This window comes from Zingiber officinale, chromosome 9B (genome assembly GCF_018446385.1).
Source record: "Zingiber officinale cultivar Zhangliang chromosome 9B, Zo_v1.1, whole genome shotgun sequence".
NCBI classification, from domain to species: Eukaryota; Viridiplantae; Streptophyta; class Magnoliopsida; order Zingiberales; family Zingiberaceae; genus Zingiber; species Zingiber officinale.
The window spans coordinates 76,337,526-76,481,704 of NC_056003.1; the positions used below are offsets into that span (position 1 = coordinate 76,337,526).

At 38.2% G+C, this 144,179-nt stretch overlaps 1 pseudogene; it reads left to right on the forward strand.

The window, feature by feature from the left end:
* The first annotated feature begins 5,481 nt into the window (after positions 1-5,481).
* LOC122023069 lies at positions 5,482-120,692 on the forward strand (annotated as a pseudogene).
* Positions 120,693-144,179: the final 23,487 nt, after the last annotated feature.

Genomic DNA, 144,179 nt, shown 5'->3' on the forward strand with positions numbered 1-144,179 from the left:
CTTTTCCAATGTTGTGCTCTCTTTGCCCCTTAAGCAAGTTTTCCATTCTTGCTAAGGTTCTCTCTAAGTTATCAAGTCTTGACCTTAAGACTTGGTTTTCCCTTACTAAATCCATAGATTTGGATTTTTGTTGATTCCTATGAGCATTGCTAGCCTTAGGCTTATATCTAAAGTCCTTAGAATTATTGCCTAAGTAGTTATCTACCTTCCTAACCTTAGGTATGGTAGATCTAGCATGAGGAGGTATATATTTGTCCTTAGGTTTATCATGCATTCTATTTTCATGATAAATAGCATTATAACGATTTAAATTTGAACTAGCATTCAAATTAGGGTTTACCTCCCTTACCCTTGAAGCTCTCTTCTTCTCCCACTTCTTCAAGTGCGCCAATTTCTTAAGCTCTCCTCTCCTTGGGCACTTTGTGTGGTAGTGACCCCACTCACCACATGTAAAGCACCTAATGTGCTTCTTCTCCTTCTTCTTCTTCCTACAACTCACATTAGTTTCTAAATTAACTTTAGTGAGTTTAGGATTTACCTTCTTTACCTTCTTGAACGAAGGACACCTACTCTTGTAGTGCCCCATCTGACCACACTCAAAACATTTGATGTGGTCCTTTGTGCTCTTCTTGGTAGTTGAAGTAGAGGGTTGAGCTTCCAAGATCTCCTCTTCCTCAGATTTCTCTTCTTCCTCTTCACTTGAAGATGTGGACTCTTCCACTTCTTCATCTCTTGAGGATGTGGAAGATCTCTCCTCTTCCACCTCTTCCTTCTCTTTCCCTTCCTCCTCTTCCTTTTCCTCCTCGAATGTTGACCTCTTGTCAACATCGGATTGGTCCTTCTCTTCTTGGACCAATGAGCCATTTTCCTTGGGCTCTTCCACTCCTTGGATTTTTATAGGGTCTTAATGATAGGCAATGATCTTTTTCCAAAGATCACTTGCATTTGTGGTTTCACCTACACTCAACAAAATATTAGAAGGTAGTAAATTATGCAAAATTCTCGTTACCTCCTTGTCCGCCTCCGATTGCTCTCGTTGCTCTTCGGTCCAATGCCGAGGTCGGTGGCGTTTACCCTTCTTGTCCATAGGAGCTTCAAATGGGTCACTCAAGAAAACCCATTGGTTCCAATCCATTTGGAACCATGTCTCCAACCGCTTCCTTCAATAATTGAAGTCTTCTTTGGCGTACGGAGGTGGAATTCGGATATCCCATCCGAGCGGTCCTTCGGACTCCATCTTCTTCTTCCTCTAGCTTCTTGCTCTCTTGGCGATTAGTCTGTAGAAGAGCGACCTCGCTCTGATACCACTTGTTGGGACCGATGTGCCCGCTAGAGGGGGTGATTAGCGTCTCACCAAAATCGATGGCTTCCTACGTATTCTTTAGTTGCACAGCGGAATAATACGAAACTAAATACGAATATGAAAGCTAAAAGACAAAGAAAGGAAATGCAAACCAATGCATGTCAATGTAATGTGGTTCAGAGATAACTTGCTCCTGCTCCACGGCTGTCCGTAAGGCGGACGATTTCGATCCTTCGGTGGATTAACCCCCGGCAAACTCCGGCTACTCAAGCAACTCCTTGTGGGTGGCGAAACCTCACCACAACACCAACCAAGAACACTTGGACACAAGAGAACCTTGAGCACGTTTGGTGACTACTAATTAGGCTTTAACCAAGTCTAATTTCATCACCTTGGCCGGCCATCCCAAGCTTCTTCTTATAGAGCTTGGAACAAATCAGTAAGCTGATTTGCCCGTTACCAGTTGACTGGTCCTTTCACTAGTCAACTGGTGTCAGCCCAACGATTCTCTCAACGGCTCTCTACAGTGCACCAGTCGACTGCTACAGTCACCAGTCGACTGCTACAATATTACTACAGTACTGCTACAGTAACCCTAATTCTAGGATTTTACCTCGAGTACATTCACTCAGCACTCGTTCTCGCCCAACCAACCTAGACCTAGCCTTCTAGCCTCCTCCATCAGCCTTGCGTCCCTCGGATGCCTCCCCATCCTTCACGTCTTGCCTTCTGGAGCTTCCATCGACCTTGTCATTGTTGTCGGGTCTTCCTTTGCCAAGAGGTCGTGCCTCCGGGACTTCATCTATTGCCAAGTCACACTTGGACTTACGTTGCCAAGACTACATGCTTGGACTTACACCGCCAAGACTCATCCTTGGACTTTCCTCCTTTGCCAAGATCACACTTGGACTTTCGTTGCCAAGACTACATGCTTGGACTTACACAGCCAAGACTCACCCTTGGACTTTCCTTGTTGTACTTGTATCCTGCACACTCACAATGCATATCAAATACAACAATAAACCTAACTTAAACCTTTGCCCAAACATCAAAACTTAGGGCACCTAGATTGCTCCAACAACAAACTGGTCAGGCAAAGAGGTGCCCGCCACTACCTTCTGTCCAACCTAAGGACCCCCGATCGAATTTTTTGCCAGTTTGTGAAGCAAGAGTGGTTCAATGGGTTGAGGTCGTTCAAGCCCCTATCAACAGACTTGCCCCGTGGGAAGCTCGGTATCACACTTACCATCAGTCTCATACCCATGATATAGGAAATTACTTTCAGTTTGGCTAGGATTATCACCGAGTGGCTAAACTAGTCCTACCCCTACCCCAAATCATGCCTCAGCTCTTGAGGCAGAAGACCAATAACCCCAATACATCTGGTTGCCGGACCAATCCTACTCAAGGAAGGGAAAATCAGGATGGCCCATCAAGTGGTAGAGGAAGGAGCTAATGGAGACCTAGAAAGTGTAGAACCGAGGAAATGTCGCAATAAGAGACATCAACATGATCTCAAGAGACCCCACTGATAGGGACTCCACTAGAGCCAAGAAGGCTCACGAGAGCTGACTGGAGGTCCATGCAGTCAACTATAGCCAAGAGCAGGAAGCTGGGCCCTAAATCAACTTTGGGCCTCAAGACCTTGAGGGGGTGGATCACCCTTATGATGACACACTCATCATCAAGGTCATCATCGCCAATAACCGAGTGGCCAGAGTTTTTGTTGATACTGGAAGCTCTATCAACGTGTTGTGCAAAAAGTACATTCGATATTATGCAACTCAACGCCAATGAGCTCCAACTGGTGGCCACCATCCTATATGGGTTCACTAGAAACGAGGTGCGATGGATGGGCCATATCAAACTGGCCATCTCCCTAAGCATCGAACCTCTAATGAGGACATAGAGAAGCATCTTCATCGTAGTAGATTCTCTATCCTCTTACAACCTTATCTTGGGGAGACCTTCCCTGCATGAGTTCTAGGTGACCATCTCTACCTTTCATAAAAAAATAGAAAATTCCTGGTGGGGAATCAGGTCGCAATGTAAGGGGAGAGCAACTGACCGCGTGGAGGTGTTATGTAAACATAATAAAGACTGAAGCGCGTAAAGCCCAGAAAATCCTAGGATGGTGGGGTGCACGACATTTAGGGGGAGGCTCTATCTTTGGTCGAGGAACTAGTCCAACAGGAGGATGTAAAACTACACCTTGATCGACCTGAAAGCATTACAAAAATATCAGCCAACCTACCACCAAAAACTAAGAAAAGTCTGGTGGACTGCCTAGTATAGAACTGGGATGTCTTTGCCTGGTCTCCTAAGGAAATAATAGGAGTAACCCCAGTAGTAGTTTAACACAAGCTCCACCAGAGGAAGAGGGACTTCTCGGCCAACTAGAATAAAATCATCCGATCGGAGGTGGACCAGCTCCTTGAAGTAGGACACGTTTGGGAGGTGCAATTCCCTTCATGGCTCGCCAATGTCATCCTAGTGGCCAAGCCTAATAACAAGTGGTCTGTCTGTATCGACTTCCATTACTTCAATAATGAAAGTCCCAAAGATTGCTATCAGCTCCCTTAGATCAACCAGATGGTTAACTCTACTTCAGGGTGCGAACGGATTTGCATGATAGATGCTTACTAGGGATACCATTAGATCCCCCTTGCTCAGGAGGACCAGGAGAAGGTAAGCTTCATCATCGTGGATGATACTTTCTATTATACAGATATGCTGTTTGGACTAAGAAATGTAGGAGAAATGTATCAAAGGATGATGTACAAGATCTTCGAAAGTAAATTGGGAGGAATGTCGAAGTCTACGTAGATGGCATCCTCATTAAGTCCGCTCAAGCAATAAATCTTATTGCAGACATTGAAGAGATTTGTGGCACCCTGCGATATTACAGATTAAAGCTAAATCCCCTGAAGTGTTTATTCAAAGCTAAAGGAGGAAAGTTTCTAGGATATATGGTCACTGAGTAGGGGATTGAAACCAATCTAAAAAAGGTTCAGACACTCTAGTGTTACGATTTCGCAAGTGCACGGATTCATCGTCAGTAATATATAAGATTTTCGAACCACAAGGACTGTTGATTAAGTACTAGAGATGTCACAAAGTAAGTTATCTAGACGGTCAAAAGTTGGCTTTGGCGCTTGCAAACTAACGAGAGTGATTGAAGAGAGAAAGAGAAGGATGAGAGAATTGATCTTGGAGGGAATTGAGCTTTGGGAAATGAATTATAGGATTTGGGTTTGTTGTGGTGGAACCTGATGCATCATGTTCTATCTTCTACTCATTGTCAATCAACATGCCTTCGCTGGAAGTTAAAGCTACTATCCTTAAGTACTGATAAGAGAAGATCCCTGTGAAATCATGTTACGATTAATCCCTGTCACTAGGGCGCCTCGGTAGATCACAAGAATACAAATCTAATCGATTTCATTAGGGATAGAGATAGGGGTTTGGTTTGGTGTCTTACTTCCTTGTGGAGAAGTTGCCTCTCATTTCAAGGGAATATCCTAGACGTCCATGAACGGGTTACCCCTGTCACTAGGGCCCCTCGGGTATACGATCTAAGATCCTCTCTTTACAAAATTAGCAATTCCTACACAATCAATTAACATGATAAGGCAACAAGTCTCATGCATATCAAATAGAAACGAAGCAAGAGAAATCATCCAATGAGTAAAGGCACAAACATAAGTCTTACATCAAATCCTATCCAAAACTACTCCCTACATCCATAGAAAAGGAGATATACTCCATTGTGAGGGAAGAACAACCCCAAAACATAAAGTAAAGCATACTTACAACCCTTGATGTGAGAAGAAGGGGAAGAAGAGATGCTTGCTGAGGTCTTCGATGTCTTGGGGATGCCTCCTTACTTTGGAGATCGACGGAACACTAAGGGATGGCGGTGGATGAAGCTCTAGGGTTTCCCCTGAAGGAGAGAACCCTTTCCCGATGAGAGGGATGAAGTCCCGAACCAATGATCTCAAGAATAGGGTTCTTGACCCTTTTATAAGCTAGGGCACGGGCGTCGCATGACCCGTGTCACGGTTGTGCGAGATCCGCACGACCCACTACATCCTCCCTTCGGGTTGAGTGGCACGGCCGTGCAGAATGGCCGACCGTGCAGAATGGCACGACCGTGTAGAATGGCACGGTCGTGCAGAATGGCACGACCGTGTCTTCCTTCTATTCTGGCCGCGCTGCACGACCGTGCCAATTGGCATGGCCGTGTGGATCTGGGGCTCTGCCTCTGGGGCACGGTCGTGCAGGATAGCATGACTGTGCACTGCTTGGTTGTGGTCATGGGGGCATGGTCGTGCAGGTTTGCACGACCATGCATGGATCCTCATCTGTTTGGTCGCACGGCCGTGCAAGAGTTGCACGACCGTGCCATGTTCTTCCTCTGTTTGGCCACACGGCCATGCGAGGTTGCACGACCGTGTTCTCTACCTCGTTCCGGTGCGTCGACGATTGCTATTTTTGCTCCGAAAGTTGTCCCTGTCAACACAAAATGGAACAAAAAGCATATCTCCGAACAAAAGAGTATTCATGATGAGTATGTGATAAAAGAGATGATCATGCAAAGAATATATATGTATAAAGCAGTGAATGTGTGTTAATGTAATACCCACTAAGCTTGTAAGATAAATATATGAATGTGGGATTTTGCCTTAGAAAATAATAGGAAGTGAGTTGAACCAAAAAGGAAATAAAAAGAAATAAAAATAGGGAGAGGTCAAGGATTGAACCTTGAACCTTTTATATTATATTTCATAGAATTAATGGGTAATAAACAGTTGGGATAGGAATAATATGTTGATAGAAAAGGAGGGAAACTTATGATAAAAATGAGAGTAAAAGCTAGCCAAAAGGAAACAAGAAAAGAGCAAGAGAAAGGCAACTTGCCTTCCTCCCTTCCTCTCCCTCTTCCTCTTTGATTTTGCCGAAAACTTAAAGAGGAATTTAGGGGATTCATTCCCCCTTATTTCACCATGAATGATGAGGATAAATAAATAAATAAAAATAAAAATAAAATAGAAAAAAAAGGCTAAGGGAGAAGGAAAGCAAAAACTAAGTTTGCTACTTCTTCCCCCTTAACATAAAAGGGAGCAAGAAAAGAGAAAACTATTTTTCTCTCATTTTCTCTCCTCCATCCTCTCCCTCACCGAGAACACCACAGTCCCCTCTTCTCCATCTTCGGCCCCAAAGCTAAGTTTTCCCTAAGAAAGCCTAAGATACAAGGAGGACTTAGCAAAGGAATCAAGGAAAAGGAACTAGAAGAAGAGACTACTTCTTCTTCACCATACCTTAGATCCACAAGCGAAAAGGATGTAAGCTTCCCCTCACCTATGGTACAAGGCGTTTTAAGTGTTTTTCGGATTTTATGAAGATTTTAAAACCTAGAAACAAGTTTGAGAAAATTCGGCCAAGAAGGGCTTTCAAAAAAATCTAATGATGTTTAAACTAGTCTTCACTACATGATAGATTTTTCTATGCTATGTAGAGGGGTTCTTCTTCATGCTTTTATACCTATATGATGCTTGATCAGAGGAGTACTGAACCCTAGAATTTCAGCCAAAAATATTCTTAAGAGGCTAGGGAAATTTATTGTTTTACCCAACTAGTACAAGGTTCTCCCTATGAAATATTAAGGATCATGTATTAGTTTTCTTCCTTAGAAGATATTTGAAACTAAAAGAAAACCCACTCATATGATTTGGTCAAGAAAGGGTTTAGGGTTAGGAAGACCTTTAAATTTAAATAACCATGCTCATGTGATAGAATACAAAGATCTTAAAGGATTTGTATGCTTGAATATTGCTAGAATTTCATGAACTCCTTCTTAGGGTTTTTCGGCCATGATGAGATGGATAGCTTAGAAAAGCTTAAACAAAATTTTAATATGCTCAAGACCTCTGTGCTGTTTAGATATGAAAGTTGTTCAATGCCCTCATGCTTAATTAGGGTGTAGAAAAATTAGTTGCATGACATATAACATGTATGACCACAAGGGGTCCTAGCTTATTCATGAACCAATTTGTATATATGTTTCTTAGTAACTTTTGCCATGAAACTTACTTAGGTTGTTCATGCTTTAGGCTACTTAAGAACCTAGCTAAAGAATGGTAGGTTTCGGCCATGAGAAAAAAAATAAAAGAAAAAGAGAAAAAGAAACCTAGAAAGCCTAAGACACAATTCATATGTATACTCATTATGCTTGTCTTTACATATGCTATGAAACTCGTATGACTTCATATGTTTTTATGTTATTTGAAGCAAGTTTAAACACTGATGAGTTTCATCCAAGTAGGGTTTAAATGACCTAGAGGCCTTAGAATTTAAACCAAAGGTGTTAAATTGCTTCTTATGAAAATATGATAACCTATTGCTTGTGTCACATGCTTGTATAATTTTTCCATGACCTAGATGGATCATTGTAAGTCTCGGCCATGAAGGTTTAGATGCCCTAGGGACCCTAGGACTTAAATTAAATATGCTCATGTCACTCTACATGAAATATGATAAGTAGAAAGTCAAGGTTCAATTGCTATATGTTGTTTTATGACCTAATTATGATGCTTTGATATACATGTTTCGGCCATGCTTTGATATACCATGATACTTGGTTGTTATGCCATGTCTAGCTATGTTTTATGCAATGCACTAGATATATGTTTCGGCCATGATGATGTTTGATATGCCATGACTAGTGGTGATTATATTATGATGCATGATATGCTTGAATAGAATGCTAGGTTATGCCATGATTAGTTGAGATTATGACTTGTTGATACATTCTTGATTATGTGCTGATTTTTGGTTTTAGTGAGTAGGAAAGGAACTTACTAAGCCATGAGTGCTCATAGCTTACTTTCCTTGTACCACAGATAAAGGAAAAAGCTGGATGAGTTAAAGGAGCAGCGGGAGGGGCAACGAAGATGTGTGTGGCGGTGGCTAGGCAACTAATTAAGAACCTGCTTTAAAACCTTTAAGAACTATGCTTTGGTTTTGTGAAATGTAATACACTATTGGTGACTTGATGTTAAGTTTTTATTGATTTTGTTATCATGTTATGAAACCATGTTAGTGTAGTTCGGTTTGAAATAAGTTAAGAAAAATAATTTTTAAGTCTTCCGCTGTAATACGTACGTAGAGTATCGTAGCCCCGTCCCTTAGGGTTAGCAGGGAGGCCGGGCGTTACAGTTAAAGCATGCATAAACGATCATAATATTTACGTACATTATCTAGGACATGCAAGCTCCACAGAATCTCATGGAGGCCCAAAAGCTAGTAGGGCATATCACAACACTCTCCAGATTCATATCCCCATTGATTGATTAGGCTCTCCCATTCTTTAAAATACTCCACCGAGCTACCATGTTTCAGTGGGATGAGGAGTATGGTAAGGCCTTTGGAGAACCGAAGTAGCACTTGGAGGCCATGTATTCCCATTTTAAGCCTATCACGGGAGAGCCTCTTTGGCTGTACTTATCAACCTCCCGGGAGGCCATGGGGGGAATTTTAGTCAAAGAGCATGATAGTGTAAAATAGATAGTATACTTTTTCAATAATTTATTAAAAGAAGTTAAGTCCCGCTACACTGCGCTCGAGAAGTTAGCTTATGAGTTAGTCCATACCGTTCGCCACTTAAGGCCTTATTTCCTTGCACACTCTATTACATTGCTCACCAATAAATCATTGGGGATAGTCCTCACCAACCCAGAAGCAGCCAGTCGACTCATTAAATAGACTACTAAGTTAAGCAAATATGATATACACTATCAGTCTTGGACAACCATCAAAGCCCAGACCTTGGTTGATTTCTTGACAGAAGTCCACCAACCTGACTTTGATGGAAAGTGGAAAATTTGTGTAGATGGATCCTCCACTCAGAAAGGGAGTGATGTAGCTATGCTTTTATATTCCCACAAGAAGATATCACGCAGTTGGTCATCCGGCTAAACTTTTGGACTTTCAATAACAAGACCAAATACGAAGCTTTATTCGTCGGGCAACAAGTAGCCAGCCAAAAACTTGTTGACCTCCGTAAGTGTACGGAAATGCCTTAAATAATAATAAAAGATATCGTATCCACAGGGACTGGAATAAGCACTAAAGATGTCTCAACATGAGTTAGCTAAACAACTAATCAATTGGTTGACAAAATCTAAGTGTAACTATGAAATGTAAACAAATAAATGAAAGAATAAGAAACAAGAATATGGGCAGTGATAAAGGTATATTCTAGGAGTTTTGGTTTCTTTGTAAGGTTCTTCAATGTAAACGATCTATCAAATCTTATTCCTCATTTGTCCATCATTTGTAGAAGGTTTCTGATTCCCTCTTGCAATAGACAACCGGCCTAGGATTGAAATATATCTAAACGTGATCAATTAGAAATGAATCTATGTTGTCCTTACACGGGCTTGCCTGTCACGTGTGCCCCTCGGAAAATCAACATAGAATTCATCACTCCTCAACAGCATCAAGATACAATATATAAACACATACAATTTATCCTACCCTCTTGAAATACCTAAATTCCCCTTCAAGATTACACCTCAAACGTCCTTACACGAGCATGTTCTTGTCACGAACGTTCCTCAAAAAATTGAATGAGGAATTACCTCTACAAGATCCACAAGATATCCAAACATTCAATCAAGCATGGTACTTAAGCCTTAATGACAACAATCCACATAAGAAAGAATAGATACAAACAGGGCAAAATCATAGAAATAGGAATTAGGCAAATCCACAAGAGTTTACATCAAATCTCCATTACAAATACTCCCTCCATCCTAGAACAAGAGATCTAATCCATGGAATAAGGAAAGAATCCCAAAGATAAGGAAAAGACAAGCATCTTAATCCCCAAATCCAAGAAAGAAAGGGAAGAAAAGCTTATCTATGATGAAGAGTCATCTTCAGATCCAATCCTCTTTCCCCGGAGTCGAAACGTTGAAGATCCGCCCTTAATTCGCCGAAAATCCTCCCAAGAAGGTGGAGGAACGCCCAAATATAGAATTCCCCCCCAAAAAGGAAGAAGATCTCCTTTAAAATGAAGAAGAAACCTTTATATAGAGATGGAAATTCGGGCGCCACACGGCCCTAGGGCCTGGCCGTGTGTGGGACACGGCCTAGTTAACTCCCCTCTCTACCTATCTCACACGGTCGTGTGTGAGACACGACCATGTCTGGCTCTACCCCTACACCCCTTGCACGGCCATGTAGATCCACAAGGCCTGCACTGCCTCCGGCTCTGGAGCTCCTGCACGGGTCGTGTGAAGCACACGGTTAGGGCATTCTTGGCCTCTGGAATTGTTGCACGGGTCGTGTGTAGCACACGACCAGGGCATTCTTCGGCTCTGGAAGGCTTGCACGGCCGTGTAGTGTACACGGCCTGGCTTCCTCTGGCTTCTCATCTTGGCACGATCGTCTGAGGTTCACGCGGCCAAGGCCACTTCCTTTCCTGTTGCAATCACACGGCCAATCATCCACGCACGGCCTGGGCAACCCCCAAGGCAGGGTCGTGTGAGGTACAAGAATGGTGCCTTCCTCCTTTGCGTCACTTGCAGATTTGGCCTTGAACACAAAATCTTCACCAAATTCGACTCCTGTGTACAGAAAATGCACAAAAGCATATCTCCGAACAAAAAAAGTAAATATGCTAAAAGGAAAGCTGGAAGTACGAAAATACGTTGACAAAGCATGTACAAAGTATGTGAATGTGCGTCAAAACATGCTAAACAAGTGTATATAATCTACGCACATCACACCCCCAGACTTAAACCTTTGCTTGCCCCCAAGCAAAATGCTGCAATCTAAATTCATATGTTCTACAATGTTCTCATATCCCTAATGCATTCTCCTAACTCTATCAAAAAGTTTCATTGACAAGCATGATCATGGAATTAAGTTAAGTAAGGCTCAAGCATAAGTAACCTGTGCACAGTGCAAATAAAACAACTCAAAACTCTTCAAGTTTCAATTTATGTCCAAGTCAAGTCGTCATCATGTTTGAATTCCTAATGTTTCCAGTGATAGACAAGTAACCAGTGATAGACACTTACTTGCCATACACTTGGTTCATATTTCTCAATCAACCCAAGGTCTCAAAGGCGTGCTCAATCTCAAGAGAAACTAAGCAGTCATTTCCCCAGTAACCTAACTCGGTCTCAAAGGGGTGACTTACTAGATTCCACTCACGACAACTATTTTTTATATCCCTTATTCACTTTTTTTCTGCTTTTTTTCATACTTTTTTTTCTCATAAGTATTTGAATTGTGCAAATCTTATTCATAAATGTACTTTTAGCACAAATGTTGGGATATTTTGATTTTTCCAAATGAGCTTACATGAGTTGAGCCTCATCCAGTAACCAAAATGAAGTTTGAGAAATCTCCATGGAAACCAAGTACTAAACAAGCAAAATGAATCATGACTATTTCAATGAAATCAACCATTCAAGCATCAAGTATAGGTTTAGTGAAGATAAGTTCCTTAAGGTCAAGCCAAAACTAAAACTCATCAGTTGGTTAGTCCTAGGAAAATGTACCGGTTCCACTGTACAAAAGTTTTTGTACAAGTGTCAAACCTTTCCTTAAATAACCTATTGTATTATTTAGAAATTAAATTAGGAATCGCAGACGGAACTTAACATCATTGATTCCAAATTTAACTTATCTGTTCTTAATGGTTTAGATTTGAATCGCAAGCGGAACTTAACACTATTGATTCAAATCTACCTAAGTTATTAATTCCATAAATATTAATTTCTAAAATTGGCTTCCAGGACTTCATGGTGAGGCACACGGCCTTCTTGGATATGGGAGCAACCACCACCGCCTAGGCAAAGCCTTTTAAGGAAAGCTAATATTTATTTCCTTAAATAACTCTAGGTTAACCAAAAAGAACAATCGAATCACAAATTTGAAAAAGAAGAAAATACAAACTCAAAAAAACTATTTCGAAAACTCTAGAATCATATGCCTCTTGTGTTTGGTATTTCCATAAATAACTATACAAAGAAAACTAGTATGATGCGGAAAACAATTACTACTTATACCTTTCTTTGTAAGCAAAAATAACCTCTTGATCTTCTACCGTATTCCTCTTCTTATCTCAGACGTTGTGTGACCAACAATCTTCCGAGACGAGAACCACCAAGCTCCTTCTTCTCCAAGCTAGATCCGGCCACCATTAATTCTCCATGCGAAGTAAAGATCCGGCCACCACCACCAAGCTCCAAGGGATGCTAGAAACGAAGCCTTCTTTCTCTCCTTCTTCTCCTAGCTAGAACCGGCCACCATGGACTTCCCTTAAGTTGATGCCGCCGGCTACAAAGGAGGACGAGAAAAGAAGGAGAAGAGGAGACCCTAGGGCCGGCCACACCAAGGAGGAAAAGAGAGGAAGAAAAGAATAGAGTCATTAGCCATGAAGGCACCTCTACCCCCTCTTTTATAATCCTTGGTCTTGGCAAATAAGGAAATTTTAATAAAAACTTCCTTAATTCCTTTGCCATGAAAAAGAAAAAATTATTTAATTAAAAATAATTTTCTTTTCTTAATATCAATGGCCCGCCACCTACAATCCCCAAATCAAGGAAATTTTAATTCACACAATAATTAAAACTTCCTAATTTATTTCCGGAAATTTTAGAAAAAATTTCTCCAATAATTTTTTCCCTTCATGGTGAATTATAAAAAGGAAATTTTATAAATTAAAACTTTCTTTTAAACATGTGGATAAAAAGAAAGTTATCTCTAAAAATTAAAATATCTTTCAATCTACAAATAAGGAAAGATATCAAATCTTTTCTTAATCTTTTGTAGAAACTTATAAAAGAGAATATTTAATTTTTAAACTCTCTTTTAAATCATGAACATGGTTAAAAAGGAAAGTTTCATAAAATTTAAAATCCACTTTTTAATCTACAAATAAGGAAAGATTTTAAATCTTTTCTTAAACTTTTGTAGAAAGCTATAAAAGGAAAGATTTAAATTTTAAACTCTCTTTTAAAACCATGGAATCCACATAAGAAAAAATTTATAAATAAAATCCTTTTTAATATGATGTGGCCGGCCACATCATGCTTGGAGTCCAAGCATTGGCCGGCCACAACTTGGCTCAACCTTTGGGTCTTGGCCGGCCCTAGATTGGGTTCCAAGTTAGCTTGGCCGGCCCCTATAGGTTGGGTAAGAAGGTGGGTATGTGGTGGGTATAATTCTCTATATACAAGAGGCTACGATAGGGACCGAGAGGAGGAATTGGTTTTGGTCTCCCAATGAAATTAAGCATCCCGTGTTCGCCCCGAACACACAATTTCATCAATAATAATTCATTCCACTAAAGAACTATTATTGAACTACCGTACCAATCCCAAATTATATTTTTGGGCTCCTTCTTATTATGAGTGTGTTAGTCTCCCTGTGTTTAAGATGTCGAATGTCCACTAATTAAATGAGTTACTGACAACTCACTTAATTAATATCTTAGTCTAAGAGTAGTACCACTCAACCTTATCGTCATGTCGGACCAAGTCCACCTGTATGGTTTAACATGACAATCTTTATGAGCTCCTCTTGGGGACATTATCAACCTAGATTTACTAGGACACAGTTTCCTTCTATAATCAACAAGTCACACTATAAGTAACATCATTTCCCAACTTATCGGGCATTTTGATTTATCGAACTAAATCTCACCCTTTGATAAGTCAAAGAAATAAATATTAAATATATGTGCTTGTTATTATATTAGGATTAAGAGCACACACTTCCATAATAACTAAGGTCTAGTTCTTTTATTAAATCAGTATAAAAAGAACTTACCTTAAATGGTCCTGCTCAATACACTTAAAGTGTACTAGTGTAATTTATTAGTCAAGATAAACTAATGCCTAATTACACTACGACTATTCCAATGGTTTGTTCCTTTCCATCTTAGTCGTGGGCTACTGTTTATAATTTATAAAGAACCGATAACATAATCTTCTGTGTGTGACACCACACACTATGTTATCTACAATATAAATTAATTGAACATCTACATTTGGTATATATAAACGTAGACACTTGACCAATGTGATTCTTATAAATGTTTATACAAAAGCTAGGCTTTTAGTATACACTCCAACAATCTCCCACTTATACTAAAAGACTATGCTACCATAAATGCTGCCATACATCTGATTCCCAAATCTTTAACATGCCCATCAAAAGCTCTTGCCTCAAGGACCTTAGTGAAAAGATCTTCAGGGTTATCATCTGATGCAATCTAGGTGACAACAACTTTTCCTCGTTATACGAAATTTCGTATTGGGTAGTACTTGCGCTCTATTGTGTTTACTTGCCTTATGGACTTATGGTTTCTTCGAGTTTGCTACTGCACCACCATTATTACAAAAATTGTAACAATTTTTGGACAAACCAGAAATCATTATCTAAGTCCATCTTGAGGTTACTGAGTCATTTAGCTTCTATGGCTGCCTCTGAGGCTGCCACATACTCAACTTCCATAGTGGAGTCTGAAAAGCACCTATACTTAACACTCCTCCATAGTTATGGCTTTACCTCCTAAAGTAAACACAAAACCCCGAGGTTGACTTACTATTATCCCTATCTGATTGGAAATCTGGATCCGTGTAACCCACAAGGAGCAAATCATCTGACTAGTAAACTTAGCATATAATCTTTAGTCCTTCTAAGGTACTTCAACATATGCTTTCACAACAGTCCAATGTCCTTGTCCAGGGTTACTTTGATATCTTCTAACCATGCCCACGGTAAAACAGATATCCGATCTCGTGCATAGCATACATTAGGTTTCCTACAGCCGAAGCATAAGGAACTACCTTCATGCCCTTTACTTCCTTTGATATCTTTGAAGATATCTCTTTAGATAAAGCCGCTCCATGCCTAAAAGGTAGAAATACCTTTCTTGGAGTTTTGCATGCTAAAACAAGCTCGTTATATGAAGCTTGGGATAAGCACAATATTCTTTTCTTGCGATCCTTGATCCCTAGAATATGTGCTCATTCTCCTAAGTCCTTCATAACGAATTGCTTGGACAACCATACCCTTACTTCCGATAACACCTTGATATTGTTTCCATGTAACGCCCGCCCTCCCTGCTAACTCTAAGGGACGGGGCTACGATACTCCATGTACAAATTTTTCTTTTTAAAACAGCGGAAGACTTAAAATAATTTTCTTAGTTTAATAAAAACTTTTCTTTTGTTTTTCTTTTCATCAAATCTGAACTACACTATCATGGCATCAATAACATGATATCAAAATTAGTAGAAACATAACATCAAGTCACACATAGGGTACTACAATTCATGATACCAAAGCATAGTTCTTTAAAAATTTTTAAAGCAGGTTCTTATTTGGTTGCCTAGCCACTGCCACACACATCTCCTTGCCTCTCCTGCTGCTCCTTTAGCTCATCCAGCTTTTTTCTTTATCTGTTGTACAAGGAAAGTAAGCTATGAGCACTCATGGCTCAATAAGTTCCTTTCCTACTCACTAAAACCAAAAATCGTCACATGATCAAAGAATGTCTCAACATAACATGATCACAACTAGTCATGGCATAACATATCATACTCTTTAAGCATATCATGTAACATAACAAAATCATAACTAGTCATGGTATATCATCTCTTAAAGAATAGCATGAAACATAACATAATCATATCTAATCATGGCATATCATAGTATCATCATAAGGTGGCATGGCATATCAATCTCTTAAAGCATAGCATGAAACATAACATAATCGTATCTAATCATGGCATATCATAAATCATAGCATCATCACAACATGATCAAAAGATATATGCAATATGATTTTGAAAACATGTATCCGAAAAACATGTGTATGTCTCATGATCTTTAAAACTATTTCTTCTTACATATATACTTGAACATAATATCAACATAATCAGGGCCCCGGCTTGTACCACACATAGATAAATCACGTAGATATGCGTGCTTCCTTAGTATATCCAAGGTAGCAAGTCTTGAATCATACTAGGTACTAGGTCCGGATCACACAGCCATAGACCTAGGGGAGTACTAAGGAGCCCATCCCTTTGTTTTTACTAGCCTGGATCACACAGCCAAAGGCCTAGGGACTGATTAGGAGCCCACCCTTGGTACAAGCCTTACAAAGTAAAGTAGCATGTATAAAAATGCATCATTTAGTCACATAGCATATCATAGAAGTATGCATCACTTAGGCATACATCATATCATAAAAGTATGCATCACTTAGGCATACATCATATCATAAATAGTATGCATCACTTAGGCATACATCATGTCATAAAAAGTATGCATCACTTAGGCATACATCATGTCATAAAAAGTATGCATCACTTAGGCATACATCATGTCATAAAAGCATGCATATTTTCACCACATAGCATATCATGAGAGCATGCGTATTTTAGGCACATAGCATATCATCAAAGCATGCATATTTCTATCCACATAGCATAACATAAAAGCATGCATATTTTAAGCACATAGCATATCATCAAAGCATGCATATTTCTATCCACATAGCATATCATGAAAGCATGCATATTTTAAGCACATAGCATATCATCAAAGCATGCATATTTCTATCCACATAGCATATCATGAAAGCATGCATATTTTAAGCACATAGCATATCATCAAAGCATGCATATTTCTATCCACATAGCATATCATGAAAGCATGCATATTTTAAGCACATAGCATATCATCAAAGCATGCATATTTCTATCCACATAGCATATCATGAAAGCATGCATATTTTAAGCACATAGCATATCATCAAAGCATGCATATTTCTATCCACATAGCATATCATGAAAGCATGCATTTTTTTTTTAAGCACATAGCATATCATCAAAGCATGCATATTTCTAAGCACATATCATATCATGGAAAGTATAAATCACAAGCATACATGTTTAAGCATAAGGGTGTATCATGTGATTATACTATCATAAGAAACATGGTAACATAGTTAGCTTGGGTTCTAAGCTTCCTAATCCCTTGGGTTCTTATCATGGCCGAACCCCCTTTAGATCTCAATTTAGGTAAAAACAACCTCCAAGCATGTGGAACCTAACCACATCAATTTCATAGGAAGCATTATAAACATGATTAATTAACTTGGTTTCTAAGTTCTCCATGTCCCTAAACTTCATGTGGCCGAACCCTATCAGGTGTGAAACAAGGTCCCAAATGTCATGAAAGTATGGAATCCTTAAACCATATTTATAGCATTTTTTTCCAAGTAACATAGTAAGCATATTTGAGCTAGTTCCTAAGTTCTTCAAGCCCTTAACATATGTCATGGCCGAAATTTAACAAGTATTCATTAGGGCTAAAAGCAAGCATACACGCATGTGAACTTGAACTAACATCATGTATAAATTCATAATAAGGCATCATACAATGGGTATGGCCGAAACTTACTCTAGCCTCATTTTAGGTCATTAAACAACATATAACATGAGAACTTTGGCTTTCTACTTATCATATTTCATGTAGAGTGACATGAGCATATTTAATTTTTGTTCTAGGGTTTCTAGGGAATCTATCCCTTCATGGCCGAAACATACAATGGTCCATTTAGGTCATGGAAAAATTATACAAGCATGTGACTCAATCAACATATTATCATATTTCCATAAGAAGCATTTTTAACACATTTGGTTTCAATTCTAAGGCCTCTAGGTCATTTAAACCTTACTTGGCCGAGACACATCAGTGTTTAAACTTGCTTCAAATAGCCTAAAAGCATAGGAAGTCATACAAGTTTCATAGCATGTATAAAGACAAGCATAATAAACATACATGTGAATTGTGTCTTAGGCTTCCTAGGTTTCTTTCCTTTTTTTCTTTTATTTTTTTCCTCATGGCCGAAACCTACCAATCCCTAAACTAGGTTTTAAGTGGCCTAAAGCATGGAAAACCTAAGTAAGTTTCATGGCAAAAATTACTAAGAACATCATATACAAATTTGGTTCATAAACAAGCTAGGACCCTTGTGATCTTACATGTCATATATCATGTAACTAAATTCCCTATACCCTAATTAAGCATGAGAGCATTAAACAACTTTCATATCCTAATATCACAGAGGTCTTGAGCATGTTAAAATTTTGTTTAAGCTTTTCTAAGCTATCCATCTTATCATGGCCGAAAATCTTAATAAAGAGTTCATGAATTTCTAGCAATATTCAACATGCAATTCTTTAAGAGAACTCTATATTCTATCATATAAACATGGTTACTTAAATTCAAAGGTCTTCCTAACCCTAAGCTCTTTTCTTGGGCGAAACATATGAGTGGATTTCTTTTGGTTCCAAGTAACTTTTAAGCAAGAAAAACCAACAAAAGACCCTTAGTAATTCATGGAGGGAATCTTGTACTAGTTTGGTTAACCAATGATTTCCCTAACCTCTTTAAAATATTTTTGGCCGAAATTCTAGGGTTAGGTACTCCTCTGACCAAGCATCATATAGGTATAAAAACATGAAGGAAAACCTTCCTACATAGCATAGAAAAATATCATGAAATGAGGACTTGTTTAAACCTTCATAGATTTGCAAACTCTTCTTTGGCCGAATTTTTCTTAAATTCTTTTCTAGGTTTTCTAATCCTCATAAAATCTGAAAAGAACATAAAACGCCTTGTACCACAGGTGAGGGGAAGCTTACATCCGTTTCGCTTGTGGTTCTAAGGTGTGGTGATGGAAGAAGTAGCCTCTTCTTCTAGTTCACTTCCCTTGATTCCTTGCTAAGTCCTCCTTGTATCTTAGGCTTTCTTAGGAGAAAAACCTTGGCTTGGGCCGAAGATGGAGGAGAGGGGACTGATGGTTCGGTGAGGGAGAGGGAAGAATGAGAGAAATGAGAGAAAATAAAATCTTCTCTTTACATATTCTCTTTTATGTTAAGGGGGAAGAGGTAGCAAACTTGGTTTTTGCTTTCCTTCTCCCTTAGCCCTTTTTTCATTTTTTTATTTTTATTTTATTTATTTATTTGTTCTCATCATTCATGATGAAACAAGTGGGAATGAATCCCCTTAATGCTCCTCTTTAAGTCACGGCAAAAAGAGAGAGGAAGAGGAGGAGAAAAGAAGGAAGGCAAGTTGCATTTCTCTTGTTCTTTTCTTGTTTTCTTTTGGCTAGCTTTTACTCTCATCCTTATCATGAGTTTCCCTCCTTTGCTATCAATATAGTATTCCTATCCCAACTGGTTATTACCCATTAATCTTATCATTTACATCATGAGAGGTTCAAGGTTCAATCCTTGACCATTTTCCCTATTTTTATTTCTTTTTATTTCTTTTTGGTTCAACATTCTACTAATATTTTTCTAAGGCAAATTCATCATTCTCATATTTATCTTAAAAGATTAGTGGGTGTTACAGTACCCCGTACCTCATAAAAAGTTCGTCCTCGAACTTTAAAATAGCTACATCAGGTGGCACTGAACTTCCGGCTGAGTGCATCGGCCACCTTGTTCACCTTTCCTGGGTGATAAAGAATCTCACAGTCGTAATCTTTAACTAGCTCGAGCCATCGACGTTGCCTCATATTCAGGTCTTTTTGTGTGAAGAAATATTTCAGACTCTGATGGTCGGTATAAATCTTACACTGAGCTCCATATAAATAATGTCTCCATATTTTGAGAGCGAAGACCACAGCTGCTAGTTCTAAGTCATGAATGGGATAATTCTTCTCATGCTCTTTAAGTTGTCTAGAAGCGTAGGCAATGACTTTGCCATCTTGCATGAGTACAGCTCCAAGTCCTGTGATGGAAGCATCGCTGTACATATCGAAGCCTCTGTTGGTTTCCGGGAGAGTAAGAATCGGAGCACTGGTCAGTCTCCTTTTTTAATTCCGCGAAACTCTTCTCGCAAGCTTCTGTCCATTCATACTTTGTATTTTTCTTGGTGAGGGCGGTCATAGGGGTTGCAATTTTAGAGAAATTCTCTACGAATTTCCTCTAATAGCCTGCTAGCCCGAGAAAACTCCTGACTTCGCTGGCATTCCTTGGTCTGTTCTAGTTATTTACAGCTTCGATTTTGCTTGGATCCACCATAACTCCATCTTTGGAGATGACATGACCTAGAAATATTACCCGGTCAAGCCAAAACTCGCATTTGGAGAATTTTGCATATAGTTGTTTCTCTTGCAGGATCTGTAGTACAGTATTCAGGTGTTCAGCATGTTCTTCTGGGGTTCTCGAGTAGATAAGTATATCGTCAATAAAGACGATTACAAATTTATCAAGATATGTCATAAATACCCGATTCATCAGATCCATAAACACTGCAGGAGCATTGGTTACTCCGAAAGGCATAACTATGAACTCATAGTGTCCATATCGGGTTCGAAATGCTATTTTTGGTATATCATCTGGTTTCACCTTCACTTGATGATAACCGGATCGTAGGTCTATCTTTGAGAAAACGGTCACACCCTTTAGTTGGTCGAACAGGTCATCGATCCGTGGGAGTGGGTACCGGTTCTTGATTGTCACATTATTCAGCGCTCGGTAGTCTATACACATTCACATAGACCCATCCTTCTTCTTTACCAACAGCACTGGAGCTCCCCATGGAGAGTGACTAGGACGAATAAGTCCCTTGTCGAGTAATTCGGATAAATGTTCCTGAAGCTCCTTTAATTCAGCCGGAGCCATACGATAAGGTGCCTTTGAGATCGGCTGAGTACCAGGAATCAATTTGATCTCAAATTCTATCTCTCTGTCAGGGGCCAACCCTGGTAGTTCATCAGGAAATACTTTTGGATAGTTGCATACTACCCTGACATCCTCTAGCTTCGGGTCTTTGACTTGATTGGTATCAACCACGTGCGCTAGAAACCCCATACATCCTTTATCTAACATCCTTTGTGCTTTAATAGATGAAAATAACTTCTCTGTTCCCTTCGGTTCCCCGTAAAACTCAAACTCTGGTTCAGTTTCGGGTTGGAAAATCACTTTCCTTTTGCGGCACTCGATTGAAGCGCCGTACTTGCTAAGGAAATCCATGCCCAGTATTATATCATAATCCTGCATATCAAGTACTATCAGATTGCAGTAGAGTTCTCTGTTTGCGATCCGAATGAGTACTGCTCGCAGCATATGGTCCGATGGCATAATCTCCCCAGATGGTAAGGTTGTTAAGAATGTGTCCTCTAAAGTTTGGAGTGGTATATCTAGCTTCTTCATAAAAGGTATTGAGATGAACGAGTGTGTTGCCCCGGTATCAAATAATACTACAGCATACTGATTGTAAATAAGTAGCTGACCTGTGACAACAGTAGAGGCATTCGCCACGTCTTCCTTGGTAAGAGAGTAGACTCTGGCGTTCGTCATAGTGGGAGGGGCTTCCAATCTTCCTTGGCTGATTGAAGTCCCTTCTATGGCAGCTTGCATCTGGTGAAGCTGTGCGGGGGTACTCCTGTTCTGAAAGTTCTGCGGAGGTGGTGCCTGAGGCTGAGTAGGGTAATTTCTTGCCAAATGACCTTCCTTTCCGCAGTTGTAGCACTTTCTGGTGCTTAGGAGACATACTCCAGAATGCATCTTTCCACATGTGGCACACTGAGGGTAGTTGGTTTGCTTATTGGCTGGACCACCTTTTGTGTTATTCCACTGTTTCCTCTTTCCACCTGAGTTTCCTTTCCAGTCGGTTCTGGTATTGTGCGATTTTTGTCCTCCGGTCAGTGCTTGGTTCTTGCCCTTGTTCATTGCTTTCTGGTAGTGCTCGGTTATCAGGGCACTGCTGACTAGCTCCACTGCAGTCTGCGGTCTATTAACTCCGCCGGCTACGTTCAGAGCTATCTCGGGTCGGAGCATCTTTAACATTAATCGGACCCTTTCTTTTTCAGTACGGATCAGTTCTGGGCACAGACGTGCTAGGCGGTTGAACTTCTTGATGGCTTCGTTAACTGACAGATCACCTTGCCGGAACTTAGTGAACTCGTCATAGTGCTTGTTGGTCACTTGCATATGGAAGAATTCTTCTAAGAACTCTGTCTCAAAATCTGTCCACTGCATCTGGTTTATTTGTCTTTTCACCTTTACTCGATCCCACCACATCCGGGCATCTCCGGTAAGGCAAAACGACGCGCATTTGACCTTTTCGTGTTCAGGCCAGTCCAGTAGTTCCATTATGCTCTCTACGGTCTTGAGCCAGGCTTGTGCATCCCATGGTTCGCAGTTTCCCGAGAATGCTTCCGACTTAAGCCTTTACCACTGAATCAGATAAGCCTCTTGTCGGACCATCGGAGTAGGGGCTGCCGGGGGCACTGGTGCGGCTGTAGGTATAACTGGTAGTGTATTCTGATTGGCAGGTGGGGTAACTAGGTTGCCTTGCTGACCCATTAAGGTAGTGATCAGCTGCTGTTGCTCTGTGATCTGATGCTGGAGGTCTGCGACTACCTGTGTCAGGTCTGGTGGAGTCACTGTCCCCTCGGTTCGAGCATTGCGTGTCCTAACCATGTTTATCTAAATAATAACTAATAGACTAGTGTAAGTGGTTATCATTTTTAGCCAATCTAACGTACTGTTTTGTTTCTATCTATTTGTTCTGATATTATTCCTAACCTACTGATATGTAATCCTAATCTAAATTATAACTAAAAGCATGGAATAACACATCAAACATAAGCAAGCAAAACATGAACTAAAGCATAAGCAACATAAGGAAAAATAAAGAATAGAGTGACAAACAACATAACATAAGGAAATAAAGCATAAGCAATATAGCAAAGAAAATAAAGCATAGGCAATATAACAAGGAAGAAAATAAAATAAAGCATAAGTCATATAACATGAAACTAAGCATAAGCATATAACAAGAAAATTAAGCATAAACATTCTTACTTGGAGCGGCAGGTCAGAGGCTTGATGTGTGTGTAGTGAGCTGGCAAAAACTTGGCTCTGATACCAACCCGTAACGCTCGCCCTCCCTGCTAACTCTAAGGGACGGGGCTACGATACTCCATGTACAAATTTTTCTTTTTAAAATAGCGGAAGACTTAAAATAATTTTCTTAGTTTAATAAAAACTTTTCTTTTGTTTTCCTTTTCATCAAATCTGAACTACACTATCATGGCAACAATAACATGATATCAAAATTAGTAGAAACATAACATCAAGTCACACATAGGGTACTACAATTCATGATACCAAAGCATAGTTCTTTAAAAGTTTTTAAAACAGGTTCTTATTTGGTTGTCTAGCCACTGCCACACACATCTCCTTGCCTCTCCTGCTGCTCCTTTAGCTCATCCAGCTTTTTCCTTTATCTGTGGTACAAGGAAAGTAAGCTATGAGCACTCATGGCTCAGTAAGTTCCTTTCCTACTCACTAAAACCAAAAATCGTCACATGATCAAAGAATGTCTCAACATAACATGATCACAACTAGTCATGGCATAACATATCATACTCTTTAAGCATATCATGCAACATAACAAAACCATAACTAGTCATGGTATATCATCTCTTAAAGCATAGCATAAAACATAACATAATCATATCTAATCATGGCATATCATAGTATCATCATAAGGTGGCATGGCATATCAATCTCTTAAAGCATAGCATGAAACATAACATAATCGTATCTAATCATGGCATATCATAAATCATAGCATCATCACAACATGATCAAAAGGTATATGCAATATGATTTTGAAAACATGTATCCGAAAAACATGTGTATGTCTCATGATCTTTAAAACCATTTCTTCTTACATATATACTTGAACATAATATCAACATAATCAGGGCCCCGGCTTGTACCACACATAGATAAATCACGTAGATATGCGTGCTTCCTAAGTATATCCAAGGTAGCAAGTCTTGAATCATACTAGGTACTAGGTCCGGATCACACAGCCATAGACCTAGGGGCGTACTAAGGAGCCCATCCCTTTGTTTTTACTAGCCTGGATCACACAACCAAAGGCCTAGGGACTAATTAGGAGCCCACCCTTGGTACAAGTCTTAGAAAGTAAAGTAGCATGTATAAAAATGCATCATTTAGTCACATAGCATATCATAGAAGTATGCATCACTTAGGCATACGTTATGTCATAAAAGTATGCATCACATAGGCATACATCATATCATAAATAGTATGCATCACTTAGGCATACATCATGTCATAAAAAGTATGCATCACTTAGGCATACATCATGTCATAAAAGCATGCATATTTTCACCACATAGCATATCATGAGAGCATGCGTATTTTAGGCACATAGCATATCATCAAAGCATGCATATTTCTATCCACATAGCATATCATAAAAGCATGCATATTTTAAGCACATAGCATATCATCAAAGCATGCATATTTCTATCCACATAGCATATCATAAAAGCATGCATATTATCACCACATAGCATATCATAAAAGCATGCATATTTCTATCCACATAGCATATCATGAAAGCATGCATTTTTTTTTTAAGCACATAGCATATCATCAAAGCATGCATATTTCTAAGCACATATCATATCATGGAAAGTATAAATCACAAGCATACATGTTTAAGCATAAGGGTGTATCATGTGATTATACTATCATAAGAAACATGGTAACATAGTTAGCTTGGGTTCTAAGATTCCTAATCCCTTGGGTTCTTATCATGGCCAAACCCCCTTTAGATCTCAATTTAGGTAAAAACAAACTCCAAGCATGTGGAACCTAAATTATCATCACATCAATTTCATAGGAAGCATTATAAGCATGATTAACTTGGTTTCTAAGTTCTCCATGTCCCTAAACTTCATGTGGCCGAACCCTATCAGGTGTAAAACAAGGTCCCAAATGTCAAGAAAGTATGGAAACCTTAAACCATATTTATAGCCTTTTTTTGCAAGTAACATAGTAAGCATATTTGAGCTAGTTCCTAAGTTCTTCAAGCCCTTAACATATGTCATGGCCGAAATTTAACAAGTATTCATTAGGGCTAAAAGCAAGCATACAAGCATGTGAACTTGAACTAACATCATGTATAAATTCATAATAAGGCATCATACAATGGGTATGGCCGAAACTTACTCTAGCCTCATTTTAGGTCATTAAACAACATATAGCATGAGAACTTTGGGTTTCTACTTATCATATTTCATGTAGAGTGACATGAGCATATTTAATTTTTGTTCTAGGGTTTCTAGGGCATCTATCCCTTCATGGCCGAAACATACAATGATTCATTTAGGTCATGGAAAAATTATACAAGCATGTGACACAATCAACATATTATCATATTTCCATAAGAAGCATTTTTAACACATTTGGTTTCAATTCTAAGGCCTCTAGGTCATTTAAACCTTACTTGGCCGAGACTCATCAGTGTTTAAACTTGCTTCAAATAGCCTAAAAGCATAGGAAGTCATACAAGTTTCATAGCATGTATAAAGACAAGCATAATAAACATACATGTGGATTGTGTCTTAGGCTTCCTAGGTTTCTTTCCTTTTTTTCTTTTATTTTTTTCCTCATGGCCGAAACCTACCAATCCCTAAACTAGGTTTTAAGTGGCCTAAAGCATGGAAAACCTAAGTAAGTTTCATGGCAAAAATTACTAAGAACATCATATACAAATTTGGTTCATAAACAAGCTAGGACCCTTGTGATCTTACATGTCTTATATCATGTAACTAAATTCTCTATACCCTAATTAAACATGAGAGCATTAAACAACTTTCATATCCTAATATCACAGAGGTCTTGAGCATGTTAAAATTTTGTTTAAGCTTTTCTAAGCTATCCATCTTATCATGGCCGAAAATCTTAATAAAGAGTTCATGAATTTCTAGCAATATTCAACATGCAATTCTTTAAGAGAACTCTATATTCTATCATATAAACAAGGTTACTTAAATTCAAAGGTCTTCCTAACCCTAAGCTCTTTTCTTGGCCGAAAAATATGAGTGGATTTCTTTTGTTTCCAAGTAACTTATAAGCAAGAAAAACCAACAAAAGACCCTTAGTAATTCATGGAGGGAATCTTGTACTAGTTCGGTTAACCAATGATTTCCCTAACCTCTTTAAAATATTTTTGGCCGAAATTCTAGGGTTAGGTACTCCTCTGACCAAGCATCATATAGGTATAAAAACATGAAGGAAAACCTTCCTACATAGCATAGAAAAATATCATGAAATGAGGACTTGTTTAAACCTTCCTATATTTGCAAACTCTTCTTTGGCCGAATTTTCTTAAATTCTTTTCTAGGTTTTCTAATCCTCATAAAATCTGAAAATCACATAAAACGCCTTGTACCACAGGTGAGGGGAAGCTTACATCCGTTTTGCTTGTGGTTCTAAGGTGTGGTGATGGAAGAAGTAGCCTCTTCTTCTAGTTCCCTTCCCTTGATTCCTTGCTAAGTCCTCCTTGTATCTTAGGCTTTCTTAGGAGAAAAACCTTGGCTTGGGCCGAAGATGGAGGAGAGGGGACTGATGGATCGGTGAGGGAGAGGGAAGAATGAGAGAAATGAGAGAAAATAATATCTTCTCTTTACATATTCTCTTTTATGTTAAGGGGGAAGAGGTAGCAAACTTGGTTTTTGCTTTCCTTCTCCCTTAGCCCTTTTTTTATTTTTTTCTTTTTATTTTATTTATTTATTTGTTCTCATCATTCATGATGAAACAAGGGGGAATGAATCCCCTTAATGCTCCTCTTTAAGTCACGGCAAAAAGAGAGAGGAAGAGGAGGACAAAAGAAGGAAGGCAAGTTGCCTTTCTCTTGTTCTTTTCTTGTTTTCTTTTGGCTAGCTTTTACTCTCATCCTTATCATGAGTTTCCCTCCTTTGCTATCAATATAGTATTCCTATCCCAACTGGTTATTACCCATTAATCTTATCATTTACATCATGAGAGGTTCAAGGTTCAATCCTTGACCATTCCCTATTTTTATTTCTTTTTATTTCTTTTTGGTTCAACATTCTACTAATATTTTTCTAAGGCAAATTCATCATTCTCATATTTATCTTAAAAGCTTAGTGGGTGTTACATTCCAACTATCAAAAATGTCATTTACGTATAGTACAAGAAATACGACCACATTTCCATCACACTTCTTGTATACACAAGACTTGTCCGGTTACTAAATCCATAAGATTGGATTACAACCGGATGTTCCAAGACCTTGAAGCTTGCTTCAATCCATAGACTGATTGAGCTTACATACAAGATGCTCTTTTGCCCTTTGTAATGAATCCCTCTGGTTGCTTTATATGGATGTTTTCTTCAAGACTTCCATTATGGAAAGCTATCTTGACATCCACTTGCTAAATCTCATAGATAAAAGAATCCGGATAGACTTAAACATGGCTACCGGTAAAAAAGTTTCCTTTTTCAACAAGCCTTGCTTTGAAAGTTTCTACCTTCCTGTCTATCCCTCTTTTCGTAATGTAGACTTATTTTCACCCAATGACTTTTACACCATTTGGTGATTTTACAAGTTCCCAGACTCTATTAGAATACATATATTCTAATTCTGTATTTATTGCTCTTTGCAAAGATGTTGTATCTTTATCTTGGAGTGCTTCGTCATATGTCCGGGGATTAGGTTCATGTCCATCAGGGATTAAGTCCAAAGACTCTCCCAAAACATGAATCTTTTAGGTTGCCTAACAACCCTCCCACTATGACGAGGCATTTTCTGTAATTGTGTATCATTTATGATACATGTTGTAGTTTCTTGTGATATTTTATCTTGTACAATTGGTACTAGATTAGATGTGTCCTTTATTATTTCCTTAAAAACAAATTTACTTATGGGCTTGTGATTTATTACATAGTCCTCTTCTAAAAATCGGGCATTGGTGCTAACCATAACCTTCTGATTTTTAAGGACTATAGTGTTGGGTTTTTCGGGCCACGAAAACTGCTTTTCGCGTCGCGGAAACCCCGAATAACCCAAAGCCGTAGATCCGTGCAAGGAAAACCGAATGAAAATTACGAGTACGAGTTTTTAAATTTTAGATCTACTCCTAGATCTATGTGTTGAGAGTTTTACCTTTGAAGCGTGCCCTCGCAAAATCCCGCTCGTCCAAGGTACGTGTCGGATCTCCAAAGTATCAAGGTAGATACTCCTCTAGTGATATCCACACGAACAAGGAGTGCTCTCTAGCACTCAAGGATGGAGAAGAGAGCCCCAAGTGTGCTAGCACTTTCTAGAGCTCTCGGATGGGATTGGAAAGGAAGAAAAAGAGAGAGTACAAAAGAAACTCATACACTCAAGAAGTAGTATCCCTCCTTTGTGACCTTCACTCTTCCTTTGCTCTTGGAATTCACTCAACCACCTTCTCCTCTCTTGGAAGTTCACAGCAACAGCAGTAAGGAGGAGGAAGAAAGCTAGGAAGAAGATGAGACAATAACCACACATCAATTGCCACAAAACAAAACCTCCTTTGCATTAGTGTTGCCGGCCACAACATTGTAACCTCCCCATTAATGTGGCCGGCCACATTAAAGCCAAGGGGAGAGTGTAACCCCCATGAGGTGGCATGTCTCATGAGGTGGAGGTGATGTGGCAAGGATGAGTCATCCTTATGATGTGGCAATGCATCAAGTCAAACTTGATGTTTCAACTTTCATTTGGTCAAGTCAAAATTGACCAATTTCTTCCTTGTTGAGTTAAATCCAACATTTGATTCAAGTCAATTTCAATTTAATGAATCTCAATTCATTAATATAAATTGACTCAATGAATCAAATTTAAATTAGACTCATTCAATAATTGAATCTAATTGAGTCTAACTCAATAAGTCTAATTTGAATCCAATCTTTGGTGCATCATATGAACCTAATCCAATTGGTTCATCATATGAACTTAATCTCCATCCACATGTTCTTTGTGTGTGACCCAATAGGTTCTTGTAACGTTGGCAATGCCCCTAAACTCATTTAGAAGCATAAGTAATGAGCGGTATCTAGCAATACATCATTACTACCCAAGTTACAAGAATGTTGAGATCCAACATCACCTTGTGACTACTAATTGTGACTCCTCACAATATGTGACATTTTCCTTCAATCCTAGACATCTAGATTGATCAATGTGAGGCATAGACCGTGTCATCCTCTAATCAAACTAAATCTTGAACTCCAAGTAGACTCACTCGATCAAATGAGCTCAACATCTAATGTTGACTCATTTGGGCATGGCCATGCACTTCGTGGTCTCACTCTATCAAGAATACCGATGTCGCTGCCATCATATGGGAGGGATAGATCCCATCTACATCACTCACATCCCTCTGCATAATTCATTACATACCTAGTAATCACCTTTATAGTCCACCCTATTACGGGTGACATTTGACGAAACCAAAGTACATAACTCCTTATGTAGGGAACCATGATGACTTCAGGTCTAAGGACCAATAGTCATACTAATAGTCACATGAGAAAGTATATGACACTCATATAATGATCCATGATACTTTCTCATGGCGGGTCATTCAGTATACATTCTCTAATGCATACCCATGTGTCAGCTTGATATCTCTATATCCATGACTTGTGAGATTAAGTCATCGAGCTGACCTACATGCTAGTCTTATTGTATTAACATTGTCCCTTAATGTTAATACTCGACTAGGAATGATTTAGAGTAGTGTTCCCTATATCATCTCACTATCGATTCAACCAATCGATTGATATAGGTAAGAACGCTCTACTCGGGGACGTTATTATACTTAGTTTATTTGGCACTAATACAAGTAAGTATAATAACCAAAATCAAATGCCTTTATTAATATACAAGAATATGATACAATGAGTCCATACAATCATCAAATGATTGGCTCTAGGGCTCTAACTAACATATAAACCTGCTTTCGTTTTCTCTAGGATAACCCACAAACAAGTGAACTCTTTTCCAACTTATCATTGTCTCTCTTCAACATATGTGCTGGACTATCTGAATATGCTTTAAAATAGGCTTACACCTATTCAGCAATTCTATATGAGTAGAGAGTTCTGACTTGGAAGGTACTATGTTCACTTTCATTTTCAGAGTATATCCTTAAAACAAATTTGGTATTTTCTGAATAACTCATCATCAATCTACTCATTTTCATAAGAGCCTTATACCTTCTTTCTACTACACCATTCTGTTGGGGTGTACCAGGTGCAGTTAGTTGGGATTAAATCCTGACTTCTGATAAGTGACTCCTTAACTCTCCTAAGAGGTACTCGTTACTACGATTTCACCGTAGTGTCTTGATACTTTTATTTTGACGTTACTCCTCATCAGCCTAGTACTCTTTGAACTAATCAAAGCACTTAGACTTGTGGCGCGTCAAGTAAATGTATCCTTATCTCGAATAGTCGTCTATAAAAGAGATGAAATATTCAAAACAACCTCTTGCTTGGATAGTCAAAGGTCTACACAAATCAGAATGAACCAATTTCAACATATCTTTGGCTCCATACTTCTTAGACTTAAAAGCTTCTTGGTTATTTTTTCTTCCAAGTAAGACTCGCAGGTTGGAAAGATTTCCACTCCCAATGAACCCAAGAGTTCATTGGTTATTATCCTTTGAATCCTACTCAAGTTAATATAACCTAGCTTTAGATGCCAAAAATATGATTGGTTCATTTCCGAAGGTTACTTTCTCTTATTAAAGTTAGAAGATGTGTTATAATTTCCATTTATTGCATCGTGGGAGTTATTGGATTATAAATTGTCAACCATCATACCAGAACAGATAACTTCCCTCTTTATCTTGATAACAACTTTGTTATTAAAAGAGGCAGAATATCAAGTTCTTTGAATAGTTTAGAAACTGAAAACTAGTTCTTTCTAAACTTGGTACGTAAAGACAATTTCTCAAAAATCCATGTTTTATTCCTATCGAAGGATAAACATCTCCCACTGCAATAATTGCTACTTTTACAGCAATGCCCATGTGGACGGTGATTTATATAGTTGTCGGGTTTCCTGGAACCCCTACAATAAATTACAGACATGATCAGTGGTTTCTGTATCTACTCACCAGGTACCGGTAGATAACACCACTAAATATGTTTCAACAACTAATAAAATACACCGTTATTGTTCTCAGTTCTGAGAGGACAATCTACCTTAATGTCCAAGTTTTCCAATCATTACAATTGGGACTACTAAGTCTATTCTATAGTATAACAACTAGGGGATTGACTAACATTTGAAACCCTAAGAATCACAAAAATATTTGGTCAAAACCAACATCTCAAAATCCCCGTGAATTTTGTAAGTCACGTTAGTGTGGACGTATACACATTCTAAAAGGAGATTTCATCCATTTATTATCTCGTCAACCTATGACAAATAAAATTAATAGTTGGTCTGTCTTTGATCAAATATTTGGTCAAGACTCTAAATTTAAAATAATATTGATTCCTCAAACAATACTATTTAAATTTACCAACACCTCAAAACACCGTGAGTTTTGCATGCCACGTTAGTGTGGACGTATACAAAATCAACATTTGTAAGAGGAGGGTTTTACCCATTGACTATCTTGTCAATATAACTTTTTGACAAATAAAATTACCTCAAACACCATGAATCTTGTATGCCAAGTTAGTGTGGACGTATACAAATTGAAACATTTGTAAGAGGATTTTATTAATTTTATTATCTTGCCAATCTAGTTTTATGACAAATCAATAGTTGGTTTCCCTTTGGTCACACAAGTGATAGTAGTGACTCCGTTGGGGAGGATACTATTAAATGTGTCTAAGTATATACCATTACTTGATACTAAGTCCATTAAATAGAATTGTGCCCCTTCAGTTGGAGAAGATCACACACATCCTAAATAATTTCCTATAACCATCCATTAAGGAAGTTTGATCTAGTGATCCGCAAATAAACTCATCCGTTGTGGAGGGAGACACTCAGAGCCAACACGCAAGCTTGTTGCATCACTTACAAACCAGTAATGGAGACCGTGGGATTAATATACTAATCCCTCTCCCACTTAGTTATTTAAGGTGAGGAATTTTAACCTATGCTAGCATACATCACATGCACATAAACATCACAGTAAATAAAATAAATTAATTTGGAAATTAATTTTCCAACTATTATGGCCTTTTCCATCACTATCTTCAGTATGCTCCAACCCTAGCTGCTGCCATCTTTAGCCACCGCCATCAGGTTAAGTTGTTGCATCCATCATGCTTCTTATTCCGCTGCACCTCTGGTGCTCCAAAAGAACCATGCCTCGCAAGAATCCGATCCGCAACAAAAATAGAATTTTACATATATCGATCTTATATTCCACGAGGGAATGTACATGTAATCTAGATCGAACAAAGAAAAATAAAATTCTAAAAAATAATACAGCTCCTGCTGTATTTTATACATACAATCATGCACACAAATAATGCCCTTGACATGTCCAAGGGTCCAATCACACACAATATCAAAAAGGCAAAATAGTTGGAGCCTGCAACCAAAGAGTTAGCACATCCTTCTATTTTTCTGCCTAAATTATGTATGACATGTGCATAACCTATTTGAATTCTAAACACACAGAGACAAATCCTAGCTCTGATACCAATTGTTGGTTAGTCCTAGGAAAACGTACCGGTTCCACTGTACAAAAATTTTTTGTACAAGTGTCGAACCTTTCCTTAAATAACCTAGTGTACTATTTAGAAGTTAAATTAGGAATCGCAGACGGAACATAACATCATTGATTCCAAATTTAACTTATCTGTTCTTAATGATTTTGATTTGAATCGCAAGCGGAACTTAACACTATTGATTCAAATCTACCTAAGTTATTAATTCCATAAATATTAATTTCTAAAATTGGCTTCCAGGACTACATGGCGAGGCACACGGCCTTCTTGGATATGGGAGCAACCACCACCACCTAGGCAAAGCCTTTTAAGGAAAGCTAATATTTATTTCCTTAAATAACTCTAGGTTAACCAAAAAGAACAATCGAATCACAAATTCGAAAAAGAAGAAAACACAAACTCGAAAAAACTATTTCGAAAACTCTAGAATCATATGCCTCTTTGGTTTGGTATTTCCATAAATAACTATACAAAGAAAACTAGTATGATGCGGAAAACAATTACTAGTTATACCTTTCTTTGTAAGCAAAAATAATCTCTTGATCTTCTACCGTATTCCTCTTCTTATCTCGGACGTTGTGTGGGCAACGATCTTCCGAGACGAGAACCACCAAGCTCCTTCTTCTCCAAGCTAGATTCGGCCACCATTAATTCTCCATGAGAAGTAAAGATCCGGCCACCACCACCAAGCACCAAGGGATGCTAGAAACGAAGCCTTCTTTCTCTCCTTCTTCTCCTAGCTAGAACCGGCCACCATGGACTTCTCTTAAGTTGATGCCGCCGGCTACAAAGGAGGAAGAGAAAATAAGGAGAAGAGGAGACCCTAGGGCCGGCCACACCAAGGAGGAAAAGAGAGGAAGAAAAGAATAGAGTCATTAGCCATGAAGGCACCTCTACCCCCTCTTTATAATCCTTGGTCTTGACAAATAAGAAAATTTTAATAAAAACTTCCTTATTTCCTTTGCCATGAAAAATAAAAAATTATTTAATTAAAAATAATTTTCTTTTCTTAATATCAATGGTCGGCCACCTACAATCCCCAAATCAAGGAAATTTTAATTCACACAAGAATTAAAAATTCCTAATTTGTTTCCGAAAATTTTATAAAAAATTTCTCCAATAATTTTTCCCTTCATGGTGGATTATAAAAAGGAAATTTTATAAATTAAAACTTTCTTTTAAACATGTGGATAAAAAGAAAGTTATCTCTAAAAATTAAAATATCTTTCAATCTACAAATAAGGAAAGATATCAAATCTTTTATTAATCTTTTGTAGAAACTTATAAAATAGAATATTTAATTTTTAAACTCTCTTTTAAATCAAGAACATGGTTAAAAAGGAAAGTTTTCTTAAAATTTAAAATCCACCTATTAATCTACAAATAAGGAAAGATTTTAAATCTTTTCTTAAATTTTTGTAGAAAGCTATAAAAGTAAAGATTTAAATTTTAAACTCTCTTTTAAAACCATGGAATCCACATAAGAAAAAATTTATAAATAAAATCCTTTTTAATATGATGTGGCCGACCACATCATGCTTAGACTCCAAGCATTGGCCGGCCACCAACTTGGCTCAACCTTTGGTTCTTGGCCGGCCCTAGATTGGGTTTCAAGTTAGCTTGGCCGGCCCCTATAGGTTGGGTAAGAAGGTGGGTATGTGGTGGGTATAAATCTCTATATACAAGAGGCTACGATAGGGACCGAGAGGAGGAATTGGTTTTGGTTTCCCAATGAAATTAAGCATCCCGTGTTCGCCCCGAACACATAACTTAATTTCATCAATAATAATTCATTCCACTAAAGAACTATTATTGAACTACCGCACCAATCCCAAATTATATTTTTGGGCTCCTTCTTATTATGAGTGTGTTAGTCTCCCTGTGTTTAAGATGTCAAATGTCCACTAATTAAATGAGTTACTGACAACTCACTTAATTAATATCTTAGTCCAAGAGTAGTACCACTCAACCTTATCGTCATGTCGGACTAAGTCCACCTACAGGGTTTAACATGACAATCTTTATGAGCTCCTCTTGGGGACATTATCAACCTAGATTTACTAGGACACAGTTTCCTTCTATAATCAACAAGTCACACTATAAGTAACATCATTTCCCAACTTATCGGGCATTTTGATTTATCGAACTAAATCTCACCCTTTGATAAGTCAAAGAAATAAATATTAAATATATGTGCTTGTTATTATATTAGGATTAAGAGCACATACTTCCATAATAACTAAGGTCTAGTTCTTTTATTAAATCAGTATAAAAAGAACTTACCTTAAATGGTCCTGCTCAATACACTTAAAGTGTACTAGTGTAATTTATTAGTCAAGATAAACTAATGCCTAATTACACTACTACTATTCCAATGGTTTGTTCCTTTCCATCTTAGCCGTGAGCTACTGTTTATAATTTATAAAGAACTGATAACATAATCTTCTGTGTGTGACACCAAACACTATGTTATCTACAATATAAATTAATTGAACATCTACATTTGGTATATATAAACGTAGACACTTGACCAATGTGATTCTTATAAATGTTTATACAAAAGCTAGGTTTTTAGTATACACTCCAACATCATCTCCATAAGATACTTAGCTTGTGTCATGCTACCCAAGATAGAGAAAAGAGATACATTAAGCATACTACTAGCATCACTTCAAACATCATGAATCTAGATAATGAACGTGCTAACATTTAATCTTGAAGACAAGAAAGCATAAAAGTGAAGTTTTGATGTTCTCAAGATGTATGCCACAAAATTTTCAAAAGATAGTCAAGTAACTATCAAAAATCAAGCAATCCAAGAAAGATAATCAAAATAAAATGTAAAACAAAACTAAACATGCAGAAAACAAGCAAAAACTGAAAACTAGAATGCATAAAGAAAAAGAAAAATCAAGTTCGACACCCCCCCAGACTTAAACTTTTCATCATCCCGATGAAATCAATATGGTCGAGGAGGTGGAGGTGGAGGTGGGCGAGGAAAAGGATGCCTACGACGTGGTTTGCCAATGGGAAAACAAGGAAAACTTGAAGTTTCACTCAAGATTATATGATATTCAAACAAAGCATCTACTTGTTCTCTAGTGACACTCATGCTTTGCATAAAATCTCTCATTCTAGCTTAATCCGTATCATAATCCTGGACAAATTCAGCCACTTGACCTTGAAAATTCCTCATCAACTGAAAGTGATTTTGTACCTCTCTAAACTGGTCATTTGATAAAGAGAAGTGATCCTCCAACATTTCTTGTAGGGCATCTTGCTTCTGATGAAGTGATTTTAGAGAAGTACGAAAATTAGAAAAGTCAAATCTAGAGTGACCCGTACCATAGACAAAAGAATGCCTAGCTGGATCCGGATGACCAGAAGGTTGCGGGTGTCTAGATGTCGAGAGCTCATTGTGTGGCTCTGTGTCTCCGGATATGGAAGGGACATATTCGGGGTCTAAATCAACGATTACCCAATTAGCAGGGTTGCGAATTGAAGTTCGAGAAGGATAAGGAAGAGGTAAAGGAAAACCATTCCTCCTAGGAAATGCAAAACCATTCTCATCCTGAATAATCATTTTCATAGCAAAACATGCATCCATGTCGATCATATCATTGCCATGTATAACTTCCAACCCATCTAAATCAACTTCCAAGTTAATGGCTACTTGAGTAATTAAACCACCAAGAACTATTGATCCCGAAGATGCCCTCGCAGCTCTCACTAAGGTTTACAAAAAATGGAAGCCGGAATCAAAATCAACCTTATGTAACATAGCCCATATAGAATAATGTTCTACTTTCTGAACGACTCCATCACTTTCCCCTCTACCAAAAATAGTTTTGCTCATAACTCGATGTAGATATCTAAAAATAGGGTTTTGCATGTGAGAAGCCTTGGCTCTAGAGGGCTCATAGAGATGATCTAATTCGGTGATAGAATTCCAAAAACTGTTCCAATTAAACCTAGAGTCAAACCTCCGAGAGCTGCCAGAAGACAATCTAAAACAAGTGTTGAAGTCACTAAATGTCCATTAAAATTCTTGATTCATTAATCTAAAGGTTATCTTGCCAACATAATCATCCTCACTGGCAAAATGGACATCTAGTGAACTTAGAAACTCCAAAACAAGGCGAGTATAAGTACGTAGATGTGTGTACAACATATCACTCCAATCCAAGAACCCAATCATCCAATCTATATCATCCCTAATTCTCATCATATCTAAAACGGTTGAGTCTATATACCTAGTACACACGATCTTTCTATTAACAAGAATTGCAAATCTAGTTATTTGATCATCATTTCTAAACATGATATTGAATTCGTTGTCATTACCTTCGTCGCGTGAGGCCCTCTTTCCTTTGCCTTTCACCGGTTGTTTCCCTTTGTCTTTGGTTGGCTCTTTCCCTTTGTCTCCACCACTAGATCCACCACCTCCCTTGTGAAGTCTCTTCAAAAGGTTAGACATTTTGTCAAGTTAGAGTAGGAAAGGGTATTGTTTGTGATTGGGGAAGCTTGATCTTCAAGAAATAGATCGTAGGGTTATGAAAATGGAGATCTTTGAGTCTAGGAGAAGAGAAAAATCTAGGTCTAGATTAAGTTTATGGAAAAAGAAAGAGTTTTAGACCTAGATCTGAGAAGATTTGGAGAGAAGGTTGAAGAAGAAGGGAGTTTTGGAGAGAAGAGGGTGTTGAGATGAGGAGGGTGTGTGGGGGACACAACCTGAATCTGGTCGTGTATAGGAGACACGACCTGATCAGATTTCTCCACATGGGTTGTGTAGATCTACACGACCCCTGCCTTCTCCCTCTCAGGATGTGTAAAATACAGAAAATAGGCGAATATTAATAAGGGAATTTTCCGAAATTTTTGAGAATTTTTCGGGAATTTTTCGGAGCTCGAATGAACGAGTTTACGGGGATAAAAACAGGACCTCGAGAAGGCCTAGTCGGGCTACCCTATTTTTAAGAGGAAATGTTTATTTTCTTTAACTCATTTCCTTTTTCTTTTAATTTCTTTTATTTTGATTTATTTCCTCTTCTTCGCCCCGTGCCTCACCCGAGCTCCCTCACGCGATCTCCCTCTTCGCGCCCAACTCTTTCACCGTGCCCTAACCGGCGCCACACGAGCGGTTCCTCCTCCCCGAGTGCACAAAACCCCTCGGCCACTTCTTCTTCTTCTTCTTCTCACCACTGCCCGAAGCTTCTTCATCTTCCTTGACTCCGAATTGGCGCCGACTCCTCCTCCCCTTTGGGCTCACGACACCGCCGACCTACCTCCTACTCATTTCTCCTCTCCTATGCCCGACGCCGACGACGACGACGCCGGGGAATAGAGAGAGCCTACCGGCGACTCCCACACCCTCCCGAGACACCGCCGGCCACTGGAATCCAGCGCACCACTGTGCCTGCTGACGCCGCCGTCTTCGACCCCAGCGCCGACCTCCTCCACTTGGTCGTGCCCTAGATTTGCAGTGACACCGAGCCCTCTCTGCCTTGGCTCCGACAATAGACCCTGTCTTCAGCTTCTACCCTAGCGCCGGCCGCCGCTCTGAGACCTAGATTTGTCTCCACTGTAGAGATCAGAAACACGCCGAGACCCCCCCTTCTCTTTCTCCTTACCGATTGCCAATAGTAAGCGTTCCTCTACCGGACTAGGTACCATATCAGTCCTTACCAGATTTCTTTTGTTTCTCTTTCTGATTGTTATTGCAACCTCCTCACTATGCCCTAGGGCCTAACCGTGCTATGTTCAGGTTAAAGGGAGAGGAGGGTCGGCAGAGGCATCATCTCTATCAGAAGCTCACAGATTTGGATTTGGGTAAGTTGTTAGCATAAAGGTTATGGGAGTAAGGTAAGGGTTTGGTTTATGGATTGAGTTGACACGTTTTGATACATGTTTTAGGTATGAATTGATACATATCTAATTTGGTTATAGGGTGATTTAGGTATGTTATGCTATGATACATAATAAATTATAGTCATGTGTCGGTTGATTAGGTTTATGTGTTTTTGGAATTAGGGTTTTTGCCCTAATTTAGGGTTAAAGAACTTATTTAGCTATTTATAGGAATTTAGCTAAATAATTGTATATATATTGGTGACACAGGACTTTGACGCAAGACGAGTATCTCGGAGTCAGATTTGGACCAGTTTGGACTTTTCGATTGGAGGCGGGTACTTTTGACTTATTGTCTTTGATATGCATAGTAATGAAATTAACAAGTTGCATTAATTATGTTCCTCATTTGTTTCGGTTAATCACTACCTGATTACCTGTTACCTGCTTGATTGATTGTTTGTTTTGCATTTCATGTTGTTATGTACCTGATTACACATGCTTATAGGGGTAGTGATATAACCATGTTTCACCATGTTCAGGACCTAGGTTTGATACCCTATTTGATCAGTGTACTTTGATATGATTTGTTCACTATGGTGCACATCATTATATGTCCATAGATTGGTTTAGTATATTACCATGCTTAGAGACATGCACCATTCGCATGATTGCATGCTTTGTGATAGATTTCTCCATTATTATCGAGCACATTGACAGTTTCATTACTGTTCGGTGCTCCGTTGTGACACTCATGGGTAGCGTGATGCAGCGTGGTAGCACGTCAGTTTGCTCTTCCGGTGCTCCGTTGGTCCGCTCAGGGGTAGTGTGACGCAGCGTGTAGCACGTTAGAGATCCCTCCCCGTCATCGTGTACCTGGAGATGAGAGCATTGCGCTCCCCCATTTATGATTTGGGGTAGGAGTATGTGTGTACTCCGACAGCATCCCGTCCACTCGTCACTCATCAGGAGTAGTGATGCAGAGTGCACGGTCATCACAGCGCTACCCACTCGGTCCCACTTTTATTGTGAGTTGGCTGACTAGCGTCAGGGGTGACCATGACATTGGCATCATATGCATGATGCATTTATTGCTTGTGTTTGTGTTTGCTGCATTTATATAGTGCATATTATTTGGATACCTATGTTTGACATGCATACAGGATTTCTATACCACTTCGACTGTTTGTCCTTATACCAGGTCTTGGTTAGTATAGTTTCTCTCCTGTTTACTTCAGATGCATTTTTATCTTCCTTATATCAGGAGACTGTACGCATAATTAGTGCTAGGTGTTATTTCCTTACTTTGCATATCAATTGTACCTGCTGAGTGTTGGACTCACCCCGCCTCCATTGTTGTTATTTTTTTTCAGGTTGATGCTGTCAGGAGAGAGTTCCAGTTGCTAGTCCCCTGCAGACCACAAGCTATTTTTATCTTTTGGTTTGTTATTTAGACTGTGTTAGACTTATTCTGTTTGAGGATTTGGATATTGTATGGATTCTTATGATCGATGGATTTTCGTATGGTTTAGATTTGTTCTACTACATGCCTGCCTAGATGGCAGAAGGGGTAAGTTGATCTTATCGTCGGATTTGAGCTTTACGAGTGTAGTTGAGTAGGGTTGATTTCGAGTCAGGGTATTATTATTCTGTTTACTTATTATATAAACTGCGTGGGTGTTTGTTTATTTACTGTTATTATTCCTGCCGTATGTGGCTGAGGTATATGGATATGTAGAAAGTTTCAGATTGTCCACCGTACAGGGGAGATGCTGCCGAAATTTATTCGGACTGGGACTCCTCCGGGGCGTGACAATTTATTTGGTATCAGAGCTTAAGTTTTACGATCGTTGTTTTCGTATTTTGGATATTTGGGATAACCTGATACCAATTTATATGGTTTCAGAGCGCCAAAGTTTGGCAATACTTGTTTGATTTTCATGTGTAGGATTTTCGAGATTTATCTGATACCAATTTATTGGTATCAGAGCAGGGTGTGATACCTTCTTTTAGTGTTCTGGATATGTTGTGCTAGCCCTAGTTTACGAGTCAAACTAGGTAGTTATTTTGGTTGCACGGGTTTTCAATTACGTATATGTTTTGGACTTTCATTTCAGATTTTATTATGGATTTCCGATGATTTTCCCGTATGGAATTCCGAGATCAATTTGGGGAAAGCTAATGTGGTTGCCGATGCACTCAGCAGGAAATCCAGAGGGACTTTGGCTTGCCACCGAGTTTCAGTTACAGACTTGGTTCAGGGTTTCTCCGATTTAGACCTTGAGGAGCAGGGATCTACAGAGCAGGGTATTCTGGTTACCATGGTTGCTCAGTCGTCGATCAGGATGAGGATCCGAGAGACACAGGCTGGTGATCAGCATTCGTAGTTCATTAGTAGTCAGATAGCTTCCGGGCAGCAGACCGAGTTTACACGAGACGAGGAGGGTATTATATACTTCCGAGGCAGATTGTGTGTACCTCAGTCTCATCCGGTCTTACAGGAGTTACTTCAGGAGGCTCATCGCTCTCGATTTGCGATCCATCAAGGCGGGACCCGTATGTATCGAGACTTGAGGCGTTCCTATTGGTGGAACGGTATGAAGAAAGACATCATGGATTTTGTAGCTAGATGTCTTGTATGTCAGCAGGTGAAGGCTGAGCATCAGAGACCTGCCGGGTTCCTTCAGCGGATTCCTATTCCTGAGTGGAAGTGGGATCACATTACCATGGACTTTGTAGTGGGATTGCCGAGGACACGACGAGGTCATGACGCGATTTAGGTAATCGTTGATCGATTAACCAAATCTGCACACTTTTTAGCGATTCAGAGGACTGATCCCCTGGATCGATTGGCAGATCTATATTGTCGGGAGATCATCAGACTACATGGTGTTCTGTTGAGTATCATTTCGGATAGAGATCCACGATTTACGTCTCGTTTCTGGTAGAGTCTGTAGTTGGCCTTGGGCACACAACTCCGTTTCAGTACAGCCTTCCATCCACAGACAGATGGACAGTCAGAGCGGACCATTCAGACTTTAGAGGACCTCCTGAGGTCATGTGTTATGGATTTCGGAGGCAGTTGGGAGGACCATCTGCCGTTGGTAGAGTTAGCCTATGTAACTCCCGCCCTCCCTGCTAACTCTAAGGGACGGGGCTACGATACTCCATGTACAAATTTTTCTTTTTAAAACAGCGGAAGACTTAAAATAATTTTCTTAGTTAAATAAAAACTTTTCTTTTATTTTTCTTTTCATCAAATCTGAACTACACTATCATGGCATCAATAACATGATATCAAAATTAGTAGAAACATAACATCAAGTCACACATACGGTACTACAATTCATGATACCAAAGCATAGTTCTTTAAAAATTTTTAAAGCAGGTTCTTATTTGGTTGACTAGCCACTGCCACACACATCTCCTTGCCTCTCCTGCTGCTCCTTTAGCTCATCCAGCTTTTTCCTTTATCTGTGGTACAAGGAAAGTAAGCTATGAGCACTCATGGCTCAGTAAGTTCCTTTCCTACTCACTAAAACCAAAAATTATCACATGATCAAAGAATGTCTCAACATAACATGATCTCAACTAGTCATGGCATAACATATCATACTCTTTAAGCATATCATGCAACATAACAAAATCATAACTAGTCATGGCATATCATCTCTTAAAGCATAGCATGAAACATAACATAATCATATCTAATCATGGCATATCATAGTATCATCATAAGGTGGCATGGCATATCAAGCTCTTAAAGCATAGCAAGAAACATAACATAATCGTATCTAATCATGGCATATCATAAATCATAGCATCATCACAACATGATCAAAAGGTATATGCAATATGATTTTAAAAACATGTATCCGAAAAACATGTGTATGTCTCATGATCTTTTAAAACCATTTCTTCTTACATATATACTTGAACATAATGTCAACATAATCAGGGCCCCGGCTTGTACCACACATAGATAAATCACGTAGATATGCGCGCTTCCTAAGTATATCCAAGGTAGCAAGTCTTGAATCATACTAGGAACTGGGTCCGGATCACACAGCCATAGACCTAGGGGCGTACTAAGGAGCCCATCCCTTTGTTTTTACTAGCCTAGATCACACAGCCAAAGGCCTAGGGGCTGATTAGGAGCCCACCCTTGGTACAAGCCTTACAAAGTAAAGTAGCATGTATAAAAATGCATCATTTAGTCACATAGCATATCATAGAAGTATGCATCACTTAGGCATACGTTATGTCATAAAAGTATGCATCACTTAGGCATACGTCATGTCATAAAAAGTATGCATCACTTAGGCATACATCATGTCATAAAAAGTATGCATCACTTAGGCATACATCATGTCATAAAAGCATGCATATTTTCACCACATAGCATATCATGAGAGCATGCATATTTTAGGCACATAGCATATCATCAAAGCATGCATATTTCTATCCACACAGCATATCATGAAAGCATGCATATTTTAAGCACATAGCATATCATCCAAGCATGCATATTTCTATCCACCTAGCATATCATGAAAGCATGTATATTTTAAGCACATAGCATATCATCAAAGCATGCATATTTCTATCCACATAGCATATCATGAAAGCATGCATATTTTAAGCACATAGCATATCATCAAAGCATGCATATTTCAATCCACATAGCATATCATGAAAGCATGCATATTTTAAGCACATAGCATATCATCAAAGCATGCATATTTCTATCCACATAGCATATCATGGAAAGTATAAATCACAAGCATACATGTTTAAGCATAAGGGTGTATCCTGTGATTATACTATCATAAGAAACATGGTAACATAGTTAGCTTGGGTTCTAAGCTTCCTAATTCCTAGGGTTCTTATTCATGGCCGAACCCCCCCTGAGATCTCAATTTAGGTAAAAACAACCTCCAAGCATGTGGAACCTAAATTATCATCACATCCATTTCATAGGAAGCATTATAAGCATGATTAACTTGGTTTCTAAGTTCTCCAAGTCCCTAAACTTCATGTGGCCAAACCCTATCAGGTGTGAAACAAGGTCCCAAATGTCATGAAAGCATGGAAACCGTAAACCATATTTATAGCATTTTTTTCCAAGTAACATAGTAAGCATATTTGAGCTAGTTCCTAAGTTCTTCAAGCCCTTAACATATGTCATGGCCGAAATTTAACAAGTATTCATTAGGGCTAAAAGCAAGCATACAAGCATGTGAACTTGAACTAACATCATGTATAAATTCATAATAAGGCATCATACAATGGGTATGGCCGAAACTTACCCTAGCCTCATTTTAGGTCATTAAACAACATATAGCATGAGAACTTTGGCTTTCTACTTATCATATTTCATGTAGAGTGACATGAGCATATTTAATTTTTGTTCTAGGGTTTCTAGGGCATCTATCCCTTCATGGCCGAAACATACAATGGTCCATTTAGGTCATGGAAAAATTATACAAGCATGTGACTCAATCAACATATTATCATATTTCCATAAGAAGCATTTTTAACACAATTGGTTTCAATTCTAAGGCCTCTAGGTCATTTAAACCCTACTTGGCCGAGACTCATCAGTGTTTAAATTTGCTTCAAATAACCTAAAAGCATAGGAAGTCATACAAGTTTCATAGCATGTACAAAGACAAGCATAATAAACATACATGTGAATTGTGTCTTAGGCTTCCTAGGTTTCTTTCCTTTTTCTTTTATTTTTTCTCATGGCCGAAACCTACCAATCTCTAAACTAGGTTTTAAGTGGCCTAAAGCATGGAAAACCTAAGTAAGTTTCATGGCAAAAATTACTAAGAACATCATATATAAATTTGGTTCATAAACAAGCTAGGACCCTTGTGATCTTACATGTCATATATCATGTAACTAAATTCTCTATACCCTAATTAAGCATGAGAACATTAAACAACTTTCATATCTTAATATCACAGAGGTCTTGAGCATGTTAAAATTTTGTTTAAGCTTTTCTAAGCTATCCATCTTATCATGGCCGAAAATCTTAATGAAGAGTTCATGAATTTCTAGCAATATTCAACATGCAATTCTTTAAGAGAACTCTATATTCTATCATATAAACATGGTTACTTAAATTTAAAGGTCTTTCTAACCCTAAGCTCTTTTCTTGGCCGAAATATATGAGTGGATTTCTTTTGGTTCCAAGTAACTTTTAAGCAAGAAAAACCAACAAAAGACCCTTAGTAATTCATGGAGGGAATCTTGTACTAGTTTGGTTAAACAATGATTTCCCTAACCTCTTTAAAATATTTTTGGCCGAAATTCTAGGGTTAGGTACTCCTCTGACCAAGCATCATATAGGTATAAAAACATGAAGGAAAACCTTCCTACATAGCATAGAAAAATATCATGAAATGAGGACTTGTTTAAACCTTCCTAGATTTGAAAACTTTTCTTTGGCCGAATTTTTTCTTAAATTCTATTCTAGGTTTTCTAATCCTCATAAAATCCAAAAAGCACATAAAACGCCTTGTACCATAGGTGAGGGGAAGCTTACTTCCTTTTCGCTTGTGGATCTAAGGTGTGGTGATGGAAGAAGTAGCCTCTTCTTCTTGTTCCCTTCCCTTGATTCCTTGCTAAGTCCTCCTTGTATCTTAGGCTTTCTTAGGATAAAACCTTGGCTTAGGCTGAAGATGGAGGAGAGGGGGCTGAGGTTCTCGGTGAGGGAGAGGGGAGAATGAGAGAAATGAGTGAAAAATCAAATCTTCTCTTCACATGCTCCCTTTTATTTTAAGGGGGAAGAGGTAGCAAAATTGGTTTTTGCTTTCCTTCTCCCTTAGCCCCTTTTTTTTCATTTTTATTTTTATTTTATTTATTTATTTGTTCTCATCATTCATGATGAAACAAAGGGGAATGAATCCCCTTAATTCCCTTCTTTAAGTCACGGCAAAAGAAGAAGAAGAGGGAGAGAAAAGAAGGAAGGCAAGTTGCCTTTCTCTTGCTCTTTTCTTATTTTCTTTTGGCTAACTTTTACTCTCACCCTTATCATGAGTTTCCCTCCTTTGCTATCAATATATTATTCCTATCCCAACTGGTTATCACCTATTAATCCTATCATTTACATCATGAGAGGTTCAAGGTTCAATCCTTAACCATTCCCTATTTTTATTTCTTTTTATTTCTTTTTTGTTCAACATTCTACTAATATTTTTCTAAGGTAAATTCATCATTCTCATATTTATCCTAAAAGCTTAGTGGGTGTTATAGTACCCCGTACCTCATAAAAAGTTCGTCCTCGAACTTTAAAATAGCTCCGAGTACTTTTGTTTCATATCGTCCTCGCGTTCCCAGGTGGTTTCTTCAAATCGTTGATTCCGCCATAGAACCTTTACTAAAGGTATTTCTTTGTTCCTTAACCTCTTGACTTCTCGGTCCAAGATCTGAATAGGTCTACTTTCGTAACTTAGGTCCTCTTGAACCTGTACCGACTGTGGCTCAATTACTTGATCTGTGCTGTGAGTACACTTCTTGAGCATCGATACATGGAACACATTGTGAATGGCTGCCATATCTTATGAGGAGATTCTGGTACGGATTTTGGTACGGAAAGAGCTTCAGTTGCATAATAAGAGTATCCGGCTGGTTAAAGTCAGATGGCAGCATCCTTCGGACGAGGAGGCTACTTGGGAGCTCGAGGATACGATCCGAGCTCGTTATCCCCATATTTTCACTTGAGGTATGTGATTTAATTTACCGTTAAGCATTTATACTTTATATCTGTTATTAGTACTTGCTGATGGTAGATAACGAAATATAGGGACCAATTTTTTATTAGTAGGGAAGAATGTAAAATACCTAAAATAGGCGAATATTAATAAGGAAATTTTCCGGAATTTTTGGAAATTTTTCGAAAATTTTTCGGAGCTCGAATGAACGAGTTTATGGCGATAAAAACAGGACCTCGGGAAGGCCTAGTTGGGCTACCCTATTTTTAAGAGGAAATGTTTATTTTCTTTAACATATTTCCTTTTTATTTTAATTTATTTTATTTTGATTTATTTCCTCTTCTTCGCCCCATGCCTCACCCGAGCTCCCTCACGCGATCTCCCTCTTCGCGCCCGACTCTTTCCACGTGCCCTAACCGACGCCACACGAGCGGTTCCTCCTCCCCGAGTGCACAAAACCCCTCGTCCACTTCTTCTTATTCTTATTCTCACCACTGCCCGAAGCTTCTTCATCTTCCTTGACTCCGAATTGGCGCCGACTCCTCCTCCCCTTTGGGCTCGCGACACCGCCGACCTACCTCCTACTCATTTCTCCTCTCCTCTGCCCGATGCCGACGAAGACGACGCCGGGGAATAGAGAGAGCCGACCCGCGACTCCCACACCCTCCCGAGACACCGCCGGCCACTGGAATCCAGCGCCACCACTGTGCCTGCCGACGCCGCCGTCTTCGAACCCAGCGCCGACCTCCTCCACTTGGCCGTGCCCTAGATTTGCAGCGACACCGAGCCCTCTCTTCCTTGGCTCTGGCAGCAGACCCTGTCTTCAACTTCTGCCCTAGCGCCGGCCGCCGCTCTAAGAGCTAGATCCGTCTCCACTATAGAGATCAGAAACACGCCGAGACCCCCCTTCTCTTTCTCCTTACCGATTTCCAATAGTAAGTGTTCCTCTGCCGGACTAGGTACCATATCAACCCTTACCATATTTCTTTTTTTTCTCTTTCTAATTATTATTGCAACCTCCTCACTGTGCCCTAGGGCCTAACCGTGCTATGTTCAGGTTAAAGGGAGAGGAGGGTCGGCAGAGGCATCATCTCTATCAGAAGCTCACAGATTTGGATTTGGGTAAGTTGTTAGCATAAAGGTTATGGGAGTAAGGTAAGGGTTTGGTTTATGGATTGAGTTGACACGTTTTCATACATGTTTTAGGTATGAATTGATACATATCTAATTTGGTTATAGGGTGATTTAGGTATGTTATGCTATGATACATAATAAATTATAGTCATGTGTTTGGAATTAGGGTTTTTGCCCTAATTTAGGGTTAAAGAACTTATTTAGCTATTTATAGGAATTTAGATAAATAATTGTATATATATTGGTGACAAAGGACTTTGACGCGAGACGAGTATCTCAGAGTCAGATTTGGACCAGTTTGGACTTTTCGATTGGAGACGGGTACTTTTGACTTATTGTCTTTGATATGCATAGTAATGAAATTAACAAGTTGCATTAATTATGTTCCTCATTTGTTTCGGTTAATCACTACCCGATTACCTGTTACCTGCTTGATTGATTGTTTGTTTTGCATTTCGTGTTGTTATGTACCTGATTACACATGCTCATAGGGGTAGTGATATAACCATGTTTCACCATGTTCAGGACCTAGGTTTGATACCTTATTTGATCAGTGTAGTTTGATATGATTTGTTCACTATGGTGCACATCATTATATGTCCATAGATTGGTTTAGTATATTACCATGCTTAGTGACATGCACCATTCGCATGATTGCATGCTGTGTGATAGATTGCTCCATTATTGTCGAGCATATTGCCAGTTTCATTACTGTTCGGTGCTCCGTTGTGACGCTCATGGGTAGCGTGATGCAGCGTGGTAGCACGTCAGTTTGCTCTTCCGGTGCTCCGTTGGTCCGCTCAGGGGTAGTGTGACGCAGCGTGTAGCACGTTAGAGATCCCTCCCCGTCATCGTGTACCGGGAGATGAGAGCATTGCGCTCCCCCATTTATGATTTGGGGTAGGAGTATGTGTGTACTCCGATAGCATCCTGTCCAGTCGGTTACTCATCAGGAGTAGTGATGCAGAGTGCACGGTCGTCACAGCCCTACCCACTCGGTCCCACTTTTGTTGTGAGTTGGCTGACTGGCGTTAGGGGTGACCATGGCATTGGCATCATATGCATGATGCATTTATTGCTTGTGTTTGTGTTTGCTGCATTTATATGTTGCATATTGTTTGGATACCTATGTTTGACATGCATACAGGATTTCTTTACCACTTCGACTGTTTATCCTTATACCAGGTCCTGGTTAGTACAGTTTCTCTCCTGTTTACTTCAGATGCATTTTTATCTTCCTTATATCAGGAGACTGTACGCATGATTAGTGCTAGGTGTTATTTCCTTACTTTGCATATCAATTGTACCTGCTGAGTGTTGGACTCACCCCGCCTCCATTGTTGTTATTTTTTTTCAGGTTGATGCTGTCAGGAGAGAGTTCCAGTTCCTAGTCCCCTGCAGACCACAAGCTGTTTTTATCTTTTGGTTTGTTATTTAGACTGTGTTAGACTTATTCTGTTTGAGGATTTGGATATTGTATGGATTCTTATGATCGATGGATGTTCGTATGGTTTAGATTTGTTCTACTACATGCTTGCCTAGACGGCAGAAGAGGTAAGTTGATCTTATCGTCGGATTTGAGCTTTACGAGTGTAGTTGAGTAGGGTTGATTTCGAGTCAGGGTATTATTATTCTGTTTACTTATTATATAAACTGCGTGGATGTTTGTTTATTTACTGTTATTATTCCAGCCGCATGTGGCTGAGGTATATGGATATGTAGAAAGTTTCAGATTGTCCGCCATACAGGGGAGATGCTGCCGAAATTTCTTCGGACTGGGACTCCTCCGGGGCGTGACAGGATGAGTCACACGGTCATGCCAATCGGCACAGCCATATCCTTCTCCTCCTCGGCCATCCTTGCACGGCCGTGTCTGGGACACGGCCTCACCAACTTCCTTCTCTGGAATCAGTACACGGTCGTATCGGATGACACGACTAGTGCATGCTTCTGTGCTGGTTTCTTCACACGGTCGTGTGTGAGACACGACCAAGAAGCTCTCCTCCTCTGGATTCTTCACACGGCCGTGTCTGGGACACGACCATGCACCTTTTCTTCTCTGGAGACTCCACACGACCGTGTCATATAGACACGACCTAAGCATCCCCCTTTTCTGCAGCATATGCCTGGTCGTGTACAGCACACGGCCATGCTCTGTTTTTCTCCACTTGATGATTCTTCTCCTTTCTTGGTTCTCCAATACTTTCATGCCCATGAAGAAATCATGGCCAGCTCATGGAAGTGAAATTTCAACCTAAAAATAAAGCAGAAACAAAGTAAAAACACTACGAAAAATAGAAACATGGAATGAAACTAACTAAAAAGAACCCTTGGGTTGCCTCTCAAGAAGCGCTCGTTTAAGGTCTTTAGCTTGACCAATCTTAATTTCTCTTCTCTTTTTCTAGCCCATGGAGGGCAGACATATTTTTCATTCTTGTTGGGAGGCCTCCCCCCAATGTCTTCCACCACATTATTTTCTTCATTTGGTGGCCTACCATGAGGATGGAAGTTCCATTCCTCAAGTTTATAAATGCTTGCCCTGCTACAAGCATTCAAAAGAGAAGAAAAATGGTTAGAGGCATTAGATAAATCATATTCCAACCGTTCCTTACCAATTACCAAAGAAAGTTTATGATTTTTAACATCTATGATAGCTCCAGCTGTAGCAAGGAATGGTCTTCCCAATATGATAGGAATTTTTGGATCCTCCTCCATGTCTAATACCACAAAATTGGTGGGAATTATGCTCCCACCTACTTCTACTAGCACATCTTCTATAATACCCATAGGGTACCTGCAGGAGTGATCAGTAAGTTGTAGTGCCATAGTAGTAAGTTTAAAGTTTTTTAGACGTAATTTATTACAAATAGAATAAGGAATGAGGCTAACACTTGCCCCTAAATTACAAAAAGCTTTCTCAATAAGTTCAGTTCCTATGTTGCAAGGAATATAGAAGCTTCCAAGATCTATCAACTTTGGGGAAGTGTTCTTTTCCAAAAGAGCATTGCATTCCTTTGTAAGTGCAATGGTCTCTAAGTCTCCTTTCCTTCTTTTGTTTGACATGATGTCCTTCAAGAATTTGTCAAACTTGGTCATTTGAAGAATCGCATCAATAAGTGGTACTTCAACACATATTTCTTTAACTTTCTCCAAGAATTTGTCAAACTCTTCATCCTTCTTTAGCATAATAAGTCTTTGAGGAAAAGGGATTGCTATACTTTGATGGTTGAGTGGAAGAGTCTCTTCAACCTTAGTGGTACTCTCCTCATTATCTTGAATCTGATTTGGTGTTGGAGGAGAGAGCTCTTCTTCAGTGTGCATCCCTTTTGGAGCAGTCACTTGGGGATCTCCCAAGGTCAGCCCGCTCCTAAGCTCAATTCTATTGCAGTGCTCCATAGAATTGACATCAGGCTTGCCGGGTAGTTGTCCTGGTGCTCTAGCAGATGAGGAAGCTAGTTGGGCAATCTGGCTATCCAGAATCTTTTGATGTTTATCAGAATTATCCATTCTCTATGTAAGTTTCAAAATGTCCTGCTTCATTTCATTCTGATTGGAGATAATTTCTTCAAACATCTTTTCAATTTTAGACATAGGAAAGCCTTGAGAAGATTGTTGTTGTTGAAAATTCTACTGCCCAGGTTGAAAATTAGGCCTTGCCCCCATGGATGGTCCCTGATCTTGGTTATTTCTGTAAGAGAAATTAGGATGACTCTTCCATCCAGGGTTGTAGGTATTTGAGTATGGGTTATTCTACCTTTGATTAAAACCCATGATTGCATCACATTGTTCCAATTGATTAATTTGTGCAGTGATAGCTCCCAATGGACATGAGTCATTTGAATGTTCAGAACTTCCACATATTTCACAAGAAGAAACAATGGCATTGACCGTACTTGACCTAGCTCCCATATTCTCAAACCTTTTTGTGAGAGCATCAAGTTTTGCAGCCAATAAAGTAACTGGATCGACATCAAACTTCCCTGATGCTTTTGTTGTTGGGTTCACACAAGAATAGCCACCACTTCTTTCATTAGCCTATTGATGGTGATTTTGTGCTACACTTTCAATTATCTCATTGGCTTCATCCAAACTCTTGTTCATAAGTGCCCCTCCAGCAGCTGAATCAAGGGACACCTTTGTATGATAATTGATGTCATTATAAAATGTATGTAGCACTAACCACCTTTCCAAACCATGGTGTGGGCATTGTCTGAGCATACTATTGTATCTATCCCAAGCTTCAAATAAAGATTTAGAGTCCGCTTGCTTGAAGCTTGCAATGAGATTCCTCAAATGAGTCGTTTTACTTGGAGGATAGAATTTGTCAAGGAATTATTACTCACATTGCTCCCATATGGTGATGCTATTTGGAGCCAAAGAGTTTAACCATTGCTTGGCTCTATCTCTCAAAGAGAACCCAAATAATAATAGGCACATTGCCTTAGAAGGAACACCATTCATCTTCATTGTGCCGCATATCTCGTAGAAGAACTCTAAATGTTGGTTGGGGTCTTCATGCAGTCCTCCACCAAACTGATTTTGCTGCACCATAGATATAATTGCAGGTTTGATCTCAAAATTGTTTGCTTCAACTGAAAGCCTTGAAATACTAGATTGAAAACCCCTAGCGTAAGGTGCTGCATAATCCTTTAGTGGTTTATTAGCCATGATAGAATGTTCTTGTTCTTCTTGTTGTCTTTGCAAAATTTTTCTTCTATGAAATGTTATGTCTATCTCAGGGTCTAGAGGAAGAAGTTCTCCTGCAAAGTTAGATCTTCGCATACACAAGAACAAGATAGCAAGATATGTTTACAAAAGAAAAAGAAGAAAGAAACTAAATCCAAAGAAAAACAGAGAAAAGTTAGACAAAAATGTTAGAATAAAAAATGCAGAATTAGAATTACAACAAAAAGAATTGACAAGAATGTTATACAAGAAAGAAAAATCTTATGAAAATAGAATTCTAACAATTAGATTCAACTATGCAAATGAAAAGAAAAGAAAAGAAAAGTTATGTTTAGTCTAACTCAATTGATAATCCCTAATATTATAGCGCAGTCCCCAGTAACGGTGCCAAAAAACTTGTTGACCTCCGCTAGTGTACGGAAATGTCGTAAGTAATAATAAAAGATATCATATCTATAGGGGCTGGAATAAGCACTAAAGATTTCTCAACGCGAGTTAGCTAAACAACAAATCAATGACAGAATCTAAGTGTAACTATGAAATGTAAACAAAGAAATGAAAGAATCAGAAACAAGAATAAGGGCAATGATAAAGGTATATTTTAGGAGTTTTGGTTTCTTTGTAAGGTTTTTCAATGTAAACGATCTATCAAATCTTATTCCTCATTTGTCCATCATTTGTAGAAGGTTGCCAGTTCCCTTTTGTAATAGACAACTGGCCTAGGAATGAAATATATCTAAACGTGATCAATTAGAAATGAATCTATATTGTCCTTACACGGGCTTGCCTGTCACGTGCGTCCCTCGAAAAATCAACATAGAATTCATCACTCCTCAACCGCATCAAGATACAATATATAAACACATACAATCTATCCTACCCTCTGGAAATACCTAATTTCCCTTTCAAGATTACCCCTCAAACGTCCTTACATGGGCATGTTCTTGTCATAAACGCCCCTCAGAAAATCTAATGAGGAATTACCTCTACAAGATCCACAAGATATCCAAACATTCAATCAAGCATGGTAATTAAGCCCTAATCACAACAATCCACACAAGAAAGAATAGATAAAAATAGGTCAAAATCATAGAAATAGGAATAAGGCAAATCCACAAGAGTTTACATCAAATCTCCATTACAAATACTCCCTCCATCCTAGAACAAGAGATCTAATCCATGGAACAAGGAAAGAATCCCAAAGATAAGGAAAAGACAAGCATCTTGATCCCCAAATCCAAGAAAGAAAGGAATGAAAATCTTATCTACGATGAAGAGTCGTCTTTGGATCCAATCCTCTTTTCCCGGAGTCGAAACGTTGAAGATCCGCCCTTGATTTGCCGAAAATCCTCCCAAGAAGGTGGAGGAATGCCCAAATCTAGAATTCCCCCCAAAAAGGGAGAAGATCCCCTTTGAAATGAAGAAGAAACCTTTATATAGAGAGGGAAATTCGGGCGCCACACTGCCCCAGGACCTGGCCGTGTGTGGGACACGGCCTGGCTCACTCCCCTCTTTGCCTATCTCACACGGTCGTATGTGAGACACTACCATGTCTGGCTCTGCCACTGCACTCCTTGCACGGCCGTGTAGATCCACACGGCCTGCACTGCCTCCGGCTCTAGAGCTCCTGCACGGGTCGTGTGAAGCACACAGCCAGGGCATTCTTGGCCTCTGGAATTGTTGCACGGGTCGTGTGTAGCACACGACTAGGGCATTCTTCGGCTCTGGAAGGCTTGCATGGTCGTGTAGTGTACACGGCCTGGCTTCCTCTGGCTTCTCATCTTGGCACGGTCGTGTGAGGTTCACACAGCCAAGGCCACTTCCTTTCCTGCTTCAATCACATGGGCAGTGATCCACACACGGCCTGGGCAACCCCTTATGTTAGGGTCGTGTGAGGTACAAGAATGGTGCCTTCCTCCTTTGCTTCGCTTGCAGATTTGGCCTTAAACATGAAACCTTCACCAAATTCGACTCCTGTGTACAAAAAATGCACAAAAGCATATCTCCGAACAAAAAGAGTAAATATGCTAAAAGAAAAGCTGGAAGTACGAAAATACGTAGACAAAGCAAATACAAAGTATGTGAATGTGTGTCAAAACATGCTAAACAAGTGTATACAATCTAGGCACATCAGCGAGTCGGCTTGAATTGACACAACAACCATCAAAATGAACAAAAGACCAACACAATATAAAAATCCGCACTCAAGTTAATTATTATATGAATATGTTTGGAAAACCAAAATATAAGTAAAAGAAATAGTAGAAACCAAACTCTCGATGCAACGTGGGACGTGCAGGCAAGATCCTCCAAGTAACTCCATACATATATTGGCTACCTGCTACTTGAAGGAAGAAAAATACAATAGATAGTGAGTCCAAATGACTCCACGAGTAATAGAAGATAGTGTAGTCATTTGGAGAGAAAAGGTATACAATCTTAGGAAAAATACTTACTACAAAAGTAAGTGTGCCACTATAATCGTCTGCTAACTAAAGTATAATCAACAATAATAATCCTCTACTAACCTGCTCAACTAGGTGTGATCAATAAATCAGGAGTACATATGGTACATCCCAACCTCCACGAACAAATACATGACCGACATATAGCCAGTATATAACAAGCACTAATTACAGGAGAATGCTCTACCACAGATGGTCTCGTGGGTAGTCAGGGTATACAAATAATGACTATCAATAGGCGAACTCGATACCACAAATGGTCTCATGGGTAGATGGGGTAAGTAAATAATCACTACCTATGGGTGAACTCACTACAACGAATGATCTTGTTGGCAGACAGGATATATACGTAACAGTGTACCTATAAACTGCACACAAACTTGCTACCATGAATGGTCTCATGGGTAGTCGTATATATCATGATCGCTAACGACTTTCTCAACCAAGAGTGGGAGATAATATTTGATAGGATATAGCAATGATTACTGACAACTCTCTCAACCATGAATGGGAGACAATGATTGACAGAGTATAGCAATGTAGCAATATGTAGAAGGGTTTAACCTCACTAGTGTTTAAGCATGAGCCTAAATAACATACAAGGTCAAGTAGAATACTTGATATCCTACACTATGGTATGATCATACAAATATACAAGCATGAATAAATATTAAGTCAGTAACTTAGTTTAATATTCTATAGCTATGCTATGGTATAATATCACTAGCATAATAGTAAAAGCATAAATGGTCATAAATAGCATGGATAACAATGTGACTATATGGATATCAAAATAGATCAACATACAAGATCAAGAAATAAAAGATTAGGCTCAAGAAGTAAGAATGAATAGAGTCAAGGTAAATATAACAACTATCTAAACATAGATCATGCACTAATGTCAAAGTACTACAGGAACAAGGCAGGAAATAGCTACCTTAAACATAGATCGTGTTGGATGTCTTTATGTCCAAAAGACTTCCTTAAATCTGAATCCAAATCCTACAACATAGAATACATATCATAACTACGTTCTACCATACATCAAGTAGGAAAACCATAATCCATCCACCCTTCCAATATGGATATCAATTGTAACTAATAATTCTACAAATTCTTTAATCCCTCTCAATGTAACAATTAAAACAATTGCCAATTTGCTAACCAAATTGATTCAACATCACCGATTACAACATGAGATGAAACAAAACCATAATTGAATCCATCTAATTTCCCCATATTTCGTTCACATGCTAACATAGATTTCCATAAGCAAATTAATGAACAAAGCATAGGAGGAAAGAGATTTCGTAACCACTACTTCTCCTCTTCTCCAAGGGTAGTTCACAGAGGCAGCAAATGGCGGTAGATCTACTATCCAGATATGATGAAGCACTACTAGTGGTTACGAGGCTAGCCATGGCTGTGGCTAGTGGTGGTGGCCGCAACCTGGCCGGGGTGGCTGTGATGGCCGGAGCAGAGATGAGGTAGGGATGTAGTTGGCAAGCTCAACACCAACCAAGAGAGTGGCAGAGATGGCGTTGTTGAATTGGAGAGCCGACGAATGGTTGTTCATGGCCAAAGAGGGGCTGACGATAATGAAGAGGAGAATCAAATGAGGTTGGGGCACAGCTCGGAGTAGGGGAAACCGACGATGCTGCATGGTTGACCTTGGCATTGTCTGTCCGATCTCCCTGTAATGCCCACCCTTCTTACCCAAGGGCGGCGCTACGTTCTTATACTACTTACGTACATGTTTTACTATAACAGCGGAAGAATAAAAACTTTAAAGAATTTAATTTATTAAGCATAATATCACATATTCTGATTTGTTCAAATGTGCATATATTGAACTTATAACTAAAAATATTAATTTGTCCGAATCGTCCTAGCCGAGCCACCACCACACACATCACTATCTGCTCCTCCTGCTGCTCCGTTGTTCATCCAGCTTTCTCTTTTATCTGCGGTACAAGGAAAGTAAGCTATGAGCACTCATGGCTCAGTAAGTTCCTTTCCTACTCACTAAAATCGAGAATCATCGTATATCAAGAATGGATCAACATATCATCGTCTCAACTAATCATAACATAACATATCATTCTATTCAAACATATCATGCATATTTCTTATTCACATATCATTTCATAGAAGCATGAATATCATATCATAAAACAAATAAATCACAAGCATAAGACATACAAGGGCATCATATTCATATCATAATATCACATGACATTATATCATATCATCATATAATTCAAGCACATATGAATGTAGGCAATGCATCGTGAATTTGAAAACTTATACTTAATAGTACTTGAAATTAATATCATCATCATTTGGGATCCCGGTTTGTACCACATACTTAATGCGTAGGTCCAAGGTAGCAAGTCTTGAGCCCTACCATGCATACATACTAGGCCCGAGTCTTACTCCATCGACCTAGGGCACTCAAAGGCCCATTACTGACGAGGCCCGAGTCTTACTCCATCGACCCCGGGGCGTTTACGGAGCCCACCCTTGGTACAAACCATAAAAATAACTTATCATGCATAACTATCATATCATGTCCTTAACAATCTTTCATGCATTTATTCTTTTCATTTCTTTTCATTATGTATAGCATTTTCTATGCTATCACATATCATAACATAACTTCATTTCTTTTCATTATGTATAGCATTTTCTATGCTATCACATATCATAACATAACTTCATTTCTTTTCATTATGTATAGCATTTTCTATGCTATAACACATCATGGCATATTTCATAATATAACTTCATTATGCATATCATTTCGTAACTAAAGCAATCATGCATTCTAACTTATTATCATATCATTTTCATACAACATGGCATAGACATATTTAATTTTTGTTCTAGGGTTTCTAGGGCATCTATCCCTTCATGGCCGAACACATAATGATTCATTTAGGTCATACAAACATGTATTACATTCACACATTATCAAGTTTTCATAAGAAGTACTTTTAACCCCTTAGGTTTCATTTCCAAGGCCTCTAGGTCCTTTAAACCTTACTTGGCCGAAATTCATAGAATATAAACTTCCTTTAAGTGGCCTAAAGCATGGGAAACCTAAGTAAATTTCATAGCAAGATTTACTAAGAACATCATACACAAAGTTGGATCATAAACAAGCTAGGACTCTTGTGATCTTACATGTCATAAATCATGTAACTAATTTTCTACATTCCAATTAAACATGAGAGCATTAATCATCTTTCATAACATAATATCACAGAGGTCATTGAGCATATTAGAATTTTGTTTAAGCTTCTCTAAACCATCACCTTACCATGGCCGAAATATTAAGAGTAAGGTTCATGAGTTTCTTTCAACATACAAGTATACAACTCTTAAGAACTTTATATCATGTCATATAAGCATAGTTATTTTAAATTCAAGGTCCTCCTAACCCTAAATTCTTTCTTGGCCGAAACATGAGAGTGGGGTTCTTTTGGTTCCAATCAACTTCCAAACAAGAAAACTATAGGAAGGCCCTTAGCATTTCATAGAGGGAACCTTGCACTAGTTTGGTTAGACAATAATTTTCCTAACCTATTTACAATATTTTTGATTAAAATTCTAGGTTACATACACCTCTGATCATGCATCATATATGTATAAAAACATAGGGGAAAACTTTCTTTCAAGGCATAGAAAAAGAATCCGAAAATCACATGAAAGCCTTGTACCGCAGGTGAGGGGAAGCTTACCTTCTTTGCTTAAGTTTCCTAGGTTCGAGAACTTGCTTGTGGACCTTTCTTCTTCTTGCTTGCTTTGCTCGGCACCAATGGAGGAAGCTAGGTCTTTTGGTGGAGAGGGGGAGGAAGAAGAGACTTCTTCCTCTTGTGTTGCTCGGCAACAACAAGAAAGAAAAGAGGGAGAGAGTGAGGAGGAAGAAGAGGTTTCTTCCTCTTGTGTTGCTCGGCAACAAGAAGAAGAAAAGAGGGAGAGAGTGAGTTCTCGGCACCAATGGAGGAGAGGAGGAGAATGAGTTGAGGATGAAGTTGAAGTCACCCTCCATGCCTATTTATACTAAAATGAGGGGAGGAAAACTTGACTTGATTCATCCTCCTTATTTATTTCTCCTCTTAATGATAAGAATATTCTAGAGAAATGCTTCTTGAGTTCTCTCTTTTCTTTCCTTTAATTTCTCTCTTTTCTTTCCTTTAATTAAAATTCCTATCTCTCCTCTTACAATATCCTCTCCTATCACACTTGGTTAACACATGCATGCATCCACAAGAGAACCAAGGATCAAAACTTGGTTATGTATTTTTTTTACTTCCTTTTCCTTTTAATTAAAAAGAATCCTTTCTTATTCTTAACTACTTAGTCCTTTCTCTCCTTATCAATAATTCTCCTATCCCCTTTGATATCCTATAAATGTTCCTTACAAGAGATCCAAAGTTCAATCTCTCTTCTAACATTTTATTTTCTTTTGTACATAATAATTCATATATTACCATATTATGCATTATGCATAAATATTTCACACATGTATATATTATCTCATATTTCTTCCTTTTGTCTACATTAATTCCATACATTATAAATCATGCATAGATGATTTATATTCTCAACTTTATTTTCTTTCATAAAGTTTTAATCATCTAAATCCTTCCCATCTTAATATTTAACTTAGAATATCTACACCTTCTTTTCACTACATTCGTACTCTCATTACCCTTACTTTCTTATCTAGGCTTTCTAGGGGTGTTACAATCTCCCCTACTTATTGAAAGTTCGTCCCCGAACTTAGAATGACAATTTCTGCTCAGATTCCTTAGACACTGGTGGAGCTTACCCTTGGTATAAGCCAATCACACAGAAAGTAAAGTACATGTCATACATATCATGTATCATAAAAGCATGCATCACTTAGGCACACCTCATATCATAAAAGTATGCATCACTTAGGCATACATCATGTCATAAAAGTATGCATCACTTAGGCATACATCATTTCATAGAAACATGTATTTTCTACTCACATATATCATATCATGGATGTATACATATCATATCATCAATCATGCATATTTCTATTCACGTATCATTTCATGGAAGCATGCATAGCATATCATAAATCATGCATATTTCTATTCACATATCATTCCATGAAAGCATGCATATCATATCATAAATCATGCATATTCTATTCACATATCATTTCAAGAAAGCATGCATATCATATCATAAACAATTAAATCACAAGCATACATGTCTAAGCATAAAAGTGTAGCATGTGATTAACCTATCATAAGGAACAATGCCATAGGTTTTAGATTGGTTCTAAGCTTCCACATCCCTTGTTGATTCATCATGGCAGCAATCATCTGTTGCTGTTCCGTAAGCTGTCGTTGTAGCTCAGTAACTACATGTGCCCAATCAGGTGGAGGTACGGTCTCCTCTGTTCTGGCATTTCATTTTCTAGCCATACCTAATTTCCTAAATGATAACAAGATTAGTCTAAGTTATCATTTATGCATGAATATCTTAACACATCATGTCTAGGTTTCATGCCATGTTTGGGTTATCGTTGAGGTATTCTTTCTTAGGTTGTCATATCATCTTTAGATTACCTTACCATTCATACGCGTCAAGATCTATCCGATGGTATTATCATTCTTACTTGACTCATGCTTAAATTGATACCATTTCTACTCTTTTTATTCATCCAAAGCTTTTATTACATTTTTTTTTGTTCATAACTTCTTCTCTTAAAAGGCCAGGTAGGTTGTGACTACTCCTGCCATAAAGGACATGATAGCAGTAGTCATCATCAACCCAACCTGTATCGACTTGCCCAGATCATTCTGGGGTGGATCAGGCATTATCGGAGGTTGAATCTCCGATGCCTCTTCCGGGTCGATTATTGTCTCTTCATCCATTCCCTTGTCTTCTTCGACATGTTCGTCCGGTTCCATCGGGTCTTCGTTTAGTTCCCCCTCGAGGTTGTTCAGTCCCCACTCGAAGTCTATTATATCGTTGGGGTTGAAACCCATTTCCATGTATTCAGCAAGGTTAAATTCATCCTCGCCCATCTCAGGAAACTCGTTCTCTCCTTCATAATATTCCATAATTTCTGAATCTTCATCTTCATTATCGTCCGAATTCCCTTCCTCGATTTCCTCGAGATCTTATTCGAACGGGATATAGTCCATTTCTACAAGATTTTAAAGATTCATTATTCCTCTTATGTTATAGCCTAAGGTTCTTGTATCCAGGCTACCATTCATGCATCCTAGAATATCACCTACTTATCATCATGCACCATTTTCTAGGGTATAACTTAAGGTATCCTTCCTAGGCTACCATTCATGCATCCTAGAGTATCATACTATTTTTAACACATACTTGTCATCATGCACCCTTCTCTAGGGTATAGCATAAGGTATCCTTCCTAGGCTATTATTCATGTATCCTAGAGTATCATACTAATTTTTTGCATATAAATAAATTAAGCAACTGTACTTACTTGGAGCGACAGGAAGGAGCTTGATGTGTGTGTAGTGAGCTGGCAAAACTTCGCTCTGATACCACCTGTAACGCCCACCCTTCTTACCCAAGGGCGGCGCTACGTTCTTATACTACTTACGTACATGTTTTACTATAACAGCGGAAGAATAAAAACTTTAAAGAATTTAATTTATTAAGCATAATATCACATATTCTGATTTGTTCAAATGTGCATATATTGAACTTATAACTAAAAATATTAATTTGTCCGAATCGTCCTAGCCGAGCCACCACCACACACATCACTATCTGCTCCTCCTGCTGCTCCGTTGTTCATCCAGCTTTCTCTTTTATCTGCGGTACAAGGAAAGTAAGCTATGAGCACTCATGGCTCAGTAAGTTCCTTTCCTACTCACTAAAATCGAGAATCATCGTATATCAAGAATGGATCAACATATCATCGTCTCAACTAATCATAACATAACATATCATTCTATTCAAACATATCATGCATATTTCTTATTCACATATCATTTCATAGAAGCATGAATATCATATCATAAAACAAATAAATCACAAGCATAAGACATACAAGGGCATCATATTCATATCATAATATCACATGACATTATATCATATCATCATATAATTCAAGCACATATGAATGTAGGCAATGCATCGTGAATTTGAAAACTTATACTTAATAGTACTTGAAATTAATATCATCATCATTTGGGATCCCGGTTTGTACCACATACTTAATGCGTAGGTCCAAGGTAGCAAGTCTTGAGCCCTACCATGCATACATACTAGGCCCGAGTCTTACTCCATCGACCTAGGGCACTCAAAGGCCCATTACTGACGAGGCCCGAGTCTTACTCCATCGACCCCGGGGCGTTTACGGAGCCCACCCTTGGTACAAACCATAAAATAACTTATCATGCATAACTATCATATCATGTCCTTAACAATCTTTCATGCATTTATTCTTTTTCATTTCTTTTCATTATGTATAGCATTTTCTATGCTATCACATATCATAACATAACTTCATTTCTTTTCATTATGTATAGCATTTTCTATGCTATCACATATCATAACATAACTTCATTTCTTTTCATTATGTATAGCATTTTCTATGCTATAACACATCATGGCATATTTCATAATATAACTTCATTATGCATATCATTTCGTAACTAAAGCAATCATGCATTCTAACTTATTATCATATCATTTTCATACAGCATGGCATAGACATATTTAATTTTTGTTCTAGGGTTTCTAGGGCATCTATCCCTTCATGGCCGAACACATAATGATTCATTTAGGTCATACAAACATGTATTACATTCACACATTATCAAGTTTCATAAGAAGTACTTTTAACCCCTTAGGTTTCATTTCCAAGGCCTCTAGGTCCTTTAAACCTTACTTGGCCGAAATTCATAGAATATAAACTTCCTTTAAGTGGCCTAAAGCATGGGAAACCTAAGTAAATTTCATAGCAAGATTTACTAAGAACATCATACACAAAGTTGGATCATAAACAAGCTAGGACTCTTGTGATCTTACATGTCATAAATCATGTAACTAATTTTCTACATTCCAATTAAACATGAGAGCATTAATCATCTTTCATAACATAATATCACAGAGGTCATTGAGCATATTAGAATTTTGTTTAAGCTTCTCTAAACCATCACCTTACCATGGCCGAAATATTAAGAGTAAGGTTCATGAGTTTCTTTCAACATACAAGTATACAACTCTTAAGAACTTTATACCATGTCATATAAGCATAGTTATTTTAAATTCAAGGTCCTCCTAACCCTAAATTCTTTCTTGGCCGAAACATGAGAGTGGGGTTCTTTTGGTTCCAATCAACTTCCAAACAAGAAAACTATAGGAAGGCCCTTAGCATTTCATAGAGGGAACCTTGCACTAGTTTGGTTAGACAATAATTTTCCTAACCTATTTACAATATTTTTGATTAAAATTCTAGGTTACATACACCTCTGATCATGCATCATATATGTATAAAAACATAGGGGAAAACTTTCTTTCAAGGCATAGAAAAAGAATCCGAAAATCACATGAAAGCCTTGTACCGCAGGTGAGGGGAAGCTTACCTTCTTTGCTTAAGTTTCCTAGGTTCGAGAACTTGCTTGTGGACCTTTCTTCTTCTTGCTTGCTTTGCTCGGCACCAATGGAGGAAGCTAGGTCTTTTGGTGGAGAGGGGGAGGAAGAAGAGACTTCTTCCTCTTGTGTTGCTCGGCAACAACAAGAAAGAAAGAGGGAGAGAGTGAGGAGGAAGAAGAGGTTTCTTCCTCTTGTGTTGCTCGGCAACAAGAAGAAGAAAAGAGGGAGAGAGTGAGTTCTCGGCACCAATGGAGGAGAGGAGGAGAATGAGTTGAGGATGAAGTTGAAGTCACCCCTCCATGCCTATTTATACTAAAATGAGGGGAGGAAAACTTGACTTGATTCATCCTCCTTATTTATTTCTCCTCTTAATGATAAGAATATTCTAGAGAAATGCTTCTTGAGTTCTCTCTTTTCTTTCCTTTAATTTCTCTCTTTTCTTTCCTTTAATTAAAATTCCTATCTCTCCTCTTACAATATCCTCTCCTATCACACTTGGTTAACACATGCATGCATCCACAAGAGAACCAAGGATCAAAACTTGGTTATGTATTTTTTTTACTTCCTTTTCCTTTTAATTAAAAAGAATCCTTTCTTATTCTTAACTACTTAGTCCTTTCTCTCCTTATCAATAATTCCCCTATCCCCTTTGATATCCTATAAATGTTCCTTACAAGAGATCCAAAGTTCAATCTCTCTTCTAACATTTTATTTTCTTTTGTACATAATAATTCATATATTACCATATTATGCATTATGCATAAATATTTCACACATGTATATATTATCTCATATTTCCTCCTTTTGTCTACATTAATTTCATACATTATAAATCATGCATAGATGATTTATATTCTCAACTTTATTTTCTTTCATAAAGTTTTAATCATCTAAATCCTTCCCATCTTAATATTTAACTTAGAATATCTACACCTTCTTTTCACTACATTCGTACTCTCATTACCCTTACTTTCTTATCTAGGCTTTCTAGGGGTGTTACACTCCCATGAAGAGGTGGTGATGGATCCATGTCACCAATGAAGAGAAGGAGGAGAGGATTGGTGGCTGTGAGCGAAAAGAAAAGGGAATTGGGAGAGAAGAATCGGGTGAAATGAAACGGCGAAGGAAATGAATACTTAGGTTTATGTTTATATACTTAGGTTAATTTTTTCAATCAACTCCCAACTTAATTGATATTCCAAATGGACTTTCTCTTATCCCAATAGATCCATCCCCTTAAAATGTGTCATACGGGCTCCGTTCAAATTCTATAAAATTTCTAAAAATTTCCTATAAAATCCAATAAGGCTATTTCTCCACTAGCACTTTTTATTAAATTTCTGTATCTTACATTCTCCCCTACTAATAAAAATTTGGTCCCTAAATTTACTACTCAAATTCAGGGATCCTCAAGTAAGGGTAACAACTAAGTAGCATGCCCATATACCACTCCATCTAAGTATCATGAATAAATCTCCAACCATGAGGGATTAAGGTTCCCTTATAAAATTACATGATGATATACTTCCAAGTAAATAATGATGACTCTGTGTATTATAAGTTTACCCTACTTTTGTTAGCTAGAGCCCTAGAGCCAATCATTTGATAATTATATTTTAGACTTGTTGTATCATATTCTATATAAATAAAGGCATTTGGTTTTTGGTTATTATACTTACTTGTATTGGTGCCAAATAAACTAAGTATAATAACGTCCTTGAGTAGACGGTTCTCACCTATATCAATCGGTTAGTGGAACCGATAGTGAGATGATATAGGGAACACTACTCTTAATCATTCCTAGCCGAGTATTAACATTCAGGGGCAATGTTAATGCAATAAGACTAGCATATAGGTCAACTCGATGACTTGATCAAACAAGTCATGGATATAGATATATCAAGTTGACACATGGGTATGCGTTAAAGAATGTATACTGAATGACCCGCCATAAGAAAGTATCATGAATCGTTATATGACTGTCATATACTTTCTCATGTGGCTATTAGTATGACTACAAGTCCTTAGACCTGAAGTCACCATGGTTCCCTAGATAAGAAGTTATGTACTTTGGTTTTGTCAAACGTCACCCGTAATTGGGTGGACCATAAAGGCGATTACTGGGTATGTAACAAATTATGCGGAGGAATGTGAGTGATGTAGATGGGATCTATCCCTCCTATATGACGGGAGAGACATCGGTATTCTTGATAGAGTGATACCACGAAGTGCATGGCCATGCCCAAATGAGTCAATATAGGATATTGAGCTCATTTGATTGAGTGAGTCTACTTGGAGTTCAAGATTTAGATTGATTAGAGGATGACACGGTCTATGCCTCACATTGATCAATCTAGATGTCTAGGATAGAAGGACACTTGTCATATATTGTGAAGAGTCACAATTAGTAGTCACAAGGTGATGTTGGATCTCAACATTCTTGTAACTTGGATAGTAATGATGTATTGCTAGATACCGCTCATTACTTATGTTTCTAAATGAGTTTAGGGGCATTGCCAACGTTACAAGAACCTATTGGGTCACACACAAAGAACAAGTGGATGGAGATTAGGTTCATATGATGAACCAAGAGGATTAGATTCATTTGATGAATCAAATTGGATTAAGAGTAATCCTAATTGGGCTAATTGAGTTAGACTCAAATTGATTCATGTTTTCAATGAGTCTAATTTATATTATGACTCATTGAATCAATCTAATTAAATGAATTAGATTCATTATATTAAATTGGCTTGAATTAAATGGTTGGATTAGATCAACCATGAGAGAGATTAAGTCAAGTTTGACTTGACTTGAGAGGAAGATGAAGAGTCAAGTTTGACTTGACTTTATGCCACCTCATTGGTGAGTTGGCATTAAGTGGACCAATGATGATGCTCCACATCATCATGATTACTTAAGTGAAGTGCCACCTCATGGGAGTTACCAAGAGTTGTGACTCTTGGTATCCCATGGAGGTTACAAACCACTTAATTAGATGAAAAAAGAGTTTCATTTTTGCAAGTGTAACTCTCATTCAAGTGATCTTCCTCCTCCTAAGCTCTCTTCTTGCTCCTTCTCTTCTCTTGGTCGTGGGTTTCAAGCAAGGGATAAGAAAGGAGAGTGAATCTAATCCAAGAAGAAAGGTTGGTGAAAGTCACATAGAGATTTTAGAGGAGTGTGTTCTCTTCTTTTCCTTTCTTCTTCTTCCAATCCTACCCGAGAGCCCTAGAGAGTGCTTGCACACTTGTGGTGCTCTCTTCTCCATCCTTGAGTGTTAGAGAACACTTCTTGTTCGTGTGGATATCACTAGAGAGTTGTCTACGTTGACAACTTCGAGATCCGGCGTACCGTTGGACGAGCGGGATTTGCGAGGGCACGCTTCAAAGGTATAAAATGTTTTTCCTTTATAGATCTACTGTAGATCATAGTTTGAAACTCGTACTCATAATTTTGAAATCTATCCTTCGCACGAGATCTAGTGGCATGGGTGATTCGGGGTTTCCGCGACGCGAAAAAGCGGTTTTCGTGGCCTGAAAAATCCAACAGTGGTATCAGAGCCACGTGCGAAGCGAGTACTAGTTTAAATTAGTATTTTTGTGAAAAATATGTATACTGTAACATTCTGTAAATTTCTTTATTTTTATGATTTTATGGGTATTTTTCTCGTAGAAGCGAAGCACAAGTGTTTCGGCACTTGTAGGCTTCGACTACCGAGAAGAATTTTCCAAAACGGTAATGTTTCGACACAAAATCTTTTGGGACAGCGGGCTAAGGCACTCTTGGATCGCTTAGGAGCAACTCGCGATGGTTAGATCGTGGGTAGGGGTATTTCCCCTAACCCCGCAAGGGGATTTGCTCCACGATTGCGCCCGAAATCGCTTATCGGGACCGCCAGGAAAAATTTACTCATAAAATCTGTAAAATTATGAAAAATTATAGAAAAATTATGAAAAATATATAATTTTGAATTATATATTATTTTTGTGATAGTCATGGCCCAAAGACCCAATTCGATTGGACAATTGTGTTGTAATTCATAATACGGCCTGCATGCCGTTATGTGATGTGCGTGTTGTATTTATCTTATTTTTATTTATTTTATTTTTCGCGACCTGCGCGTCGTGCCTTCCTTTTATTCTGGTTGTAAATTAGATTTAGACTCGAATGTAACTCGAGTTTCAAAATTGTAATGTAATTTTGAAGCGGTGGAAGGTCCACACGAGACGGAGTTACGAGGAGGGCGCGAGCAACACAAGGTGGTCAAACGAAGAAGCTTGAGAAGATGTTGACCTTAGGTTGACCATCCGATCTTCTCATTGGCTTGAGAAGATCGTAGTAGGGCCATGACATAATCACAAAATTATTTTATTAATTATTTAATTAATTGTTTTGTGTGTATGTGATGCATGCTAGTTAATTAAGTAATTAATTAGTGCCTTGCGATTAGATTAGATCTAAATCGTGCACATGATGCACCCCACGATTAGATTAGATCTAAATCAAGTATTTGATACGCATCATCGTTTAGATTAGATCTAAAACGCGTCAACTCGTAATGCCTACCATGCCGTGATACCTATCACTACCTCGATCGCATGTTGTTGTTGAATCTGCCGAAGCAGAGCAACACATACTATCTTGGTAGGGTACGGAGGGACAATCTTGGTCCCGCCTATCAACGCATGGGTGAGTATAACTCAATTAGATTGAATATTCCTAGTTAACTCGGTTGGATCGAGTATAACTATAGGCATTCTTCCAACGGTTGGAAAGATAGGTCAAAATCACATATATATTAACTCTCGGGCGTATTAGCCAAAGCTAACTCGAGTTTTAATATAAATGCGGATTTTGATCCTATAAACAAGAGTTGCATAGAGATGTAATTGGTAATTGTTACCTACCGATCATACTAAGTCTTGGGCGTCTTAGCCAAAGCTAACTCAAGAGTTAGTATGATGTGGATCTTGTCCCATATGAATTATAGAATTCAGTGGGAGCATCATTTAGTTGAAGGCCTAATTAAATGATTTAAAGAATATGATATTTATTTCTGCATTTATTTCTGTTGTAGAATTTCCATGATGTCAAACACGAACAACTTCTCTCTGCGTTCTGTCCTTAAGAAGGACAAGCTCAACGGAGCAAATTTCCTGGACTGGTACATGAACCTGAGAATAGTTCTCACCCAAGAACATAAACTGTACGTTCTGGAGCAGCCCATTCCGGAGGCTCCTCTTGCCACTGCCACTCGAGCAGACCGATATGCTTACAAGAAGCATCAAGATGATGCATTAGATGTGTCCTGTCTTATGCTCACGACCATGAACTCTGAGCTTCAGAAGCAACATGAGTTGATGGGCGCTTACGATATGGTTGAACATCTTTGTCACCTATATCAAGGACAAGTGAGGCACTGGAAGAGGAACTCCGAAGATCTTACGAAGAAGAGAAATAAGATTTCTACTTCAGGTATACATGTTATAGAAGTCAACCTCTCTATTTCTTCATCGTGGGTATTAGATACCGGATGTGCTTCGCACATTTGTACTAATGTACAAGCGCTAAGAAATAGCAGGGCATTGACGAAGGGTGAGGTAGACCTACGAGTAGGCAATGGAGCACGGGTGGCTGTTATTGCTGTAGGAACTTACTATCTATCTCTGCCTTCTGGGCTTGTACTAGAATTAGATGATTGTTGTTATATGCCTGCCTTGTCTAAGAACATAATTTCAGTTTCTTGTTTGGACAAGAAAGGATTTTCGTTTATAATAAAGAACAAATGTTGTTCCGTCTTTTTAAACGATATGTTCTATTGTAGTGCACCTCTGATAAACGGACTCTATATTCTAGACCTTGAGAGCCCTATCTATAACATAAATACCAAGAGGTTCAAGTCAAATGACATGAACCAAACCTACCTCTGGCACTGTCGCTTAGGTCATATAAATGACAAGCGCTTATCCCAGCTCCATAAGGATGGTTTGCTGGACACATTTGATTTTGAATCTTATGAGACATGCGAGTCATGCCTACAAGGCAAGATGACCAAGATTCCCTTTAGTGGGCATAGCGAAAGAGCGACTGATTTGTTTGGACCTATACATAGTGATGTATGTGGCCCTTTCAATGTCGCTGCTAGAGGCGTTATAGGTACTTCATCACATTTACTGATGACTTCAGTAGATATGGTTATGTGTACTTGATGACACATAAGTCTGAATCCTTTGAAAAGTTCAAAGATTTCAAGAATGAAGTACAAAACCAGCTTGGCAAGAGTATTAAGATACTTCGATCAGATCGAGGTGGTGAATACCTTAGCCATGAGTTTCGTGACTATCTAGCTGAGTGTGGGATCCTATCCCAACTCACTCCTCCTGGAACACCACAGTGGAATGGTGTATCCGAAAGGAGGAATCGTACCCTATTAGATATGGTACGGTCTATGATGAGTCACACAGATCTTCCTATATTTATTTGGGGCTATGCTCTAGACACGGCAGCTTTTATACTCAACCGAGTTCCATCCAAGGCCATGATAAAGACACCATATAGGATATGTACTAGGAGAGATGCCCAGGAGTCTTATATGAGGATTTGGGGTTGTGAGGCTTTCGTTCGACGTCAAGTCTCAGACAAATTAGGACCCAAATCTGACAAGTGCTACTTTATTGGATATCCCAAGGAAACTAAGGGATATTACTTCTACAATCCCAGTCAGCACAAGGTAGTTGTGTCAAAGACTGGGGTCTTTCTAGAAAGGGACTTTGTTTCTAGAAAGACTAGTGGGAGCTCGTTCGATCTTGAAGAAGTTCAAGATGCGAACAATAGCACTGATGCCTCGATGGAAATTGAACTGGAACCACAAAGTGTTGTGGATGGTGTTGTTCCACAAGGAGTTGAGGAACAACAACCAGTTCAAGTAGACATACCTCTTCGTAGATCTGATAGGGTACATCGTCAGCCTGAGAGATACTCATTTCTCTTGTCTGACCATGATGACATTGTGCTCATAATGGAAGAGCCTACCACCTATCAGGAAGCTGTGATGAGACCAGATTCCGAGAAATGGCTAGAGGCCATGAGATCCGAAATGGAATCCATGTACACCAACCAAGTATGGACTTTGGTTGATCCACCTGAAGGGGTAAAACCCATTGGATGTAAGTAGGTCTTTAAGAGAAAGACTAACATGGATGGACTTATCTATAAGGGTCACTTGGTAGCTAAAGGTTTCAAGCAGATTCATGGTATTGACTATGATGAAACCTTTTCTCCAGTAGCGATGTTTAAGTCCATTCGGATCATGCTTGCTATTGCAGCCTACCATGACTATGAGATATGGCAGATGGATGTCAAAACCACGTTTCTGAATGGAAACCTACTTGAGGATGTGTACATGACACAATCTGAGGGTTTTGTAGATCCACAGCATACTAGCAGAGTATGCAAGCTGCATAGGTCCATTTATGGACTAAAGCAAGCTTCTCGGAGCTGGAATCTTCGATTTGATGATGCAATCAAACAGTTTGATTTCATCAAGAACGAAGATGAACCATGGTCTACAAGAAGGTTTTAGGGGGCATAGTTGTCTTCCTCATATTGTATGTGGATGAAATACTGCTCATTGGGAAGGACATCCCTATGCTTCAGTCTGTCAAGACATGGATAGGGAGTTCCTTCTCAATGAAGGACTTAGGTGAGGCATCCCGCATTCTAGGGATACAGATCTATAGAGATAGTTCTAAGAGATTACTTGGGCTAAGTCAGAGTACATATATTGACAAGGTACTCCTTCGGTTTGTCATGCAGAACTCCAAGAAGGGATTTCTGCCGATGTCATATGGCATGAGTCTTTCGAAGACTCAAGGTCCCTCTTCTAGAGAGGAGAGAGACCGCATGGATCAGATCCCTTATGCCTCAGCCATAGGATCGATCATGTACGCCATGCTATGTACTCGACCTGATGTCTCGTATGCTTTGAGCATGACGAGCAGATACCAGTCAGATCCAGGTGAAAGTCACTGGATAGCGGTCAAGAATATTCTTAAGTACTTAAGAAGGACTAAAGAATATTTCTTGATATATGGAGGCAATGATGAGCTAGCTGTAAAGGGTTACAGTGATGCTAGCTTCCAGACCGACCAGGATGACTATAGATCGCAGTCGGGGTTCGTGTTTTGCATTAATGGTGGTGCTGTGAGCTGGAAGAGTTTGAAGCAGGACACAGTAGCTGATTCTACGACAGAGGCCGAGTATATTGCTGCATCAGAGGCAGCAAAGGAGGCAGTTTGGATTCGCAAGTTCATCACTGAACTTGGGGTGGTTCCTAGCATTGCTGACCCTATTGAGCTCTATTGTGACAACAATGGAGCTATAGCACAGGCGAAGGAACCTCGCTCACACCAGCGGACCAAACACATACTACGGCGCTTCCATCTCATTCGAGAGATCATCGAGAGAGGAGATGTGAAGATTTGTAGAATACCTACAGAGGCTAACATCGCAGATCCCTTGACCAAGGCTTTGGCACAGAGGAAGCATGATGGTCACACTAGGTCATTTGGGCTTAGAGCCTACACTGATTGGCACTAGTGCTTGTGGGAGATTGTTAGCTAGAACCCTAGAGCCAATCACTTGATGATTGTATTTTGGACTTGTTGTATCATATTCTATATAAATAAAGGAATTTGGTTTTTGGTTATTATACTTACTTGTATTGGTGCCAAATAAACTAAGTATAATAACGTCCTTGAGTAGACGATTTTCACCTATATCAATCGGTTAGTTGAACCGATAGTGAGATGATATAGGGAACACTACTCTTAATCATTCCTAGTCGAGTATTAACATTCAGGGACAATGTTAATGCAATAAGACTAGCATGTAGGTCAACTCGATGACTTGATCTCACAAGTCATGGATATAGAGATATCAAGTTGACACATGGGTATGCATTAGAGAATGTATAGTGAATGACCCGCCATGAGAAAGTATCATGGATCGTTATATGAGTATCATATACTTTCTCATGTGGCTATTTGTATGACTACTAGTCCTTAGACCTGAAATTACCATGGTTCCCTACATAAGGAGTTATGTACTTTGGTTTCGTCAAACGTCACCCGTAACTGGGTGGACCATAAAGGCGATTACTGGGTATGTAACAAATTATGCGGAGGAATGTGAGTGATGTATATGGGATCTATCCCTCCTATATGATGGGAGAGACATCGGTATTCTTGATAGAGTGTGACCACGAAGTGCATGGCCGTGCCCAAATGAGTCAATATAGGATATTGAGCTCATTTGATTGAGTGAGTCTACTTGGAGTTTAAGATTTAGATTGATTAGAGGATGACACGGTCTATGCCTCATATTGATCAATCTAGATGTCTAGGATTGAAGGACACTTGTCATATATTGTGAGGAGTCACAATTAGTAGTCACAAGGTGATTTGGATCTCAACATTCTTATAACTTGGATAGTAATGATGTATTGCTAGATACCGCTCATTACTTATGTTTCTAAATGAGTTTAGGGGCATTGCCAACGTTACAAGAACCTATTGGGTCACACACAAAGAACAAGTGGATGGAGATTAGGTTCATATGATGAACCAAGAGGATTAGATTCATTTGATGAATCAAATTGGATTAAGAGTAATCCTAATTAGGCTAATTGAGTTAGACTCAAATTGATTCATGTGTTCAATGAGTCTAATTTAGATTATGACTCATTGAATCAATCTAATTAAATGAATTAGATTCATTATATTAAATTGGCTTGAATTAAATGGTTGGATTAGATCAACCATGAGAGAGATTAAGTCAAGTTTGACTTGACTTGAGAGGAAGATGAAGAGTCAAGTTTGACTTGACTTTATGCCACCTCATTAGTGAGTTGGCATTAAGTGGACCAATGATGATGCTCCACATCATCATGATTACTTAAGTGAAGTGCCACCTCATGGGAGTTACCAAGAATTGTGACTCTTGGTATCCCATAGAGGTTACAAACCACTTAATTAGATGAAAAAAGAGTTTCATTTTTGCAAGTGTAACTCTCATTCAAGTGATCTTCCTCCTCCTAAGCTCTCTTCTTGCTCCTTCTCTTCTCTTGGTCGTGGGTTTCAAGTAAGGGATAAGAAAGGAGAGTGAATCTAATCTAAGAAGAAAGGTTGGTGAAAGTCACATAGAGATTTTAGAGGAGTGTGTTCTCTTCTTTTCCTTTCTTCTTCTTCCAATCCTACCCGAGAGCCCTAGAGAGTGCTAGCACACTTGTGGTGCTCTCTTCTCCATCCTTGAGTGTTAGAGAACACTTCTTCTTCGTGTGGATATCACTAGAGAGTTGTCTACGTTGACAACTTCGAGATCCGGCGTACCGTTGGACGAGCGGGATTTGCGAGGGCACGCTTCAAAGGTATAAAATGTTTTTCCTTTGTAGATCTACTGTAGATCATAGTTTGAAACTCGTACTCGTAATTTTGAAATCTGTTCTTCGCACGAGATCCAGTGGCATGGGTGATTCGGGGTTTCCGCGACGCGAAAAGCGGTTTTCGTAGCCAGAAAAACCCAACAACTTTCGCTACTCCCACACTGTTGTCTAGGCAACTATGGTAAAATTTACTACCTCTGTAATCCATAGCACACACTATCAGCACATCCTCTAACATCTGTATAGTACACTCAGACTGTCCATTTATCTAAGGGTGGAAAGAGCTACTAGAGCAGAGCTTCGTACCCATAGTATACTGTTGTAACACCCGCCCCTCCTGCTAGTGGAGGCGGGGTTACTTTCTACATACATAACATACGTACATGAATTTCAAAATCAGTGGAAGTAATCATTTTTTTTCTTTTACTTTCATTTAAATCACAACTAATCATACGAGCATGCTTAGCATAGTTATGAACTTAAAGAGTCATAATATCCATTTCTAACATAAGCATAAGTAAGGTGATCATGCAAGTCATCAACATAAATTAAGCATAGTTCATATCAATCCTAAATCAACGTAAGTAGGTCTTTCTTTCTTAGCCAAGCCACCACCACACACATCTCCTGCCCCTCCTGCTGCTCCTTTAGTTTATCCATCCTTTACCTTTATCTGTGGTACAAGGAAAGTAACTATAAGCACACAAGGCTTAGTGAGATTCTTTCCTACTCTCAAAAAAAACACATGTCATAGCAAAATCATACAATATATAGCATGGACACATAAAACATCTAAACAACATATCATGCAAGAGTATCATATCACATTTTAACATAGCATAAAAGAGAACATCATATCATACCATATCATAGCATAAAAGAACATCATGTCATATCATATCATAACATAAAAGGAACATCATGTCATATCATATCATAACATAATTGAAAACATCATGTCATATCATATCATAACGTAAAAGTAAGCATCATGACATATCATATCATAGCATAAAGAACATCATATCATAGCATAAGGAAAAACATCATATCATGTCATAAACATATATGCAAGATGTCCTTTAAAACATGGGTAATATCATGTGTAAGATGCTTTTAAAAAAAAACATATCATATAATACTTGAACATAATATCATCATGAGGGTCCGGCTTGTATCACATACATACATAAATGCGCGCAATCCCTAGGACAGGGTAGCTAGCCCCGAACCTACTAGAGAACTAGGTCCGTACTACGACCGTCGACCTAGGGGCGTACTAAGGAGCTCATCCCTTTTTACTAGACCCGTTCATAGTCTGTCAGCCTAGGGGCGCTTATGGAGCCCACCCTTGGTACAAGCCATACAAAGTAAAATAACATGTCATATAATCATAGAATATCATGTTCGTGTCATTCAAAGAATATAATGTTCATGTCATTCATAATTCATCATGTTCATGTCATTCATAACTTAACTTAGCATGAAGAGTGCTCTTAGTCCCATTTGATAGGGAAGCAACTCTTATGCCTTTCACTTAGCATATCATAAAGAGTGCTCTTAGTCCCAACAAATAGGGAAGCAACTCTTAGGCCTTTACTTGTCATTTCATAAGCATACATACTTTAGCATATAGCACATCATAGGAGACATTTTAAATGCTTGATTCATAAGCATACATAAATGAGCATATATTATATCATGGGAACATAATCATGCATGGAACATAAGTTAACATCTCCTAATTCATATCATGGCATGTGAAGCACATAAAGAGTCATAATTGGGTCTCAATCATCAACCTATCATAGGTGGCCGAAACATGCAAGGGATCACCTAGGTTGAAAGCAACATACAAGCATATGAACCCTAAACCAATTTCATGACATTTATCATAAGGAACATTATGAGCATATTTAGTTTAGGTTCTAAGCTTCCTAGGTCTAAAAATCATGTTGTGGCCGAAACATGCAAAGCCTAAACCTAGGTTACAAATAGCATATAAACATGTGAACCCTAAACCAATTTCATATCATTTATCATAAGGAACATCATGAGCATATTTAGTTTAGGTTCTAAGCTTCCTAGGTCTACAAATCATGTTGTGGCCGAAACATGCAAAGCCTAAACCTAGGTTACAAATAGCATATAAACATGTGAACCCTAAACCAATTTCATATCATTTATCATAAGGAACATCATGAGCATATTTAGTTTAGGTTCTAAGTTTCCTAGGTCTACAAATCATGTTGTGGCCGAAACATGCAAAGCCTAAACCTAGGTTACAAATAGCATATAAACATGTGAACTCTAAACCAATTTCATATCATTTATCATAAGGACCATCATGAGCATATTTAGTTTAGGTTCTAAGCTTCCTAGGTCTATAAATCATGATGTGGCTGAAAGTCATGAAGTGTGAAACTAAGTTCTAAACCAAAGACAAGCATAAGAATATCATGTTAACTTCATATCATATCATAGGGAAAAACATGAGCATGTTAGGGTTGAGTTTAAGCTTGCCTATGTAACACCCACGAAATGATAAGCTATGTCTAGGAGTATTTTCTTTAAAATAAAAAGAATAAAAGAGAAGGAAAATAGAAACCAAAATAGAATAAGAAGAGGTGAGGTAAAGGATTGAACCTTGAACCTCCCACAAGTAATAGAGTTAAATTAATGGATGGAACCACTAGAGTAATGAATGATAAGTGAATAAAAGAGAATGGAAATGGTAGTTAAAGGAAAGAAGATGGTTAAGTAAAAGAGCAAGAGAAAACCAAGTTGCTTATCTTCTCTTCCTCTTGGTTAAGAGAAGAAGCAAGCAAAAGATAAATTGCCTACTTCCCTCCCTCTCTCTATTTTTGTGGGATTAAAGGAATGAGAGAAAAGAGGAGTTGAGGGAATGAATGAAGACATGCTTCATTTACATAGGAATAAATAGGATTGGGAGAAGAAAAACAAGGGATTAAATTCTTCTTCTTCCTCTTTCCTTCTCCTTCTTCATTCTCCACCGAAACCAAGAGCCCTCCCTCTCCTCATTCCAAAAGCTAAGCTAAGGTTCCTCTCCAAGAAAACTATATTACAAGAAGGAGCCTTCAAGATTCTACCTCTTACAAGCAAAAGAAATCAAAAGGAGTGCTAGGAGAAGAAGCTCTCTCCTTCCTTTGCACCTAGGGTATCTTTTTCCTTAAGAAAAACCACAAGCAAAAGGATGTAAGTTTCCCTCACTTGTGGTATAATAGCTTGTGTATTTTCTATGAGATTTGGTTGCCTAAAAACCTAGGATACCTTCATGGAATTTTCGGCCAAGACAAGAAGGACCTAGGAAATTGTAAAGACCTAAATTTGACATGCTCAATATGTTCTTGTAACATGTATCTTATGGTAGAGGGTTTATCTAATGTTTGTATGCTAGAATGTTTGGTTAGAACTTAGAGTCATGTCCCTAGACTCTCGGCCAAGCATGAATAAAGGAAATAAGTAAGTTAAGATTCAAACTAAGCATGCCATGATGTTCCTTAAGACAAGATATGTAGTTAACATGATATGCTCATGCTTGTATGTTGATTAGAATTTTATTCCATGCTCATGAACATTCGGCCATGGTAGGTTTTAGGGCCTAGAAGAACTTTAAACATAAACTAAGCATGCCATGATGTTCCTTAAGACAAGATATGTAGTTAACATGATATGCTCATGCTTGTATGTTGATTAGAATTTTATTCCATGCTCTTGAACATTCGGCCATGGTAGGTTTTAGGGCCTAGGAGAGCTTTAAACCTAAACCAATCATGCCATGATGTTCCTTAAGACAAAATATGAAGTTAACATGACATGCTCATGCTTGTAGGGTTGATTAGAACTTTTCTTGCTTTATGAACTTTCGGCCACAACTAGTTTAAAGGCCTAGGAAACTAAAAATCCAACCTAACTATGCCTATGATGTTCCTTGTAATAAATGCTATCAAAATGGTTTAGGGTTTTTCATGCTTTTATGACACATGAAACCTAGTTCCATGATTAACAAGCTTCGGCCATGGTAGGTTTAAAAACTTAGAAAGCCTAGACCCTAAACTAAACATGCTTATGTTAGTTCTTATGATATATGATATGATATTGGGTTAGGATTCATATGCTTGTATGTTGATTTTTAACCAAATGTGATGCTTAATGGTATTCGGCCATGACAAGTTTACAAGCTTAGGAAATCTAGAACCTAAACTAAACATGCTTATGATGTTCCTCATGATATATAATATGATATTGGTTTAGGGTTCACATGCTTGTATGTTGCTTTTAACCCAATGTAGTGCTTGATAAGATTCGGCCATGACAAGATTTCTAAGCTTAGGAAACCTAGAACCTAAACTAAACATGCTCATGATGTTCCTTGTGATACATGATATGATATTGGTTTAGGGTTCACATGCTTGTATGTTGGTTTTTAACCTAAGTCACAACCATAGGTTTCGGCCACTTTATGATATTAGGGTTAGAGACCTAAATATGATTCCCATATGTTTCACATGCAATGTTTCATGATATGATAAGAACTTGCTATGCTTCTATGATTATGTATGTATGCTTATGATCTATGCATGTTGATAACTCTTATGATGTGCTATGTGCCCAAATTTGCATGCTATTTATGATGAGCTGTGTGCCCAAACTATGCATGTATTTATGATGTGCTGTGTGCCCAAATTATGCATGCTATTATGATGAGCTGTGTGCCCAAATTTTGTGTGATATGATACGTTAAGAAATATGATATGCATGAAATAATAACAACCATGATATGTATGACATGCTACTTTACTTTATTGGCTTGTACCAAGGGTGAGCTCCATAAGCGCCCCGGGGTCGATGGACTAAGAAACTGGCCTCGTTAGGGATGGGCTCCTAAGTGCCCCTAGGTCGATGGACTAAGAAACGGGCCTAGTATGTATGCCTTGTAGGGTTCAAGACTTGCTACCTTGGACCTACATAGGACGCGCACATTTATGTATATGGTACAAGTCGGGGCCCTAATCATGTTGAGATTATGTTTAAGTATGTATGTAATAAGTTTTCAAAAGACATGTTGCATATATTTTTCATGATACATGTTTTTGAAAGTCATCTCGCATGATACTTATGACTATGTTATGATATGCCAGGATGCACTTTATGATTATGCCATGATATGCATGATACTTATGATTATGTTATATTATGCTAGGATGCACTTTATGATTATGTCATGATATGCCATGATACTTATGATTATGTTATGTTATGCTAGGATGCACTTTATGATTATGCCATGATATGCCATGACACTTATGATTATGATATGTTATGCTAGGATGCACTTTATGATTTTGTTATGATATGCCATGATACCTTACGATTATGTTACGATATGATGCTCCTATTCATGATATTATAAGTTGTCTTTATGCTTTATGCCTTATGAATATGCTATGCTTTATGATTTTTGTGAGTAGGAAGGATCTTACTGAGCCTTGTGTGCTCATAGCTTACTTTCCTTGTACCACAGATAAAGGCAAGGAATGGATGTACTAAGGGAGCAGCAGGAGGGGCAAGAAGGATGTGTGTAGTAGTGGCTCGGCTAAAAGAGAAAGACCTGCTTTTATTTAATAAGAATTATGCTTATGTCGTTATTTCATGACTCCATGACATTTCATCATGCTTATTAGTATTATGGCTTAAATTTATGTTAAGCATGCTAAGTGACTTTATATGATAGATAGTTAGTGATGATGATTTGAAAAGTAAAAGAAAAGTTTTAAAAAGAAAAAAAAAATACTATAAATGAGACTTCCGCTGTTTTAAGTAGAAAAGATTAATAGTAAGTAAGATAAGATAAGAAGAAAAAGATAAGTAACCCCCGTTAGCTTGAGCAGGAAGGGGCGGGGGCGTTACAGCCTAGCCCTTTTTAATCCTATCTTGGCCGAAAGTTCAAAGCATGAGTACCTAGTTCTAACCAACATGAAATCATAAGTACATCAAGTTATCTTCATACCATATCATGAGGAAGATCATAAGTAAGTTGGATTTATGTTTAAGTTTTCCTAGGCTTTTAAACTTGTCATGGTCGAAACCCTAAGGTGGGGTTCATCTAATTCTAAGTAACATACAAGCATGAAACACCAAGGAAACATTCATATCATGTCATAAGAAAGATCATAACATGTTAGATTTGAGTTTAAGCTTTCCTAGGCATTTAGTATCCTCATGGACGAAACCCTAAGGTGGGGTTCATCTAATTCTAAGTAACATACAAGCATGAAACACCAAGGAAATATTCATATCATGTCATAAGAAAGATCATAAACATGTTAGATTTGAGTTTAAGCTTTCCTAGGCATTTAGTCTCCTCATGGCCGAAACCCTAAGGTGGAGTTCATCTAATTCTAAGTAACATACAAGCATGAAACACCAAGGAAATATTCATATCATGTCATAAGAAATATCATAAACATGTTAGATTTGAGTTTAAGCTTTCCTAGGCATTTAGTCTCCTCATGGCCGAAACCCTAAGGTGGGGTTCATCTAATTCTAAGTAACATACAAGCATGAAACACCAAGGAAATATTCATATCATGTCATAAGAAAGATCATAAACATGTTAGATTTGAGTTTAAACTTTCCTAGACTTTTAAACTTGGCATGGCCGAAAGTTGCAAGAACCTTCCTAGGTTTTTAAGTCCTTTAAATTTATAGAAAACCATGAGCTACTTGTACCACAGGTGAGGGAATACTCACATTCTTTCTCTTGTGGTTCCTAAAGAAAATGGTACCCTTGTGAGGAGGAAGAAGAGAGCTTCTCCTTCTAGCACTCCCTTTTTCTTCTCTTGCTTGAAAGGGGTAGATCTTGAAGGCTCCTTCTTGTGGATTAGTATTCTTAGGAAGAAAAACCTTAGGTGGATTTCGGAATTAGGAGAGGGAGAGCTTTAGGTTTCGGCAATGGTGAGGAAGAGGAAAAGAAGGAAGAAAAATGAAATCCCTTTCTTTCTTTCCTCCTTATGCTAAGTGGGAGGAAGAAGCAAAGATAAACTTTGCCTTCCCTTTCTCCTTAACTCATTTATATTTTTTCCTAATGAGAAACATGTCCCCATTCATCCCCTTAATTCTTCTAATCCCATCTCCTCCTTCATCCTCATGAAAATGAAAGGAAGAAAGAAGGGAAAGACAATTTGTCTTTTGCTTGTTCTTTTCTTAATCAAGAGAAGGAGGAAGAAAACTACTTGATATTTTCTTGTTTCCTTCTCTTAACCATACTCTTACTTTATCTAAAATTTCCATCCCCCTTTCAACAATAATTCATGATGGCCTATTGGTCATTCCATAACTCCTAAAGTTTGCCATTTAATTAAAAGGTTCAAGGTTCAATCCTTGACCTCACCTCTTTTCTTTTTATATCTTTTTGGTTCTATCTCCCTTTTTATTCTACAAAAAAAAAAGGATACTCACATATATATAACTACTAGATTTCGTGGGTGTTACAGTACCCCATACCTCATAGAAAGTTCATCCTCGAACTTAAAATAGCTCCGGATACTTCCGTTTCATATCATCCTCTCGTTCCCAAGTGGCTTCTTCGAACCGTTGATTTTGCCACAGGACCTTTACTAAGGGAACTTCTTTGTTCCTTAGCCTTTTGACATCTCGATCCAATATCTGAACCGGTCGGCTCTCGTAGGTTAGGTCCTCTTGCACTTGTACTGTCCGTGGTTCGATCACTTGGTCTGTACTCGGAATATGTTTCTTTAGCATCGAAACGTGGAACACGTTGTGAATGGCTGACATTTCCTGAGGCGGAACTATTTCATAAGCTACTTTGCCGATTCTTTTCAGAACTTGATATGGCCCCACATAGCGCGGGTTTAGCTTTCCCTTCTTACCAAACCGCATTACTCCTTTCATAGGAGCTACCTTGAGAAATACTAAGTCTCCGACACTGAATTCCAATGGCCTTCGTCGCTTATCCGTGTAATTCTTCTGTCGACTCTGAGCAGTTTCTATTCTTTGGCGGATGTTCGGTATAGCACGGGTGGTGTTATCGATGAACTTTGTTTGGAATCTCATATCTTTCTTTTCACCGCCTTCGTACCAGCATATAGGGGTTCTACATTTTCTCCCATACAGGGCCTCGTTGTTAGCTAGAGCCCTAGAGCCAATCATTTGATGATTGTATTTTGGACTTGTTGTATCATATTTTATATAAATAAAGGCATTTGGTTTTTGGTTATTATACTTACTTGTATTGGTGCCAAATAAACTAAGTATAATAACGTCCTTGAGTAGAAGGTTCTTACCTATATCAATCGATTGGTTGAATCGATAGTGAGATGATATAGAGAACACTACTCTTAATCATTTCTAGTCGAGTATTAACATTCAGGGACAATGTTAATGCAATAAGACTAGCATGTAGGTCAACTCGATGACTTGATCTCACAAGTCATGGATATAGAGATATCAAGTTGACACATGGGTATGCATTAGAGAATGTATACTGAATGACCCGCCATGAGAAAGTATCATGGATCGTTATATGACTGTCATATACTTTCTCATGTGGCTATTAGTATGACTACTAGTCCTTAGACCTGAAGTCACCATGGTTCCCTACATAAGGAGTTATATACTTTGGTTTCGTCAAACGTCACCCGTAACTGGGTGGACTATAAAGGCGATTACTGGGTATGTAACAAATTTTGCGGAGGGATGTGAGTGATATAGATGGGATCTATCCCTCCTATATGATGGGAGAGACATCGGTATTCTTGATAGAGTGAGACCACGAAGTGCATGGCCATGCCCAAATGAGTCAATATGAGATATTGAGCTCATTTGATTTAGTGAGTCTACTTGGAGTTCAAGATTTAGTTTGATCAGAGGATGACACGGTCTATGCCTCACATTGATCAATCTAGATGTCTAGGATAGAAGGACACTTGTCATATATTATGAGGAGTCACAATTAGTAGTCATAAGGTGATGTTGGATCTCAACATTCTTGTAACATTGGGTAGTAATGATGTGTTGCTAGATACCGCTCATTACTTATGCTCCTAAATGAGTTTAGGGGCATTGCCAACGTTACAAGAACCTATAGGGTCACACACTAAGGACAATTAGATGGAGATTAGGTTCATATGATGAACCAAGAGGATTAGATTCATTTGATGAATCAAATTGGATTAAGAGTAATCCTAATTGGGCTAACTTGAGTTGGACTCAAGTTGATTCATGTATTCAATGAGTCTAATTTAGATTATGACTCATTAAATCAACTTAATTTAATGAATTAGATTCATTATATTAAGTTGGCTTGAATCAAATGGTTAGATTAGATCAACCATGGAAGAGATTTGGTCAAGTTTGACTTGACTTGAGAGGAAGATAAAAGTCAAGTTTGACTTGACTTTATGCCACCTCATTGGTGAGTTGGCATTGATGCGGACTAATGATGTTATTCCACATCATCATGGGTGTCACCTCATGGAAGTTACAAAACCATTCTCTTTAATGGCTTCACATCAATTGCACTTAATGCAAAATTTGGGGGTTACACTTGGGAAGTGGCCGGCCACTTTTAAATGTGAAGAGAATTCATTTTTCTCATTCAAGTGCATTCACATCTTCTTCCTCTTGGAGTTTTTCCCTCTCCCTTCCTCCTCTCTTGGCCGAACAAGACAAGGTGCTAGCACACCTTTGTTTGGTCTTCTCCATCAAGGATTGTTCGTGTGGATACTTCTAGAGGACCGTACGCTTGACGGTCTAGAGATCCGGCACCTTGGACGAGCGGGATTCGCGAAGGGCGCGCTTCAAAGGTATAACCTTTTCTTCATGTAGATCTAGAAGTAGATCTAAGTAGAAACTCGTACATGTAAATTTTGAAATCTATCCTTCGCACAAGATCCAGTGGCATGGGTGATTCGGGGTTTCCGCGACGCGAAAATGCGGTTTTCGTGGCCCAAAAAACCCAACACTTGTAGGGCGCCATTCCAATAGTAGCCTGGTAACTATTGTTGTAAGCGAATTCCGCTAAGCATAAGTATCGGCACCAGCTTCCCTTGAAATCTAAGGTGCAAGCCCGTAGCATATCTTCTAGTACTTGGTTAACCCTTTCTATTTGTCCGTCGGTCTAAGGGTGGAAAGCATTACTGAATAGTAGTTTTGTGCCAAGAGCCTTCTGAACATATTCCCAAAAGTGTGAAACAAAGCGACCATCTCTGTCTGAAATGATGGTCTTAAGAATCCCATGTAGTCTAATAATTTCCTTGACATATAATTGATCCAGTTGCTCAATTGAATAAGTCATCCTAATTGCTAGAAAATGGGCGGATTTGGTTAATCTATCCACGATTACCCATATAGCGTCATAGCCGTTTGTTGTCTTGGGTAATCCTGAAATAAAGTCCATAGAGATATCTTCCCATTTCCATTCTGGAATTTGGACAGGCTGCAGTAATCCTCCAGGCCTCTGGTGTTCTACTTTAACCCTCTGACAGGTCAGGCAGGTACTGACGTACTGAGCCACCTCTCTTTTCATACCGAACCACCAGAATTTCTTTTTCAAATCTTGGTACATTTTGGTGGATCTCGAATGCATTGCATAGGGCGTTGAGTGAGCTTCTTCTAGTATCTTCCTTCGCAATTCCGGGTCATCGGGAACACATAAACGATCCTTGAGGTATAATATTCCTCTGTCAGCAATGTGGAATCCGTCATTCTTTCCCTCTAATACTTCTTGCTTTATCCGCTGGATGCTTAGGTCACGAGTTTGCTTCTCCAATACGCCATCGAATAGCGTCGGTGCTATAGTCAGGTTCGAGAGTTGTTCAGTCACATCTTCAGCCCCGTAGCACCAATTTTCTCTGAGTTCTCCAATGAACTCAAATATTGGTTCAGCTTCAGGTCAGAAAATCACTTTTCTTTAACGGCACTCGATTGAAGCGCCGTACTTGCTCAGGAAATTCATGCCCAATATACTGTCATAATCTTGCATGTCAAGCACTATCAAGTCACAGTAGAGTTCTCTATTTGTGATTCTGATAGGTGTGGCTCGCAACATATGAGTAGATGGCATTACTTCTCCCGAGGGTAGGGTTGTTAAGAATTTGCCATTTAAAGCTTATGGTGGTATCTCTAACTTCTTCATAAAGGGTGTAGAGACAAACGAGTGTGTCGCCCTAGTATCAAATAACACATTAGCATATTTACTGAAAATAGGCAGCTGACTTGTGACAACTGTAGAGGCACTCGCCACATCATCTTTGGTAAGAGAGAAAACCCTGGCGTTCGTCATAGCTAGCGGGGCTTCCAATCTCCCTTGGCTAATCGGAGTTCCTTCAATGGCAGCCTGTATCAGGTGTAGCTGTGAGGGGGTACTCTTGCTCTGGTTATTCTGCTGAGATGGTGTCTGGGACTGGGTAGGGAAGTCTCTGGCTATATGTCCTTCCCGTCTGCAGCTGTAACACTTCCTCGTACCCTTGTGGCATACTCCGGAATGCTGATTCTCACAAATGGTACACTGAGGGTACTTAGATTGCTTATTTGCTGGTCCTCCTTTAGTGCTATTCCATTGTTTCCTTTTTCCATTAGAGTTTCCTTTCCAGCTCATTTTGGTACCCTGAGATTTCTGTCCTTCCGTCTGTGCCTGATTCTTATTCTCATTCATCGCCTTCTAATAATACTCGGTGATCAGGGCACTGCTGACCAGTTCTTCTGTAGTCTGCGGTCTATTAATTCTGCCGGCCACATTCAGTGCTATCTCAGGTCGGAGCATCTTCAACATCAGTCTAACCCTTTCTGTTTCCGTGCTGACTAACTCTGGGCAGAGGCGTGCAAGACGATTGAAGCGCTTCACTGCTTCGTTTACTGATAAGTCACCTTGCCGAAACTTGGTGAACTCGTCGTAATGCTGGTTCGTCACTTGCATATGGAAGAATTCTTCGAAGAACTCTGTCTCGAAGTTCGTCCAATTCATCAGATTAATTTGTCTTTTAGCCTTAACTCTTTCCCACCACATTCTTGCGTCTCCGGAAAAACAGAATAACACGCATTTGATCTTTTTCGATATGGGCCAGTCCAGCAATTCCACTATACTTTCCACTGTCTTGAACCAGGCCTGGGCGTCCCATGGCTCTCAAGTACCCGAGAAGTTCTCCGGCTTCAGCCTTAGCCACTGTATTAAGTAGGTCTCCTGTCGGACCACTAGGGCAGGGGCTACTGGGGTACTGGTGCAGCTATTGGTATGACGGGCACTGCATTCTGATTTCCATGTTGATTCATTAGAGCAGTGATTACTTGTTGTTGTTCCATGATCTGACGCTGGAGATCTGTGACTACCTGGGTCAGATCTGGTGGGCTCACTGTCTCATCGGCCCTGTTACCGCGTCTTCTTGCCATATCTATTTTCATAAATAACAATAAGGCTAACATAAGTCTAGAGTCATCCCTACTTATATTTGTGCATATTAAATGTCGCTTATCATACATAAAGGAAATCCATATTAGTCATACTTAGGTTTATGGACACTAAAACATTTCTTATCAAGCATAAATAACATAGAGTAAGTATAGAAAGTCTTACTTGGAGCGGCAGGATGGAGGCTTGGTGTGTGTGTAGCGGGAAGGCTAACCTTGCTCTGATACCAACCTGTAACGCCCGCCCCTCCTGCTAGTGGAGGCGGGGTTACTTTCTAAATATATAACATACGTACATGAATTTCAAAAACAGTGGAAGTACTCATTTTTTTTTTTACTTTCATTTAAATCACAACTAATTATACGAGCATGCTTAGCATAGTTATGAACATAAAGAGTCATAATATCCATTTCTAACATAAGCATAAGTAAGGTGATCATGCAAGTCATCAACATAAATTAAGCATAGTTCATATCAATCCTAAATCAACGTAAGCAGGTCTTTCTTTCTTAGCCAAGCCACCACCACACACATCTCCTACCCCTCCTGCGGCTCCTTTAGTTTATCCATCCTTTACCTTTATCTGTGGTACAAGGAAAGTAACTATAAGCACACAAGGCTTAGTGAGATTCATTCCTACTCACAAAAAAAAACACATGTCATAGCAAAATCATACAACATATAGCATGGACACATAAAACATCTAAACAACATATCATGCAAGAGTATCATATCACATTTTAACATAGCATAAAAGAGAACATCATATCATACCATATCATAGCATAAAAGAACATTATGTCATATCATATCATAACATAAAAGGAATATCATGTCATATCATATCATAACATAATTGAAAGCATCATGTCATATCATATCATAACGTAAAATAAGCATCATGACATATCATATCATAGCATAAAGAACATCATATCAGAGCATAAGGAGAAACATCATATCATATCATAAACATATATGCAAGATGTCCTTTAAAACATGGGTAATATCATGTGCAAGATGCTTTTAAAAAAAAACATATCATATAATACTTGAATATAATATCATCATGAGGGCCCGTCTTGTACCACATACATACATAAATGCGCGCAATCCCTAGGACAGGGTAGCTAGCCCCAAACCTACTAGGGAACTAGGTCCGTACTACGACCGTCGACCTAGGGGCGTACTAAGGAGCTCATCCCTTTTTACTAGACCCGTTCATAGTCTGTCGGCCTAGGGGCGCTTATGAAGCCCACCCTTGGTACAAGCCATAAAAAGTAAAATAACATGTCATATAATCATAGTATATCATGTTCGTGTCATTCATAGCATATAATGTTCATGTCATTCATAATTCATCATGTTCATGTCATTCATAACTTAACTTAGCATGAAGAGTGCTCTTAGTCCCATTTGATAGGGAAGCAACTCTTAGGCCTTTCACTTAGCATATCATAAATAGTACTCTTAGTCCCAACAAATAGGGAAGCAACTCTTAGGCCTTTACTTGTCATTTCATAAGCATATATACTTGAGCATATAGTACATCATAGGAGACATTTTAAATGCATGATTCATAAGCATACATAAATGAGCATATATCATATCATGGGAACATAATCATGCATGGAACATAAGTTAACATCTCCTAATTCATATCATGTCATGTGAAGCACATAAAGAGTCATAATTGGGTCTCAATCATCAACCTATCATAGGTGGCCGAAACATGCAAGGGATCACCTAGGTTGAAAGCAACATACAAGCATATGAACCCTAAACCAATTTCATGACATTTATCATAAAGGAACATTATGAGCATATTTAGTTTAGGTTCTAAGCTTCCTAGGTCTAAAAATCATGTTGTGGCCGAAACATGCAAAGCCTAAACCTAGGTTACAAATAGCATATAAACATGTGAACCCTAAACCAATTTCATATCATTTATCATAAGGAACATCATGAGCATATTTAGTTAAGGTTCTAAGCTTCCTAGGTCTACAAATCATGTTGTGGCCGAAACATGCAAAGCCTAAACCTAGGTTACAAATAGCATATAAACATGTGAACCCTAAACCAATTTCATATCATTTATCATAAGGAACATCATGAGCATATTTAGTTAAGGTTCTAAGCTTCCGAGGTCTACAAATCATGTTGTGGCCGAAACATGCAAAGCCTAAACCTAGGTTACAAATAGCATATAAACATGTGAACCCTAAACCAATTTCATATCATTTATCATAAGGAACATCATGAGCATATCATTTCATATCTACAAATCATGATGTGGCCGAAAGTTATGAAGTGTGAAACTAAGTTCTAAACCAAAGACAAGCATAAGAATATCATGTTAACTTCATATCATATCATAGGGAAAAACATGAGCATGTTAGGGTTGAGTTTAAGCTTTCCTAGCCCTTTTTAATCCTATCTTGGCTGAAAGTTCAAAGCATGAGTACCTAGTTCTAACCAACATGAAATCATAAGTACATCAAGTTATCTTCATACCATATCATGAGGAAGATCATAAGTAAGTTTGATTTGTGTTTAAGTTTCCCTAGGCTTTTAAACTTCTCATGGCCGAAACCCTAAGGTGGGGTTCATCTAATTCTAAGTAACATACAAGCATGAAACACCAAGGAAACATTCATATCATGTCATAAGAAAGATCATAACATGTTAGATTTGAGTTTAAGCTTTCCTAGGCATTTAGTATCCTCATGGACGAAACCCTAAGGTGGGGTTCATCTAATTCTAAGTAACATACAAGCATGAAACACCAAGGAAATATTCATATCATGTCATAAGAAAGATCATAAACATGTTAGATTTGAGTTTAAGCTTTCCTAGGCATTTAGTCTCCTCATGGCCGAAACCCTAAGGTGGGGTTCATCTAATTCTAAGTAACATACAAGCATGAAACACCAAGGAAATATTCATATCATGTCATAAGAAAGATCATAAACATGTTAGATTTGAGTTTAAACTTTCCTAGACTTTTAAACTTGTCATGGCCGAAAGTTGCAAGAACCTTCCTAGGTTTTTAAGCCCTTTAAATTTATGGAAAACCATGAGCTACTTGTACCACAGGTGAGGGAATACTCACATCCTTTCGCTTGTGGTTCCTAAAGAAAATGGTACCCTTGTGAGGATGAAGAAGAGAGCTTCTCCTTCTAGCACTCCCTTTTTCTTCTCTTGCTTGGAAGGGGTAGATCTTGAAGGCTTCTCTTCTTCTTGTGGATTAGTATTCTTAGGAAGAAAAACCTTAGGTGGATTTCGGAATTAGGAGAGGGAGAGCTTTAGGTTTCGGCAATGGTGAGGAAGAGGAAAAGAAGGAATAAAAATGAAATCCCTTTCTTTCTTTCCTCCTTATGCTAAGTGGGAGGAAGAAGCAAAGATAAACTTTGCCTTCCCTTTCTCCTTAACTCATTTATATTTTTCCCTAATGAGGAACATGTCCCCATTCATCCCCTTAATTCTTCTAATCCCATCTCCTCCTTCATCCTCACGAAAGTGAAAGGAAGAAAGAAGGGAAAGAGAATTTGTCTTTTGCTTGTTCTTTTCTTAATCAAGTGAAGGAGGAAGAAAGCTACTTGATATTTTCTTGTTTCCTTCTCTTAACGATACTCTTACTTTATCTAAAATTTCCATCCCCCATTCAACAATAATTCATGATGGCCTATTGGTCATTCCATAACTCCTAAAGTTTGTCATTTAATTAAAAGGTTCAAGGTTCAATCCTTGACCTCACCTCTTTTCTTTTTATATCTTTTTGGTTCTATCTCCCTTTTTATTCTACAAAAAAAGGATACTCACATATATATAACTACTAGATTTCATGAGTGTTACAACTGTAACCATCTGCCAGAACTATGATATGAATCATGAATCTCTATCTGATATGATACTCATAGGTATACTATAAAGTTTGGCGATCCCTCTGCAGAATAACTCTGCCAATTGATTTAAAGAATCTGTCTTATGAATCAGTAGAAAGTGAGCAAATTTAATCAGCCAATCAACAATTACCCAAATTGCATCATATCCTCTCCGTGTCCTAGCTAATCATAGGACAAAGTTCATCATAACATGCTCCCATTTATATTTCAATATTTGAATCTACTGAAAAAATCTTGTTGGTATTTGATGTTTAGCCTCCACTTGCTGACATACTTGACATCAAGTTACAAAATTGGCATTATCTCTCTTTATGTCATTCCACCAATAGGAATGCTTCAAGCCTCTATACATTGTGTACCACCCGGATATATCACTAATCCAAATTGATGTACTTCATGAAGTAAATCTGTCACGCCCCAGGTAGTCTCTGCCAGAAGAAATTTCGGCAGCATCTCCCCTCTACGGGTGACAATCTGAAGCATTACTACATACAAAATATACATCAGCCACACACGATTGGAATATATACACAACCATGCAGTTTATATCATCAGCCCACTCATCTGGAACAAAATAAACACAACCACGCAGTTATATATATATTTAACATCCCACTCGGCTATACTAAAAACCAACATAGTGGAAAAATGATAAAGAAAAATCATACAAACTAAAAACAACAACTGCTAGCGGCTAGGCTTTACACAACAACCACAACAACATAAAACACAATAACAACACTAAATACCAAATACACGAAAAGCGTAAACGAAACTCGAAGCGGTCTTCGGATGTGACATGGGAACCGGCAGACAGGATACTCGAAGCGACTCCAAAAATCTACCTGCTACCTGAAATAGAAATAGCTCAATGGTGTGAGTTCAAAGAACTCAATGGATATCAAGATGTCATGCCTAGTAAGATATAACTAACAGAAATAATCATGTAGTATAGTTTCCTAAACAAAGTAAGAAATGCAGACTGCAAAGGTTGAAGAAACTGTACTCACCAGGGCCTCCTATTCAGAGCATACGATCGTCAGACCAAATACCTCATGTCTCCTGTATGCATGTCAATCATATGCAACCACCAAAATGCAACAAACAAAGTGCAGCAATCACAAACCATAAATGTAATCAATGCATATGATGCAAAAATGACATGTGTCACCCCTGACACCAGTCAGCCATCTCACACGCGATGGTGAGACCGAGTGTGTAGGGCTATGACAACTATGCACTATGCCATCATTGCTCCTGAGTGACCAAGTGGACAGGATGCTATCGGAGTACACCTATCCTCCTACTCCAAACAGAGTGGGGGAGCTCAATGCTCTCATCTCCCTGAGTCATGCCAGAGGAGGGATCTCTGCCCGTTACACGCTGCAGTCATCGTTACCTATGAGTGGACCAGCGGAGCCCTAACAGAGCAAATTACAACACACACCTTACCTGAACTACCACTAACTCATGAGTGGTTATGTGTGCGCAGGTCATGTATTGGCAATGTGCTCAACAATAATGGAGCCGACAATCGCACAGCATGTAATCATGCAAGATGATGCATGACACTAAGCATGTAAATCTTAACCATAATCACCTCCACATAATATATAGCAAACAGGAAAATAAATCATACCATGACCTAGGTATCATAGATCTAAGTACACATGACATATAATAAAATCCAGAAAACTAGTCCTATACTTAGTGAAGCCTAGTATGTCACTTACTTTAGGAACTAATATACACATGGCAATAGTCAAGAGATATAAACATGGATACATAACAGACAACAAACAGAACATACTATAGGTATCAAATAGTGGCATACCCAGGGCAAATCTAAGCATGATCATTGCTACTAGCTATAAATTACTATGCATATCAAAGTGACAATATCATAAAAGATAAGTCAAGAGATACCTGCCTCAAAAAGAAGATCATATCAACCAAAATCTAATGTCGAGACGCTCATCTTGAACCAAGGTCCTGAGTGTATGAATAAAGATCGGATTCCACAACTTCAGCAACAGCATAATCCTATGGATACCAAAAACTTAGAATTTAATCAACCTACATTGAACACACTACAACAAAAATGTTAAACGACAACACCACAAAGACAACAGTTTTAGATGAAACTGTTGTAAATTTGATAAAAGACAACGGTTTTGGATAAAACTGTTGTCTTTAAGCTCCCATAAAATACAAAAGATAACAGTTTTGTGAAAACCCTTATCGTTGAGCAACTTTTTTTTAAATCAACAACGCATTTTACAACGGTTATCTAAAATTATTGTCTTTAAGCACTTTTTTAGGGGCTACGACAACAATTTTCATAAACCCATTGTCTTTGACTGTATTCATTTCATTATTTTCCCTCTCGGTGTTTTTCTTTCCCCCCTCTCCTCAAATCTTTTCGGAGCCTTGTTTTCCCTTTCATGTTCCCGAACCCTAAGCCCTCCCCCCCCCCCCCCCCCGCCTCTCCTCATACAATCTCTTCATCCTGTTGACTGCGCAACAGGAAAGGATGTCGTCTCTGCTGGATCTTCCTCCTGCTCTCCTCTCCACGACATGTAATTTTCCCTCTTGATTGCAGTGAGGTCGGGGCAGCCAGCTCTCTCGCGTCGAAGAAAGGCCCTTTGGGTCTCTCCCCGAAGAAGATCAGAGAGGACATAGCCAAGGAGACGTCTAAAGATTGGAAAGGCCTTCAAGTCACCGTGAAGCTCACCATCTAGAATAGCCAGGCCAAAGTCACCGTCATCCCTCCGCCGCGGCCCTCGTCATCAAGGCCCTCAAGGAGCCCGAGCACGACTGCAAGAAGACCAAGAACATCAAGCATAACGGAAATATCTCACTGGACGATGTTATTGAGATCACCAGGGTGATGGCCCCAGGTCCATGGCCAAGGACCTCTCCGGCACAGTCAAGGAGATTCTTGGAACTTGCGTGTCCTTAGGCTACACCGTCGACGGCAAGGACTGATGTGCGTAGATTGTATACACTTGTTAGCATGTTTTGACGCACATTCGCATACTTTGTACATGCTTTGTCTACGTATTTTTGTTCTTCTAGCTTTCCTTTTAGCATATTTACTCTTTTTATTCGGAGATCTTGTTTTGTGTAATTTTTGTACATAGGAGTCGAATTTGGTGATGATTTCATGTTCAAGGCCAAATCTGTAAGCAAAACAAAGGAGGAAGGCATCATTCCTGAACCTCACACGGCCCTGCCATGGGAGGTTGCCCTGCCCGTGTGAAGATTTCTAGCCATGTAGCTGAAACAGAGAAGGAAGTTGCCACGGCCGTGTGAACCTCACACGGCCGTGTCAAGATATGGAGCCAGCAGGAGCAGGCCGTGTGTAGTACACGGTCATATTAGCATCCTAGTGTTGAAGACTTACATGGTCGTGTAGATCTACACAGTCGTGTAAGGTTTCCATAGGAGGAAAATGACATGGCCGTGTGAACCACACGGCCATGTAAGGTTTCCAGAAGAGAAGAATGACATGGTCGTGTAGATCTACACGACCATGCAAAGATAGTAGATGCTGGGTGTGCCACGGTCGTGTCTCACACACGGCCGTGTGAGTTGTGCTGAGAGGGAAGTGAGGCAGGCCGCGTGAACCTCACACGGTCGTGCCTCTGTAACGCCCCGCCCCTTCCTGCTCAAGCTGACGGGGGTTACTTATCTTTTCTCCTTAAAACAGCGGAAGTCTTATCTATAGTATATTTTCATTTTCTTTAAAACTTTTTTTTTTCTTTACTTTTCAAATCATCATCACTAACTACCTATTATATGAATCACATAACATGCTTAACATAAATTTAAACCATAATACCAAAGAGCATGATGAAATGTCATGGAGTCATAAAAGAACGACATAAACATAATTCTTATTAACTAAGAGCAGGTCTTTCTCTTTAGCCGAGTCACTACTACACACGTCCTTCTTGCCCCCTCCTGCAGCTCCCTTAGTACATCCATTCTTTGCCCTTATCTGTGGTACAAGGAAAGTAAGCTGTGAGCACTCAAGGCTCAGTAAGATCCTTTCCTACTCACAAAAACCATATATCATAACTAAAACTTCAAGGCATAAAGCATAAAGACAACTCATTATATCATGTATAGAAGCATCATATCATAACATAATCATAAAGTTCTTTCTAGCATAACATAATCATGATCATAGCATATCATAACATAATCATAAAGTTCATCATAACATAACATAACATAATCATAAACATTATGGCATATCATGATAAAATCATAAAGTTCATCCTAACATAACATAACATAATCATAAACATTATGGCATATCATGATAAAATCATAAAGTGCATCCTAGCATAACATATCCATGATCATAGCATATCATAACATACTCATAAAGTTCATCCTAACATAACATAACATAATAATAAGTATCATGGTATATCGTAACATAATCATAAAGGGTTATGCGAGATGACTTTCAAAAACATGATTCATGCAATAATATATATAACATGTCCTTTGAAAACTTATTACATACATACTTAAACATAATCATAACATGATTAGGGCCCCGGCTTGTACCACATACATAAATGTGTGCGTCCTATGTAGGTACAAGGTAGCAAGTCTTGAACCCTACAAGGCATACATACTAGGCCCGTTTCTTAGTCCATCGACCTAGGGGCACTTAGGAGCTCATCCCTAATGAGGCCCGTTTCTTAGTCCATCAACCCCGGGGCGCTTATGGAGCCTACCCTTGGTACAAGCCATATAAAGTAAAGTAGCATGTCATACATATCATGGTTCTTATTATTTCATGCATATCATATTTCTTATCATATCATACCATATAGAATTTGGGCATACAGCTCATCATAATGGTATGAAAAATTTGGGCACACAACACATCATAAATATATGCATAGTTTGGGCACATAGCTCATCATAAATAGCATGCATAATTTGAGCACACAGCTCATCATAAATATCATGCATAAATTGGGCACACAGCTCATCATAAATATCATGCATAAATTGCGCACACAGCTCATCATAAAGGTTACCATCATACATAGATCATAAGTGCACATAATTAAACATAGAAACATAGCAAGTTCTTACCACATCATAAAACATTGCATGTTAGATACATGGAAAATCATATTTATATTTCTAACCCTAATGTCATATAGTAGCCGAAACATATAGTATGATTTAGGTAAAAAAAACCCACATACAAGCATGTGAACCCTAAACCAATATCATTTCATATACCATAAAGAAACATCATGAGCATGTTTAGGTAGGGTTCTAGGTTTCCTAAGCTTATATACTCATCATGGACGAAACTTATCAAGCATTACATTAGGTTAAAATCATCATACAAGTATGTGAACCCTAAACAAATTTCGTAGCAAATATTACAAGGAACATCATGAGCATAATTAGGTTAGGTTCTAAGTTTCCTAAACCCTTAAACATGTTGTGGCCGAAACCTTTAAGGCTTGGAACTAGGTTTCAAGTGTCATAAAAGCATGGAAAATCCTAATCCAATTCATAGCAATTATTATAAGGAACATCATGAGCATAATTAGGTTAGGTTCTAAGTTTCCTAATCCCTTAAACATGTTTGTGGCCGAAACTTGTAAGGCTTGAATCTAGGGTTCAAGTGTCATAAGAGCATGAGAACCCTAAACAAATTTCATAGCAATTATTTCAAGAAACAACTGGGCAAAATTAGGTTAGGTTCTAAGTTTCCTAGGCCCTTAAACATAATTGTGGCCGAAACTTGTAAGGCTTGAATCTAGGGTTAAAGTGTCATAAAAGCATGAGAACCCTAAACAAATTTCATAGCAATTATTTCAAGAAACAACATGAGCATAAGTAGGTTAGGTTCTAAGTTTCCTAGGCCCTTAAACATGATTATGGCCGAAACTTGTAAGGCTTGAATCTAGGGTTCAAGTGTCATAAAAGCATGAGAACCCTAAACAAATTTCATAGCAATTATTTCAAGAAACGACATGAGCATAGTTAGGTTAGGTTCTAAGTTTCCTAGACCCTTAAACATGATTGTGGCCGAAAGTTCATGGAGCATGAAAACAAGTTCTAACCTCACTACAACATGAGCATGTCATATTAATTTCATAACTTGTCTTAAGGAGGATCATGGCATGATTAGTTTAGGTTTAACAATTTTTCTAGGCCCCTAATCCTATCATGGCCGAATACTTAGGAGCATGGAACAAAATTTATTCATCATATAGGCATGAGCATATCATGTTAACAACTTTCTCATCTTGAAGGACTTATCATAAAACAAAAAGAAGCATGCTTGGTTTGAGTCTTTACTTATCTATCTCCTTTATTCATGTTTGGCCGAGAGTCTAAGGGTATGACTCTAGGTTTCAATCAAACATTATAGCATATGAACATTAGATAAATCCCTACCTTAAGATACATGTTACAAGAAGCATATTGAGCATGTTAAAATTTAGGTCTTTATATTTCCTAGGCCATTCTTTTTGGTCTTGTCTTGGCCGAAATTCTTCATGAAGTTATCTTAGGTTTTTATGTAACCAAATCTCATAGAAAACACAAAAGCTATTGTACCACAGGTGAGGAAAACTTACATCCTTTCACTTGTGGTTTTTCTTAAGGAAAAAGATATCCTAAGTGCCAAGGAAGGAGAAAGCTTCTTCTTCTTGTACCTCCTTTTTCTTCTTTTGCTTGGAAGGGATAGAACTTGAAGGCTTCTTCTTGAAATTTAGTTTTCTTGAAGAGGAACTTAGCTTAGCTTTTGGAATGAGGAGAGGGAAAGGCTCTTGGTTTCGGTGAAGAATGAGGAAGGAGAAAGAAGGAGGAAGAAAAGAAATTTAAATCTCTTGTTTTTATTCTCCCAATCTATTTATTCCTTTGCCAATGAAACATGTCTTCATTCATTCACTCAACTCCTCTTTTCCCCCACTCCTTTCATTCCCACGAAAAATAGAGAGAGGGAGGGAAGTAGGCAATTTACCTTTTGCTTGCATCTTCTCTTAACCAAGAGGAAGAGGAGGTAAGCCACTTGGTTTTCTCTTGCTCTTTTGTTTAGTTTTCTTTTATTTCCTTCACCCTTAACTAAATTTTTCATTCTTTTCTATCCAAATATTATTCATTATCCTAGTGGTTATCATACATCAATTTATCTCCATTATTTGTGGGAGGTTCAAGGTTCAATCCTTGACCTCACCTCTTCTTAATCTATTTTTGGTTTCTATTTTCCCTTTTCTCTTATCCTTTTTATTTCTATGCTCTAAAGAAAATAATACTCATATACTTATCCTATAATTTCGTGGGTGTTACAGTACCCCATACCTCACAGAAAGTTCGTCCTCGAACTTAGAATAGCGACGGATACTTCTGTCTCATATCATCTTCCCGTTCCCACGTGGCTTCTTCGTATCGCTGATTTTGCCACAGAACCTTCACTAAGGGTACTTCTTTGTTCCTTAGTCTTTTGACGTCTCGATCCAATATCTGAATTGGTTGGCTTTCGTAAGTTAGGTCCTCTTGTACTTGTACTGCCCGTGGTTCAATCACTTGGTCTGTGTTCGGAATGCATTTCTTTAGCATTGAAACGTGGAACACATTATGAATGGCTGACATCTCTTGAGGCAGCTCTATTTCGTAAGCTACTTTGCCGATACTTTTCAGAACTCAGTATGGTCCCACATAACGCGGGCTCAGTTTTCCCTTCTTACCGAACCTCATTACTCCTTTCATAGGGGCTACTTTGAGAAATACTGAGTCTCCGATACCAAATTCCAATGGCCTTCGTCGCTTATCCGTATAATTCTTCTGTCGACTCTGAGCAGTTTCTATTCGTTGGCGGATGCTCTGTATAGCCCGGGTGGTGTTATCGATGAACTCGGTTTGGAATCCCATCTCTTTCTTTTCACCGCCTTCGTACCAACATATAGGGGATCTACATTTCCTCCCGTACAGAGCCTCATAAGGTGTCATCCCAATAGTAGCCTGGTAACTATTGTTGTAGGCGAATTCCGCTAGGCAAAGATATCGGCTCCAACTACCTTTGAAGTCTAATGCGCATGCCCATAACATATCTTCTAATACTTGGTTAACCCTTTCTGTTTGTCCGTCGGTCTGAGGGTGGAAGGCAACACTGAATAATAGCTTCGTACCAAGAGCCTTCTGGACGCATTCCCAAAAATGTGAAACGAAACGACCATCTCTGTCTGAAATAATGGTCTTAGGAATCCCATGAAGCCTAACAATTTCCTTGACATATAATTGAGCCAGTTGCTCAATTGAATAAGTCATCTTGATTGCTAGAAAATGGGTGGATTTGGTTAATCTGTCCACAATTACCCATATGGCGTCATAGCCGTTTGTTGTCTTGGGTAATCCTGCTATGAAATCCATAGAGATATCTTCCCATTTCCATTCTGGAATTTGGACAGGTTGCAGTAATCCTCCAGGTCTCTGATGTTCTGCTTTAACCCTCTGACAGGTCAGGCAGGTACCGACATACTGAGCCACATCTCTTTTCATACCAGACCACCAGAATTTCTTTTTCAAATCTTGGTACATTTTGGTGGATCCTGGGTGCATTGCATAGGGTGTTGAATGAGCTTCCTCTAGTATCCTTCTTCGCAACTCTGGATCCCCGGGAATACATAATCGATCCCTGAGGTATAATATTCCATTGTCCGCGATCCAGAATCCGTTGTTCTTTCCTTCTAGGGTTTCTTGTTTAATCCTTTGGAGACTTTGGTCACTGGTTTGTTTCTCCAATAGGTTGTCGAATAATGTGGGTGCTATGGTCATGGTAGAGAGCTGTCCGGACATATTTTCGACCCATTTACTCGTAGTATCCCTTGGTTTCCCGATAATTTCGAACACTGGTTCGCCTTCAGCACCAGATATAGCTTTAGCATATTGACTAAAAGTAGATAACTGGCCTGTGATGACAGTAGGGGCACTCGCCACATCTTCTTTAGTAAGCGAGAAAACCCTGACATTCGTTGTAGTTGGTGGGGCTTCCAATCTCCCTTGGCTAATCAGTGTTCCTTCAATAGTAGTTTGCATCTGATGTAGTTGTGAGGGGGTACTCTTGTTCTAGTTGTTCTGCTGGGGTGGTGTCTGAAACCGGTTAGTGCAGTCTCTGGCCAGATGTCCTTCCCCTCCGCAATTATAGCACCTTCTTGTACCCTTGTGACATACTCCGGAATGCAGCTTTCCGTAAAAAGTGCACTGGGGGTATTTCGGTTTGCTTATTCGCTGAGCCACCTTTAGCATTGTCCCATTGTTCCTTTTTCCGGTAGAGGTCCCTTTCCAGCTTGTTTTGCTACCTGAAGGTCTCTGTCCTTCTGTTCGGGCCTGACTCTTATTCTCGTTCATTGTTTTATGATAATGTTCTGTGATTAGGGCACTGCTGACCAATTCTTCTGTAGTCTGCGGTCTATTAATTTCGCCGGCCATGTTCAGAGCTATCTCGGGTCGAAGCATCTTCAGCATCAGTCTAACCCTTTCTCTTTCTGTGCGAACCAACTCCGGACATAGGCGTGCCAAATGGTTGAAGCGTTTTACTGCTTCGTTCATTGATAGGTCACCTTGCCGAAACTCGGTGAACTCGTCATAATGTCGGTTCGTCACTTGCATATGGAAGAACTCCTCAAAGAACTCTGTCTCGAAGTCCGTCCAGTTCATCAGATTAATATGTCTCTTTGCCTTCACTCTTTCCCACCACATCCTTGTGTCTCCGGAAAGACAGAATGATACACATTTGATCTTTTACGATACGGGGCAGTCTAGTAATTCCACTATACTTTCCACTGTCTTGAACCAGGCCTGAGCGTCCCATGGCTCGCAAGTACCTGAGAAGTTTTCCGGCTTCAGCCTTAGCCACTGTATCAAGTAGGTCTCCTGTCGAACCACTGGGCAGGGGCTATCGGTGGTACTGGTGCAACTACTGGGATGACGGGCACTGCATTCTGATTTACTGGCGGGGTGGCAGGATTTCCTTGTTGACCCATCAAAGTCGTGATCAGCTGTAGTTGCTCCGTGATCTGACGCTAGAGGTCGGTAACTACCTGAGTTAGATATGGTGGAGTTGCTGTCTCATCTGCTCGGGTAGTACGTCTCCTAGCCATGCTTATCTTCATTAAATGACAATAAATTATCGTTATTTCTATCCAGGCTAACATAAGGTCGTTATTGTTCTTATCCTACCATCATGCATACCTAAACTAGAACTGTGACTTATCATCATAAAAATAAAAATAAATAAATAAATAAACAAGAAAATATGCATAACATTAAAGCATCATAGAAGAATTAATTTAAGCATATAGATTCTTACTTGGAGCGGCAGGATGGAGGCTTGACATGTGTGTAGTGAAAAGGCTAAACTTGGCTCTGATACCAAACTGTAACGCCCCGCCCCTTCCTGCTCAAGCTAACGGGGGTTACTTATCTTTTCTCCTTAAAACAGCGGAAGTCTTATCTATAGTATATTTTCATTTTCTTTAAAACTTTTCTTTTTTTTTCCTTTACTTTTCAAATCATCATCACTAACTACCTATTATATGAATCACATAACATGCTTAACATAAATTTAAACCATAATATTAAAGAGCATGATGAAATGTCATGGATTCATAAAAGAACGATATAAACATAATTCTTAGTAACTAAGAGCAGGTCTTTCTCTTTAGCCGAGTCACTACTACACACGTCCTTCTTGCCCCCTCCTGCTGCTCCCTTAGTACATCCATTCTTTGCCCTTATCTGTGGTACAAGGAAAGTAAGCTGTGAGCACTCAAGGCTCAGTAAGATCCTTTCCTACTCACAAAAACCGTATAGCATAACTAAAACTTCAAGGCATAAAGCATAAAGACAACTCATTATATCCTGTATAGAAGCATCATATCATAACATAATCATAAAGTTCTTTCTAGCATATCATAATCATGATCATAGCATATCATAACATAATCATAAAGTTCATCTTAGCATAACATAACATAATCATAAACATTATGGCATATCATGATAAAATCATAAAGTTCATCCTAACATAACATAGCATAATCATAAACATTAAGGCATATCATGATAAAATCATAAAGTGCATCCTAGCATAACATATCCATGATCATAGCATATCATAACATACTCATAAAGTTCATCCTAACATAACAAAACATAATCATAAGCATCATGGTATATCGTAACATAATCATAAAGGATTATGCGAGATGACTTTCAAAAACATGATTCATGCAATAATATATATAACATGTCCTTTGAAAACTTATTACATACATACTTAAACATAATCATAACATGATTAAGGCCCCGGCTTGTACCACATATATAAATACGCGCGTCCTATGTAGGTCCAAGGTAGCAAGTCTTGAACCCTACAAGGCATACATACTAGGCCCGTTTCTTAGTCCATCGACCTAGGGGCACTTAGGAGCCCATCCCTAACGAGGCCCATTTCTTAGTCCATCGACCCCGGGGCGCTTATGGAGCCCACCCTCGGTACAAGCCATATAAAGTAAAGTAGCATGTCATACATATCATGGTTCTTATTATTTCATGCACATCATATTTCTTATCATATCATACCATATAGAATTTGGGCACACAGCTCATCATAATGGTATGAAAAATTTGGGCACACACCACATCATAAATACATGAGCATAGTTATTTCATAATGTCATAAAAGCATAATGTCATAAAACCATGAGAACCCTAAACAAATTTCATAGCAATTATTTCAAGAAACAACATGAGCATAGTTAGGTTAGGTTCTAAGTTTCCTAGGCCCTTAAACATGATTGTGGCTGAAAGTTCATGGATCATGAAAACAAGTTCTAACCTCACTACAACATGAGCATGTCATATTAATTTCATAACTTGTCTTAAGGAGGATCATGGCATGATTAGTTTAGGTTTAACAATTTTTCTAAGCCCCTAATCCTATCATGGCCGAATACTTAGGAGCATGGAACAAAATTTATTCATCATATAGGCATGAGCATATCATGTTAACAACTTTCTCATCTTGAAGTACTTATCATAAAAAAAAAAGAAGCATGCTTGGTTTGAGTCTTTACTTATCTATCTCCTTTATTCATGTTTGGCCGAGAGTCTAAGGGTATGACTCTAGGTTCCAATCAAACATTCTAGCATATGAACATTAGATAAATCCCTACCTTAAGATACATGTTACAAGAAGCATATTGAGCATGTTAAAATTTAGGTCTTTATATTCCTAGGTCCTTCTTTTTGGTCTTGTCTTGGCCGAAATTCTTCATGAAGTTATCTTAGGTTTTTATGTAACCAAATCTCATAGAAAACACAAAAGATATTGTACCACAGGTGAGGGAAACTTACATCCTTTCGCTTGTGGTTTTTTTTAAGGAAAAAGATATCCTAAGTGCTAAGGAAGGAGAAAGCTTCTTCTTCTTGTACCTCCTTTTTCTTCTTTTCCTTGGAAGGGATAGAACTTGAAGGCTTCTTCTCGAAATTTAGTTTTCTTGAAGAGGAACTTAGCTTAGCTTTTGGAATGAGGAGAGGGAAAGGCTCTTGGTTTCGGATAAGAATGAGGAAGGAGAAAGAAGGAGGAAGAAAATGTTGGACCGTTGGGCCAGCTAGAAGGGGGGGTTGAATAGCCCTGCAGAAATCAAAACACAAACCAACCCTTCTCGAACTCTTAAACTGACACTTGTAAAATAATCAAAGCAATAAACTAAGATCAAAACAGAAAACGAGGCACCAGGTTTTGACTTGGTTACAACCGGGGAGGTTGTTAATCCAAGAAAGATGATCGCACTAGAATTTCTCCTTCAGGCGGAGAAGCCTCTTACAAAGTTAAAGCGCACAACAGAAGCTAACTACAGAAAGCGTACAAGTGTTTGAAAGAAATGCGTGAGTTCTGAATTAATGAAAAGCTTCTGGACGAAGGCTATATTTATAGCCTTGGTCGGGGCGCCTGGAAGGGTTTCAGGCGCCCAGGGGGGGATACATTTTATCCCCCAACGTTCAGATCGAGTTTTGACTCGATCTGGTGAAAATACTGGGTCCGGGCGCCCGGAAGGGTTCCGGGCGCCCCGGGCTGCTCCTGGCGCCCCGGACTATTCCGGGCGTCCCGTATCCCAAAGTCAACAACCGTTGACTTTTTCATCCGGGACCTCTTCTCTGGTTCAGTCCCGCCTCGGTCCGGTTCTTCTCCTCCGGATCCGCTCACTTGGGTGATCTCTGCCATCCGGAAAAGGGCTCACCCGAACCCAACTTTCGGTCTTCTCGAGCGGGCTTCCCTCCGGCTTCTCGTCCCTCGGAATTGCCGCGTGTTTCCTTCTCGTCCGCCAGCGTACTCATCCGCAGTCTTCATCCCTCGGTCGTCGACCTTCTCGCTAGCTGCGTCTCTTGCTGCCCGAGCAATCTTCCGCTCCGGTTTTCGTCCATCGGAACCACCGCGCGCTTCCTTCTCATCCGCCAGTGTACTCTTCCACAGCACCTCGTCCCTCGGATTGCCGTCCTTCTCGCTAGTTGCGTCTTCCGCTCGACTACCTGTGTTCCTAAGCTCCTGCACACTTAGACACAAGGTTAGAAACACACAGGACCTAACTTAACATGTTGATCACACCAAAACAACCTTGGGGTTCCAACAATCTCCCCCTTTTTGGTGTGATCAACCCAAGTTAAGCTAGGGTAAAATAGACTTTAAATAAAATTAAGTAACTTAACTTAATTTGCAATTTAAGTACAAAAAGATAGAAAAAAAAATAACTCTATCTACCTCAGTAAAAAAGATAGACAAAAAATTAAATCTATCTACCTCCCCCTAGACTTATACTTTCCCTTCTCCCCCTTTGATAAAAAAAAAATGGGGTTCCAAGAGAAACAATCTAAGGGTTAAAGTTTCAGAAAATCTTTTAACTTAAGAAGGAATGATTTTTGAGAATTTTTAAGCACATAAATGATTTAGTCAATTAAAAATTTCTAAGTAAGTAAATTTCTAAATTGAAAAAAAATGTTTTGAATAACCCTTTTTAAAGCACTAATTAATTCTTGTATTAATGCTTCATTAGTAAGTTAATTAAACATTTATTTCAATATTTTGGCTTCCAGGTCGTGGCGAGGCACTAGGCCTTCTTGGTTATTGGAGCAACAACCACTTCCTACAAAGCCTCATAAAGAAATTCTTTGTTTAATTTTCTCACTTAAAGCGCTAATTTTAATTTTAAAATTAATTTAAGCATGACTTCGGAACCCAATATAGGTTCCAGCCTACTGGATTAACTAAAAAGTTTTTAGGAACATATTTTCTTGAAATGTTTCTAATTTATCCAGGGTGATGTTTAAAGTACCAATTTAAATTATTAAATCTTCTAACATTGGTTTTAGATGAACATGCATGGTTTTTCAAATTATCTACTTGAATTTTCAAATCATTATTTTCAAGTTTCAATTTTTCATTTTCCAATTTTGATTTATCTAATTCTTCTAGAGGGCAAGACTTAGCTAAAATTATTTTTAAATTTTTTATTTCTTTTTCTAATTTACAGCAGTCTTTAGTTAATAACTTAACAAATTTATAAAGTTTATCGGGAGGAAGAGAACGTACCTGACTTACCTTATTGAGTTCGTTTTCCGTGTCTCCCCCTGAACTGCTGCTTTCTTCTGACGAAGCTCCCCCTTCATCGATGCTCTCGATGCTCATTTCGGAAGAGCTTGACTCGCAGTCGTCGTCTTGATGACTTGTCATTAGAGCAAGTCCGGAGAATGCCTCGACTTCCGACTCCGACGATGTATCATCCCACGTCACCTTTAGGGCTTTTCTCTTTTGGATAGGCTTCTTACCCTTTTCCTTGTTCTTGCTCTTCAGCTTGGGGCAATTGTCCTTGACGTGCCCTTCTTCGTCGCAATGGTAGCAGCGGATCATCCTTTTCTTCTTCCCCTGCTGATGTTAGTAGATCTTGATTTACAAAGTTTCTTGAATCTTCTTACCATTATTACCATTTCCTCGTCGTCGAGAGAAGATTCTGACTCAGGTTCGTCTCTCGAAGCTTTGAGGGCGACGTTGTTCTTGGGCTCCTTCACCCCTGCACATCTTGTCTCATGCACTTCAAATGTTGAAAAAAATTCTTCTAATGAAATTTTTTCTAAGTCCTTCGAAATGTAAAAGGCATCTACTAGTGATGCCCATTTTGAATTTCTTGGAAATGAATTTAAGGCGTACCTGAGCGAATCTCGGTTACTTACCTTTTCTCCGAGATTCGTGAGTTCGGTGATGATTTCTTTTATTCTGGAGTGCAAATGTGCGACTGTCTCGTCTTCCCCAAGTCGCAGGCTAGTGAGCTGATTGCGAAGCAGATCTCGTCTAGCGAGTTTGGCTTCAGACGTACCTTCGTGCAGCTCGAGGAACTTCTCCCAAAGTTCCTTTGCGGAGTTGTATTTACCGATCCTGTTGACTTCTTGAGGCGGAAGAACGTTTAGCAGATGGTACTCTGCTTTGTCGTTCGCCACGAAGTCAGCCTGCTCCTTTTTTGTCCATTTATCTATTTCCTTGTCCTCTGGAAGTTCAAAGCCAAATTTCATTGTTAAAAATAGTTCAATATCTATTGTAAGAAATACCTGCATCAGTTTTTTCCACGTAGAGAAGTCCCCTTCGTATTTCGGCGGATGGATGCTTGGTCCGGCCATGACGTTGCTTCGTTCGGCGATTAGTCCTCCTAAAGTGCCTCGGCTCTGATACCACTTGTTGGACCGTTGGGCCGGCTAGAAGGGGGGGTTGAATAGCCCTGCAGAAATCAAAACACAAACCAACCCTTCTCGAACTCTTAAACAGACACTTGTAAAATAATCAAAGCAATAAACTAAGATCAGAACAGAAAACGAGGCACCAGGTTTTGACTTGGTTACAACCGGGGAGGTTGTTAATCCAAGAAAGATGATCGCACTAGAATTTCTCCTTCAGGCGGAGAAGCCTCTTACAAAGTTGAAGCGCACAACAGAAGCTAACTACAGAAAGCGTACAAGTGTTTGAAAGAAATGCGTGAGTTCTGAATTGATGAAAAGCTTCTGGACCAAGGCTATATTTATAGCCTTGGTCGGGGCGCCTGGAAGGGTTCCGGGCGCCCTGGGGGGGATAAATTTTATCCCCCAACGTTCAGATCGAGTTTTTACTCGATCTGGTGAAAATACTGGGTCCGGGCGCCCCGGAGCCCAAAGTCAACAGCCGTTGACTTTTTCATCCGGGACCTCTTCTCTGGTTCAGTCCCGCCTCGGTCCGGTTCTTCTCCTCCGGATCCGCTCACTTGGGTGATCTCTGCCATCCGAAAAAGGGCTCACCCGAACCCAACTTCCGGTCTTCTCGAGCGGGCTTCCCTCCGGCTTCTCGTCCCTCGGAATTGCCGCGTGTTTCCTTCTCGTCCGCCAGCGTACTCATCCGCAGTCTTCATCCATCGGTCGTCGACCTTCTCGCTAGCTGCGTCTCTTGCTGCACGAGCAATCTTCCGCTCCGGCTTTCGTCCCTCGGAACCACCGCGCGCTTCCTTCTCGTCCGCCGGTGTACTCTTCCGTAGCACCTCGTCCCTCGGACTGCCGTCCTTCTCGCTAGCTACGTCTTCCGCTCGACTACCTGTATTCCTAAGCTCCTGCACATTTAGACACAAGGTTAGAAACACACAGGACCTAACTTAACATGTTGATCACACCAAAACAACCTTGGGGTTCCAACAGAAAAGAAATTTAAATCTCTTGTTTTTCTTCTCCCAATCTATTTATTCCTTTGCCAATGAAACATGTCTTCATTCATTCCCTCAACTCCTCTTTTCCCCCACTCCTTTAATTCCCACGAAAAATAGAGAGAGGGAGGGAAGTAGGCAATTTACCTTTTGCTTGCTTCTTCTCTTAACCAAGAGGAAGAGGAGGTAAGCCACTTGGTTTTCTCTTGCTGTTTTGTTTAGTTTTCTTTTATTTCCTTCTCACCTTTAACTAAATTTTTCATTCCTTTCTATCCAAATATTATTCATTATACTAGTGGTTATCATACATCAATTTATCTCCATTATTTGTGGGAGGTTCAAGGTTCAATCCTTGACCTCACCTCTTCTTATTCTATTTTTTGTTTCTATTTTCCCTTTTCTCTTATCTTTTTTATTTCTATGCTCTAAAGAAAATAATACTCATATACTTATCCTATAATTTCGGGGGTGTTACAGCCTCGGGGTCGTGTGGCGTCCAAACCTCACCTCTATATAAGCTTTCCTCCTTGATTTGAAAGGGGATCTTCTCCCCTTAGGGAGAAAGGTAGATTTGGGCGATTCCTTCCATTCTTGGATGGATTTCTGGGCGATCTAAGGGAAGATCTTCACTGATTCGACTCCAAGATCGAAGGATTGGATCCGAAGACCATTCTTCTCCGTAGATAAGTTTTCTTTCTCTCCTCTCTTGGATTTGAGGGTTTACAAATGCTTGTAATCTTTGTTTCTTTTGGATTCTTTCTTTGATTTATGGAGTAGATATCTTGTTCTAGGATGGAGGGAGTATTTGTAAGGAAATCTTGATGTAAAACTCTTGTGGATATGCCAATTTTCCATTTCTATGATTTTGTCCTGTTTGTATCTATTTAATCTTGTGTGGAATGTTGTGATTGTGCTTAATTATCATGCTTGATTGAATGTTTGGATATCTTGTGGATCTTGTAGAGGTAATTCTTCATTCGATTTTCCGAGGGATCTTCATGATAGGAACATGCCCGTGTAAGGACGTTTGAGGGATTATCTTGAAGGGGAAATTAGATATTTCTAAAGGGTAGGATAGATTTATGCATTAATCTTTATATCTTGATGGGTTGATGAGTGATGGATTCTTATGTTGATTTTTCGAGGGACACTCGTGATAGGCAAGCCCGTGTAAGGACAACATAGATTCATTCCTAATTGATCAATCTAGGTATAGATTTCAGTCCTAGGTCGGTTCTCTATTACAAGAGAGAACCGACAACCTTCTATAAATGATGGATAATTGAGAAAAAGGATTTGGTAGATCATTTATATTGAAGAACCTTACAAAGAAACCAAAACTCCTATAATAACCCTTATCATTGCCTTTATTCTTGTTGCCTATTCTTTCATTCTTTTGTTTACTTTTCATAGTTACACCTAGACTTTGTTAATCCATTGATTTGTTGTCTAGCTAATTCGTTTTGAGATATTCTTAGTGCTTATTCCAGTCCCTATGGATACGATAATCTTTTATATTATTTGCATTATTTTCGTACACTTGCGGAGAGACAACAAGTTTTTGGCGCCGTTGCCGAGGACTGCGCTATAACATTAGGAATTATCAATTGAATTAGACTAGACGTAACTTTTCTTTTCATTTGCATAGTTGTAACTAATTGTTAGAATTCTATTTTTTATAAGTTTTTCATTTCTTGTATAACATTCTTGTCAATTTCTTTCTGTTCTAATTCAAATTCTACATTTTTGACTCTAACATCTTGTCTAATCTTTTCTCTATTTTCTTTTGATTTAGTCTCTTTCTTTCTCTTTCTTTTGTGAACATATCTTGCTATCTTGTTCTTGTATATGCGAAGATCTAACTTTGCAGGAGAACTTCTTCCTCTAGACCCTGAGATAGATAGAACATTTCATAGAAGAAAAATTCTGCAAAGACAACAAGAAGAACAAGAACATTCTATTATGGCGAATAGACCACTAAAGGATTATGCAGCACCTTACGCTAGGGGTTTTCGATTTAGTGTTTTAAGGCCTTCTATTGAGGCAAACAATTTCAAGATCAAACCTGCAATTATATCTATGGTGCAGTAAAATCAGTTTGGTGGAGGATCACATGAAGACCCTAATCAACATTTAGAGGTCTTCTATGAAATATGCGGTACAATGAAAATGAATGGTGTTCCTTCTGAGGCAGTGCGTCTACTATTATTTGGGTTTTCTTTAAGAGATAGAGCCAAGTAATGGTTGAATTCTTTGGCTCCAAATAGCATCACCACATGGGAGCAATGTGAGCAACAATTCCTTGACAAATTCTATCCTCCAAGCAAAACTGCTCATATGAGGAATCTCATTGCAAGCTTCAAATAAGCAAACTCTGAATCTTATTTGAAGGTTGGGATAGATACAACAGTATACTCAGACAGTGCCCGCACCATGGTCTAGAAAGGTGGTTAGTGTTATACACGTTTTATAACGGCATCAAATATCATACGAAAGTGTCCCTCGATTCAGCTACTGGAGGGGCACTTATGAATAAGAGTTTAGATGAAGCTGAGGAGATAATCGAGAGCGTAGCACAAAATCACCATCAATGGGCTAATGAAAGAAGTGGTGGTTATTCTTGTATGAACCCAACAACAAAAGCATCAGGAAAATTTGATGTTGATGCAGTGACTTTATTGGCTGCAAAACTGGATGCTCTTACAAAAAAATTTGAGAATATGGGAGCTAGCTCAAGTACAGCCAATGCCATTGTTTCTTCTTGTGAAGTATGAGGAAGTTCTGAACATTTAAATGACTCATGTCTATTGGGGGCTATAACTACACAAATCAATCAACTATAGCAATGCGATGTAATCATGGGTTTCAATCAGAGGCAGAACAACCCATACTCAAATACCTACAACCCTGGATGGAAGAGTCATCCTAATTTATTTTATAGAAATAACCAAGATCAAGGATCATCCATGGGGGCAAGGCCTAATTTTCAATCCGGGCAACAAAATTTTCAACAACAACCTTCTCAGAGCTTTCCTATGTCTAAAATTGAAAAGATGTTTGAAGAAATTATGTCCACTCAGAATGAAATGAAACAAGTTCAGAATGAAATGAAATAAGACATTTTGAAGCTTACTCTGAGGATAGATAATTCTGACAGACATCAAAAGATTTTAGAAAGTCAGATTGCTCAACTAGCTTTCTCATCTTCTAGAGCACCAAGATAATTACCTGGAAAGCCTGATGTCAATTCCATGGAGCACTGCAATAGAATTGAGCTTAGGAGCGGACAGACCTTGGGAGATCCCCAAGTGACTGCTCCAAAAGGGATGCACACTGAAGAAGAGCTCTCTCCTCCTGCACCAAATCAGATTCAAGTTGATGAGGAGACTACCACTAAGGTTGAAGAGACTCTTCCACTCAACCATCAAAGTATAGCAGTCCCTTTTCCTCAAAGATTGATTATGTTAAAGAAAGATGAAGAGTTTGGCAAATTCTTGGAGAAGGTGAAAGAAATATGTGTTGAAGTACCACTCATTGATGCAATCCTTCAAATGCCCAAATTTGCCAAATTCTTTAAGGACATCATGTCAAATAAGAGGAGGAAAGGAGATATTGAGACCATTGCGCTTATAGAGGAATGCAGCGCTCTTTTGGGAAAGAACACTTCCCCAAAGTTGAAAGACCCTGGAAGCTTTTATATTCCTTGCAACTGTAACGCCCGCCCTCCCTGCTAACCCTAAGGGACGGGGCTACGATACTCTACGTACATATTACAGCGGAAGACTTAAAATAATTTTTCTTAAATTAATAAAAACTTTTCTTTTGTTTTCATATCCGAACTACACTAATATGGTTTCCATAACATGATAACAAGATAAATAGAAACATAACATCAAGTCACCCATTTAGTACTACAATTTATGAAACCAAAGCATAATTCTTAAAAGTTCTTAAAGCAGGTTCTTATTTGGTTGCCTAGCCACCGCCACACACATCTCCTTGCCTCTCCTGGTGCTCCTTTAGCTAATCCATCTTTTTCCTTTATCTGTGGTACAAGGAAAGTAAGCTATGAGCACTCATGGCTCAGTAAGTCCCTTTCCTACTCACTAAAACCGAAAATCATCACATGATCAAAGAATATCTCAACATAACATGATCTCAACTAGTCATGGCATAACATATCATACTCTTTAAGCATATCATGCAACATAACAAAATCAGAACTAGTCATGGCATATCATCTCTTAAAGCATAGCATGATACATAACATAATCATATCTAATCATGGCATATCATAGCATCATCATAAGGTAGCATGGCATATCAAGCATAGCATGAAACATAACATAATCATATCTAATCATGGCATATCATAAATCATAGCATCATCACAACATGATCATAAGGTATATGCAATATGATTTTGAAAACATGTATCCGAAAAACATGTGTTTGTCTCATGATCTTTAAAATCATTTCTTCTTACATATATACTTGAACATAATCTCAACTTAAAGGGGATCCCGACTATGTACCACTTACATATTGCGCGCAACCTATGTAGGTCCAAGGTAGCAAGTCTTGAACCCTACAAGGCAAACATACTAGGCCCGAGTCTTACTCCATCGACCTAGGGGCACTTAGGAGCTCATCCCTAACGAGGCCCGAGTCTTATTCCATCGACCCCGGGGCGCTTATGGAGTCCACCCTTGGTACAAGCCACATAAAGTAAAGTACATGTCATACTTATACATATCATACATCATAAAAGCATGCATCACTTAGGCACACATCATATCATAAAAGTATGCATCACTTAGGCATACATCATATCATAAAAGTATGCATCACTTAGGCATACATCATGTCATAAAAGTATGCATCACTTAGGCATACATCATATCATAAAGGTATGCATCACTTAGGCATACATCATGTCATAAAAGTATGCATATTTTCACCACATAGCATATCATAAAAGCATGCATATTTTCACCACATAGCATATCATAAAAGCATGCATATTTCTATCCACATAGCATATCATAAAAGCATGCATATTTTCACCACATAGCATATCATAAAAGCATGCATATTTCTATCCACATAGCATATCATAAAAGCATGCATATTATCACCACATAGCATATCATAAAAGCATGCATATTTCTATCCACATAGCATATCATGAAAGCATGCATATTCGAAGCACATAACATATCATCAAAGCATGCATATTTCTAAGCACATATCATATCATGGAAAGTATAAATCACAAGCATACATGTTTAAGCATAAGGGTGTATCATGTGATTATACTATCATAAGAAACATGGTAACATAGTTAGCTTGGGTTCTAAGCTTCCTAATCCCTTGGGTTCTTATCATGGCCGAACCCCCTTAGATCTCAATTTAGGTAAAAACAACCTCCAAGCATGTGGAACCTAAATTATCATTACATCAATTTCATAGGAAGCATTATAAGCATGATTAACTTGGTTTCTAAGTTCTCCAAGTCCCTAAACTCATGTGGCCGAACCCTATCAGGTGTGAAACAAGGTCTCAAATGTCATGAAAGCATGGAAACCTTAAACCATATTTATAGAATTTTTTCCAAGTAACATAGTAAGCACATTTGAGCTAGTTACTAAGTTCTTCAACCCCTTAACATATGTCATGGTCAAACTTTTAACAAGTATTCCTTAGGGCTAAAAATAAGTATACAAGCATGTGAACTTGAACTACATCATGTATAAATTCATAATAAAACATCATACAATAGGTATGGCCGAAACTTACCCTAGCCTCATTTAGGTCACTAAATAACATATAGCATGAGAACTTTGGTTTTCTACTTATCATATTTCATGTAGAGTGACATAAGCATATTTAATTTTTGTTCTAGGGTTTCTAGGGCATCTATCCCTTCATGGCCGAAACATACAATGGCCCATTTAGGTCATGGAAAAATTATACAAGCATGTGACACAATCAACATATTATCATATTTCCATAAGAAGCATTTTTAACACCATTGGTTTCAATTCTAAGGCTTCTAGGTCTTTTAAACCCTACTTGGCCGAGACTCATCAGTGTATAAACTTGCTTCAAATAGCCTAAAAGCATAAGAAGTCATACAAGTTTCATAGCATATATAAAGACAAGCATAATGAACATACATGTGAATTGTGTCTTAGGCTTCCTAGGTTTCTTTCCCTTTTTCTTTTATTTTTCCTCATGGCCGAAACCTACCAATCCCTAAACTAGGTTTTAAGTGGCCTAAAGCATGGAAAACCTAAGTAAGTTTCATGGTAAAAATTACTAAGAACATCATATACAAAGTTGGTTCATAAACAAGTTAGGACCCTTGTGATCTTACATGTCATATATCATGTAACTAAATTTTTCTATACTCTAATTAAGCATAAGAGCATCAAACAACTTCCATATCATAATATTACAGAGGTCTTGAGCATATTAAAATTTTGTTTAAGATTTTCTAAGCTATCCATTTTATCATGGCCGAAAATCTAAAATAAGAGTTCATGAATTTCTAGCAATATTCAACATGCAATTCTTTAAGAGAACTCTATATTCTATCATACAAACATGGTTACTTAAATTTAAAGGTCTTCCTAACCCTAAGCCCTTTTCTTGGCCGAAACATATGAGTGGATTTCTTTTGGTTCCAAGTAACTTTCAAGCAAGAAAACCAATAAAAGGCCCTTAGTAGTTCATGGGGGAAATCTTGTACTGGTTTGGTTAAACAATGATTTCTCCAACCTTTTGAAAATATTTTTGGCTGAAATTCTAGGGTTAGGTACTCCTCTGATCAAGCATCATATAGGTATAAAAACATGAAGGAAAAACCTTCCTACATAGCATAGAAAAATATCATGAAATGAGGACTTGTTTAAACCTTCCTAGATTTGAAAACTCTTCTTTGGACGAATTTTCTTAAATTCTTTTCTAGGTTTTCTAATCCTCATAAAATCCAAAAATCACATACAAAGCCTTGTACCACAGGTGAGGGGAAGCTTACATCCTTTTCGCTTGTGGATCTAAGGTATGGTGATGGAAGAAGTAACCTCTTCTTCTAGTTCCCTTTCCTTGATTCCCTTGCTAAGTCCTCCTTGTATCTTAGACTTTCTTAGGAGAAAACCTTGGCTTGGGGCCGAAGATGGAGGAGAGGGGACTGAGGGTTCGGTGAGGGAGAGGAGAGAATGAGAAAAATGAGAGAAAATAGAATTTTCCCTTCACATATTCTCTTTTATGTTAAGGGGAAAGAGTTAGCAAACTTGGTTTTTGCTTTCCTTCTCCCTTAGCCTTTTTTTTCCTATTTTCTTTTATTTATTTTATTTTCTAATTTATTCTCATCATTCATGATGAAACAAGGGGGAATGAATCCCCTTAATTCTTCATTTAAGGTCACGGCAAGAGAGGGAAAAGAGAGAGGAAGGGAGGAAGGCAAGTTGTCTTTCTCTTGCTCTTTTCTTGTTTTATCTTCTTAGATCTTTACTCCTATCTTTATCATGCATTCCCTTTCCTTGCTATCAATATCTTCTCTCTATCCCAATTGGTTTCTACTAATTAATTCTATAAATTATAGTATAAGAGGTTCAAGGTTCAATCCTTGACCTCTTCTTCTTTTTATTTCATTTTATTTCTTTTTGTTTCAACTCACTTCTTATTATTTTTCTAAGGAAAAATTCATCATTCTCTTATTTATCTTAAAAGCTTAGTGGGTGTTACAGCAATATAGGAACTAAATTTATTGAAAAGGTTTTTTGTGATTTGGGGGCAAGTGTTAGCCTCATTCCTTATTCTATTTGTAATAAATTAGGTCTCAAAAACTTTAAACTTACTACCATGGCACTACAACTTGCTGATCACTCCTGCAGGTACCCTATGGGTATCGTTGAGGATGTGCAGTAGAAGTAGGTGGAAGTGTAATTCCCACTGATTTTGTTGTGTTAGACATGGAGGAGGACCTGAAAATCCCTATCATATTGGGAAGACCATTCCTTGCTACAGCAGGAGCTATCATAGATGTTAAGAATCATAAACTTTCTTTGGTAATCGGTAAGGAACGGTTGGAATATAATTTATCTAAAGCCTCTAACCATGTCTCTTCTCTCTTGAATGCTTGTAGCAGGGCAAGCATTTACAAATTGGAGGAATGGAATTTCCATCCTCATGGGAGGCCACCAAATGAAGAAACCTATGTGGTGGAAGATGTTGGGAGGAAACCTCCCAACAAAAATGACAAATATGTCTGCCCTCCCAGGGCAAGGAAAAGAGACGAGTAATTAGATTGGTCGAGCTAAAGACCTTAAACAAGCACTTCTTGGGAGATAACCCAAGGGTTTCTTTTTAGTTAGTTTCATTTCATGTCTCTATTGTTCATTAGTAATGTTTTTATTTGGTTTTTGTTTTGTTTTGCATGTTGAAATTTCACTTTCATGAGCTGGACATGACTTCTTTATGGCCATGGGAGTGTTGGAAGAGCTAGAAAGGAGGAGAAGTGTCAATTGGAGCAAAACATAGCATGGTCGTGTGCTGCACACGGCCAGGCTTATGGTGCAGTGAAGGGAGATACTTGGGTCGTGTCTACATGTCACGGCCGTGTGGAGTCTCCAGAGGAGGAGTATTTCTTGGCCGTGTCCAAGACACGGCTGTGTGAAGAATCTAGAGGAGGAAAGCTTCTCGGTCGTGTCTCACACATGGTCGTGTGAAGGAACCAATGCGAAAGCCTGCACTGGCCGTGTCATCTGACACGGTCGTGTGCTGATTCCAGAGGAGGAGGTTGTTGGGGCCGTGTCCCAGACATGGCCGTGTATGGATACCAGTGAGGAAGAAGGATAAGGTTGTGCCAATTGGCATGGCAGTGTGACTCAACCTGAGAAGGAGAGGGGAGGGGTCATGTAGATCTACATGGCCCGTGTGGAGAATCTTTGCCAGGCCGTGTCTCCTATACACGGCCAGATCCAGGCCGTGTCCCCCACACACCCTCTTCATCTTAACACCCTTTTCTCTCCAAAACCCCTCTCTTCTTCAACCCTTCTCTCAAACCTTCTCAGATCTAGGTCTAAAACTTTTCCTTCTCTACAAACTTCACCATGATCTAGATTCTTCTCTTATCCTAGATCTAAGATCTCCATTTCCTTAACCAAAGATCTTTTTCTTTGAGACCTATTTCCTCAAGATCTAGTCCCTACAACCATAAATAGTACCCACCCCCACTCAATCTAGACATTATGTCCAATCTTTTGAAGAAACTACGCAAGGGAGGTGGTGGTTCAAGTGGAGACAAGGGGAAGGAGGCAAGCAAGGATAAGGGGAAACAACCGGTCAAGGGCAAGGGAAAGAGGGCATCACGCGACGAAGGTAACAACAATGAATTCAATATTATATTTAGAAATGATGATCATATAACTAGATTTGCAATTCTTGTCAATAAAAAGATTGTGTGTACAAGATATATGGACCCAACTGTCCTTGACATGATAGGAATTAGGGATGATATAGATTGGATGATAGGGTTCTTAGATTGGAGTGATATATTGTACTCACATCTACCAACTTATCCTCGACTTGTTTTGGAGTTTTTAAGTTCTCTAGATGTCCATTTTGCCAATGAAGACGATTTTGTTGGCAAGATAACTTTTAGGTTGATGAATCAAGACTTTCAATGGACATTTAGTGACTTTAACACTTGTTTTGGATTGTCTTCCGGTAGCTCTCGATGGTTTGATTCTAGGTTTAATTGGAATCATTTTTGGAATTCAATCACCGGATTAGATCACCCTTATGAGCCCTCTAGAGCCAAGGCTTCTCACATGCAAAATCCTATTTCTAGATATCTACATAGAATCATGAACAAAACTATTTTTGGTAGGGGGGAAAGTGATGGAGTCGTCAAAAAAGTAGAACTTTATTCTCTATGGGCTATGCTACATAAGGTTGATTTTGATTCCGATTTTCATTTCTTACAAACCTTAGTAAAACTACGAGGGCATCCTCGGGATCAATAGTTCTTGGTGGGTTGATTACTCAAGTTGCGGTTAACTTGGAACTTGATTTAAATGGGTTGGAGGTTGTTCATGGCAATGATATGATCGATATGGATGCATGTCTTGCCATGAAAATGATTATTCGGGATGAGAACGGTTTTGCATTTCCTAGGAGGAATGGTTTTCCTCTACCTCTTCCTTATCCTGAACGTACTTCCATTCGTAATCCAGCTAATTGGGAAATCACCGATGTAGACCCCGAGAATGTCCCCTCCATATCCGGAGACACAGAGCCACATGTTGAGCCCTCGACATCTGGACACCCGCAGCCTTCCGGACATCCGGATCCTGCTAGGCATTCTTTTGCCTATGGTACGGGTCCCTCCAGATTTGACTTTTCTGATTTTCGTACTTCTCTAGAATCGCTTCATGAGAAGCATGATGCCCAACGAAGAATGTTGGAAGGTCGCTCCTCTTTATCAGATAATCAGTTTAGAGAAGGACAAGAGCACTTTCAGTTCACGAGGAACTTTCAGGGTCAAGTGGCCGAATTTGTCCAGGATTATGATAGGGATCAAGCTAAAATGAGAGATTTTATGCAAAGCATGAGTGTCACTAGCCAACAAGTAGATGCTTTGTTTGAGTATCATATAATCCTGAGTGAAACTCCATGTTTCCCTAGTTTTCCTATTGGCCAACCACGTCGTAAGCACCATTTTCCTCATCCCCCTCCACCTCCTCCACCATATTGATTTCATCGGGACGATGAAAAGTTTGAGTCTGGGGGGGTGTCAAACCTGATTTCTTTTTTCATTCTAGTGTTCAGTTTTTGTTTGTTTTCTTATTTTCTGCATGTTTAGTTTTTGTTTTTCACTTTATTTTGATTGTCGTGCTTTGATTGCTTGTTTTGATAGCCACTTGACTATCTTTTGAAATCTTGTGGCATACATCTTGAGAACATCAAACTTCACTTATATGCTTTCTTGTCTTCAAGATCAAATGTTAGCATGTTCATTATCTAGGTTCATGATGTTCAAATGATGCTAGTAGTATGTTTAATGTACCTCGTTTCTCTATCTTGGGTAGCATGATATAAGCTAAGTATCATTTGGAGATGAGTTTTAGTTTTGGCTTGACCTTAAGGATCTTATTTTCACTACACTTTGACTTGATGCTTGAATGGTTGATATCATTGAAATAGTCATGATTCATCTTGTTTGTTTAGTACTTGGTTTCCATGGTGATTTCTCAAACTTCATTTTGGTTACTGGTCATGTAAGCTCATTTGGAAAAATCAAAATATCCCAACATTTGTGCTAAAAGTACTCTTGTGAAATAAGATTTGCATAATGCAAATACTTATGAGAAAAAAAATTGTGAAAAAGAAAAGCAAAGAAAAGAAAAAAAAGTGAATAAGGGATATTAAAAAACAGTTGTCGTGAGTGGAATCTAGCAAGTCACCCCTTTGAGACCGAGTTGGGTTACTGGGGAAATGACTGTTAACTTCTCTTGAGATTGAGCAGGCCTTTGAGACCTTAGGTTGATTGAGAATTATGAACCAAGTTTTTGGCAAGTAAGTGCCTATCACTGGTTACTTGTCTATCACTGGAAATATTAGGAATTCAAATTTGATGACGACTTGACTAGGACATAGATTGAAACTTGAAGAGTTTTGAGTTGTTTTCGCACTGTGCACAGGGTACTTATGCTTGAGCCAAACTAAACTTGTTTTCATGATCATGCTTACTAATGAAACCTTTTGATAGAGTTAGGAGAATGCATTAGGAATATGAGAACATTGTGGAGCATATGAATTTAGATTGCAGCATTTTGCTTGAGGACAAGCAAATGTTTAAGCCTAGGGGTGTGAGGTGCGTAGATTGTATACACTTGTTAGCATGTTTTGACGCACATTCACATATTTGTACATGCTTTGTCTACGTATTTTGTACTTCCAGCTTTCCTTTTAGCATATTTACTCTTTTTGTTCGGAGATCTGCTTTTGAGCAATTTTAGTACACAGGAGTCAAATTTGGTGAAGATTTCATGTTCAAGGCCAAATTTGTAAGCAGAGCAAAGGAGGAAGGCATTATTCCTGAACCTCACACGACCCTGCCATGGGGGGTTGCCCTGCCCGTGTGAAGATTTCTAGCCATGTAGCTGAAACAGAGAAGGAAGTTGCCACGGCCGTGTGAACCTCACAAGGTCCTGTCAAGATATGGAGCCAGCAGGAGCAGGCCGTGTGTAGTACACAGTCATATTAGCATTCCGGTGTTGAAGACTTACATGGCCGTGTAGATCTACACGGCCGTGTAAGGTTTCCAGAGGAGAAAAATGACATGGCCGTGTGAACCACACGACCGTGTAAGGTTTGCAGAAGAGAAGAATGACATGGCCGTGTAGATCTACATGGCCATGCAAAGATAGCAGATGCTAGGAGTGCCACGGCCTTGTCTCACACACGGCCGTGTGAGTTGTGCAGAGAGGGAAGTGAGGCAGGTCGTGTGAACCTCACACGGCCGTGCCTCTGGGCCGTGTGGTGCCCAAACCTCACCTCTATATAAGCTTTCCTCCTTGATTTGAAAGGGGATCTTCTCCCCTTTGGGAGAAAGGAAGATTTGAGCGATTCCTTCCATTCTTGGGTGGATTTCTGGGCGATCTAAGGGAAGATCTTCACCGATTCGACTCCAAGATCGAAGGATTGGATCCGAAGACCATTCTTCTCCGTAGATAAGTTTTCTTTCTCTCCTTTCTTGGATTTGAGGGTTTAGAAATGCTTGTAATCTTTGATTCATTCGGATTCTTTCTTCGAATTATGGAGTAGATATCTTGTTCTAGGATGGAGGGATTATTTGTAAGGAAATCTTGATGTAAAACTCTTGTGGATATGTCAATTTTCCATTTCTATGATTTTGTCCTGTTTTGTATCTATTTGATCTTGTGTGGAATGTTGTGATTGTGCTAAATTACCATGCTTGATTGAATGTTTAGATATCTTGTGGATCTTGTAAAGGTAATTCTTCATTCGATTTTTCGAGGGATCTTCGTGACAGGAACATGCCCGTGTAAGGACGTTTGAGGGATTATCTTGAAGGGAAAATTAGGTATTTCAAAAGGGTAGGATAGATTTATGCATTAATCTTTATATCTTGATGGGTTGATGAGTGATGGATTCTTATGTTGATTTTCTGAGGGACGCTCGTGATAGGCAAGCTCGTGTAAGGACAACATAGATTCATTCCTAATTGATCAATCTAGGTATAGATTTCAGTCCTAGGTCGGTTCTCTATTGCAAGAGAGAACCGGCAAACTTCTACAAATGATGGATAATTGACAAAAAGGATTTGATAGATCGTTTACATTGAAGAACCTTACAAAGAAACCAAAACTCCTAGAATAACCCTTATCATTGCCTTTATTCTTGTTGCCTATTCTTTCATTCTTTTGTTTACTTTTCATACTTACACCTAGACTTTGTTAATCCATTGATTTGTTGTCTAGCTAATTCGTTTTGAGATATTCTTAGTGCTTATTCCAGTCCCTGTGGATACGATAATCTTTTATATTACTTGCGATATTTTCGTACACTTGCGGAGAGACAACAAGGACCCCAAGGACCTTCAGCAGGAGATCTCCGATGGTGAAGTAGAGGTTCCTCTTGAGTAATTCTAGGTTATTTTTACATTTATGATCATTTTTCTTTAAATCGCTTAATTTTGCCTAATCGCTAAAGTAGTTTTGTCGTATTTGATCTGGTTATTTGCGAGAATCTCAACAGTTATATTTACAATCGAAACATTTTGTATTCTTGATAAATCTATATTGTCAGTTTTATGTTTATTTGTGTCTCATGGATCTGTCTCTACTTCTTAATGATTTGTGATAGAGAAATAGAGAAGGATGATGCTATGTGTGATCACTAAAGTTTGTTCACTCTCGAAGATGAAAATTGGTTTCCATGATGCTACTCAATAATCTGATGTTATGTTACAGTTTTACATAGAATTGTTCAAGATTTCTCTATGACATGATGTGAAAAATGCATGCAAATTGATTCGAGAAAAGGAATAGTTACTTTTAGCCTTTTACTCTAACATACAACACTGGAACTAAGTGACATCGCAGGTGATATCTTACGATGCTTACTAAAAAGGTTATTTCACTGATGAAATCATGTATAATGCACAGAGAAAGCCATGAGTTCAAATAGACTGAAGCTGATATTTTGAGGTTAGCTGTTGGGGTGGAATCAAATACTAATAATCCCATTGGAAAGGCTATTGTTGAAGTGGCTCGTTCCATTGGTTGTGAAAATGTCAAGGTAACTTCACATCAACCCTGAAGCTTCTATTGGAAACTTTTTAGGTACTATTATATTTTTACTATTAATCATAAGTTTCACACTTCATAGTTCAACATAATGGCGTTTTATTTTGAAAATGCCTTTGGTACTTTTTTTCTTGGATTAATTGCTATAGATATCCCAATATTTATCACCCTTAACAAATGTATTCTCACCTTTGAATTCTAACAATTTCATTTCTCTAAAAAATTTATCAATTAAAAAAGAAAAATGTTACTTACTTCATTGCAATTTAGTTGATTAAGTTGAATGATGCTATACCAATATTTATCCATTACAGGATGATAAACTTAATGTAATGACAATTGTTTGTGATATAAATCATGGTGGAGTTGTTATAACTTAAAGGTGGGATCCATTTTTTAAAAAGTGGTAAAGTTTATAATATATATTGTAATCAATGCTTCTTTCTATAACATACAGAGTTCATCCATCACATAGTTAAGCTATTAATTCTCATGTTGCAGATGTTAGTTTTGGTGTTAGAAGTGATTTAGGACTTCTGCTTATAGTTTACAATATTTGGTACCTACAATGTGACCTCTAGCTATTTTTGCATGTATCGAATAGATCCCACTTTGGATTCTACTTCTGATACATCCACTAAAATTAAAACCTTAATTTCATACATGAAAATTGGCTAACAACATATCTTATGCTGGTGCAATGAATTAATTTCCTAATAGAACAATATTGCTTGAAGTATCTATTGTTTTCTGTCGAGTTTTCAACAGTTCATGGTTAACATGTTAGCATCAGAAATCTAGTTTAGCATGTTCTATGTTATGACATGCTTCATTTAGTTCCCCTAAATTTATGTATGTTTAGATACCATGGTAGTTTGGTGTTAACTTCGGAGTTTATTTAGTGTACTTATGTTATTCTTACTCCCTACCATGTTCACCTAAACTCTTGAGATTCAGTTCCTTTAATTATAACTTCTAACATGTTCCTTTTTTTAGTTCCTTAAATTCATGGATGTTTAGATACCCTTGAAGTTCAGTTTTAATGGTGTAAGAGGCCTTGAAAACATGATGTATGATAGTTGTAACATACCATGTCCATCAATGAAGTTCTAGTTTATGAGATTATTATGTTATGTGCAATGTAGGCTCTACGTATCAATCATTTTATTATGTTGTTTAAGATTTTACCTTCTAGAAGTTTCTGGTTATTTTCACATTAATGATCTTGTATATGACTAAGTCTACCTCAGAGTTTATCCAAATTTTTAATGAATTTGTTGTTATTTATTTGGTTCCCGAACTTGTAAACCTGGATTCTTGAAATTTTAACCTCATACAATTATTTTATTATTCAAAATCTGAAATAACCACTTCCAATCATGTCCCAATACATTTCCCAAACTGAACTATTACCTATAGCAGGTTGTTGTATGAATGTAAGAGGGAAAGTGCTAGATTTTAAGTTAGGATTTTAATGATCATGTATGCCATGTTTTAATGATCATGTATGTATTAGTTATGTTTATGATGATCGTGCATGCTATGGTCTATGGAAATGTTGCATGTAGGTGCATATGAGATAAAAGTTTAAGTTATAAGTTGTGTTTTTTTTTAGCATGTACACCATGTTTTAATGATCAGATTATATTTTTATTGTTCATGCATGCTAGCGATTATGAGAATGTCAAATGCAAGTTGAATGAAAATGTTTTTTGAAGAGGTTTTATAAGCTACGGACAACCATGTTGCGTGCATGTCGTATGTTGAAAAAAAATTATGGACGTTATAGTGCATGATGCATGTTCTTCTATCCCTCATTACTTGAAAGATAACGATGCTTATAGAATAGATAATTGCTATTCATCATCATCAAGTGAATTTCAACTATTTAGGTTCCGTTACATTAACCTTTTCCTCCATTGAAATCTTTGTAAGACTATATCACTAGCTATAAGATGCTACAAAATTCATACTTGTCACTATCTAGATACAATGTCTGTATCCATCATCTAATATGTTTTTGTGCTATTGTAGGCACGGTGTCCATGGGAACCAATTTCCAGATGCAGAGTCTCAGAACAAATCTGTTGTATATGTAGGAGTTCATAGTGCATTAGCAGGTGTTATTTATTTTGAGGAAAAAGTAAGGGAAGACACACGACTGGTTGTTGAGACTTTAGTTAAGCAAGGAATAAACATATATACTAGACAAGAAGAATGTTGTTGAATACGTAGCATCTATGATTGGTAATTGACAAAAGAAAGGTATGTTATGTGAACCCTGAGTTAAAAGTACTGAATTCTCGTTCACGTGTCTCAATGTTCTCTGCAAGAAAAACTCCTAGACTAAATTTACATGTGATTTATCTTTTCCACCTGCAACCATAGTAAATCAGCGTGATGCATATTTACCAGCTCACTTCACTCATACTAATTTAAATATTATATACACACTTTTAAATCAGTTTTTGATGCAATTACTTAATGTTATGGTATTATTTCTGGTAGCATAAGTTTAGGTCGTGATAGGGATGCCTAATCCTTAAGCGGATGAGATTATGGCACCTTACATGTAGAGTTGTGGGCTAATAAATGAGTCTTATAGGTTTAGATGAATGAACCATTACTAACTTAGGCTTAAGTTATTTGGGTAGTTGTAGGGTAGTTCTTTCATGTGAGCAAGCCATTACAAATTCTTTACTGAGATAATCATATCTGGAAGTTTAAGAATTATTGCTAGTGAATATCTTTGATGAGGAAGGGAACTCAATTTGTCTCTTAAAACTGAAATTTATTTGGCGTTATGTGTATGCAGGTGCTTTATGAAGTTAAACCAAAGGTGAAAAAGAATTAAATTATAAAACAATTAAACATGTATATTAGGCATTTACAATTTGTTTTTAACATAGGGTCATCGCCAACTAGATTCGAAACAGTGTGATTTATATGTGATGAGATATATGAGAGATATTATTGAAGAAGTGGAAACTATCGAGAGAGATTCGCTTCAATTAATAGTAATATTTGACATTCAATTCTCAATCTTCTCAAATATTTGTGTGTTTATCATTTTGCACTTATCTGTTGGTGCAATCGACCTAAGTTTTGATCGGTACGATCATAGTTTTGATGTGTTTGTCAAAGAGTTTAAGTTAGGTTACCCTTGTATCTGATATGTGTATTTGAGTTGTGCAGGTTCGCAGGATACACATGCGACTCAGGTTGATGGCTTTGGGTCCGGTGAAGGATGAAGCATCCGAGGGACCGTGGACAAGGCAGCGAGGACAAGGGCCGAGGGAAGTAATTTCGAGGCATACGCGAAGGATGACATTGGGGACGAGTCGCAGGCTTGAATGCATCCGAGGGACGAGAGCCAAAGAAAGTATGCTTGAAGGTTCTGTTAAAGCTGCAAAGGAAGCATCAAAAGAGTCGTAAGGGTGAGGGTACGAGTACACGAGAGATTGTACTCGGATCAAAAGCATAAGTTTTAGGGTTTACTGTAGCAGTACTGCAGCGTCACTCACTACAAGAAAAAAGCTAAATAACAACGCTTTTTTGGCGTTGTCGTATGTACTTAAAAAGTGATGTTGTAGATGGTGTTGTAGAAAGTCATATCAAAGACAACGCTTTAAAAGCGTTGTGGTTGGTCACAAAGACAACGCTTTTTAAGCGTTGTCTTTTCGTTCTTAAAAAGCGTTGTTATAGATGCTGTTGTAAAAATGCACATATCAAAGACAACGCTTTAAAAGCGTTGTGGTTGGTCACAAAGACAACGCTTTTTAAGCGTTGTCTATTCGTTCTTAAAAAGCGTTGTTAAAGATGCTGTTGTAAAAATGCACATATCAAAGACAACGCTTTAAAAGCGTTGTGGTTGGTCTCAAAGACATTGTTTTTTAAGCGTTGTCTTTTATTACTTAAAAACGTTGTCTTTTTAAATTTATAAAAAATAGTGTTTTTCTTAATTAAATAGCAAAAATTATAAAAAATACTCAAAATTTACATATAATTGAATATCCACAACCACAATCATTTTTATAATAAGACTATTTAACAAATAAATAAAACTTTATATTATACAAACAAAATGTATACATATTGATCCACAAATTAAATTTGTATCATACAAGTTATCCTTAACTTCATGACAATAATTTTTCAAACACACAAGTTTTACAAAACCTCATCATTGACTAACCGCTGTTGTTGGTGTCCATCGCATGGAATTGCTTCTTTAAGTCCAACAATCTCTTCTTCTGAAAGGCTTTCAGCTATCACTCTTAGAGCCATCTTCTTCAACTTGTCATCAGCACACCTGGGGTTGTAGGCAATCAAGAAATTTTGTATGAAAACTTTCATACATGTAAATCTCGTACTAAATAATATGTCAATGTTATATATACATGTAATTCATACCGTAAGTGTGTTTATATCATAACTGACAAGTTTTCTTTAGGGCCAACTTCTACTCAAGCTCTTTAAACACTGCATCAAAATAAAAAAATTGGCATTAGTTCTGTGCTAAATGAAAATCATATTTAGAGGAAAAAGCGGGAGTGCTGTAGATGGATATATTAACCAAGCATATTAATGTTTGACCTGTCTTTACAAGTTCTAAGCATATATATTAACCAAGCATATAACCTAAGAGGAATAAGTTACAAAATGCTACTTGATGTTTGACCTGTCTTTATTGGATTTTGCGGCCCCGGTCTTCTTGTAGCCAGGCACAATGTAATACTTGATGTTGACTCTACCTTTGCAGTTGTTTCGGCTTGAGGAGTGGCAAAGAATGGTGGAGTAGAGGATGGATTTCAGGTATTCATCCGTGCCATCGAGGAAATGACTCCAGTAGGTGACTAGCATGTTGACCAGGGCATGCTTGGAGAAGATGACTTGTTTCAGAAGCTTTTTAGATCAAAGATACGAAGTGCATTGTTATAAAACTAGATGCACGAACACTTGCTTATACGGTTCTTGAAATAAAATACATTCGTAACCGTCACTAGCCCAAGCTCAATAAGGAAAATTCACGGTAAATGTGCATAGTATACCTCAGATACTGCAGATGATAGGGAAGGCCAGAAGACAGTTTGACGCAAATATTGAGATTGCCCAAGCCAATCCATGGTACTAATCCTGACAGCTCCTCCAAATCGCACTGACTTGATTGTGTCCACCCATCCTTGTTCATCAGCTTGGAACCTTTGAAATGAAAGCTGCATTGGGTACATGGAAAAAACAACAAAAAGGGAGGATAAATGATAGCCACCAACCTAATTGTTCACAAATATCTGTATAAGTTATTAAGGGTGTTCATAGAAGTTGATCCTTTAGCCGTGTCTGTTAGATGGTCAAATCTAGGCGCCAACTCAAAAATGTTGGCGTCCAAGTGTTAGTGTTCAACTACTTCTGATTTTCTTCATCTTTGAATTGTTAAATATATAGGGTATTTATAGGGAATACTCAAGATGTATCTAAATAAATACATGAACCAATATTAAATGACATACATTCATCATCCGAAGAGTCATTCATGAATCCTCCAATATTCATGCTCCAGATGACCATACATTAGATTATAAGTCCAATTAATTTGATTGCAAGGTTGTAAACAGTCCTTGAGGGCTATTGATAGTGATTCCAGTACGTACTGGAAAATAATGGAACAAACCTATGAAACAACTATCAAGGGATTCACTTCAACTTTCCTAAACCAAAGAAGAAACAGATGGATTACAAAAGAAAACAATTTGCACCATCAAACTGAAACTTATAATAAGCCTTAATAAATTAATGAAAAAAGAATTGTTTAGAAGTTCACTGAGAAACATATGAAAATACAACAAATGCAACTGCAAAAAAAAAATAAAAAACTAGTATCCAATTAACTTTTTTTTATACTTTCAGATCAAAAGGTCAAATTTATATACTTTGGTTCATGTTCAAGCAAGAGGATAACAATCTCATCGACAGTTAGTATTTCCTTTTAATATAGAACACTAAAAAGAAGGAATATCAATGATGAAACAAACCTGAAAATGCGAGCTACTGAGGCAGCGAGCAATATGCTTGAACAAGGTAATCATGCAGCGTTGGAACTCTGTCGTGAGCATCAAAGACCAAATATTACCAAATATTAAGATCATTGACAAACCAAATAATACCTTATTTTTAACAGCTATCTAGAGGATCTGGCTTTTTGACTTGAAGCTGGTTCAAAGAAGACAAATCAAATATACAAATACTAAGATGAAAGCATAATGAAGTAGTTAACTTTTTCTACTTTACCTGATTATAAGATCTACAGCTTCTTGCTCAATATTTTGCTGCACGAGTAATTATTAGAAAAACAAACTCAATAGTGGAACAAAAGCTAGATAAAGAAACTAGATAATTTACACTGATAGAACTTTACGAATAACATATAATACGTTGCTTTGTACTTGCATATTAATCCAGAAAACATCCTTTCACCTAAGTGACAATTTTTCCAAAACATCATCATTCACAAAACATCATCATTCACTAAAAATTTTCACAAGTTTTTAAACTTCAGTGACAACTTTTCTTTGGGGTCAACTGCTCAAGGTCGATCTGGTAACTATGCACTGCATCAAAAAAATTGGCATTAACTATGATTCCACCAAAAAAAACCACCATTCCATGAACTTAAATCTAAATAGAATTATGGCAACTATCATTCCATACCTATTCATAAATATGATCTTGTATGCACTCCGCCAACTCGGACCGAACCTCATCAATTTGTTCACGAGAGTACCCTATTTTTGTGAACTGTGAGCATACACAATTTATGTTAATGGAAAAAATAATCAACACTGATCACTTTGCAATTTTAAATAGTTTATGTCAAATAATTTGAGATAAGCTAAATAATGTTACTATTGATTGCAGCGAATCTCTCTCAATAGTCTCAACTTCTTCAATAATTTCTCTCATAAATCGCATCACAAAAAAACCACATTGTTTCGCATCCGGTTGTTGAGGAGCCTATATATAGTAATTAGAGTCAAATTGTTAATGAAAATTATACACATTACAATATATGTTAAACAAAAGTACACATACCTTAACTACTTCCCACTTAACATTTTTCCTACCTTTCCTTCCCTTGGTTGAATTAAACAATTTTAAGGCCCTTCATACGTTAAGAATATTTGTTAAATAAGATTTTTATTATAATAAATATTTACTAAAAGAAATCTGAACTCACATTTCCATTACGTATTTTGAATCATCATCGCGAATGCGGCAACTTAGGGAATCCAACAAGTAAATAGCATCCTTGTAAGGTTCAATAACACTAAGATTCCAATGGAAACTAGGCAAATACATAGGATTAGATCATAAAATTGAATAAATTATCGAAAGGAAGCAATTGAAAGTGATGTTTTACTTCTTGCTTACCCGACATTACATGGCACTAACACTAGTTGATCTGTTGATGCACTTGTCAGCTTATCTGCTAAAAGAGTTGCCCTTTGATTCAGGGTTTCAAGCTTAACTGATTTGTCTTGTGCCGTTTTTGCCAGATATGGGAGTTTGTGAGGATTCATAAATCTGAATTTCTTTGTCTTGGTATCTTTCACCATCTTTTTATACAGACACCTATCATTGCAAAGAAAAAAAATATTTAGATATTAAATAATAAAATTTAGATACAAAACACTCATAATAAGTTGGAAAAAATAATGATCACTCATAACACTAAGTTATGGCTGATGATAGTAACATCCATACATGAGAACTTACTATGAACAGTCTTGCATATTAAACATACCAGAAATGTATACATGCAAATTCTTTTATTTCTTGAGGACAAGCACATTTAAGATACTTAAAAATATACAAGAAAAAAGATATGAGCAAAGTACTTCCTGTCTAGAAGAACAAATGACAGAAGGCAAACATTAAGGGCCGGTTGAAAATGAATGAGCTATATGTATGTAAAGTGTACCACATCAATTGATATTAGTAAACCTCTCAATAGAAATGATGAACTATTAACTTAATGAGAATAACATGGTATGAGAAAATTACTAGAAGTTGAATTTTTCAAGAGTAAACTTGTTCACACAACAATATTAGTAAACTTCTTGCAGTTCAAATCAGGGATTTTCTGTCTTGCTAGATATTAGAATTTCCCAGCAAACATAAAGCAATGCAGTAATTTCCCAGCATAAGTAAAGCAATGCAGTTGCAACTGAGAAAATAATATTTAGATACTAAATAATAAAATTTAGATACAAAACAATCATGTGGATTAAAAAATAATGATCACTCATAATAAGTTGGTGAAATTGTAACAATAAACCATAATAAGTTGCTAAAATTGGGAAGCAAACATGTGATGAAAAAGTTGCTGAAATTGCTTAAATAAACTTACTTACCATATGTAGGCAACGATCAAATTTCCTGAAATTGACTCCAAATGATACAAAGAATTGATGTCCTCAAGGTCAAGAAAAAGTTCACAATCTTCATCAAACACTTCATTATCTAAGCACATTGATATACATTTTCCTCCATCTAGAGCATGCTTACTGTAACAATATAACATATGTAATGCTCTTGGGACACTTGTTGACAAAGTAGGTTTTGATTTTTTTCGTTCAAACTTCTTCCTTCTAGGCTTCTAATAATTTCAAATATAAACAAGTTAGATAGCTAGGTTGAATAATAATAAAGTGGCAATATAATTAGAAATATAATAATAAAGTGACAATATAATTAGAAATATAATATCTCATATACCTCATCTTGCTTCACAATCTGCTGTTCAGGCCAAGCCACAACAGTTCCTATGGCATCACCAATTACTTCACATTCACTTGGAATTGGATATGGCAAAGGAGCGGATTTGTCCACTGCTTGATCAATGGAGACTCGAATGCAATTCTTGGGAAATGGAATACCATGAAGCATTTTTTCCATGCCATTGAAACAAACAATTGTACCATATGCAACAATATTTGAGCAAGATTCCAATGTCAATGCAACTGATTGACCCTAAAATATTAAAAAAAAAACATGTTGATTATATTTAGTTTATAATGCTATAATAATAATGAATATCACTATAACTTGTATTTTACCTGTAAAACTTCGTCTTTACCCACAATCTGTACGTCATCTTCTTCAATATTCTTCTGATGAAACTTCACCGAGCAACTGCCTTTGTCATCAATTGAATTGTCCCATGCACCCCTTTTATGCATTAATGCTTCAAGTTTTTGGATGCGTACATCTTGTTCTAAAATTTGCATCTTCGCCTCCTTCAGCTCCCTTTTATGCTCAGCGATTATATCTAGGGTAACATCATATTTCTTCCTTGTTCTACCAACATTGAAATAGATTGTTGGGTTGATATGACCTCCGATACCCCGGACACGCCTAGAATATTCCTGAGTTTCAAGTGCCTTGGTAAGAATATCCTCTTTTGCTCCTTCGCATTGCAGCTTACCCTCCCTCTTTTGCTGTATATATTCATCCTGTAATGCAACATTAAAAAGAATTATCAGTACTTTACCAAGGATAATTACCAAGGATATGCAATATTGGTTTAAAAAATACTGATGTCCAGGCCGGTTCTTCCCGTGATAGCTCAAGTCAAGTGCTTAGTAAGTCATATTGAACAAATATGAAGTTGACTTTGAAATATTTTTTCCTTTTTTGGCATTCAATCATATATTTACTTCTGCACAGTTCTAAAAAAGGCACATATTTGATTGAGCAATTGACTACAAGTTTAATAAAATGACAAAATTTTAATAAATTTTCACTACACAAACCCATAAAGAGAGGACCACCACATAATTGAAGCTAATTGTCTGGAGTTGCAGGAAAGAATAATCAAAAGTAAAGTTGTTCCCAACCTCTCAAGTTCCGATTCATGAATCTTATGCTTTAATTCAAACTAAAACAGCACAAAGAGAATGCTCAAGGAGACAAGGAGCTTTATTTGTCACCAATCAAGTGGGAAAACATAATAGAAGCTTCAGAGCAGTGGTCTGGGGAACAACTTTACTGGCCCTTGGGTTACTGAAGCTTACAAATTGCTTACTGCCAAGAACGTTTCAAACCTGGTTGATTTATCTGCATCTGTTCTATAGAAACTCTAGCTATCACCTCTAAGTTCTCAATGCATTCACCATTAATTGATTGCAGCAAAAGGAACTCTAGCTATCACCTCATACTCCTTCCGGTATAAGATACAATCATTAGGACAAGCGTGAATTTTTACATAATCCATCCCTAATGCAGATAAGCTTTTCTTTGCATCATACAGAGATAAAGGCAATTTATTGTCATCTGGAAGTATTTCTCCTAACAAACTGAGTAGGTCAGTGAAACTTTTATCACTCCAACTATATTTGGCCTTCAAGTTGAATAATTTCACAATTGCAGATAACCTTGTAAATTTAGTGCATCCCGGATATAAAGGTGTCTCGGCATCTTCAAGAAGCTTATTGAATTGGGTTGGATTCTCAGCATAACTATCATATGCATCATGAACCATATTTATTGGTTCCTCACGAACATATTCATTTGGCCCTACTTGGTCACTTTCATTTTGTGAAATCCCTATCGTAGATCTTTCGCCGTGCCATATCCATGTATGATATGTCATATCTATACCGTTACAATACAGATGTGCCCTGATAGTTTGTATATTTTTCTTCTTTAGATTGCCACATTTTGCACATGGGCAAGATATTCCCATATTCGGATCATTAGTGTTTTCCATTGCAAATTGCAAGAAAGACTCAACTCCATTCTCATATTCACGTGATAGTCTATCCTTTGACATCCAATCTTTGTCCATTCTTTATAACTAATCAATCAACAATGAGCTAATACCTAAAAATATTAACACAAACAATAGTGTGAAACTATAACAAAATATTTAAACAATTAATCAAAATTGTATTTCTACCTGAAAATTTTTGACCATACAGGTTTCTCATCAAAATGCAATCCCAATAGCAAATTTCTCACTTGGGGAGATAACCTAGTTATCTATATTATCCATATGTACATGTTTGTTAGAGTCTACGTATAGGTAGTTAGGTACTTTTGCCTTGGTATAAATTGTAGAGTCATATAATATTGGAGCATTCACCAAAACATATTCTCTATTGAAACATGTTAACCTTTAGTTGAAAAATGAAACCATTCCAGGAAAATGCTTGAATTATAACTTATAATAAGCAACTTTGTTTCTTTAGCACTTGAGAATCTGCAACTTCCTCAAAGGGACATCAACATAAGCAACTCAATGCAATAGTGCATGATGTATTAAATCATACTTAAGCCATTAAGCTCTTAGAAGGCAAGTGACATAAATATAACAATAGTAGTTGATATAAATTCAACAAACTGAGTAGGCACAAGTCACTGCCCAGAATTAAGATGAGATAATGCAGAACACAAGTTTTAGATACAATAAAAATGAGAGATATTCTCTGCGCATTAAGGGTACACAATAAAAATAATAGTAGAATAACACTAGAGATTGATTAATTTCAAGCTGCACATTATACCTGACGACAAAGAAAGGCTGGAATGTGAATAATATCTGCAACTTGGCCAACAGCTTCACACTGAATTTGAGAAAAAAGGATAGCATGTTATATGCTTCATGCTATTTTTAAGGATTAATACCTACTGCCAAAGTCTATAGCTAAACGTTTAAAAATTCCAGATTAAATCATGAGAAAATACAATCAGGGGAGGGGGAAAATTGATGCAGTATGAATCCGGCAAAATGGCTAGTTCGGAAAATAATCAAAAATAAACAAAATCTTATTCTAGAGGGATGGAAGAAATTTTACCTTTCTTTCTTCCGTTCCTCCTACTCTCGAATCTGCTCTGCGAGGAAGGAACTAAGATCGAAGGGTTCAGAGGAGTTGAGGAGCCGTGAGAAGATTAGGAAGGGTAAGCTGACTTTGATTGAGGAGATGGGGAAATGCGAGATTAGGGATCTCGACTTGGAGGAGTTGGGCCGGCGTGAGGAGTTTTGCGTGAGGAGTTTGGGTCGAGATTAGGGTTCAGAGGAGATCACGCGGCAAGGAGAGGAGAAGGCGCTCGTGGAGAGGAGAAGGCGCTCGTGGAGAGGAGTGGAGAGGAGAAGGCGCTCGTGGAGAGGAGAAGGAGAGGAGAAGGCACTCGTGGAGAGGAGAAGGCACTCGTGGAGAGGAGTGGAGAGGAGAACTCGTGGAGAGGAGTGGTGAGGAGAAGGCGCGCGCGCGTTGAGGGTTTAGAGTTTAGCAAAGCGAGGGCTGCGAATTTATTTTAAGTGAGTTTAGGGGAAACATACACAACACTTTAAAAAACGTTTTTTAAAAAAATGTTGTCTTTGACCATAAACAACAACACTAAAGACAACACTTCATTAAAAACCGTTGTCTTTAGTAAAAAGTAAATACCATAGACAACGCTTTTCACTAAAAGCGTTGTAAAACAAAGAACGACAACGTTTTTATTAAAAAGCGTTGTCTATTGGGTGTTGTTGAATGCAAAAATTCTTGTAGTGACTGTAGCGTTACTGTAGCAGTACTGTAGCAGTCGACTGCTCGTTTTAGCAGTCGACTGGTAAATGACCGTTGGTGCTGGAAAGTAGCAGTTGGCGGTATCTAACGGTAACACCAGTCGACTGGTGACGAAATGAGTTGATATGATGATCAACTCTCTCCTCTTATTTAAGGGAAGCTTTGGGGCTTGAAGGAGGTTACTCATGCTTGTTGAATAACTCCTTGTCATTGCCCAAAGCTTCCAAGCCTACTCTCTTCCTCCTAAACCTAAGTTCATCATTGTAAAGAGGAAGAGATCCTTTGTGAGAGGTTTTCTCCACCGAGAAGGATAAAGCTCTAGCCGGCGATTGCCGGGGATTGATCCACCGAAGGATCAAAGGCTCGTCCACCTCAAGGACACGCCGTGGAGTAGGAGCAAGCAATCTCCGAACCACGTTACATCGAGCTTGTTAGCGATTTGGTATTCTTTCTTTATTGTTTTCATTAGTTAGTTGTATTTCCGCGTGTGCACTAATCTTTTGTAGAGAAGAAAACAAGTTGGTGGTGACCTAGCTATCCAACCCCCCTTCTAGCCGGCCACCTATTCCTTACAAGTGGTATCAGAGCGAGGACGCCCTTCAACGGACTAATCGCCGAGAAGAGCATTTCATCAAAATGGCCGGCTCAAATATTCATCCACCCTAATTCGAAGGGGACTTCTCATGGTGGAAGAAGAAAATGGAGGTATTTTTCAATACCGATTTTGACATTATGCTCATCATGAGAAGTGGTTTTCAAGAACCCAAGGATGAACGCAATGAGACAATCGACACAACAAGATGGATCAAAAGGCAAAAAGAAGAGCATCTAGCAAATTCCAAAGCAATGCATCACCTACTACATGTTCTTCCACAACAAGAAGTAACAAGAATTGGAAACTATACAAGTGCCAAAGACTTGTGGGAAAAGCTAGTGGAGCTTCATGAAGGGACATCGGAATCAAAATTGGCAAAAAGAGACCTCCTTTGAACTCAACTCAACAATATCAAGCTTGAGAAAGGAGAAAAGGTATCAGTGTTACATTCCAGAATTAAGAAAATTATTAATGGGCTAACAAGTGTAGGTGAGACACTTTCAAATCGAGACATGATGATGAAAGCCCTAAATGCTTTCCCAAGAACCACAACTTGGAGCTCCATTGTAGATTCATACTACATATCAAAGGATCTAGAGAAATCCTCTCTAGATGAACTCTTCTCAACAATGGAGCTTCACGAAACAAGAGTTGAAGGATTAGATGGAGAAGCTCATAGATCAAGAGGAGTAGCCCTTGTGGCAAACAAGGGAAAGGGAAAAAAGAAGAAATCTTCATCACCACCATCTTCCGACTCCGAAGAATCAAGTGCCTCAATGGATAGCGATCAAGAGGCATATATGGTAAGGAAGATGAGAAAGGCATTTAAATCTTTTTCTTCTAACAAATCTCGTGCTAGAAAAAGTACTAGAAGCAAAAGTTGGACAAGGAAGATCATTTGCTATAATTGTCAAGGAGAAGGACACATAAGAGATGATTGTCCTCTCTTGAAGAAGAAGGAAGGGAAGAAGAGGGAGGAGAAGAAGACAAAAGAAAAGGGGAAGAAGGCTCAAAACCTAAAAGCAACATGGGATGATCCTTCATCATTATCGGAGGAAGAAGAGCACCATGTAGTCAATTTTGCGCTAATGGGAATTGATGATATAGCCTCCACCTCATCCAAAAATGAAGAGGGAAAGAGCTCAAGTGAAGATGAAGAGGGGAGCTCAAGTGAAGGGGGAGGTCAAACATCGGATTCGGACGTCTCGGTAAGTGAGGTACATAATCTTCCTCCTCATGTCTTAATTAAAATTATTTCAAGCACAAATGATGATTTGTTTAAGGCAAAAATAAAGAACAAATCCTTGAAAAATGATATTTGCATGCTTAAGGAAAAATTAGAATTCATGACTATTAAGGATAATGATATGCATGTTTCTTCTACAAATTCAAATGATTCATGTTTAGAAGAGGAAAATAGGAAATTAAGGGAAAAGGTAGAATATCTTACCAATGCCCTTAGAAAATTTGAAATTGGCTCTAAAACCCTAAACATGATTATTGGGAGCCAAAGGGCAAGTTTTAAGAAAAATGGGTTAGGATACAAGGAACCCAACAATGAAAAGACCTACCATTGTCTACTTGCTAGGGGCCAATCAAAAACCAAGACTATAGATAGAAAATGGATCCCCAAGGAATATTTGGTTAACCCAATTAGAAAGAATTTCTATTGGGTGTCAAAATCATTCCTCAAGGGTTAGAGGATTTTAGGTTAGTCAACCATTAAAATCATAGTTCAAATCCTTGAAAAATGGTTGACTTGAGACCTTAAGGGGAAGCACTTAGCCTTGATAGAAATTCATGATCAAGGGGGCTAAGTAGGAGTTATCTTCATCTCATAATGATTTGCATTATTTTCTAACCTTAAATGTGAGATGATAGGATGATACAAATAATTCACTTATGCTTATAGCATCTTGATGAGTTATGAGATGTATCAATTTTTAGTGATCATAGGCCAATTATGGGGAAAGCAAATGTTTAATTAATGGAAATCTTGCCCATAGATCATAGTTGGACATTTCAAATGTTTTGAAAAACAATTCTATGTTTTATTTACAGTGGATAGTTATTTTGAAACATATGAATTCAAAACTAGGGTTTAAGTTGATACAAACTTGAGTATTTTTCAAGGTGTTTGAGTTTTTATTAAAACTTCAAAAATATGATGAATTTTCATGGAAACATATTTTTCCTTGTTAAAGAACATTATAATAAATATGTGTTCAAAATTTCATGATTTTTCGAATTTTCTAGAATTTTCTATGCATTTCTGAAGTTGGCTGTAAAATGCTGAAATTCGGGTTGGTTTGTGCCAGTCGACTGCGACAGATAGCAGTCGACTGGTAGCTGTTTTCCAGCACTTTCAAGAGCTGGTTTTGGGTATTTTTAAGTCCACATTGATACCATAGTATGTATACATAGGGGGAGAAATGCAAAGGTTTAAGTTAAAAACCTAACTATGTGCAAAAACTTGAAAATTATGGTTGAGAGCATATGTTAAGGGGGAGCTTGGGTATTATGCTTCATGTTTACATATTGCTTCTAATTTTCATGTTGATATTTATGCCTAACTTAAACATATTGCCACACATCAAAAAGGGGGAGATTGTTGGTGCAATCGACCTAGGTTTTGATCGGTACGATCATAGTTTCGATGTGTGTGTCAAAGAGTTTAAGTTAGGTTCACCCTTATATCTGATATGTGTATTTGAGTTGTGCAGGTTCGCATGATACACATGCGACTCAGGTTGATGGCTTCGGGTCCGGGGAAGGATGAAGCATCCGAGGGACCGTGGACAAGACAGCGAGGACAAGGGCCGAGGGAAGTAATTTCGAGACATACGCGAAGGATGACATTGGGGATGAGCCGCAGGCTTGAATGCATCCGAGGGACGAAAGCCAAAGAAAGTATGCTTGAAGGTTCTGTTAAAGCTGCAAAGGAAGCGTCAAAAGAGTCATAAGGGTGAGGGTACGATTGCACGAGAGATTGTACTCGGATCAAAGGCATAAGTTTTAGGGTTTACTGTAGCAGTACTGTAGCGTTATTGTAGCAGCACTGTAGCGTTACTGTAGCAATACTGTAGCAGTACTGTAGCAGTCGACTGCTAGTTTTAGCAGTCGACTGGTAAATGACCGTTGGTGCTGGAAAGTAGCCGTTGGCAGTATCTAACGGTAACACCAGTCGACTGATGGTTTTGCCAATCGACTGGTGACGAGATGAGTTGATATGATGATCAACTCTCTCCTCTTATTTAAGGGAAGCTTTGGGGCTTGAAGGAGGTTACTCATGCTTGTTGAATAACTCCTTGTCATTGCCCAAAGCTTCCAAGCCTACTCTCTTCCTCCTAAACCTAAGTTCATCATTGTAATGAGGAAGAGATCCTTTGTGAGAGGTTTGCTCCACCGAGAAGGAGAAAGCTCTAGCCGGAGATTGCCGGGGATTGATCCACCGAAGGATCAAGGGCTCGTCCACCTCAAGGACACGCCGTGGAGTAGGAGCAAGCAATCTGCGAACCACGTTACATCGAGCTTGTTAGCGATTTGGTATTCTTTCTTTATTGTTTTCATTAGTTAGTTGTATTTCCGCGTGTGCACTAATCTTTTGTAGAGAAGAAAACAAGTTGGGGGTGACCTAGCTATCCAACCCCCCTTCTAGCCTGCCACCTATTCCTTACATTATCTTCTTTTTATTGTTTTTTACTAATCTAATCTATGTCTTTGTTCACAGTTCATCAAAACGCAGTACTCTAGATAAAAAATTGATGAAATTTGTTTCGAGTGGGCAGAATGCATATAAGACTATATTTATGACTAGGTATGTAAAGTCATACAATGACTTGATCTATTCGGAAAGTATTTGCATATAATGCAAATTACATAATCTGATCCTAACAGATATGCCCCTGGAAACATCATGATTATTAAAACTTTAGTGTGTAGGACATCCAGGTAGAACATCTCTATTTTATTATTATTCTTATTCTGGAATGAATGAAGTGATTTCCAACATCTTAAGATTTTGAGATGTTCAAACATATATATCATTTGCTAGTAAACACATTTCTATAGGACTAACACACTTGTCGGATTATCAGTTAAGTTTGTTGTGATTGTAAATTTAGGTGGTAGTGATTATCAGTTTAGAAAATCATATTCTCGATTGCATAAAGTGATTAACAGTTTAGATGGTTTAATGGATTAGTTTGTTTTTGCTTTTTTATAGAAATAATGTTGAAACTAATTTTGTATCCTGCTTTGTGGCTTTTATGCAAACTGCACATCCGCAAGCTTTGAGATCTTACTAGTGTGTTACTGTTGTTATGTTGAGACATAAGGTACATGACTTCCTCTATGATTCCTTCTTTCTGTTGCTGCTATTAGCTATTCTAGCTGATTTCACATAATACATGGTTTAAGATATAATGTCAAGTTTATATTCATCAACTTTTCTCGTGCTCACTTGCTTGACTACTCATGAAAATGTGAAGCGGCAACATTTCTCGTGCTTATTTGGTCATTCTTTTACTTCAACATTTCAGAAGGTCCAGATTTATGTACTTCACAATTTGGTTTCTACTGTGCAAAAGATGCAAAGCTGCAAGAAGTTTATGATTGTTTATACATGTTGATAAGTTTTCTGCTTTTGGGGCTTGTTTATTTTAATTATCACTTTAGTTTGTAATGATTTATTAGATTATTCATTTCAATTAACAGTTTGCAATGATTATTAGTTTATACATGCATGTTTCTACTTTTTTCTATGGCTTTAACTATATTTTTTTTTTCAGAAAAGGGAGAAAGCTGGGTTTGCAAGCTAAGTCTATGAAATTCTGTATGCAGAAAAAGGACCGGTACGTGAAGAATGTTGCACATCCTGACTTGATCTATTCAGAAAAAGGACAAGTTAATTTGCATTGTTGTGATCTGATAAACTTAATTTTGTGGTCTCATCTTTTGTGGTTATCATGATTGGATACTACTTGTGGTCATGTTTGGATAGCTTGTAGTAATTGTAGAAGTTTATAAACTTAATTTAACTGAATGTACATATATGTTGTACCAGTTTTTGGTTAAGACAAGATGTATAAAAGACAACTAAATGTATATATATTGAAAATGGTTTTTGTGATTAATATATATATGTTGTACCAGTTTGTGTGTAAAAAAATTATTTTATCTATTCGCGATGCATTTTCTAATCAACATAGACAACAATTTTTTAACCATTGTGGAAAGTATTCAAAGATAATGGTTTTAAACTAAATTTTGAAGAAAGACAACAGTGTATTTGTTGTCAAAAGCATATTTGCGATCAAAATTATTGTAAAATTGGCAATTACAACGGTTTTATACTATTACATAACTGTTGTCTTTGGTATTAAAAGACAACACTTTAAATCTGTTGCATGACTGTTGTCTAATGTGGTCAAAGACAACAGTTTTAAACTGTTTTCTTTTACTACACATTTAACAACATTGCCAATTACAACGGTTTTAAAGGGCCTACGACAATGGTTTTTAACCGTTGTCTTTTAATGTTTTTGTTGTAGTGTCATCACACTAATCAAATCCAATAATAAATGAAGTTAACTTTAAAACTCACCTAGATCTGGACGTTGCGCTGTATAACTCAGCCGAAAAGCGCATGATGCTGGAAATTACAACCGACAAGGTGAAGTTGCTAATTTCCCAAATCAAACACCCTAAAACCATAATCTGTCAATTAGCCTTGCAAACCACTGCAAACTCAATTCAACAGACTACCCCAAATGTGTCGGTAGATTCCTCTCGGTAGATACCCAGTCCTGACGGCTAGACGACCAATGATAGTTACTACTGAATATTATGTTCGAAGCTAGGGATACCAACTGTTAGGCTGCTACAACAAATCCTACCACTGTGGTCGTAGGCCATCAGAGGTGGCCACAGAACATCTGCCCCCATCTGGTCACACACTGCGATGGCCGAAATAATAGAACGGTGGTGCACTGATAGTTGCGGGTTGTCACTCACGCTTGATTGTTGTGACTACAGCGGTCGGGAGATCAGGAGAGGAGACGGCGGTGACCTGCTCTCCCCCGATCGACGGTGATTGATCAAGGCCTGTCCTCAGCCAGATTATGGAGCACTAACGGCGCAAGTAGGCCGCAGAAGGGCTGCCTGTCGCCCCCGTCGTGACTGCTGTCCTCAAGCAAAACGCTGCAAACTATGTTCATGAGTTCCTGCAGTGTTTCATAATCCCTAGTGCATTCACTTAACTCTATCAACTAGTTTCATTGATAAGCACAATTGTGGAGTAACCTAAGTATGGCCTAAGCATAAGTTATTTGTGCTCAGTGCAATAAGTAACTCAAACTCTTCAAATTTTAATTCTCTAACTTAGTTAAGTCGTCATACAATTAAGTTCCTAATGTTCCCGATGATAGACACTTACCTGCCGCACACTTGGTTCATTTTTCTTAAATTACACAAGGTCTCAAAGGATACTACTCGGAATCAAGATAAACATAACATTTATTTTCCCAGTAACCTAACTCGGTCTCAAAGAGGTAAATTGTAAGTTTTCACTCATGACAACTGTTTTTTATCCCTTATTCATTTTTTTTGGTGTTATAAAGGTGTAGCACTAATCACAAATGCGAGATGCATATGTTGGGATTTAGATTTTTCTAAATGAGCTTCCATGATACGAGTGTTGGTTGCTACTCAGAATACTGTCCTAGCTAGTTCCCCTGTACAGAAAATTTATACAAGCATAGAACTATCCTAGCTACCCATGTGCTCAACTGAAGTTGAATTTGGATTGCAAACGATGCTTAACATTATTAATCCAAATTGTCCTTCAGAAGTTAAACTTGGATTGGAAATGATACTTAACATTTTTACTCCAAGTTTAACCGATGAGATCTTCCTAAGTTAAACCATATTATAGAAGTTATCAAATATCTATTTCAAAGATCGGCTTCCAAGTTAAACATGGCGAGGTACTAGGCCTTCTTGGGTATGGGATCATCCACCACTTCCTAGATAAAGCCTCTCAAAGAAATCAGATATTTAACTTCTTACAGTAAACTAGGTTTAACTACAAAGACCTCAATAGAAACACATTATCGAAACATGAAATCGAAAAATAAAATCGATAACAAAAATAATAACTTAAAATGGATAGCCTCTTGTGTTTGGTTTTTCAAGATCTATATAAAGAACATGAACTAGTTATGATGCGGAAACAAATAACTAGTTATACCTTTCTTTGTAGCTTAAAGACGTCTTGATCTTATGTTGTATTCCTCTCCTCCTCTTGGATGTCGTGTGGGCGACGATCTACCAAGATGGAATCCACTCGAATCACTTCTTCTCCTCCAAGACTATCAAGCCACCAAGGGATGCTAAAATAGGAAACTCCTCCTCTTCTTCTTCTCCAAGTAGTCTGACCACCAAGAGATCTCCAATTCTTGATGCCTCCGACCCTTATGTTTCCTTTCCTCCAAGCAAGTGCCCGACCCTCAAGGAAGGAAAACAAGGGGAGAAGGGAAGGGAAGAGGGGACGACCACCAAAGGAATAGAAAAGGAGAAAGCCTAGGTTCCCTTTTATGAAGGCACCCTCTACCTCTCTTTTATAATCCTTGGTCATGGCAAAAAAAGGAAAGTTTTAAACATAATTAAAACTTCCTTATTTATGGCCTCCCTTTAAAAAAGGAAATTTTAATAACAATTAAAATCTCTCTCTTTTAAATTTCCTATTGTACATGGCAATAAAGGAAAGTTTTAAATTAATCTCTCACTTTTAAAACATGTAGACAACTACAAAAAGGAAAGATTAATTAAAACTTCTCCTTTTAAATCATGGTTACAAAAAAGAAAAGTTTTATTAAAACATTAAAATATCTCTTTTAAAATATTATAGATAACTACAAATAAGGAAAGATTAAAATCTCTCTTTAATCTTTTGTAAATAGCTATAAAAGGAAAGATTTTAAAATTTTAAAAACCCTCTTTTAAAACCATGTGATGGCTATAAAAGTATAGATTTTAACCAGAATAAAATCTTCCTTTTAATTTCCTCGTGGATGCTAAAAACGAAAGTTTTAAACAAAATTAGAATATTTCTTTTAACCATTATTAATAACTACAAAAAAGGAATGATTTTAACGAAGATAAAATCTCTCTTTTATCTATTATAGATAACTATAAATAAGAAAATATTTTAACAAAATTTTATTTTAAAACAAAACTTCCTTTTCCTTTACCTATGGTCGGCCCCATGCTTGGTCACCAAGCATGGCTTGGCCGGCCACTATATGAGCTCCAAAATAATGCTTGGTTGGCCCCCATGCTCCAAGCAAGGATGTGTCCGGCCCATTACTTGGGTAAGAAGTGAACTTTGTGGATACAAGGCTTTATAGAGGCTACAACAGGGACCGAGAGGAGAAATTAGTTTTGGTCTCCCGATGAGCTTGAGCTTCTTGTGTTCACCCCAAACACCCAACTCAAGATCATCAATAATAACTCATACCACTAAAGAGTTATTATTGAACTACCACACCAATCCCAAATTACATTATGGGATTCTTCTTATCATGAGTGCATTAATCTCCCTGTGTTTAAGATATCGAATGTCCATTATTTAAATGGTTACTGACAACTTACTTAATTAATATCTAGATCCAAGAGTAGTACCACTCAACTTTATTGTCATGTCAGACTAAGTCCACCTGCAGGATTTACATGATAATCCTTATGAGCTCCTCAAGGGGGCATTGTCAACCTAGATTACTAGGACACAGTTTTCTTCTATAATCAACAACACACAATATAAATAATATTATTTCCCAACTTATCGGGCCTATTGATTTATCGAATTAAATCTCACCCATTAATAAATTAAAGAAATAAATACTGAGTATACGTGCTTGTTATTATATCGGGATTAAGAGCATACACTTCCATAATAACAAAGGTCTTGTTCTTTTATTAAGTTATTATAAAAAGAACTACCTCAAATGGTCCTTCTCAATACACACCTAGTGTACTAGTGTAATTTTATAGTTAAGATAAACTAATACCAAATTACACTATAACTACTCTAATGGTTTACCCCATTCTATCTTGGTTTTGAGCTACTATTTATAATTTATAAGGAACTGATAACATGATCTTCTGTGTGACACCACACACCATGTTATCTTCAATATAAATTAAATGAACAACTACACTTAGCATATAAATGTAGACATTTGACTAATGTGATTCTTATAAATGTTTATACAAAAGCTAGGCTTTTAGTATATATCCTAACAATCTTCCACTTATACTAAAAGACTATGCTGCCATATATGCTGCCATACATCTGATTCACATCCCCTCAACATGCCCATCAAAAGCCCTTTCCTTAAGGGCCTTAGTGAAAAGATCTAGGTTATCTGCTGATGAAATCTAGGCGACAACAACTTCTCCTCGTTATACGATGTCTCGTATTGGGTGGTACTTGCGCTCTATGTGTTTACTTGCCTTATGGGCTCGTGGTTCCTTCAAGTTTTCTACTGCATCACTTATTATCACAATACACTGTAATAATTTTGGGTAAACCAGGAATCACATATAAGTCCATCATGATGTTTCTGAGCCATACAGCTTCTATGGTTGCCTCAAAGGCTGCCACATACTCAGCTTCCATGGTG